The sequence below is a fragment of the Budorcas taxicolor genome, chromosome 21, assembly GCF_023091745.1.
Source record: "Budorcas taxicolor isolate Tak-1 chromosome 21, Takin1.1, whole genome shotgun sequence".
Lineage (NCBI taxonomy): Eukaryota > Metazoa > Chordata > Mammalia > Artiodactyla > Bovidae > Budorcas > Budorcas taxicolor.
In genome coordinates, this window is record NC_068930.1 from 62,657,792 (window position 1) to 62,779,668 (window position 121,877).

The window sequence follows — 121,877 nt, forward strand, 5'->3', positions numbered from 1 at the left end:
TGTCTGCATTGCAGGCAGATTCTTTACTGCTGAGCCACCGGTGAAGCCATGCTAAGTACTCAGATTTTTGGTTAATGAATGTACAAATGTTACTTCTTAAGCACAGGCTTCATTAACCAAAGCTCAATTGTTGGCATTATTGTACGATCCAATGACAATGTGTGTGGGGGAATTCTCTCACACACCCACCAAATGATTTTCCTCGACTCCAGCTGTGTGTCCTACAATTTAACTCAGTTCTGATGCAATCTACCTCAAGGTAGCATCAGATCCTACAGATTAAGGACTCAGCCCCAAAAGACTGCCCCCCATTACTTCAGATGCTAATCACAAGTTCAGGTTGTCATGAACTTCCCCAGTGTCTGGTCGTTAAGACTGTCTTCCAATGCAGGGGGCGTGGGTTCGATCCCTGGTCAGGGAACTAAGGTCTCATATGCTGCAGAGTGGGACCAGATCTTTTTTAAAAATATGGGGGAAAAAACAAGTCTAGGTTGTCACCAGTGCTTCTGACCCATCAGTTATAAATCAGAGGTTCTCATGACCCCCTTTTCAGACTTGATTAATTTGCTATAGTGGCTCACAGAACTCAGAACAGTTTACTTCATTTACTGGTTTATTATAAAAGGATATGATAAAGGATACAGATGAACTGCCAGATGGAAGAGATGAGGGCGAGGAGTTTCTATGCTCTCTCCGGGACCACTCTCCCATCACCTCCTCCTGATCACCCATCTGGAAGTTCTCCAAGCCTCCTAGCATTAGGACTTTAAGGAGGCTTCCTCATAGAGGCATGGTCAATGACTAGCTCACCTTCCTCCTGCTCTGGAGGACCAGGGGTGAGACTGAAAATTCCAAGCTTCTAACCAAGGCTTGCTCATGCTGGTGCCCAGCCTTCACCCAGCAGCCTATCCGCAGTGTCCTCAACAGAGCAAGAGATGCTCTTAGTGTTTTTATCACTTAGGAAATTAGCAAGGGTTTTAGGAGCTCTGTGCCAGGAACCAGGAGCAGAAACCAATGTATGTATTTTTTATTATCTCACAATTGTCTATTAATGGTGGACATAATAGAAAATTAATCTCTGTGATATTGAAAACACTTTCTGAGCCAAGAGTCTTAATCTCTTTTTCTTATGAAATTTGTTAATCAGCTGCAATACCGAGTGGATTTGAGTTTTACCAATTCCGTCTTTTGCTTGAGAGAGGCTGTCCTCAAGAGAGAGGAAGATGGGAATTGACTTTGTTTTGCTTTCAGTTAATTTTTGTTTTTAATTAATTTTTATTTATTTATTTTTTTAAGTTTTTTATTTTTTGATTTTAAAATCTTTAATTCTTACATGTGTTCCCATTAATTAATTTTTAAAAGAAAAGTAAGTGCACTATTCTATTTCTCCCTATGCACATGTGTCTTAAAAAAAGATTCAGATACACCTGGCACCACTGGGTCTAAAAGTCATAGACTCATTCACCTACGGGTCTGTCTCCAGACAGGAGGATATATTATCTGAAATGTACAGGCTGCTAGGATGAAAGTTGATGGACTGACAATATTAGATTTATTTTTAACTGGGCAAGGAGAGGGAAGAGGGGTATGAAAAATTCATGGTTGGGAGAAGCAAGTCCCTGCAAAGGAAAGATGAATGTTCTTGGTGTACAGATTTTGATATATTAATAACCACTGTGGTTCAAAAGCTTAGATGAACAATTTGTTGAGGCAACATTACTACAATACTTTGGGGGACCTGGAGGCCTCAGGGTTTCTTATATATTCATGTGTAGATGCAGCCAAGGTGAATAAACGCCATTCAAAGAGGTTGGAATGGATTTTTCCCAGTGGGTAGGTGGAGAGGAAATCAAATGACAGAGACCTGGACTCCTAACTTCAACTCTCCTAAATGAAGATCACTGTTGATGAAGAAACTCAAGAGAATCAGATTTACATGACATTTATGTATTCATTCAGCCAGCATTTCTTGAGCTCTATGCCGGAATGAGATGGTTGGATAGCGTCACTGACTTGATTGACATGAGTTTGAGCAAACTCTGGGAGACAGTGAAGGACAGGGAAACCTAGCGTGCTGCAGTCCATGGGGTTGCAAAAAGTTGGACACGACTTAGCAACTCAGTTCAGTGCAATCGCACAGTTGTGTCCAACTCTTTGTGGCCCCATGGAATGCAGCACACCAGGTTTCCCTGTCCTTCACTGTCTCCCGGAGCTTGCTCTAACTCATGTCCATGGAGTCAATGATGGCATCCAACCGTCTCATCTTCTGCTGTCACCTTCTCCTCCTGCCTCAATCTTTCCCAGCATCAGGGTCTTTTCCAAAGAGTCAGTTCTTTGCATCAAGTGACCAAAGCATTGGAGCTTCAGCTTCAGCATCTGTGCTTCCAATGAAGATTCAGGACTGATCTCCTTTAGGATTGACTGGTTTGATCTCCTTGCTGACTTAGCAACTGAATAAAAGCAAATGCTGGTAACTATGTTAGGTGCTGGAGCCTTGAAGCAAAATTCAGCTACGTCCTTGTCCTGGAGAGGCCCTCAGTTTATCCTGAAATGAAAATGTGGTGGATAGGATGGGGGTGGCCGTAGAGATCTCCCAGCTGCTGGTGCCTGGGGAAAATGACCATTCACATCCAGAGCGTCCGAGGAAGTTGTTCTACCCCACAGAGGCTGGTAAGCTGAGTTGTCATGGCAACAGATTAAACAGATGGAACAGGGTGTGAGGGCCCCAGCTGTGAGTATACTGTCTGCTCCTCCTCTAGCCTGACGCTTCCTCGCTTACTGCTGAGACCATTTTCCTGGATGTGGGATTTGGCTGGAGAAGAAGAGCAGATGGAAGGGGGCTGCTGGGAAGGGGAGAGGATAGTAGAGACACTACAGATTCACACCGAATAGCAAGTAAAATGTAGCGTAACACTTATGGGACCCTCATCACGTGCCAGGCACACCTGCAGCCTCATCTCAGCTGATTCTCATCACAACACTCTGGCAGTTCTCTTTCCCCCATTATAGAGGTGAGAAAACTGAGGCTCAGATGGGCTGTAGATAAACGGTAGGCAGCAGAGGTGAGATTCAAATCTGGGACTGTCTGATTCCCATGCCTGAGCTCTTAGCACCCAGCTTCAGTAGTTCTGAACTGAAGGTACAACAATGAACCTGGGGAAGTGGAAGAGGAAGGGCTAAAATGCAGAGTCCCGGGCCCAGTTCCAGACCTGCTGAGTCAGAATATCTGGGGGGTTGGGCCCAGGAATTAGAATATGAAGGGATCTTGGGGGTCTTGGAGATCTGAGTGGTACCTAGAGAGAGGAAGTGACTTTCCTCAGGTACCAGGGTGAGTTGAGACTAGGATCAAGATCTTCTATACTAGCTGACATGCTTGTTCTTAGTTGCTTCAGTCATGTCTGACTCTTTGTGACCCTATGGACAATAGCCGGCCAGACTCCTCTAACCATGGAATTCTCCAGGCAAGAATACTGGAGTGGATTGCTATGCCCTCCCCTCCAGGGGATCTTCTTGACCCAGGGATTGAACACACATCTCCTGTGCCTCCTGCATTGCAGGCCAGTTCTTTACTGCTGAGCCATCAGGACTTAAAGGTGTGAAGTGGGGTGTTCACAGGAAACAGTAGAGAATACGGTGGGCTGACCACTGAAAGTTGTCCTTCATTTAGGATAATAAGGCTCCATCTAACCAGTGCTCCAATCAAGAAAAAGAAGAGAGAAGCCCTAACCAGTGCTTACTATATTTTCTTTCCAGCATTACTGCCTGCAAGGCCAACCCACTTCCTAGCCCAGTCACCAGGGTAACCATCACCCCCACCTTGACAGTCAAGTGCGTCCGCAGGCTCTTGCACCCACATCCAGGGCCGAGAGACCCAGCCCTATAATCAGCCTCCCGCTGCCTCTCCAGACAGTCAGCAGCATCAGCTCCCTGCTCTCAGGGCCCATCACCCCATCCCAGGATCTGCAGACACCCCTCCCCACGCTCACATGCTGCGTTCTGCTTCCCTCGCCCACCGCCTCCCAGGAGACAAATGTGCGACTGCACTTCTGGCGGGGATGACCACCTCTGGAGGCAGGAGCCTGCCCTTGTGTTGGGGCACAGCCCAATACACCCGGCCCACACATGAGAAAAGAACACCCCCTCCCAGAGGAGGAGCGCTGTGGCAGTGAGCACCCTCTCACCCTCCAGAGACAGCTGAGGGGGCGGCTGGAGTTTGGAAGAGTTGGCAAAGTGACAATCAGGCCGGGCTAGGGGCGGAGGCAGTTAATAGTGAGGAGGACCAGGGTGGGGGGAAGTTAAGCTGAGCACCCAAATCCTGTTGCTAATGAAACAGTTCCCTGCCTGCCCCACCACAGGGCTCCCTGTTGAGGAAATGGGACACCCCCCACCCCACTTCCCCATCACAGTCACCTGGAGCCTGCCCCTGCGGGTGATGATGCTAACTGCCTGTTCAAGGACTGGCCAGAATACTTCCAGGAGGCTGGGCTGCTCATGGGGCCATGGAGTCCCCTTCAGGACTTCAAAAGGATCGATTCCATCTAGCCCACCCAGTGCCCTGCCTGCTAGGATGCACGTCTCTGTCTGACCTCCTTCCTCAATGGCTGCAGCCCATCAATGCTTCCTACCAGCTCTATCCTGACCTGGGTGGCAGACACCCCAGCTGTCACCCTCCTCACTGTTCCTTCCCTTATCTTCCTGCTTGGACACATCTTAGGCCATCTGAGATTCTCTGCATCTCAGCTGTCTCCTAGGCTCTGAGCCACTTTGACCCTAAGGACCAGAGATGGCTGTCCCGATTACCCTACTTTCTTGGTTCCCTGCAGCCTCAGAGGTTGAGGCCTTCATAGGATTGAGACCTTCCTCCAGAGGGCTTGGGGCCTGGTGCCCCCAGGAGCTGCTGAAGGAACCAGGTGAAACCGTTAGAGTGCCAGGGACTTGACTCCTCAGGGAGCCAACTGTGACCCATAGAAGGTAGACGGCAGGGGAAACTGATTCTCACAGTGGTTCCCAGGCCAGGTGTCTGCACAGCCTGTCTGGAGAAGGTCCTCTGTGACTAAACACCTACCTGGCTGTGTCTTTGTGAACTGGTGGCTGGCTGGGCAGCACAGTGCCTGTATCTGTTTCCATTTGTGCCCCATCTTGCTTCATTCCACTCACTTGGGTTGCCCTAGGGCTGCACCATCCAAGGAAGAGTGTGTGCTAAGATTCAAATAGGGCAGAATTCTCATTCTATGTTATCTAGCCTGACTCCCTCACTTGACAGAGGGAGCTGAGAGCTAGAGAAGTTCAGTCATTTCCCCAAGTTCATAACTAGTTAATGGAGAAGCTCTGCCTATTCATCACTTGAACAACTAATTAATAAGCAACTACCATGTTCCAGGGACAATTCTAGGCACTGAGGATGCAGTGGTGAACCACATGGACAAAGCCCCTCCTTTTATGGAAGACAGCGCTTGAGTGGAGGGTTAGAGGGGACAGGACTGTAAAAGAGATGAATAAGAAAAACACTCAGATGTTAGACAGATGAGTGCTGGTAGTGGTGATGGTTGGGTATTATGGGCTGGACTATGTCCTCCAAAATTCATGTGTTAAATCTTGACCCCTAGCACCTCAGAACGGGACTGTATTTGGAGACAGGGCTATTAAAGGGGTGGAGTTAAAATGAGGCCATTGGAGTGGGTTCCAGCCCAATATATGTGTTCAGTCACTCAGCTGTGTCCGACTCTTTGCAACCCTAGGGACTGTAGCCGGCCAGGCTCCTCTGTCCATGGGATTATTCCGGCAAGAATACTGGAGTGGGTGGCCATTTCCTACTCCAGACCCAACATGCATGGTGTCCTTATAAGAAGAGAAAATGTGGACACATAAAGAGACACCAGGGATGCCTACACACAGAAAAAAGACCCTGTGAAGACACAGCTGCCTGTAAGCCTCAGGAGAAACCAACCCTGCTGACACCTTGATCTTGGACTTCCAGCCTGTAGGTGGAGAGACAGTATACTTCTGTTGCTTAAGTCACTCAGTCTGTGGTATTTTGGCCCTAACAAACCAAAACATTTTCATAAAAGGTATTCTGAGCTGGCTTCCTTGAGAAAGGGACATTTGAGGAAAACCCTGAAGGATGCAATGGGGGTGGAAATCTTCTGAAACTCTGATGGAAGAGCATCCCAGGCTTCAGGGCTCTGACGCGCCTCACCCCGCGAGTGCCCACGGGACAGCATGGACACCAGTGCATGCAAACAAGCAGGGTGGGTGAGGGAGAAAACGGGAGGATGGGAGATCAGAGACGTCACGGGATGTGGGAGGATGTTCTCTGCAGGAGGTGGGGAGTTGCTGCAGAGTTTAGAGCGGTGGTTCTCAGTTGGGAAGAAGAGGGTTTTGTGTCCAAATCTGGCAAGTGTCTGAAGATATTTCCAGGGTCATAACTGAGAAGGTGTGAGGAGAGGGTTATGTCAGACACTGGCATCTAGTGGGTAGAGGCCAGGGAGGCTGCTAATGCACACGATAGCATTTTGCTCCAGCTCCCAAATAGAGGGCTTCCCTGTGGCTCAAATGGTAAAGAATTTGCTTGCAATGCAGGAGACCCAGGTTCGATCCCTGGGTCAGGAAGATCCCCTGGAGAAGGGAATGGCAATCCACTTCGGTATTCTTGCCTGGAGAATTCCATGGACAGAGAAGCCTGGTGGGTTACAGTCCGTGGGATCCTAAAGAGTTGGACACGACTGAGCAAACTGTCACTTCACTTTCCAAATAAAGAATTACCAAGAATCCCACAGTAACAAGGTTGAGAAGCCCTGGTTTAGAGCATAGTATCATTCTGACTGTGCTGGGAGTGACTTCAAAAGAAGAGCAGGGATTCTCTGGAGAGCCAGTGCTTAGGACTTGGAGGTTTCACTGCTGTGACCTGGGTTCAATCCCAGGTCGGGGAACTGTTAATAAACTCCTGCAAGCCGCACATCATGGCAGAAAAGAAAAAGAAGCAGCAAAGGCTCCATTAATCCAGGTGACTTGGCCCAGGGTGGCAGATCTTCTGCTAAGCCTGGAGTGCTACAGTTCATGGAGTGACAGAGAGTTGGATACAACTTAGTGACTAAACAACAATGTCAATTTAGTGTTCCCTGCCCTATTCTCCCTGCCTCTTCCATCTTTCTCTTACCACTTTCTCAACAGTAACAGAAGCCTTGCTATCTGTTAATTGTTGTGCCAGGTACTGGGCAGATTCTAACAGGTATAGCCTAGTAGGAACCTGAACTAGTTCACTCAGACCCAAGCTGGTGAGAAGGGAGCTGTTCCATGGGGCAGGTGCTAACTTGGGGAAAGTCCTCTTGGGGCTATAGGTGGACCTCCGCGACCGTTGTCAGCAGTTGCCACCTACTCACACATTGAAGAAATCACAGAATGAGCACAGGGTGGGTGATAGCTCCATGCAGCTAGCTGCACAAGCGCAGAACTTGGAAATATCCTTAATGCCTTTGTCTCCCTCACCCCCACCCCTCCACCTCTAATCCATCCCCAGCTACCTCCAAAACCTCTCTTGAATCTGTTCGGGTTCACATTGCTCCATCTCTATCATCATGACTCTAGTCCAAGCTCCTATCATCTCCTAGCTCGTCTCTCTATTGTCACTCTGGTGCCCCTAGAATCTTTTATTCATTAGGACAGATGGGCTATGCCGCAGTAACAGAAAACATGAATTCTCAGTGGCTTAACACAATAGAAGTTTATTTCTGACTTATGCAAAAATAGTTGAGGTGATCCTCCTCCATCAGTCTGCTCCCTGTATTTTTTCCATAGTAATTATTACAGTTTGTAGTTATCTATTTAATTATATCAACTATTAGATCAATTTCTATTGCTATCCCTAGGGTATGTACTCCTTAATGGTAGGACCTGTACCTAGCTTACTATGAATCCCTAGACCTAGAACAGTGCCTATAATATAGCTATGATTAATGTTTAATATAACATATAAAGTATAATCTTGAAATATTTTTTGAATGAATGGTTGGATGAATGCAGTGGCTATGCTATGACTGGAAACCACATCACCTCCCAGATCTAAAAAATTCTAAAATACTTCATGCATAAAACATGATACGGAATACATATGTATATTTCAAGCCTAACAATAAAACACTCACATATCACTACCCAGTTTAAAAAATAACACATCACTTGGGACTTCCCTGGGGGTTTCGTGGTTAAGACTGCACTTCCACTGCAGGGTGAGCTCCATCCCTGGTCTGGGAACTAAGATCCCACATGCTGATTTGGGCGTGGCTGAAAAACTGAAACAGAAAACAAACATGTCACTAACATCTATGTGCCCCTCCCTGATCACATCTCAGTCCCAGAGATTAACAAAAGGCTCCATTTTTTATCCATCATCTCCTTTTCCTTATCAACATTTTAACCACATGGGGCTTCCCATGGTGCTAATGGTAAAGAACCCACTTGCCAATGCAGGAGAAATGAGACGCGAGTTCGACCCCAGAGTCAGGAAGATCCCCTAGAGGAGGGCATGGCAACCAACTCCAGTATTCTTGCCTGGAGAATCCTGTTGATAGAAGAGCATGGATGGCTATAGTTCGTCAGATCACAAACAGTCAGACATGACTGAAGTGACTTGTCATGGATGCAGTTATTACATATAGTATTGCTTTTGAATGTTATATAAATAGTATAACACTGTATGTAGTCTTTGGCAATTTGCATTTGTTGTTCAACACCTTTGTGAGATTTATTTTTGTAGAATTACATAGTTGGGGTTAATTTTTATCATCACAGTTTTCCACTGATAGAGTTTAATATAATTAATTTATCCTCCTGTTAATGGGTATTTGAATTGTTACCAGCTTTTTGCAATTGCAATTTGTACTGCTGTGAACTTTCTTGTACATGTCTCTGTGCAAGTGTGCAAAGAATTCCTCTAGGGTACACAGTACATATCTTGAAGAGGTAAATTCCATTTTACAAGTCAATGCTGTGGCTTCCAAAGTGCTTACAACAATTTTCATTTCCACCAACAGTGTGCAAGAGTCCCCTCCGTTCTACATCCTTCAGACACCTGATGCCGTCAGACTTTTAAAATTTGTGCCTGTTCTGTAGGTGTCTACATTTACCTTCCCCTGATTATTAATGAGGCTGGGCTTTTTCCCATAGGTTTATTAGTGAGTTTTCTTTCGCAAAACAGTTGCTCATATATTTTGCCGGTGTTTCCACTTAGCTGTCTTCTTACTGAGTTTTTGGAATTCTTAATTCTAGACAGCATTTTTTCCATGGCTATTTTATTGTAAATATCCTTTCCTGATTTGCAGGTTTTCTTGTGCATTATGACGAATCGAGTTCTAAATTTCAAAGTAGTTACATTTATCAATCTTTTATATATTATATTTATAATCTTTTTTTTGTATAAGAAAACTCTCCATGATGTCATAAAACTATTCTTCTATATTTTCTTCCAAACGTTTGAAAGGTTTGTATTTGGTTTTTTACTCACCTGAAAATGATTTTGCCTATAGTCTCAATTAGAAATCTAATTTAAATAGTTTTCTCATTATCATATTATAATTATATTAGTTTCCTACTGCTGCTGTAACAAATTACCACCAATCTAGTAGCTTGAAAAACACAAATTTATTATCCACAGTTCCGGAGATTAGAACTGGGTTTCACTGGGTTAAATTCAAGGTGGCTGCAGGGGCTGCGTGGCATTTCCACCTGGAGAATCTAGAAGCTTGTTTTTGTTTTTTCCCAGCTATCCACGTGTGCTCTCTTCCACCTTCAAAGCAATGGCTAGTCAAGTTTCTCTTGCCTCCCATCACTCTGACACTGACCCTCCTGCCTCTCTCTTTCACTTGTAAGGACTCTTTATGATGACATTGGGCCTACCTGGATCATCCAAGAAAATCCTCCCACCTCAAAATCTTTAAACTAGTGACATCTTTTGGGTTTTCCAGGTGGCTTGGTGGTAAAAAAAAAAAAAAAAAGAATCTGCCTGCCAAGCAGGAGATATGGCTTTGATCCCTGGGTCCGGAAGATCCCCTGGAGAAGGAAATGGCAACCCACTCCAGTATTCTTGCCTGGGAAATCCCACGGAGGAGCCTGGCTGGCTACAGTCCATGGGGTCACGAAGAGTTGTGCATGATTTAGCAACTAAACAACAACAACGGTCACATATTTAAAGTCCCTTTTGTTGGGTCAGGTAACACAGTCACATATTAGAGGATTAGGATATGGACATCTTTGGGACAGCTTCATTCTGCCTCCCACAATAATTGATTCAGCACAATGTATTTAATCTTTCCTGAACCTGGGAACAGAGGAACACTGATCTGGTGGTAAAAACAATAATAACAGCAGACACTGAATGCTTGCTGTGTGCCAGGAATTTCTCTAAGGACTGTGCCCATATTACCTCATTTAATTCTCACATGACTTTGTGTTAAGGGCCAGTACTATTATTTCTGTCTTTGGCTTCCCTGGTGGCTCAGCTGGTAAAGAATCCACCTGCAATGTAGGAGACCTAGGTTCGATCCCTGGGTTGGGAAGATCCCCTGGAGAAGGGAAAGGCTACCCACTCCAGTATTCTGGCCTGGAGAATTCCATGGACTGTAGAGTCCATGGGGTCTCAAAGAGTCGGATACGACTGAGTGACTTTCAGTTTCATTATTTCTGTCTTATAGATGAGTGAAGCGAGGGACAAAGTGATTAAGTACCTTGCCCACAGCTGGAAGTGGCAGAGCGAGGACTCGAACTCAGGCAGCTGGGATCCAAAGTTCATGCACCCAACCACCATGGTGTTGTTCAAGGGACAGAACTAATAAGTAAACCTACCTCCCCTTAGCTGCTCAAGCCTAAGCCACAGAACTTCTCTGAACCTCAGTTCCTTTATAACATTGGAAAAGTAGTGCATCTCTTCTGTACCTCACATGGCTGCTCTGAGGAAACATTGAGACAAGCTGTAACAAAGCAGTTCAGATAAGGAAAAGAGGGCTCCAAGAGTCATTCCACTGCATGTCCCTGACAGATTCGGGACTGGGACTCAGGTTTCCTGGCAAGGTGGGCTATTTCTACCAGACGGTGGTAACTACAGCAGGTGCAACTCTTCAGCCTGAGTGTTTTCACTTCACCAACCTCCTGTCCATGAAAGCTGTGTCAGAGTTTTCAACTGTTCATTAAGAACAGCCTCAAGTCTCAGAGGAGAAGGCAATGGCAACCCGCTCCAGTACTCTGGCCTGGAAAATCCCATGGACGGAGGAGCCTGGTAGGCTGCAGTCCATGGAGTTGCTAAGAGTCAGACACAACTGAGCGACTTCACTTTCACTTTTCACTTTCATGCATTGGAGAAGGAAATGGCAACCCACTCCAGTGTTCTTGCCTGGAGAATCCCAGGGACGGGGGCTGCTGTCTATGGGGTCGCACAGAGTCGGACACGACTGAAGTGACTTAGCAGCAGCAGCAGCAAGTCCCAGAGGATGCTGTTACAAAATTCAAATAGGAGATAACATAACACTTCTTATCTGAAACAGGGTAAAGCTTACAAGTATTGTTTAGTAGCAGCTACAAATCAAGAGGAAAAGGAGAATTTCAGAAAATTCATAGAAGACGGAGGCTACAAGATATTAGCTAAGGAAAACCACCTTCATTGTGTCTTTGCTTTTTCTCCATCCTGATTCCATCAAGATCCACCCCTTTTCATTTTCCCTTGAATTCTCCCTAGTGGAGTAGGGACCAGGAAACCTGACTTGCAGCTTTGGGGTAACTCCTGACCATTTTTTGCTTTGATCTTCAAGGCAATATCTAAAAAAGAAAAAAAGAAAAAGAAAAGAGGCAAAGAGTGGGAGGATTCATTCTATTGGATATTAGGACATATATTAATAACAAAATCACAGCAATAAAATCAGTGCAGCACTGGTATAAGAGCTGAGCTACGTCAACAGAAGAGCAAAGAGAGCCTAGAGACAGAGACAGATGTCTAAGGGGACTTGGCTTACATCACAGATGCCATCACGTCTTGGTAGGGAAAAGATAGATTGTTTGGTGGGTACTGCTGGGAAAACTGGCTTAGCATGTGCAGAAAGTAATACTGAATTCCTATTTGCAGTACATAGGAGGTGAACTTTTGATGAATTAGGACATGTGTTATGTACAAATGTGAAGCAAAAGAGGGGAAAATGTAGGAGAATACTTTGCAACCATGAGTAGGAGAAGATCCTCAAACAAGATCCCAAAAAGGTTTTCACAAAGCGGAAATGGCATGCATCTGAGTACATCAAAATAGGGACTTCCCCTACACTGTAAGAGAGCAAATACCAGGCTAAAAGGATGCAAGAAAGACTGGGAGATACTAGTAATGTACAAGGCTGACAAGAGGTTAATATTCAGAATATATAAGAAATTTACCTGCCTCCTGAGAAATCTGTATGAAGGTCAGGAAGCAACAGTTAGAACCGGAGATGGAACAATGGACTGGTTCCAAATTGGGAAAGGAGTACGTCAAGGCTGTATATTGTCACCCTGCTTATTTAACTTATATGCACAGTACATCACACAAAATGCCCAGGTGGATGAAGCACAAGCTGGAATCAAGATACCTGGGAGAAGTATCAATAACCTCATAGGCAGATGACACCACCCTTATGGCAGAAAACAAAGAGGAAATGAAGAGCCTCTTGATGAAAGTGAAAGAAGAGAGTGAAAAAGCTGGCTTAAAACTCAACATTCAGAAAACTAAGATCATGGCATCTGGTCTCATCATTTCATGGCAGATAGATGGGGAAACAATGGAAGCAGTGACAGACTTTATTTTCTTGGGTTCCCAAATCACTGCAGATGGGGACTGCAGCCATGAAATTAAGACACTTGCTCCTTGGAAGAAAGGCTATGACCAACCTAGACAGCATATTAAAAGGCAGAGACATTACTTTGCCAACAAAGGTCTATCTAGTCAAAGCTATGGTTTTTCCAGTATTCATGTATGGATGTGAGAGTTGGACTATAAAGAAAGATGAGCACCAAAGAATTGATGCTTTTGAACTGTGGTGTTGGAGAAGACTCTTGTGAGTCCCTTGGACTTCAAGCAGATCAAATTTGTCAGTCCTAAAGGAAATCAGTCCTGAATATTCATTGGAAGGACTGATGCTAAAGCTGAAGCACAATACTTTGGCCACCTGAAGCGAAGAACTGACCCCTTGGAAAAGACCCTGATGTTGGGAAAGATTTAAGGCAGGAGGAGAAGGGGATGACAGCGGATGAGATGGTTGGATGGCATCACCAACTTGATGGACATGAGTTTCAGCAAGCTCCGGGAGTTGGTGATGGACAGGGAAGCCTGGTGTGCTGCCATGGGGTTGCAAAGAGCCGGATACGACTGAGCAACTGAACTGAAGAAACTTTAAAAATTCATTCAGAAAAATAATAGGAAATCTAGCAGAAAAATAGGCAAAAGATGTAAGCAGGTAGTTCACGGAAGGAAAAACATCTCTGTAACTCTTAAATATATGCAAAAATAGTTATCCCTAATCGTGAAAACTGGGCTTCCCTAGTGGCTCAGTGGTAAAGAATCCACCTGCCAAGTAGGAGATGTGGGTTTGATCCCCAGATCCTGAAGATCCCTTGGAGAAGGAAATGGCAACCCACTCCAGTATTCTTGCCTGGGAAATCCCATGGACAGAGGAGCTTGACAGGCTATAGTCCATGGTGTCTCAAGAATCCAATACCACTTGGCGACTAAACAACAAATCAAGAAAATTAAAATGTGGTACTACTCCTGTAGGACTCTTTGCAACCCTGTGGACTGTAGCCTCTGTCCAGAGAATTCTCCAGGCAGAAACACTGGAATGGGTTGCCATTTCCTTCTCCAGGGGATCTTTCCAACCCAAGGATGGAGCCTGGGTCTCCTGCATTGCAGGCAGATGCTTTACCATCTGAGCCACCAGGGAAACCCTTACCAATGCCAGATTAATATAAATTGGGACATAATACCAAAAGTTAATGTACAAAGTGGAGAGACAGGAACCTTCCTATCTTCATTGGTGGAGTGCAAAGCCATCCTAGAGAGTACCAGGGCAGACTGAAACCAAGCAGTGTAGGTTCTATGAGCAAGGAACTCCATTTCTTCCCTCAAGGTCCATGAGAGACACATGTAATACCCATTGCAGCATTTCTGTGATAACAAGGTACCCCTGGCAACCAGTTTATCATTTAAAGAACTTATAAGTAAAATGTGCTAGATCCCCAATTCAAATACTTTTAAAGGACAGTTAAGGAACTCCTGATATGATAAGCCCCACCAATAGCTCTCTTAGACATTATGTTGAGGGAAAAAAGTACAGAATGAGTTCTTATCACAACAGCATTCATGTATATTAGAAACAGATACTTAAACCAAAAGCACTGTCTTTCGAGGATACATACATGCACTGGGACACATCAGACGAGAGAGAATGCATACAGGAGGCAGGTAGAGAAACAGGACAGTGGAGAGGGAATGAGTGGAAAATAATAATAACAAAAAAAGAGGTCCTGCTGACTTTCGGGCGCTGAAGAGTATGATCAACAAAACTCTTGTCTCTGAGGTCCCCCCAAATTGCCCCAACTTTTTCCATTGCTTCCCACTCGTAACAGAATAAAAATTCAAGCAACTCAACGTCGCTGCCTGGGCTCTTCTCCATTAAGGACCTACCTCTCTACCTTGTCAAGCACCCGTTTGCCTGCACTCCAAGCTCTACTCCGCACTTTCTACAGCCATATAGACGCTCAGGCTTCAACCCAGAATCCGCTTACTCTTATTTCTCTTGGAAAAATCCTGTTTTAAAATTCAGTTTTAAGTGTCTTCAGGAGTCCTTTTTCTGACGGCTGCCCTCCCTACGTTAACCCCTACCGGACTGTATTCCCAGATCACCCGTCCCAACAACCTAGCACACCCCAAGTTCTATTTGCTTATTTTTCGTACACACCCCTCCCCCAAGGACAAAGCAGAGTTACCCAGCTCGTGCGCTGGGGTGGGCGGTCCCACGAATAACCGCACCACAATTCCGGCAAGTAAACCAAGATCCCAACCCACCTTCCCTTTGTTTCCCTCACTTATTGGTTCATCTCCGTCCGGGGTCTACCGACCCCACAGCACCTCCACCGGCTGCAGTAGGTAGGAGGCTCTGCGCATGCACTACCGCTGGGGCGCACTCTGACGGGGGCGGGGCGAAGGGGCGAGGAGGGCGGCGAGGGGACGCGGAGCGGCAGTTGCGTCCGGCCCGCCGGCAGCGGGTGCCCGGGAGGGGGTGGGGCCGAGGCGGGCACCTACCCCGGCACGGCCCCGCCCCCACAGCCCGCCCGCGCGCTTCGCCCCGCCCCCTCGCCTTGGCCGCCCCGCCCCCTCGGTGGCCGCGCTCCTTCTCCCGCCGCCAGCTAGCCGCCCGCTAGCCTCCCGCCCGGCTCCGGCGGCGGAGAGCGGGAGAAAGTGTTGCTGGTGGGCGGCCGCGGGGCTGTGAGCGTCCGGCATCCCGGGACCTCTCCGGCCCGGGCGGCGAGGGGGCCTGGCGGTCCATGCATCCGCCGTCGCCCGCCGCCACCGCGATGGATTTCAGTCAGAACAGCCTGTTCGGCTACATGGAGGACCTGCAGGAGCTCACCATCATCGAGAGGCCGGTCCGCCGGAGCCTCAAGGTGCGCCCCGGGGAGGAGGAACTGCCCGCAGGGCGCCCGGCGGCTGGCCCCTGCCCCGACCCCCGCCCGTTCGCTTCACGAGGCGGCCCGGGACCCTCTCAGAGTCCTGCTGCCCGCCCCCGCCCCCCTCAGTCCCCGAGGGCCGTGTTACCCTAACCCGACCCCACTCGGGCCCCCTTCTTCGACGCGGCTCGGCTTCTCCCAGCCTGGACCCCCAGCCCTGAGGTACGGGCGCCCGGGGCCAGCCCGCGACCCCTCAGACGCTCTGGCTTTTCCAGTTGCCCGTCCCGGCCCTGCCCGCCCCGGGCCCTTTCCCCAGCCCGGCCACCTCAGGAACGGCCCGCCGCGCCCCTTCGATTCGTGCCAGCTCGGCGTCCTCTCCCGCGCCGTCCCTCTCTCACGGCCCGGGGCCCCTCCGCCGCGGCCCCCTCCTGCTGGGCCCTGCGGGAGCTGCCCCTCACAGCCGCAGCCCGCTGCCTCCCGCGTCCTCTCCTTGGGGCTCCCCCTCCCCCCGCTTCGGCTCCCTGGTGCTGCTGCTGCCCGGGGTTGTGGACCTAGTCCCAGTCTTCAGTTAACACGGCCCCGACTCTCTTCGCTGCCTTTTCCAGAGATACCTCAGATCCCACTCCGCCCCCCCTCCAACCCCCGTCCTCATCCGAGCAAGCCCGAGGCCCCCACTTCACCTCCCAACCCACCAACACCCATCCTGGAGTCGTCCTGCACCTCTCCGTCTTCAAAGCCCTCTCGACCCTTTGTCCCGATCCTGAGTCACCACGTGTCCCTTCCTTCCAGCTCCTCCAAGACTCTTAGCAGAGACCCTGCTCCCCAATCCTCAGCCTTCACTAGGCACCCCCCCGCCGCCCCGACCTGCCACTAGCTCCCCCACCCCGCAAAGTCATCTTGCTTCCCGAGGCTCCAACCCTTACTGCTGCCAAACCTAGTTGACCGACCACCGACCCCCGCAATTGCTCCTTTAGCTCTTTTCACTCCCACCTGCCTCAATATCTTTGATTTCCTTCCAGCCCCAGAGTTTATTCCCTTCCCTCCCCCAATCCAGATTTCGTCTTTCTCATTCTCCCTCCGCTGGCTGCAGTCTTCATCGCCCCCCCCCCCAACCCCTTTTAAGCATTTCCTGGGATGGAAATGCTGGCAAAACACTCTTAGATATTAGAGATGAAATCTACGTACATATTTTACATATGCACATACAATTGATTTCAGCAAGGTTCTGAAGTCACATTGTGTTTCTCAGGCTTCAGCCTAGAAGCTAGAAGAGTAAACAAAAGGGAAAAAAAAGCCCCAGAGCCCCCCCAAACTCCACCACCTAAACCCGACCATTAGAGATATCTGTGATTTGAGGGTGGCAGACCCCTTAATTAGTTTTCAAGGATAATGCTTAATTGCGAAAGTTTTTCATTAGTCTGCACTCGTGTAGGGTCCCTGGAGGCAAGACTTGAGCTGATGCTTGTGTGCATAATTTGTGTTTTACACTTGACAGACACCAGAAGAAATAGAAAGATTGACAGTTGATGAAGACCTCAGTGATATTGAAAGGGCTGTTTATCTGCTCAGGTATTTCCTAAAGTCTTTTTGCGATAATTCCTTCTCTTTTCCTGTGGCAGCATCCACAAATGATTCCTGAAATGTCATGTTACGGTTATGTTACGATTTACTTAACCACTTGAACAGAGTACTTTGCATGCACAGCACTTAATTATGTCATAAATTAGACTTAGATGTGGGCTTGTGAATTTCAGAACTGAAATCAAGTAAGGTACCTAGCTTATAGAATATTGCTTGGAGGAGGAACAGAACAGCTCATGATTTGAGTTAAATCTCTTAAAAAAAAAATCTTGCAGCTTTGGTTGTGTTCACATAAGAGCCGGTAAATTTAGATGAATTTAAAGAATATCCAATGATTAATTTTAAGTTAATTTTAGAGTTTGAACTTTATATGGTATTTGCAGAAAAAAAATCCGCAAATATGGTAGTTCAATTTTTTTCCTCAGGGTAACCTGTTTATATTGCTTTTGCTATGTGTGCTTTATAATTTTGCCTAAGAGATTTTAAAATTTAATTGAGTCTACTCTCACTTAAGGGTCATCTCATAAGCTCTACAGAATTGCTTACGCCAAATGGTTATGACAGATATTTACAAGATTTCTTTCAGCTATTTTAAAAATTGTGCTGTGGATTTAAGTTTAAAAGCTAATGTGAGCATTTAATGAATATATAAAAATACTTCAGAAATAGGAATTTTCCTAAAGTATTTTGTGTACATTGTTTTAACATTTTTCTTGCACATTTCTTTTTACCCTGTTGGCAACTTAGTTTTCACTTTTGTTTTTTGGAATCAGATTTTGAAAACTGGTACTATTGACCTCCTTGGAATATTTGTTATCCTTGTTTCCTTAGCTCAGGTCTGCTTTGCCAGTTTCAGGTGCTGGCAAGTTTCTTGTTCTTTTCTTGTTTTATAGATCATGTTTCTAGTCCCATGACATTCTTTGAATGACTGTTTTTTTCTTTTTTTCCTCCATTTAAAAAAAAGCAACCCTCTCCTTGACTTCCATTTTCTTATTCTGACATCTTGGCTTCTGTTCTTATTTAAGTCAGAATTTTAGCATGCTTATAATTTAGACCATTCTCTTCAATAATTCTGTTACTTTAAAACGTTACTGGATCTTAGACTTTATGTCGATGTTGTTTCCTTTCCTCTTTTGGTGATTTATAGTAGCCTGCTCTCATCATTTCTATTTATTTTATTATTTAAAAACATTTTTGTATTGGAGTATGCTGCTGCTGCTATTTTGCTTCAGTTGTGTCCAACTCTTTGCGACCCTGTAGCCCGCCAGGCTCCTCTGTCTGATTCTCTGATTCTTCACCCCAGAATACTATGCCGTGCCCTCCTCCAGAGGATCTTCCTGACCCAGGGATCAAACCAACATCTCCTGCATTGGCAGGCAGGTTCTTTACCACTAGCGCCACCTGGGAAGCCACTTATTGGAGTATAGTTGATTTACAGTGTTGCATTAGTTTCTGGTGTTATCTACCTATTTATTTTAAAATAAAATGGTTTTATTTATGTATGAATTAGCAGTATGTGTTTTTGATGTTTCATAGAGAATGCTCCATTTAACCTGTTTTAATAATTGTGTAATATTTGAAGTACTTTATTCCTTAATGATGAACATATCCAATATGGTGAACAGAAGTTGTAAGCATCTGCCTTTTCCCACAATTCTCTTGTTTGGAGTAGGCAGACAATTGGTGAAAATTGGGTAAGCTTCTTTTAGCATACAGCAGTTGATGATGTGAAGTCACTGCCTACTTACTCCTACTGAATCCTCTCCAGATAAACGCTGGCTTACAATTAGGAAATAGAGAGTCTTGCTCTACTTACTTGCGACAACGGATACCTCATTCTAGGTATCTGTGACAAGGCTTCTTTTTGAGGATAGCTTATTTTCTGTTTTGCTTTTGTTGTTAGCGAATCAGGTCGTCTAAGTTGTCAGTGGTTCTTGGACACAGGACATGAGTTTCACCCAGTTCTAGAACTTACAAAGCCCTTACAGAGACAGATGGGGCCTCTCCTTCTTAGGCAAGAGAGTTTGGAAAGAAATCTGATACCTCCTTTAGTTTCTTGTGGCTCATCTACCTTGAAGGAGGTTTGCAAGGTGACTCCAAAGGCAAACACTAGTTTGGTTGTGCGTGGGTCCTCCAGACAAGTTCTGTTTTTGTATTCCTGCCATCTCACCCCCTCCTGGGGGAAAGTGGGGTTTCACCTTTAGGACAGCTTCTGAAGAGAGAACACGAGGCCTGCCTGAAAGGTTCTTTCTTCCCTGGGATTCAGGGGAAGGGTGTGGGATTGTCTTATGGACGTGTTCCAAACTTTGCCTCTGTTAAAGCTGTTAAAGCCTCTTGTCTCACGTATTGAGCCTTCTATTTTAAATGTAATGTATTCCTTTTTTTCCTATTTGTACTCCCCGATGCTGTAAAATCTAATACTGAGTTCTTTTTATTTCCTATGATTTTCAGGTTTATTTTTGAGTACATTACCTTTTCCTCTGTTTTAAATATTCTCTACCCAGAATTTTCCTCCTTGCTTTTGAATGTCAGATTTTTTTTTAAGCTGTCTTATTTTTGTATATTACATCTATTTTGGAGATTAAGCTACCTTAGAATTCAGAGTCAAATGTGTAAATATCAGTAGGAGATGCTTTATATTAGTGGGGGTTCTGATAGCATTTAAACTGAATGTAGTGTCTAAAAAGGCATTATATTGGACTGCTGTCCAATGAAAACCAAATTACACTGTTCATTATCTTACCCTAAAATATGACAGGTCAATTATTAATGCTGTTTTCATAATTAAGTTTAGAACATTACACTATTTGAAGATTTGACACAGATGATTTTGTGGTTTTGCATAAATGTACTGCTGCTGTACGCGTCTGTGGCGTTTAGCTGTGAAGCAAAACAGCTTTCCTAATAGTCACAGCTTGTGGCTTAGTCAAAATCATATTACAACATCTTCTAGTTCTCTCCCTTCTTTGTGAGTTTGGCATATATTTTAGAAGTGTACTTAAAGCAGGTGAATGGATTTTTTAGAGAAGGGTCCTAAGTTTGTATACTCTGTTTTCATTAGGTAAACCTTTACTCACATATCTAATTGCCTGCCAGATAGATATGGCAGGCAGATCCTTAATTTGGCATAAGTGACTCCATCTTAGCTGTGCAATGGGATGTCCCATTAGGCCTTCAGCTTTTCTTTTTAAAAGCTTGATTGAGATATAGTTCATATGCCATTTTTAGTTGAATGGTTTTGTGTTTTCACACAGTTGTGGGTTCGTTACCACAATTGTAGAACATTTTCATCATATCCAAGATAAACGCTTTACCTATTAACAGTCACTTTCCTGTTGTGTTGGTACTTTTGTCCAGTCTTCCCAGCCTTTGGGAACCAGAAGTCTACTTTCTCTATGGATTTGTCTTTTCTGGGCATTTTATGTAAATGAAATTATACAGTATGTGGCCTTTTCTGCCTTTTTCCCCAAGGTTTTTCCTTGTTGTAGCGTGTGTCAGTGCTTTTTTTCTTTTTATTGCTGGGCAGTATTCCACCATAGGGGTATATCACGTTTTGTTTGTTCATTCATCAGCTGATGGACACGTGAGTTGTTTCCACTCAGTCTTTCCTTCTTGAAGCAGTCCTCTTGCTCTGTTCACTGTTACTCAGATACATCACATCCATCCTTCAGTGTTCTTCCCCTTCCCTGTACTTCCCCTTCCCTGGAATACCTTTCATTATATTGACACCTCTCCAGCATCTTCCATTGCCAGGATCCAGCTGTAGTCTTGAATCTTCCATAAGACCTTTCCTGTCTGCTGAAACCACATGGATCTCAGGCTTCTCTGAGCTCCTGTATCAGTTAGTGGCTGCATACCTTGGTATTCCTTAACGTAAAAGTGTGCATACATATTCTTCAATAGACTAAGCTCTTGGAGAGCAAGCTGTGTTTTATTGTTGTTGCTGTTTTGGTTCTTTCTTATTCTTTGCTGTGATATAAATATATACCTCTTAATGGAATAAGGTGTATTTATTTACTTATTTTAAGATGACCAAAAAATGCCTGGTGAATTCAGCAACTTTTGATTTTTCTGTTTTGTGGGCCATAGAATCAGATTTAGGGTGTGTACTATTCTACCATTTACTGCCTGTGCGACCATGGGCAAATGATTTATGGTTGTTAAGTCCTAGTTTTTTTTCATCTGTTAAGTGGAAAATAGTAGTTCTTGTTTCACAGTGTTGTTGTATTCTGTGTAGAGCCCCAGACACCAAACGGGACCCCAATTAATATGAATTTCCTTCTGTTTCCTGTACCATGTCCCTAATTCCTTACTACTTACCTGCTCAAGGTACATTTCAGACTTTTAAAAGAGGGTAGCAGTATTAATTTTGCCTTCCAATAATCAGATAAAGTAACAGGCAAGTAAAGTCTATCAACAGGTTTGTGATAATCTATTAGCTTCCTTTGCTAATAGTATTTTTAGATTCATTGTATTTTTAGTAATTAATTAATTAATTTTTGGTTGCATTGGGTCTTTGTTGCTGCTCATGGGCTGTCAAATGGGACCCACTGCTTGTTGTGGTGCAGGCGCTTCTCATTGCAGTGGCCCCTTTTGTTGCAGAGCACGGGTTCTAGGCTCACAGGCTTCAGTAGTTACAGCATGCAGGCTCGGTAGCTCTGGCTTACAGGCTCTAGAGTGTGGGCTCAGTAGTGGCACACAGGCTTCGTTGCTCCACAGCACGCGGGATCTTCTTGGACCGGAGATCAAACCCATGTCCTCTGCATTGGCAGGTTTGCCTCTTTACCACTGAGCCACCAAGGAAGTCTCCTTTGCTAATGGTATTTACCAGAATCTTTACATATTATAATTGTTTTAAACTGATGATAAGATCAGCCTGTTTAAGCAATATTTGCTATTTGTATTATGCATTAAACGTGCTTTATTAATGTATCTAAACTAACTTTTATGTTGGTTTCTTTTACAGTCACTTTAAAACCATCTGTCACTTTGCACTGTGAATTTTAAAACATTTTGCACTTTGCCTTCTAGGTATAGTCAAATAAAGTACATCTTTAATTAGGAACTTTTTCCCTTCTGCGCTCCCCCCTTTTTCCCCCACTGCCCGCCTTTTAACTAAGAAAATAGTAAGTGCTCCCCTTAGTGAAAGCACAGACTGAGAATTCTGCCAAATCTGAAAATAAAAACCTGTAAACTGTGGCTGTTGCTAATCACATCCTGGGAACTCTTGCACTCAAGACTAGCACAAGGCAGCAATGAGGTCATGAGGAAGAAAGAACTCCAGTAATTAGCTTTGCTACTGGCTTCCTTTTCGTTGTTTTATCTTTAAAAAGTACTTATCCCATTTGCCTATGGGAAATGTGTGAAAACCTCCTCTGTATGCTCTTATTTCCAAGATCTTCTATACCTTCACACTTCTTTTGCCTTTACTATTGTCTTGATTTTTTTCATTTTTGATGACTTCTGCCATTTAGTACCGTTTTGGTGAGATGGGTGCTTATGGGGTGTGTGTAAGAGAGAGAGAGAGGAAGTGTGTGTGTGTGTGTGTGTGTGTGTGTTAGTACTGTTTTGGTGAGGTGGGGTGCTTATGGGATGTGTGAGAGAGAGAAAGTGTATGTGTGTGTGTGTGTGTGTGTGTGTGTGTGTGTGTGAGAGAGAGAGAGAGAGAGAGAGAGAGAGAGAGAGAGAGAGAGAGATGAGGGTGGAGGAGGCGGGTCTTGAATAGCCAGGATTGCTTACCCAGTTTCCTCCACTGTTGTACATAAGAGACACATCACAACTTTTAATACCTCACAATTGAGATGAATAGTTGGTAATTCCTGGAGTTGGTTAATGTGGGGAATCATAAAATTGATACATACTTTCAGTATTTCATACGTTTGTTTGCCAGAGTTTTGTTGTAGATCCATTGCCTTTTGAGTCAGGGTCTGCTTAACACAGTTCATAATCCTTTTTCTTGCATAAATACTTCCATAATACATTTAGAGTGTCAAGGTCAGGTCTCTTTAAAGTTGAGAATTTAAAGATGCTTTTGAAGCAGTCTGAAAGCCTGTTTTAGATTTTTATGATCTTTTTTGCTCATCTTTTGCAAGTTGTCTTGTTCTTCCTAATTCAATAACAGTTTTCTTTGGCAACTTATCTTTGAGTTTCTCTAAAACTTTCAATTTAGTTGTCATAGAAACGACTCTTCGCATTCATATGTTTATGTAATATTTAATTAAATTATGTAATTGTGGTATCAAGTAAATTGGGATAAACTGGTCTGAGAACAAACACAGCTGACTCTTGGTTACAGCTCACCTGGCTAGAACAGAAGCGTGTGGGTATTTCAGAGAGCAGTCTATTAGCTCTAAGCTCTCAGCTTGTCTTTGCCAGGGAAGTGGAGAGTGTTGCTTAGCTGAGAGTCTTCTAACACCTTGTTGAGAGATATACGATCCCTTTTCAGAGCATGCGCTGTGATGGCCTTGCTTTATCCTTGGATACTCATAATATTCCTCTCTTGTCTCTGTATTGAGTTTGGTCTCTGGTCTGGTCTATTCTCCTTTAACCGTTCTGTTCTAAAAAACAGAAAATAATGGATTAAGAATCTCAGTTAAAGAGGTACTGTCATAAACATATAGTTTGTTTTTTAAAACAAACTTTTGGAGCATATGCAGAAATGAGCTCACATCATGAAATACACAGCTTGTTTGCTTTCAGAAGTTCAAAAACACCCACATAGCCGGCATCCAGACTAAGAAACAGGATGTGACCGATTGTCTAGTTGTGTTAGCCTGTCTTGTACCCTTCCCAGTTTCCCCCATTCCCTGCAAAGGGTGTCGACTATACTAACGTCTAACAGCATAGATTAGTTTGCCTGAGTTTGGGCTCAATATAGTAAGAACCATGGAATATACAGTTTTTTGTTTAGCTACTTTTGCTCAACCTTTTAGAAAAGAGATTTGTTCATATTGTTGCATGGAGAAATAGATTGTCCATCCTCATGGCTGTGTGATATTCTGTTATATGAACATACCATATATACTCTTGGTGGACATTTGTTTTCAGATTTTGGCTGTTATGAATAATGCCGCTACAGACATTCTTGTACAAGTCTTTTGGTGAAGATACACATGCATTTCTTTTAGTTATGTTCATAGACGTAGAACTGGTCACAGCATATGCATATGTCCCACTTAGAAGATACTGCTAAACCGTCTTTCCAAGTGCTTGCACAGTTTATACTGCTCCCAGCAGTGCATGAGTGGTCTCACCCTATGTTTTTTAGGAAACAAAAGTGACAAACTTTCTAGTACAGCAATTTCTAGTATATCAATAATGAACTACCTATGTAATAGCCCATATTATTATCTGTTATTCTGTATCTGATTTACTTATGTCATACAAATTTTTCTTTCTGTGTAAGAGAGTTTCCATGAATTTTTACACTTAGTTTTTGATTGTGCTAGGTGGCTTGGCTAGGAGACTCTTGGTTATTAGAAGGTCTTCTTTCAAGGGTGCCATTTCTAGTCGCTGTGCTTTTTAATGATTCCAAGGGTCCTATTTTTAAAAAATCATCCAAGTTATCCAGTGTGAAAGTGATGCACAGATTTCTTGCCTTTGTGCATAGAAATTGGAGGCATCTTCATTTTCTCATCCTAGGATAAGCAGGATCACTGTTTCATATATTCAGAGGCGTACATAATGGATTCCAGCTGTATGTCTTGCATCATCGCTGAGGCCTCATTACTTAAGTCCTTGGCAAACCCTGAACTCCCTGTTTTGGAAAAGTACTAGATCTCTGAATCTAAGGGGTTTGAAGATTATTTTCCATCTCCTTTTGCTTATCTTTTGCTATGAGAACAATGATGGGGGGCATCTGTTTCTTTTTTTTTCCTATTTACTGAAGCTTCTGAAGGCTCTCTGTGACATCAGTGGAAAGCGGAATGCTCTCATGGGATCTGTAAGAAAAGCTTAAAAATAAAGAGTAAACTATTTTCATCAATGTAAAGGTGACCCATATAATGTCATTGGGAAGACCTAGAGCTTAATAACAGGATGCAATTGTGAGAGATTTGAGCAGTTTTCATCTTGTTGATATAGCTGTTTTTTGATACCCTATTTAAATACCTACATGGACTTCCCTGGTGGTCCAGTAGCTGAGCCTCTGTACTCCCAATGCAGGGGGCCTGGGTTCAATCCCTGGTCAGGGAGCTAAATCCCACATGCCTCGACTAAAGAGTTCAGATGCCACATGAAGACTGAAGATCCCACGTGCTGTAAGACCCAGCACAGCCAAATAAATAAATATAAATAAAAAAATACCTACAGGTTTCTATGAGAAAACATACTATAAAGTAATGCTAAAACAAATGCTTGTATGAAGATTCAAATAAAACGCAGGTTAAGGTCTGTAACTGCAGTGTACCTATATTATGGCATATATATGTGTGTATGCTATAAATGTGTATATATATGTGTGTATATATTTATTTTCATGAACAAGTAGTTCATGCTGACACTTGAGACGTAGCTAAGTGAGGCACAAGGAGACTGAATTTTGTCCCCAGAGTTATCTAGTTAGTTCCCAGTAAAAATTTGGGGTTTTATTGCTTTGCTCCCAATCTTGTTGCATGGTGTTTTCTTAGTAGTCACATTATCATTTAAAGTGTTGACTCAACTAATGGTAAAAATCATAACTCTTAGAATTAGGGTCACATGAAGGGGATTAAGGGCTTCCCCAGCGGCTCAATGGTGATGAGGAGTGCAATGCAGGAGGCCCAGGCTTGATCCCTGGGTCAGTAAGATCCCCTGGGGGAGGGCATGGCAACCCACTCCAGGATTCTTGCCTGGAAAATCCCTTGGATGGAGAAGCCTGGCGGGCTACAGTCTATAGGATCGCAAAGAGTTGGACATGGCTGAAGCAACTGAGCACGCTCGCGTGAGTGTTTCAGTGATCTTTAAATTTATACCTCTTTCAACATAGATATTTTGCTTTTTGCAGTATCTTTTGCTGGCCATTGTTGGCCACCAGGTGTGAGAGGCAGGGAGAAAGTGTTCATTCTTAGTTCTTCAGTCACCACCTTTTTGACTTTATAATATTGGTGTGTAGTAATGATGTCAGAAATAATAGCAAAATCTATTATTTCCTTGTATGCAGATGTCTTACAGTGTAATTCCCCCTCCAAATCAGAGATGCTAATAATGGAGATTTACAATGCAACTAGCAATTACTTTAGAATAAATTTTATGAATTTAGGTTGTTGTTGTTGTTCAGTTCTAAGTTGTGTCCAACTCTTTGCAGCCTCATGGACAACTGCAGCACGCCAAGCTCCCCTGTCCACCACTGTCTCCCTGAGTTTGCTCGAATTCATGTCCATTGAGTTGATGATGCTTCTAACCATCTCATCCTCTGCCTCTCCCTTTTCCTTTTGCCTTCAGTCTTTTTCAATATCAAGGTCTTTCTAATGAGTTGGCTTTTCGCATCAGTCAGCCAAATTATTGGAGTTTCAGCTTCAACATCAGTCCTTCCAATGATATTCAGGGTTGATTTCTTTTAGGACTGACTGGTTCGATCTCTTGGCTGTCCTAGGGACTCTCAAGAATCTTCTCTGGCACCGCAGTTTGACAGCATCAATTCTTCAACGCTCAGCCTTCTTTATGGTTCACCTCTCACATCTGTACATTACTTCTGTAAAAACCATAGCTTTGACCATATGGAACTTTGTCAGCAAAGTGATGTCTCTGCTTTTTAATATGCTGTTTAGGTTTGTCATAACTTTTCTTCCAGGGAACAAGCATTTTTTTTTTTTCCCATGGCACTCTCAAAAGATTTGTATTTCATTCAAAGAGATAGCACAACAGCAAACTGGGTATTCAAATTAAAATACAAGATATCTCATCAGAGTATGGATAGAATTTTTAATTTCATGGCTGCCCTCACTATCTGCAGTGATTTTGGAGCCTAAGAAAATAAAATCTCTCATTGCTTCCAGTTTTCCCCTACTTGCCGTGAAGTGATAGGACCAGATGCCCTAATCTTAGCTTTTTTTTAAAAAAATTTAATTTAGCTTACTGCTAAGTCACTTCAGTCGTGTCCGACTCTGTGCGACCCCATAGATGGCAGCCCATCAGGCTCCCCTGTCCCTGGGATTCTCCAGGCAAAAACACTGGAGTGGGTTGCCATTGCCTTCTCCAATGTATGAAAGTGAAAAGTGAAAATGAAGTCGCTCAGTCGTGTCCGACTCTTCGCGACCCCATGGACTGCAGCCTACCAGGCTCCTCCGCCCATGGGATTTCCCAGGCAAGAGAACTGGAGTGGGGTGCCATTGCCTTCTCTGATATAAGATACAAGAAGATATTAAATCCATACTTCTGCTTTCTAAGCCTTACTTTCAAGACAGACACTAACTTGAAAAAAGAAATCTCTCCCAATAATTAATTATTTTACAATCACTTCTCACTTAAATTATCATTTAATCATATACTGACATTTGAGGAGGTTTTGTTTTGTTTTTTTTAAAAAAACTAAGTTAAAAATCAATTTAGTAAAATATAAATTGTATTTAACCATTGTGCATAAGAGGAAAATTAATCACCATTTGAAAGTTACTTCAAAAAACATTACAATTTTCTAACTACATGAAGCGATAACTCTGCAAGTTGAATAAGGGAAAAAATGGAGAAGTGCATTTAAGCCAGTTATTTTCAGTTACCTTTAATTTCCAGGTACATTTTATTTTTTATAATAACTTTCTTAAATTTCCTCATTGAAAATTAGAATTCATAATGTTTTCATCTCGGTAATGATCTTAATTTATAGTTAGAAAGAAATGAAACATTTAATAAAATGAAAGTAAAAAAAATACAAAAGTACTTGCAGCAACTTTTCTCCAAAAATACAACTTTCTAGGGTTGAAAAGGGCTTCTCTGGTAGCTCAAGCACACAAAATACTTATTGAGTACTTACTTTGTATTAGGCATCTCCTGGGGAATGAGTGGCATTGTACCAGCAAATACTGTGTTTAAGGAAGTATTGATACTTGTTTAAGGAAGCAAACACACTTTTCTTAAATTTTAGTAGACTAGAAGTCATCTCTAGTTAATAAGAATGTTGGGCATTGAGAAGGCAGTATGTAGTGTCAGAAATACTTTATATTAAGACATACCAGATTTATTCTCCAAGGCCGAGACTTGTTCATTTAGCTATTGAGAAACCTAGGCTAAGTTTCTTATTTGGGCCCAAGCTTCCTAATCTAAACTGGGAATAATAAAACCTACATTGTAGGATTGTTAAGATTTGGGAATGTATGTGGAGGGCACAATGCTTAGTGTAGAGTCATGTTCAGTAAAGAATAACTGTTCTTGGTCTTTTAAATAAACTGCTGGCAATTCAGAACATCCTTTACTTTGGATGTATGGGAAAATTCCTATCCAGAGAATTCCTGTAGTTAGAAAATCATGTCTCCCACATGGTGCCCCTTTGCATTTAATCCTCTACCCTGAGCTTGGGCAACAGATGATCTGCTTTTTGTCAGTATACTTCAGTGGCAAATTCTCCTGTTCTAGAACATAGGCATATGTTTTCCTATCTCTTGGCTAGTGCCTGAGAATGGAATGCTGGTCATAGGATGAGTACATATTTTTTCATTCAGTTCTATTGAGGTATAATTGATGTCAAATAACTGGCACATACTTCAACCATACAGTTTGATGCATTTATATACACACACACACACGTATATCTATATATGGGCTTCCCTTGTGGCTCAGCTGATAAAGAATCTGTCTGTAATGCAGGAGACCTGGGTTCAGTCCCTGGGTTGGGAAGATCCCCTGGAGAAGGAAAGGCTACCCACTGCAGTATTCTGGCCTGGAGAATTCCATGGACTGTATAGTCCATGGAGTCGCAAAGAGTTGGACACGACTGAGCGACTTTCACTTCATATATATATATATATATATACACCCATAAAAGCATCATCACCATTAAGATAATGAACACAGCCGTCACTCCTCAGTGTAGTTTTGTGCTCCTTTGTAATGTTCTTTCCCTTCCTTCTGATTCCTTCTCCCACTCCAGGCAACCACTGATCTGCCTTCTGACACTATAACTATGTTTTCAATTTGTAGAATTTTATAGAAATGAATCATATAGTAGATACTTTTTCTTCTGGCTTCTTTTTACTCAACATAATTTTCAAGTTCATTCATGATGTTGCATGTATCAATGGTTCATTCCTTTTTATTATTGATAATTCCATTTTAAAGATACAGTCCATTTTGTTTATGCATTCATCAGTCGATGGACATTTGGATCATTTCTAGTTTGGGGATATTACAAACTAAGTGGCTGTAAACATTCATTTACGGATCTTTGGGTGGCCATGTGTTTTCTTTCCTCTGGGGAACAGCTGGAGAGTGGAATGGCTGGGTATACAGTAGGTATAATGTATGCTTCCATTTTTAAGAAACTGCTTAACTGTTTCCAAGTGATTGTACACTTTTACATTTCCACCAGCAGTGTATGAGAGTTTGGGCTGCTCAATATGTATCCTTACTGACACTTGGTATGAGCAGTTTCTTTTTGTTTTTAGGCATTCTGGTGGTATTACCAGTGGTCTAGAGTAGTGGTATTCATTGTATTTATAATTTGGATTTCCCAAATGATCAGTGGATGCTGAGCATCTTTACATGTATTTATGAGTCAGACACATATATTTTGGTAAAGGTATATTTAAATCTTTTGCCTATTTGTTGGATTTGAGTGCATGCCAGTTTGCTTCAGTCATGTCCAAATCTTTGTGACCCTATGGACCGTAGCCCACCAGGCTCCTCTGTCCATGAGAGTCTCCAGGCCAGAACACTGGGGTGGGTTGTCATGCCCTTCTCCAGGGGATCTTCCCGACCCAGGGATCAAACTTGTGTCTCTTAGTTTCCTGCATTGGTAGGTGGGTTCTTTACCACCAGTGCCACCTGGGAACTCCCTTTAGTTGGGTATGTGCTTTGCAAATATTTTCTGCCAGTCTGTGGCTTTTTAATTTTTCTAAGTGTACCTATTTTTTAGAGAGCAAAGTTTCTTTGCTTTGCTATGGTCTAATTTTGATGAGGTCTAATTTAGTGATTTTTTTTTCATTATAGTTAGTGCTTTTTGTGTTATATTTAGGAAATCTTTGCCAAATCTGGGTCATTAAATTTTTTCCTATGCTTGCTTTCAGAAATTTTGTGGTTTTAGCTCTTGATTTTAGGTCTATGATTCATTTCCACTTCAATTTTGTTTGTGGTATAAGGTAAGTGTTGAGGTTAATTCCTCCCCCCATCCCCCCCCCCCCCCCCCCCCCGCCCAGCCACGTAGCTATAGTATGTAGTAGAAAAAGGGCCAGGATCAGGGGACCTGGTGTCTCTGCAGTCACATTCAAGTCAGTTAAGTTCTTTAAACACTGTTTCCTCTTTACTCCAGGTGATATGATGAGTTGTTGTTGTTCAATCGCTAAGTTGTGTCCAGCTCTTTGCCACCCCATGAACTGCATCATGCTAGGCTTCCCTGTCCTTCACTGTCTCTCTGAGTTTCTTCAAAAGAGTCCATCTTGCTTCAGCAGGTGTCTTCAGTTCTAAGAAGACAAGGAAAAGATGTTGAACCTCGGTTATTTGCTCCACTAGGCGGTGCTAATGGACATCTATATAAGGGATCTTCACCTTGGATAGGTGAACAGTTTCAGAGCTCTTTTTAAAAGGTCATTTTTGAAGAAGATATTCATAATTCAGGAAAGTGCCTATGTTCTTTAAGGAGTAGATGTAGTAGTGTTAAAATGAATCTGAAAATGTCATTTTTTACTAAAAACTATCACAGTACAACAATATTTTCTTTAAAGAGTTCTGTAGATTTGGTTTGAGTATGTTTGGGGCAGAATGAGAGTTATATGGCTAACATAAAAATATTTACATATTCAGGTGAAAAATCAGGCTGAGGAGTCTGATGACTTTAGAATAGTCATGAAAATTCTCTTGGTGACAAGCTTCCAAGCTGCATTTGCTTGGAAATACTTTTCATAATAAACATATGAACTATATTTCCTTGCTTAATGGACATTATTGGAGGGGGAAAGGACTTACAAAAGTCCAGCCTGAGAATGTGGAGAAGACAGCTCCCCATGTAGCTCCATCCCCATGACAGTGGATATGGAGAGAGATGATTTACACCTGTGGTTGGTATGTATGCATATCTCGCATAATTTTCCAGTTGTTTGTGGGATTTTTCCAGATATCTTCCTGTTTCTAGTCTAATTCTGTAATGGTCACAGACAGCACTTTGCTTGATGTCATTTCTTTTAAATATACTGAGGTCTGTTTTTTGACCAGAGCATGGGTCAGTCTTGGTAATTATTCCATGTGTATGAATATGTATTCTCCTGTTGTTGGGTGTAATATTCTGTCAGTGTCAGTTGGTCAAGTTGGTTGATATTTTTCAGATCTTCTATATCTCTAAGAATATTTTCTATTTGTTCTACTAACTAAAATAGTAGAATATTGAAGTCTCTAACAGATCTGTCTACTCCTTCTTTCACATATATCATTTTTACCAGTAGTTCATGTATTTTGATTTTTGTAATTAGTGTATATACTGTTAAGGTTGTTATGTTTTTCACTGAAATAATCTCTCATAGCTATGTAATGTTTGTCTTTACCCCTAGAAATATTGCTTGTTTGAAGTCTACTTTATCTGATATTAATATACTCTTTCCAGCTTTCTTTTGGTTAGTGTTTACACAGTATATCTTTTTCTACCCTTTTACTTTTTCAAAAGAAGGTTTTTAAATTTTGGAATTATTTTAGATTTCCAGAGAAGTTACAAAAATAGTTACTGTATTCCTATTACTAGTTTTCCTTAAAACTAACATCTTTACATAGCTATGGTATATTTGTCAAAACTGAGAAATTAACGTTGGTACAACACTGTTTACCAAGTGCTAGAATTTGTTTGGATTTCACCAGTTTTTTCACTAATGTTCTTTTTTCCTGTTTCAGGATCCAGCCCAGGACATTGCATTTAGTTGTCATAGCTCCTTAGTCTTCTTTGGCTGTTACATGTTCTTAGTCTTTTCCTTGCTTTTCGTGATCTTGATAGTTTTAAAGAGTACTAGTCAGGTATGTTGTAGAATGCCCCTCAACTTGTGTTTGTCTGATGTTTTTCTCATTGTTAGATTGGAGGTATAGCCTTTAAGAAAGAGTATCATAGAGGCATAGACATGCCTCTCTCATCCTGTCATTTCAGGGGTACATGACATCAGTATGACTTATCACTGGTGATGTTAATCCTGATCACTTGGGTTAAAGTTGTATCTGCTAGATTCCTCCACTGTTTCAGTGGTGAGAGAGGATCTTTCAGCCTTGCTCCTGATCTTAGGGTGAAAACATTCAGTCTCTCATCGTTAGGTAAGATGTTGGCTGTAAGTCTCTAATACCTGTGTGCCCTGTTGTGTCTGACTCTTTGTGATACTGTAGACTGCAGCCTACCAGGCTCCTCTTTCCATGGGATTTTTCAGGCAGAAATGCTGGAGTGGGTTGCCATTTGCTCCTCCAAGGGATCTTCCTGATCCAGGGATTGAACCCATGTCTCCTGCATCTCCTGCTTGGCAGGTAGATTCTTTACCATTGAGCAACCTGGAAAGCCTCTAATAGATATCATTAAGTTAAGGAAGTTTTTTCTATTCCTTCCTAATTTGCTGAGAGTTTTTATCATGAATGGGTATTAAATCTCATTGAATTTTTTTTTTTCTGAATCTATTGATAATGTACATGACTTTTCTTATTGAGTCCTTTAATATGGTGAATTACACTGATCAGCTTTCAAATGATGAACCAGCCTTGCATTCTTGGGATGAAATCTACTTGGTGAATTTTTCATTTTATGTTTCTGGGCTCTATTTGCTACAATGTTTTTGAGGATTTTAACATCTATTTTAATGAGAGATAACTGGTTTGCACTTTTCTTATAATATCTTTGCCTAGTTTTTGGTTTTAGAAGAATGCTCATGAAATCACTTGGGAGGTGGTTTTCTATTTTTCTGGAAGAGATTATCTAGAATTGGTATTATTTCTTCCTTAAATATTAGGTAGAATTCACCCATTAAACCATCTGGGCCTGAAATTTTATTTTTGAAAGGTTTTAAACTGAAAATTCTATTTATTTAATAGATATAGGGCTATTGGGCTCATTTATTTCTTCTTGAGTGAGTTTTGATAGTTTTGGATACTTAACTCTGTTTCATCTGCATTATTGAATTTATGGGCATCAAATTATGCTATGCTAATATTCCCTTTTGAGCTTCCCTGGTGATTCAGAGGGTAAAGTGTCTGCCTGCAATGCAGGAGACCTGGGTTCGATCCCTGGGTCAGGAAGATCCCTGGAGAAGGAAATGGCAACCCACTCCAGTACTCTTGCTTGGAAAATCCCGTGGACAGAGAAGCCTGGTAGACTACAGTCCCTGGGATCTCACTTCACCAATGTTCCCTTTTAATGTTTGTGGGCCCAGTAGTGATGTCCTACCTATCTTTTATTCTTGATCTTGCTAATTTGTGTCTTCTTGCTTTTTTTCTTGTTTAACATAGCTAGAGGTTTACCAGGTTTTTTGTTTGTTTGCTTGTTTGTTTTTATGGATCTTTTCAAAGAACCAGCTTTTGGTTTCACCATCATTATTATTAATGTTTTCCTGTTTTCAGTTTCATTGATTTAATTCTAATGTTTATTATTTCCTTCACTCTTCTTGTTTTGCAGTTAATTTTCTCTTCTTTCTCTAGTTTCTTAAGGGGCAGCTCAGATTATTGATTTTTAGAATGTTCTTCTACTCTAATGTGTGCATTTTTAATGCTGTAAATTTCCCTTTAGCTGCATCCTACAAATTTTGATATGTTGTATCTTCATTATCATTTAGTTTAAAAAATTTTAATTTATCTCAAGATTTTCTTCTTTGACTCATGAAACTCATGAGTTATTTAGAAGTGCATTATTTCATTTCCAAATGTTTGGAGATTTTCTGCATACTTATTTTGTTAGTGATTTCTAATTTAGTTCCATTATGGTTTGAGCATGTACTTGGCCTGACTTCTGTGACCTCTGCTTTTTCCCCATTACAGCTCTGACTTCACTTCTTACTATTCTCTTCTTCACTTGCTGTGTACTGCAACCATCCTTGCTGTTCATTAAATATACCAAGTACACATTACCTCAGTGCTTTTGCACTTGCTGTTCCTTCTGCTTTAATGTTTTCTCAGATATCTGCATTGCTAGCTCTATCATTTCCGTCAGATCTTTCCTGATTTGAGTTGCCTACTTATCTCAGATAAGTGGCACCAGCATCAATACTTACTGTCGCAGGTTTAAAAACCCGGGAATATCCCTGTTCCTCATCTCTGCTATTTAAGCTGATTAAATCTTTCATTTACTAAATAGGAACATTCACATGGCTTATTGTAGTTTACTGATAGACACATTAGTGAGGAAACATTTGTTTAGTCAAAATGGTTTTCAAATATTGGATTAGCCGAAACTTGCTGGAGGGTCAAAAATCTCAGCATTTTACTTATTTCTTTTGGTATACAGGTGAGTAAGTAGACGTGGCTTCCTTTTTTTTTTTCCCTTCAAGAAAAATATTTCTTCATGTTCTAGAATGACATATGTTTTATTGGTTAGCTCTATATGTAAACATGGGCTTACCTGGTGGCTCAGATGGTCGAGATTCTGCCTGCAGTGTGGGAGACCTGGGTTTGATCCCTGGGTTGGGAAGATTCTCCTGGAGGAGGGCTTGGCAACCCACTCCAGTATTCTTGGCTGGAGAATCCCCATGGACAGAGGAACCTGGCAGGCTACAGTCCATAGGATCACAAAGAGTCTGACATGACTGAAGTGACTCAGCACAGCACATACATATATATAAAATCAGTCTTCCTAGGTGGCACCGTGATAAAGAACTTGCCTGCCAATGCAGGAGACATGGGTTCCATCTCTGGGCTGGGAACATCCCCTGGAGAAGGAAAGGGCAATCCATTCCAGTATTCTTGCCTGAAAATATCCTGCTATAGTTTGTGGGGTCACAAAAGAGTTGAACATGACTTAGCGACTCAACAGCAATGTATATTAGTCTCTAGACTAATTTTATGTTTCTTTTTATTTGGCAGTGAAAGCTATGTACAGCAACTTGAGTTTTTCTTTTAATCCCTGTTGCTAAGAAACAGAGCACAGCCACTAACCAGCTGTGTGACCTTAGGAGCATCATTTAACTCCTCTGAATTCTGTCAGTGAAGTGAGGCAGCTGAACTAGTCATGCTGCTGAGACTCTGTTTTGCTCCATGACTCTGTAAACTGAACTCTGTGCTCACCCTCGTTATCAGCTTTCCTCATGTGGTTAATTGGAGAAGGCAATGGCACCCCACTCCAGTACTCTTGCCTGGAAAATCCCATGGATGGAGGAGCCTGGTAGGCTGCAGAGGTGAAGAGTTGGACACGGCTGAGTGACTTCACTTTCACTTTTCACTTTCACGCACTGGAGAAGGAAATGGCAACCCACTCCATTGTTCTTGCCTGGAGAATCTCAGAGACGGCGAAGCCTGGTGGGCTACCATCTATGGGGTTGCACAGAGTTGGACACGACTGAAGTGGCAGCAGCAGCAGTAGCACATGGTTAGTACATCTATTTCTCTGCTCCTTCAAAAGAAGAAAATAAACGTGTGAAATTAAGTTGTTATTAAGGAATCCATGAGTGATCTTAGTTTCGTTGTTTTATTTAAATTAGATTCTTGTTTTGTAGAGGTAGTATCCTGACTGTGGCAATGACTAGCTGGTTAACCTTGAACACTATCTAGCTGGCTAACCTTGTGGTGCTGGTGAAGACTCTTGAGAGTCCCTTGGACAGCAAGATCAAACCAGTCAATCCTAAAGGAAATCAACCCGGAATATTCATTGGAAGAACTGATGCTGAAGCTGAAGCTCCAATACATTGGCTACCTGATGAGAAGAGACTATTCATTGGACAATATCCTGATGCTGGAAAAGATTGAGGGCAAGAGGAGAAGCAGGCAGCAGAGGATGAGATGGATAGATAGCATCACTGACTCAGTGGGCATGAATTTGAGCAAACTCTGGAAAGATAGCAAAGGACAGGGGAGCCTGGCATGTTGCCAGGCATGCTGCTGTGGGGTCGCAGCGTCAGACATGAGTTGGTGACCGAACAACAAACGTTGAACTACTTCCATAGTCTCTGTGGATGCTGGTTTATTCATTGTTGCAGTGTGAGGGATTGAATTAATATGTTTAGGCCTTCTTCAGCACCATTCTATTATATCCTATCGTTAACATCATGGAAAAGGATTAACTTTCACACAACTTTTACAGATTGATTTTGGGTTGACCAATGAGCTTTTACATTTTACAATGATTTGTTTGTATTTCTCCTGATGTGGTGCCTAATTTACAGTAGCATCAGTCAGAGGAGCAGACAGGGTCTATGTATATTGTGTTAGGGACTCTCCTTCTACTCAATCTAGAAGTGTCATATTCTCCACTTCCAGACTTAGTATCTCTCTGACAGAATTTCCAAACCGGTGGCTGTAGCTTGGGCTTTTCTCCCTGGCTTTGGGCCAGTATGTCTGCCAGGTGCCACCACCACCACCACGTCTCTACCAGAATGCCTTGCTGGCTTTTCAGACTCAATGTGCCCAAAACAGAATTCTTTACTTTTTATCTAAATATGCCTGTACTTGTTACTGGAGCCTGACCATCCTTTTCAATTGTGCTGGAGGGGGACCTGGGAATAATTTTATACTCTTCCTTTTTCTCTCAGTCATTAGTTTTGTATTAAGTCCTATTGATTTTATTTCTGCAAGAAGGCGTTCCTTCCTTGCCACTCTAATTCAGATACACAGAATCAGAGTGCTTTGTTTTTATTGTTTTCTATTTCCAGAACACAGTGACTGTCAAATACTGAGAGATCAGTAAGCCTTTATGAAATCATTGAATAAATCCCATCAGCCTGGGACCTTGGAACACACTGTTCCTTCCACTCTCTCACTTGTCGCTGATTCCTGCTCATCTTTCAGGGCTTGACTTTTCAGGGAAGGCCTCCTTGACCTCCATATCAAAAGTGTTCCTGATAGTACTGTAGACCGTTCCTTAACGGGTCTTTGCATACTTAGCATGATTTCATTGATTTTTTTTTTTTTTTTAACCTGTTCTTCTCTGACTATGAAGCTCTAACAGGGCAGGGTTTGTGTCTGTCTGTCTATCACCATGTTCCTGCCAGGGCTCACCTCGGAGTCCAATGTGTAATAAGCACTCAGTTCCATATTTGTTTGTCTGATACTTTCTCTGGCTAGATGTAAAGCATCATTAGATTGTGATCATTAGACTCCAGAACGAGTGCCTGGTCCCCAGCAGCTCTTGAATAAACACTTACTGAATTATTGAACATATCAGCCCACCCATCTTCTATAGGTTAAGTAATCGGGTCTCCTCCCCTCCCTACGATAGCTGTTTATCATCCTTTCTTTCTGCAGGTGCCAGAGATTTGGCCTTATTTTCTCCATCTATCTCTGTTTAAAAATAGCTGTCTGTTACTATTCTGTTTTTCTCCTGGGATCTTAGCTTCCTGGATTGGCTGATATGTAAACCCAGTTCTCTTAGCTAGTCCCTTTCCATTGCTATGTTTTATGTCTTTATATTTTTTAAAAGTATTTTAAAATGGATGTTTTACTACCATCTGTTAATGGAGACATTAAGAAGAATAAAAGGAGATATTACAATGTTTCCAGGAATCTTCCAAGTTTGTAATGTTATTCTTGAACTCATGTTTTACGTACCTTTCAATATTCCTGTTATAGCTCAATATTTAGGGCAGATATTGGTAATTTCCCTTTTACTCTTTGGAGAACACTATAGAACAGTGATTTTCAAAAAAATATTTTTTTACCATGATTCACAAGTAAGGAATACATTTAAAAATTGTGACCTAGTATATACATATATGTGTTTGTGTGTGGGAATTAGTATATATAATTGAAACTAAATTTTAACAAGTATTATCTTTCTATGTATATCAAATTAAAAACATATCAAAGTTAACATGCAATATTATCCTGTTAATACTGAAATATAATATGGAAAAAAACCCTGAATAAACAATACATAAACAACAATAGGAAAAATTAATTAATGCAGCAGGTATGTTTGCTCCTTGATAAGTTCATTCTACCCTAGAACAAGTGAGGAAAATGCTTATCTTGTATACTGTTGTGAGACTTGATGTGGGCTGTGAGGGAGAGAGGAAAGGTTAGAGTAATTCTAAGACATGTCCACGGAGAAGCAGAGGGAAGTTTATACCTCTGTGGTTAAAAGGAGGGAGGGGAGTCATGAGCTCAGGTTTACATATGTGAAATTGAAGAGCCATTCAAAATGAAATGTTCTCTTTATAAGTTGTGGTACTGCTGTAGTCAGAAGATTGTCTCCTTTTCACAATGCGTGATACTTTCTGCTTACTATGTTGACACGGCTTTGGGATAGTAAAAGATGGATAGTGGAAATTATCAGTAAAAGAATTTATTATAATGTGAATATTGCTAAATAATTTGTGTGCACATTTTTCTCTTGCCAAAAAAAAAAAAAACACCATGAGTTTGACCAAGTTCATGTTCATTGGACAGCAAGGAGATCAAACCAGTTCGTCCTAAAGGAAGTCAATCCTGAATATTCATTAGGACTGATGCTGAAGCTCCAATACTATGGCCACCTGATGAGAAAAGCCAACTCATTAGAAGAGATCCAGATGCTGAGAAAGGTTGAAGGCAGGAGGAGAAGGGGACTATAGAGGACGAGATGGTTGGATGGCGTCACTGACTCAATGGGCATGAGTTTGAGCAAGCTCTGGGAGATGGTGAAGGACAGGGAAGCCTGGCGTGCTGCAGTCCACAGAGTTGCAAAGAGTTGGACACAACTGAGAGACTGAACAACAGATGTTCATAGCATCAGTGATGCCATCCAGCCACCTCATCCTCTGATGCTGTCTTCTCCTGCCCTCAATCTTTCCCAGCATCTGGGACTTTCCCATTGAGTTGTCTGTTTGCATTGGATGACCAGAATACTGGAGCTTCAGCGTCAGTCCTTCCAGTGAATATTCGGGGCTTATCTTCCTTAAGATTGACTGGTTTGATTTCCTTGCTGTCCAAGGAACTTTCAGGAGGCTTCTCTAGCTCCACAGTTTTAAGGCATCAATTCTCTGGTGTTCTGCCTTATTTATGGTCCAACTCTTACAACAATACGTGACCACTGGGAAGACTATAGCCTTGACTATACCAGCCTTTGTCGGCAGAGTAATGACTGCTTTTCAGCACACTGTCTAGGTCTGTCATCACTTTCCTGCCAAGAAGCAACTGTCTTGATTTCATGGCTGCAGTCACCATCCGCAGTGATTTGGAGCCCAAGAAGAGGAAATCTGTCACTACTTCCACCTTTCCCCCTTCTGTTTGCCATGCAGTAACGGGGCCAGATTATGATCTTAGTTTTTTTAATATCTAGTCTTAAGCCGGCTCTTTTACTCTCCTCCTTCACCTTCATCAAGAGGCTCTTTAGTGATTATTTAGTGATTAATATCACTAAATAGTTTGTGTGCACATTTTTCTCTTGCAAGATTACCAATTTGAAGACATTTTTAGGCTGCCGGTCCACCACTTTTACTGGATGAAATGATGATTATAAGTGGTATAACAGCTCGAGAGTATGGTGGAAATCTTTCTCTAATCTTCAGTAAGATGACTTTGGGGAAGTCACATTTTTTTTCCCTTGGGACTCAGTTTCTTCAACTTTCAATTAAAAAGGGAACCTTCTTGCACTATTGGTGGGAATGTAAATTGTTATAAATACTATGGAAAACAGTATGCAGGTTCCTTAAAAAACTAACAATCTATTGTATGATCCAGAAATCCCACTGCTGGGCATATACCCCTGAGAAAATCCTAATTCAAAAAGACACCTGCACCCCTATAGTCATTGCAGCATTATTTACAATAGCCAGGAGATAAAAGCAACCTGGATGTCCATTGACAGGTGAAGGAGTATAGAAGATGTGGGACATATATTTAATATACAAAGGAATATTACTCAGTCGTGAAAAAGAATGACATTGGGTGATCCATAGTGATGTTTATGAACCTATAATCCGTCATACAGAGTAAAGTCAGTCAGAAAGAGGAAACAAATATTGTATATTAAGGCATATATATGGAAGCTAGAAAAAATGGTATGGATGAACCTGTTTGCAGGGAAAGAACAGAGATGCTGATGGAGAGAATGGACTTGTGGACACAGTGGGGAAAGGAGAGGGTGGGACAAGCCTTGACATATGTGTAAAATAGTGGGGAGCTGTGGTATAGCACTGGGAGCTCAGCTCAGTGCTCTGTGATGACCTCGAGGGTGGGATGGGAGGGTGGGAGGGAGGCTTGAGGGGGAGGGAATACATGTATACATATAGCTGATTCACAGGTTGCACAGCAGACAACTACAACATTGTAAAGCAGTTTTACTCCAATAAAAGAAGTAATAAATAAATATATTGCATAAATATTATCAAGAATAGCATGATAGTATATATAAAGCATCTTGCCTGACACATAGGCCTTCAAATGTCAGTTTTCTTTTGCCTTCCTCTGGTGCTATTAAAAATATAATTCGTTTCTCAGTGATTCTAAACATGATGACTGTAAACAGAGTTGAATGGTTCTCCAACTTTGCAAGCTTTCTAACCTGATGTTTTGAAGATGTAACATTATTAAGGATTCAGTTTTATAGTACAACATGAAAATACACCACATTTGAAAAATTCTTGATGTTGTGGATTGATACTTGGTATCTTCTGCTTTAGATTCTTGAGTCATCTTTGTCTTCAAAAGAAGTTTTGTCTTTCTTGGAAGTTTAATTCTCTAAGCTAATCGTGTTTAAAATTTTGTTCTTTTCATTGAGACAAGCTTTAATTATTTTGAATAAAGAAATGAATATCAACTATGTCCAGTTTAGTTTTCTTTGGGAACTCAAAGCATGGCCTGGGTGACATCTGTTTCACTGTTACAAATCCAAACACAGTAGTAGCTGCTTATATGTTGTATTTGTGGTTTTGAAATGAGAACTGCAGTGATCCTAGTCTAGATAGCAGGCTCTATACCTACAAATCATTTAGGATCCTACACATAGTCAAACAGCAGAGTTACAGTTCTTAGGTTAATTTCTCCAGGAGACTGTGTTATGTGCTCACCTTTGGATAGCATCTGCTCCCTCCCCCTCTGCGTTTTCCCATTGATTTAGGAAACCATTTCCATTTGGTAAACAGTGCAGGTTGTCTAGCTCATTCTTGCTGTATGATTAGAATTTTCAGCATGTGAGTCTGTCTTCTTCTTTAGATTTTGAGCTCTCACAAGGTTGAGACAAGGAATAAGAATAGAGAAAGACAGTATTGTCAGAATCTAGATCTGTTGCAACACGCAGCTTATTCTTTGTGGGCAAGGGCATGGGTTTCATGAACTAGCACAGACAAGCCTCAATTTTGGAAACTCAAGATAATGTTTCTGAAAGTGCTTTAGGCAAATATGATATACTAAGAATTTCTGGTCCTTTTCTTGATCTCCCACAAATTGGTTATCATTTTGTTTGCCTCTCACATCATTGAGGACTGGCTTTTTTTTTTTTTTTTTGAAATTGTACGTTTTTTAAAAGTACCATTATTATGCAGTTTTATCTTTTAGTGCTACATAGCTTGTGAGCAGGAGTGGAATAGAAAAAAACAGATGGATGAGTTTGGTATTAACTGAGTGCACAGATTGGAAGAGAGGCAGTGTGTGTGATGATCAGTGCATTGCTTTTGGAGTTGTACAGTCTGGGTAATGTTGGGCAAGTACTTTCATCATTCTAAGCCCTGATTTCCTCATCTCTGGAATGGAGCTAGTGAAAGGGAAAGTGAAAGTTGCTCAGTCATGTCTGACTCTTTGCGACCCCATGGACTATACAGTCCATGGAATTCTCCAGGCCAGAATACTAGAGTGGGTAGCCGTTCCTTTCTCCAGGCCATCTTCCCAACCCAGGGATCGAACCCAGATATCCCACATTGCAGGTGGATTCTTTACCAGCTGAGCCACCAGGGAAGCCCAAGAATACTGGAGTGGGTAGCCTATCTCTTCGCCAGTGGATCTTCCCAACCCAGGAATCGAACTGGAGTCTCCTGCATTGCAGGCGGATTCTTTACCAGCTGAGCTATGAGGGAAGCCCTCATACTTCTAATAATACGTCTCAAGGAAGGTGTTTATTAAATGCCTAGTATATAGTATATTAGATACTATTTTTATTGTTGTAATTAGGAGAAGAATTGAATAAGTAAGTTTATTGGTGAGAGTGTAATTGAAGTAATAGGGAGGATTAGGCTGCCAAGGAAGAAAGTGACACTAGGAGGAATATTAGAAACTGGAGAATAAGTAGGAAGTGAAGGGATTAGAAATGAGGGTAAAAGACGGATTTAGTAATAGAAAAATAGATAAGAGGTTATGGGCAGCAAAGGAGATCACAGAATTTGAGATTCTAGAGATGGAGCATTTCTGGGTAATGTGATCCAGCCTTTGACAATGGCTGCTGATGTGGAGACAAATTCACTTTAAATCAACAGGTATTTTTGGAGCCCTTACTGTGTGCTATACACTGTGCTAAGCATTGGGGAATGTAAAATTTGAGCCAGATCTCATTGTATTAGGGGGGCCAAAACTAGCTGTTCCTCATTCAGCTGAATGAAGTTGCCCATGACAGTGGCAGGACTGGGATGACAATGAAGACTGAGAAACCTTCTATTTTACCGAAAAGTGCTTGAGTGGATTGACTTATTTTTCATTGGTTTAACATATTACTATAAAAGGCTCTCTGAAATAGGTGCATTCCCTCAATGGGAATAAAATAATTAGTAGCATTAATTTAAAAGGCAGCTGTCCTAAATTTATTTATTTCACTAGGTCTTTTTTCCCCCTCCCTATCTTTTCTTTTTAGCCACTAGTGTACAGCTTAGATGATTGACCCAGTTCTTTTTAGTTTTAGAGGAGTGGTTTGCAGAGTGAGTGCGATTGTGTCCTCTTGTTTCTGAGTAGGTATCCTAGAAAAGGAACATGCCCCAAAGAATAACACAGTTAGGACAGAAAAGAGGAGCTCATGTTGTAGCCAGGAGGATTGTTCCCTGTGCCTTTCAGTTGGAAGTTGTAGGCTTTGAAGTATAGGAAGCTTATTTTGTAAAAAAAAAAAAAAAATCTAGTACTGATCAGCATTTATTTTAAAATTACATATCCCATACCACATAGCAATAAACTGAATTTTATATTGTTAACTTAAACTTACGCTGATTATTTCTGGGTTCCTTCCATCCGGTGATGGTAGCATGCATGCATACTTAGTCATGTCTGACTCCTTGCGACCCCATGGACTGTAGCTTGCCCGGCCCCTCTGTCCATGGAATTCCCAGCAAGAATACTGGAGTGCGTTGCCATTTTCTCCTCCAGGGGATCTTCCCCACCCAGGGGTCGAACCGGTATCTCCTACATTGGCAGGCAGATACTTTACCACCTATCTGTCTGGAAATCCTGATGGTAGCATAGATCTATATGTGTTTGATAGAGATTATAATTATAATTTAAGTGTACTTTTTATATTTTTTCATGTTCTGTTTATAGTAAGCAGTGTCACCTACAGGTTATTATGTGCTTTTCTGGTATAGCTGTCAAAGTTGAATGACAGTCTGTATGTTCCTTCTGTTACTAAGTAACATGCTCATTTTCTTGGAAGCCCAAAGGATTTTTTTTAAAGTCTGTAACACCTTTCAGTGTTGGTTATGCTGGTTTGATTTTCTCAGGTATACGGTGTGCTCTTTTGAATCTTTTTTTCAAATAATTTTTTTTTTTTTTTTATCTTTTGCTTGCTTTGCTTCTTTAGGGACTCCTATTAAAAGTATGTTGGATCTCTTATATGTTGAGTTGGCCAAAAAGTTCGTTTGGATATTCCATATGCTATTATGGAAAAACCAGACTGAACCCAATATATGACTTTCTCTCAAGTCTTTTAAATATTTTTTAATTAAAAAATTTTATTCTTTTTAAAAAAAGTAATTTATGTATTTCCAACAAATTTAGGAAACTCAGCAGTGGCCACAGGACTGGAAAAGGTCAGTTTTCATTCCAGTCCCAAAGAAAGGCAATGCCAAAGAATGTTCAAAGTACCGCACAATTACACTCAGCTCACATGCTAGTAAAGTAATGCTCAAAATTCTCCAAGCCAGGATTCAACAGTTTCTGAACCATGAACTTCCAGATGTTTGAGCTGGATTTAGAAAAGGCAGAGGAACCAGAGATCAAGTTGCCAGCATCTGTTGGATCACAGAAAAAGCAAGAGAATTCCAGAAAAACATCTACTTCTGCTTTATTGACTACACTAAAGCCTTTGACTGTGTGAATTACAATGATCTGTGGAAAATTCTTTAAGAGATGGGAATACCAGACCATCTTTCCTGCCTGCTGGGAAATCTGTATGCAGGTGAAGAAGCAACAGTTAGAACCAGACATGGAACTACAGACTGGTTCCAAATTGGCATAGGAGTACATCAAGGTTATATATTGTCATCCTGCTTATTTAACTTATATTAGAGTATATCATGTGAAATGCCGGGCTGGAATCAAGATTGCCGGGAGAAATATCAATAACCTCAGATATGCAGATGACACCACCCTTATGGCAGAAAATGAAGAACAACTGAAGAACCTTTTGAAGAAAGTGAAAGAGGAGAGTGAAAAAGCTGGCTTAAAACTCAGCATTCAAAAAATGAAGATCATAGCATCCTATCCCATCCCTTCATGGCAGATAGATGAGGAAGCAATGGAAACAGTGAAAGACTTTATTTTCTTGGTCTCCCAATCTTTGCAGATGGTGACTGCAGCCATGAAATTAAAAGATGCTTGCTCTTTGGAAGAAAAGCTATGACCAACCTAGACAGCACGTTAAAAAGCAGAGACGTTACTTTACTAACAAAGGTCCATCTAGTCAAAGCTATGGTTTTTCCTGTAGTCATGTATGGATGTGAGAGTGGACTATAAAGAAAGCTGAGCACCAAAGAATTGATGCTTTTGAACTCGGTGTTGGAGAATACTCTTGAGAGTCTCTTGGACAGCAAGGAGATTCAACCAGTCAATCCTAAAGGAAATCAGTCCTGAATATTCATTGGAAGGACTGATGCTGAAGCTGAAACTCCAATACTTTGGCCACCTGATGCGAAGAACTGATTCACTGGAAAAGACCCTGGTGCTGGGAAAGACTGAAGGCAAGAGGAGAAGGGGATGACAAAGGATGAGATGGTTGGATGGCATCACTGACTCGATGGACATGGTAAGCTCCGGGGGTTGGTGATGCACAGGGAAGCCTGGCGTGCTGCAGTCCATGGGGTTGAAAGAGTTGGACTGAGCCTCTGAACTGAACTGATCAGTAGTGTAGTGAGTCATCCCAATCTCCCAATTCCTCCTACTGTTTATGATTTTTCTTTTCTAGTATATGGAAATACAGTTGATTTGTATATTGACCTTGTATCCTGCCACACTTTTAGACTCATTATTAGTTCTACTAGCTATTTTGTACATTACAGTTTCACCTCTTCCTTTCCAATCTGTAAGCTGTTTCTTTTTATTGCCTATTGTGCTGACTCAAACCTTTAACACAATGTTGAATTTTAGAAGCAGTCAATTTGAACATTGTTACCTTGTTCATGATTAGTGAGAAAACATTCATTCTTACATGGTTAAGTATGATGTTAGCCATAAGTTTTTCACTGATGCCCTTAATTGGGTTAAAGAAGTTCCCTTCTATTTCTAATTTGTTGGTCATTTTTTTCTTAATTGTAGTATAGTTGCTTTACAATGTTGTGTTAATATCTGCTGTAAACAAAGTGAATCACTTATACACTCATATATATCCACTTTTTTTAGATTTCCTTCCTGTTTAGGTCACCACAGATCATTGAGTTCCCTGTGTTATACAGTAGGTTCTAATCAGATACCTGTTTTATACATGGTAGTATATATATGTCAATCCCAATCTCCCAATTCATCCCACCCATGATAGTTTTAAATCACGAATGAATGTTGGATTTGTCAGATTTCTACATCTGTTGAGGTGTTCATATGTGTTTTTAAAAAAACATTGTCACATTGATCTTTAAAAAATTTGCTTTTTATTTTGAGATAATTATAGATTCAGAGACAGTTGTAAGAAATAATAGGAGAGGGCGAGGGTGGGATGATTTGGGAGAATGACATTGAAACATGTATAATATCATATATGAAATGAATAGCCAGTCCAGGTTCGATGCATGATACTGGATGCTTGGGGCTGGTGCGCTGAGACGACCCAGAGTCATGGTATGGGGAGGGAAAAGGGAGGGGGGTTCAGGAAGGGGAACATGTGTATACTTGTGGCGGATTCATGTTGATGTATGGCAAAACCAATACAATACTGTAAAGTAACCTCCAATTAAAATAAATAAATTTATATTAAAAAATAAAAACAAACAAAAAAAAGAAATAATAGAGTTAGCCAGGTCTGCTTCATCCACATGGCTGTTCCCTTGTTCTTTGTGCATCCTCTGCCCGAGCAGTCCCTGCTTCACTTACACCCTGCCTCGTGACTGTGCTTCCGCCTGCTGCAGCCAGTGACTGTTCTAATCCTTAAGCCAAAATGGCTCCACGCCCTAGTTTTATTCAAGGGAGACATCTGCCCTTGTGATGGTGGTTAACTGAGGGGCTGTGAGGGAAGTGCCCCAGCTGCTGTTTTCCCTGGTAACTGAGGAGCCAGCCTGATGTCAGTTCCCCCTCTTACTGGTAGCCTCTTTCCGGGAAAAAGCAAAGATTGCTACCATGCCCTGCCTGCCATCTGCTGTAAATGGTGGACTATTGCTCCAGGACCCTTTGTTTCAGCTGTGAAAGATTCCCTATCCAGTAAATCGCTGATGTCTCCGTCCCTGTCTCTGGTCTCTTCTGTCTTGAGGCTGGGCAACTTCAAGGTTTGTTGGCCCGTGGGGTGCCACCCAACACTTCTGTGTTAATATTTGAGAAACTGTAGTATGGTACACAACCAGAATATTGACATCAATATAATCAAGACAGGTAGGCTTTCTACCACCCAGAATCCCACATGTTACTCTGTAGTAGCCACGTCTTTTTCCTCCTGCCCCCGCCCCAAACTCTGGGAATCACCTAAGCTTTTCTCCATTTGTATAATTTTGCTGTTTCAAGAATGTTATATAAATGGAATTATACAGTGTGTAACCTTCTGGGGTTGACTCGTGTTTCATTTGCACACTTCTCCCGAGATTCATCAGGTTGTTGCATCTGTCAGCACTTTTTGTTCCTTTTTATTTCTGGGTAGCATTGTGTAGGTATGGATGGACTACAGTGTGTCTAACCATTCACTCATTTAAGGATATATAGGTTGTTGACATTTTTTTGGTTCAAATGGAGCCACTCAAAACATTCATCCACAGGCTTTTGTGTGAACCTAAGTTTTCGTTTCTTTGGGATAAATGCTGAAGGGTACAGTTGCTGATTGCATGTTTTATCTTCTAAGAACCTGCCAATTTTTTTCTAGAGTGGCTGTATCAGTTTGTGTTTCTACCATCAATGAATGAGTGATTTAGTGTAGTGATACTTCATTGTGGGTTTACTTTACCTAATAGTTGACAATATTGAACTTTTTCATGTGCTTATTTACAGTCTGTATATCATCTTCATTAAAAAGTCTCATTCTTTTTGCCCGTTGTCTAACTGGATTGTGTGCTTTTTTTTTTTTTTTAATGTTGAGTTTGAGAGTTCTTTTTATATTCTAGATATTATTCTTTTGTCAGGCATGTAGTTTACAAATATTTCTCCTCCTCTATGGCATGTCTTTTAACTCTTAACAAAGTCTTTCACAGCGCAAAAGTTTTTAATTGCAATGAAGTCCAATTTGTCAATTTTTCCTTTTATAGATCCTGCTTTCGATGTCAAATTTAAGAGCTCTTTGCCTAATCCTAGATTTAGAGGATTTTCTCGTGGGTTTTTAAAAAGTGCTTATAGTCTTACATTTTATAGATTCATTTTACTGTGAGACTTAGGTCAAGGCATTTTGGTTTTATTTTTATTGGGTGTTTGGGCTTTTTGTTTTGTTTTGTTTTCTGGCTTATGGGTGTCTTCTTGCCGCTCTAGCATGATTAGTTGAAAAGGCTGTCTTTCTTTCCTTCACTGAATTACCTTTGCACCTTTGTCAAAAATCAGCTGTGCATGTTTGTGGAGTGTGTATATATGTGGAGGTTGTTTTCTGGGTTTTCTCTTCTATTTCATTGATTTATGTGTCTATTCCCCTGCCAATACCGTGCTGTCTTGGTTACTGTAGCAATATAACAAGTCTTAAAATTGAATAGACAGACTCTTCCCACATTATTCTTTTTCAAAATTGTTTTAGCTATTCTAGTTTTGTTGCCTTTCCATATACATTTTAGAAAAATATTGTGTACCTCCCAAAAATCTTGTTGAGATTTTGATGGTAACTGTATTAACCCTATACACCAATTTGGGAGAACTGACATCTTTATTATGCTGAATTTCTCAATCTATGAACATAGATTGTTTTTCTAATTACTTAGGTCTGCTTTGATTTTTTTAACATTGTGTTTTCAGCATACGAGTCCTGTAATTTTGTTAGTGTTTCATTTTTGAGGGATTGCAAATGGTATTTTGTTTGTAATTTCAGTGTTCATGTGTTGAATTTTGTCAAATATTCCTTCTGCATTGATACTTTTGATATTTTTCTCCTTTAACCTGTTAATATGATGGATTACACTGATTTTGAATATTGAACTAGCCTTGCATTCTTGCAGTAAATCCCATTTGATCATGGTGTATTATTCTTCTTTTAGTGTATTACTATGTTTTATTTTTTAATATTCTGTTAAGGATTTTTGCATCTATATTCATGAGGGATATTGTTCTCTCTGTGCGGGTATTTTAATTTTTCTAGGTTTTGTTATCAGTATAGTAAGAGCTTCTTAAAGTGCTTTCAGAAGGTGTTCTTTCCCCTTCTGTTTTCTGGAAGAGAATGTGTAGAATGGTATTAACTCTTTGTTAACTGTTTGGTAGAATTCTCTAGTGAAACAATCTGAACCTTGAGATTTTTTCCAGGAGTTTTAAAATATGAATTCAGTTTCCTTAATAGTTGTAGAACTATTCAAATAATGTTTTTTGTATAGGATAAGTTGTGGCAGTTTGAGTTTTTTGAGGAATTGGTCTATTTTGTCTAAGTTTTCAGTTTTATGTGTGTAGAATCACTTATCGCATTCTCATATTATCCTTTTTGATATGTATGGGGACTATGGCAGTATCTTCTGTTTTAATTGTGACATTGGTAATTTGTGTCTTCTCTCGTTTTTACTTTGTCAGTCTTGCTAAAAGTTAATCAGTGTTATTGATCCTTTAAAAGAACCAAGTCTTTGTTTCATTTATTTTTTCTATTGTTTTCTGTTTTTATTCCTTTGCTTGCATTGTGACTGTTTTGTTCTCAAGATGAAACATTAGATTACTAATTTGAGATTTTTGCCTTTTTTCCTCTTTCCTTTCATAAATGTATAAATTTATTATTGTAAATATAATAATTTTATATTTTGTATTTCATTTTCACTCAATTCAGTGTATTTTTAAAAATTGTCCTCTTTGACACAATTATGTAGAAGTGTGTTGTTTCATTTCCAAAAATTCGGAGAGCTTTCTGTTATCTTTTTATTATTGATTTCTAGTTTGATTCTGTGTGGTCAGAGAGAACTCTTTGTATGAGTTCAGTTTTTAAAAGGACTGTTTTATGGCCCAGGATGTGGTTTTCCATGGTGTATGTTCTTTGAGCACTTGAAAAGAATGTGTATCTACTGTTGTTGGATAGAGAGTGTTCTATAAAAGTTAATTAGATCTTGTTGGTTGTTGTTGAGTTCTATGTCCTTGGTGATTTTCTGTTTAGTTCCATCAGTTGTTGGGAGAGGAATATGAAAGTCTCCATCTAGCTGTGTATTTGTCTAGACAACTCTCTTTTCAGTACTGTACCTTTTGTTTCAAATTACTTTGCAATTATATTTGATGTATGCACATTTAGAATTGCTATGTCTTCTTGGTAGATTTCCTCTTTTATCATTTTATCTTCAATGTCCCTGTCTGTCTCTGGTAATTTTCTTTACAAGGGTGTTGACTTTATTTGACCTTAATTTGGCCACCACTGCTTTACTTTGGTTTATATTTCTGTGTTATATCATTTTCTGTCCTTTACTTTCAACTTGCTGATATTGTTATATTTGAAATTAGTTTCTTATGGCTGCATTTAGTCGAGTCAGTTCCTTTAATCCACTCTGCCAGTCCCTGTCTTTTAATTGGTATAGTTAGATCATTTACCTTTAATGTAACTATTTATTTAGGGTCTTAAATCTACCATTAATTTTTTTCCTGCTTTAATTTCCATGAAATATTTTGCCTTCCTATCTGTGAGGTATTAGTGATCATATATTTTCCTAACTGCAAAGTAAGTAAGTAAATAAAATTTACTGAATGTTCATATTAAATATTCATGACATCAGTTCATGCAATGAGTTATCCATTCATCCATCCTTTTAAGAGACTTTCACCAAACCTCTACTTTGGCCCAGGCATTGTCAGATGAAACATTCCTTTTTCAGGTATTTCTCTCCTCTTTTAGTTCTTTAGTGGTCTATTTGTTTCTTGTGGTGTTGTAGTAAATCATCACAAACTGGATGGCTTAAAACAACAAAAAGGTATTGTCTCACAGTTCTGGAGGCTAAAGGTAGCAAGTACTTTTTTAGCAGTTGCTGCTGCTGCTGCTGCTAAGTCGCTTCATTAGCAACTAGTAGTTGCTAAAAAAGCAACTGAGTCTGAAATCAGTAGCCACTGAGTCAAAATCAAGGTGTCAGCGGGGCCCTGGGGAAGAATCTGTTACTTATCTATTCCAGCTTCTGGTGGTTGTCAGCACTCTCTGGCTTGTGGCAATATCACTCCAGTCTCTGCTTTCTGGTCAGATTGCCTCCTATTCTGTCTTCTCTGAATGTCTCTTTTAAGGACACTTGTTATTTGGTTTATAGTCTACTGGATAATCCATGACCAGCTCTTTATCTCAAGATCCCTTTTCAAATTAAGATAACATTCACAGTTTCCAGGATTATGGTGTAGATATATTTTATGGGGGGGGCGGGCCACTATTCAACCTGGGCTTCCCAGGTGGCTCAGTGGTAAATAAAGCCTACCAGTTCAAGGCTGTACATTGTCACCCTGCTTATTTAACTTCTATGCAGAGTACATCATGAGAAAAGCTGGGCTAGAAGAAGCACAAGCTGGAATCAAGATTGCCAGGAGAAATATCAATAACCTCAGATATGCAGATGACACCACCCTTATAGCAGAAAGTGAAGAGAAACTAAAAAGCCTCTTGATGAAAGTAAAAGTGGAGAGTGAAAAAGTTGGCTGAAAGCTCAACATTCAGAAAACGAAGATCATAGCATCTGGTCCCATTACTTCATGGCAAATAGATGGGGAAACAGTGGCTGACTTTTCTTTTCTGGGCTCCAAAATCACTGCACATGCTGATTGCAGCCATGAAATTAAAGATGCTTACTCATTGGACTCCAGGAGTTGGTGATTGACAGGGAGGCCTGGCATGCTGTGGTTCATGGGGTCGCAAAGAGTTGGACACGACTGAACGACTGAATTGAACTGAACTGAACTACTCATTGGAAGGAAAGTTATGACCAACCTAGATAGCATATTAAAAAGCAGAGACATTACTTTGTCAACAAAGGTCCATATAGTCAAGGCTATGGTTTTTCTAGTAGTCATGTATGGATGTGAGAGTTGGACTGTAAAGAAAGCTGAATGATGCTTTTGAACTGTGGTGTTGGAGAAGACTCGAGAGTCCCTTGGCCTGCAAGGAGATCCAACCAGTCCGTTGTAAAGGAGATCAGTCCTGGGTGTTCATTGGAAGGACTGATGTTGAAGCTGAACTCTAATACTCTAATACTTTGGCCACCTGATGCGAAGAACGGACTCATTTGAAAAGACCCTGATGCTGGGCAAGATTGAGGGCAGGAAGAGAAGGGGACAACAGAAGATGAGATGGTTGGTTAGCATCACTGATTCAATGGACATGAGTTTGGGTAAACTCCAGGAGCTGAAGATGGACAGGGAAGCCGGGTGTGCTGCGGTTCATGGAGTCGCAAAGAGTCGGACACGACTGAGCAACTGGACTGAACTCAATCAGTTCAGGATACACAGGAGACAAGATTTTGATCCCTGGGTTGGGAATATCTCCTGGAGTAGGAAATGGCAACCCATCCCAGTATTCTTGGCTGGGAAATCCCATGGACTGAAGAGCCTGACAGGCTACAGTCCACGGGGTTGCAAAGAGTCAGACATGACTGAGTGACTGGGCACACACACATATGCACCATTCAGCCAGCTGCAAGTAGTGCTTTTATATGCAGTTTTATTTTCCCTTTTTTGATCTTCTCCTCACCTTGGCATGGCTCTCCTTTTTCCCTCCCTTCTCTTTCCTTCTTGAATTTTGTCTCTTAAAGTATTCACTTAGAGAGTGATGAGAATAGTGGAAAGATTGTACTGACCTATATTTTGCAGCCTATATACTGCAGCAGTGGCTCAGTGGAAAAGCATATGCCTGCAATGCATGAGACGTCGGAGACGTGTGTTCGATCCCTAGATTGGGAAGATCCCCTGGAGGAGGAAATAGCAACCCACTCCAGTATTCTTGCCTGAAAAATCCTATGGACAGAGGAGCCTGGCAGGCTACAGTCTCTGGAGTCGCTAAGAGTCAGACACGACTGAGCGAGTGAACAGAGATATTGCAGCAGGGAAAAGACTTTTTCTTCACAGCAGTGCAGCTTCATTTAGTCAGAATATGCTGCTTATTAGTAGAATTTACAAAGCACTGAAGCAAATAAAATAATACTTGAAAACACTCTTTAAAAAAGCCATATTAAGGTCTTTTTTTCAGCTGTGCCACGGGATATATGAGATCTTAGTTCCCCAACCAGGGACTGAGCTCATGACCTCTGCAGTTGAAGCATGGAGTCTTAACCTTTGGACCACCAGGGAAGTTCCCTTGTTAAGGCCTTATATACGTGTACTAACAAATAATTCCATTTGGAGAGTTAACTGAAATCATTTTTACTTAAATAAATATTATGGCATCAATAATTAATATTCAAATTAGTATCAGTTAAGGATAGGTGGAATTTCTTTCTGAGGTGACACCACATTTAATGACATTTGTTATAGCTATGTTTCAAGTTACTTGCACAACTTATGTTGCTTAGCTTGTGTTTTAAAAACAAGTAAGTTTTTGCATGAAAATGGTTCTTGAGAAGAATTTGAAGTATTTAGGCCACTAGAGTATTACAGATTGTTTTGGTAACACCTCAGTGACCTAATGAATGCTGTATCAAAAAGGTACCATATAACTATACCCTACTGACTTTTAAGAATATAGAGTATATATATTATTAAGTTTCTGGCAACTCGGAGTCAGTGGAATACAACAGATAGTTTCATTGTACTAAACAACAGATAGTTTCATTGTACTAGAAGAAAGTTGTATGATTCTGCTATAGCTAATTTTGTTGCTGTCCCTGCTGTTGTTATGATTATTAGTATTTTACCATAATGAAATTTATCAAATCTATTTTTATAAAGTATAGCAAACTGGCAGGTCATAGGAGAAAATGAGGTTGAATTTTAAAGTAAGTATTTAATAATGGTCTCAGTATTTTTTCAGTAAGACGTGTATAGATAATCATGTTTTAGCATAAACATAATTAATATCTCCATGTATTTGTTGAAAGATTTACCTAATGAAATTTCAGCTCTGGCTTAATTTTTATATCTAATTGATGCATTTAAAGTTTAAAATTGTCAGAAGTTTGGTGTTCATTATTAAAAGCAGTTGTTTTCAAGTTAATCCCTGCTTTTTACAATGTAAATTATAATCACAAATTAATAGTTACAAATCTTAAATTTGTGTTTTCTTTGTAAGTGCTGGTCAGGATATCCAGGGAACAAGCGTGATTGCGAATCTTCCATTTCTGATGCGACAGAACCCTGCTGAGACACTTCGGAGAGTCTTACCAAAAGTTAGAGTAAGTTGCTGTGAAATAAGATTTGAATTCATCATGTCTTCCCAGTAGTACGTTGTCATTGCCAGGAGAAAAGTTCAGAGCTTTGGATGGCTGATCTTTTGTACCTAACCATTGAGTGGAGGAAGTATTATAAATACTTTGAATTATTTTGAAAATATTTAGAGAACTTAGCTGATGGAAATGGAGAAATCTAGATCTTAAAACTACAAAGTTTTCTCTAATCATTTTCCCAGTAGAAACATTATGTTTTCAGTAGCTCAAAAAAAAAAATCTTAGTCTTATAAAATCATAGCAATTTTTTTGGTATTCTGTTGACATAAACATATTATTAATAATATTTCTAGAACATTGATAATACAGTTTAACTGATAGTCTTAATAGTCACCTTTTGGTGACTGCTCAAAAATCATCAAATAAAGATTGGATTATGGCCACTGTATTTTTAGTTTTATGTTTAATTGCTTTTTAAATTCCTTCAGGTTAGTTTTCCTGCTACTAATAAAATGTTTGATCTACTAGAACTTTCTTTTCTTTAATATTAATTATTAATATAGAATACTAAATATCTGATACATGCAATATTATTTATTTGTACCATATGCAAAGTGTTCTGTAATAGAACTTGAATGAACACAACAGATAATGCCTTTTGGGTCCTCAGGGAGCTTACCTACTAATGAGGTCAAGGAGGTTACATAGTACAGGGGATTCTGTTTGCAAATAGTGAGTTTTATAGACTTTGCTTTAGCTTTCTGTTCGGATTAACTTAAAAAAATTTTTTTTTAAATTAATTTATATGTGTTTAAAATATTATTATTATGTGCCCTTGGGTTTTATTTTTAGGCATATACAGCATGCTTCCAGTGATGAAGATCAGGGATATAACATGTTATTTTTACAAGATGCCCAGATTTCTATGCAGGCAGTATGGATGTATTTTGTGTATATATATATATATATTAACTTATTATAAAGGTGAATGGAGAAATTGCTTTTTTAGTAGTACACGTGATTCAAAAGCAAAGGAAGCTGTTTCATGTCTGTTTTTCTCAGCTCATTCTATAATTTCAGTGGAATGAAGTCTACACAGTCTAGGTTTAATTTCTCATTCAACTGAAGTGATATTAACTGACCTAAGCTTGTTGGTATGTCACCTAGGAGTACCAGTTAAACACTTGTAGAAGGGAACAGGTGTAGATCCTCTTGACTAAAGAGTTATTATGCATAAGCAAATTAGATTTATAGCTCAAAATATTGAGCACACTGTACACTCTGCGTTGAGCAGGCGGCATCTGGGCCAAGAGAGCATGCTGCAAGTTATAAGTTTCATAAAGCAAGAATGAAAGGTGAAGGATAGACAGTGGTGAGCTTTAGAGGTCTCTGAATTATTTTGAAAAAAAGTGTTTGCCAAAGAGTTCACACTGAAGTTAATTAAATGCTAATGTCTAAAAAAAAATTTAATTTCATGGAAATGTATACAGAATATTATATAAAGTGTATTTATACAAAGAGTCAAATGTTTCTGCTGAAACTATATAACTGAGTTATAGAGGATAATATTTTAGTAACCTTTTAAAGATATTAAGTTTAATTCATAATATAGAAGATTAACTGAATAAATGCATATAAGGAAAATATAAACTAATGACTATATTATACTGAGAAAATCTTTATTGCTGAATGATTTCATTCATTTCTTTAATCAACAAGCAGCCATTTATTTAGGATGCTCATCTATCTTACCCTTTACTATAAAATGTAGAAAATAGTCCCTCATTAGATTCTGTATCAGGAAGACATAGAAACTATGGAAAACAATGAAAGAACAAGCATAGGGGATTATTTAATGTGTGGTTCTGACTTTATGTAAAAATGCTGATGAATTAAGCAAATGGGAAAGACTTTTTAATGGGGGCAATAATACTGACTTTAATAGAGGGTTTAATGTAAAATGTAGGCAGCTGAACATTTAAGCAACTGCACCTCAAATAATAAAACCTATGTTTATGAGCAAATCATTTAAAATCATAATGTTCAGATATTAAGATTTATTGGTACTCATAACACCTTCTTTAATTCTGCCTTGCTTCTGTGAGTGGTGACTTCCAGGTGATACAAGTATGACAAAAGTCACACAGAGCTGCTTTATTCACTTTTGCATGGCCATACTCCCTTAGCTAATTTTATAAAAAAGCAATCTTGTGTCTCAAAGTGAGCATTTAGTAATAATGGCTTTGCAAATATTTACTGAGTACCTCCCACTGTTCTAAGCTCTGAGAAGACAGAGGTGAACAAAACAAGAACTTACCCTCAAGGAAGTGTTTTAGGGGCCGGGAAACAGACATTAAACAAGTGGGTGAGTGTGAAAAACAGAGTAAAGTCCAGGGCGGGGGGCGTGGGGGAGGTGGGGGAGTTGGGGGGGGGGGGTAGGAAGCAGGGGAGGAGAAGTGGTGGGGGGGAAGCGGGGGAGTCGGGAGTGAGAGGGCACCAACTGAGCATTGGGAGGCCAAACAAGCATCTCTGAGGAACTGAAAGCTGAAGGGATGGGATAGGAGGAACAGCCATTTGAGGAGATGAGAGCAAGCGGTCCAGGCAGAGAGAGCAGGAGTTGGGGGAATTCAAAGAGGTCGTAAGTGTGGTGGAGTCCAGTGGGTAAGGGTAGGTCATGACTTGAAGAGGTTAGAGAGATCGTCAGTGACAGAGAGTGCAAGAGTCATTCTTTCTTCGAACAGTGGAAGGCCTTGAAGACTTGAAGCTGGGCAGGACTTTGAGAAGGATTTATCCCGTTGATATTTTGCAGTGATCATTTTGCTAATTGTGTGGAGAGTAGATTGGAGTGGGAGGAAGTTGCAGCTCTAGTCCTTGTAATATGTGAAGCTGGCTTGGAGCAGGAGAGCGAATTAGGATGACAGAGAATGGTGGATATGTCTGAGATGTACTTATTGAGATAGAATGAACTTAATGACAGACCCGATGTGGGAAATGGAGGAGTGACTTCCAGATTTCTAGATTGTTTCTGCTGGTTTTGAGTATCTTGGTTGATAGTTTATTACATCAACAGGGAAAAATAATTTGAGTACTTACTAATGATAATCTTCTATGATTGATTTACTTTTCGAGAATTTAAAGACATGAATAATAAATATTTTGTGTAAGAAGTTAATCGTTCTCCAGATTCTTTTCACATTTATACAAATAGTATAAGCAGCTTTTTAGAATTCACACTGTGCCTTATCTTTACCTTGAAGAACATCAGATAAAGCGTTGCAGATTTTTCTGGCCTTATGTATTATAAAATTTCACCAAACAAAATATTTTTAATTCTGTTTCTGTTTTGTTGTATAGCATTTGCATTTCATCTTTATAATAATGTATTAACTTAAAAATGGCTTTTAAAACAGGTTGCTCTTTTCACTGTTTAGAGACGAAGGAATTTGAGGTTAAAAATGAAATGGCAGAAAGAGAGGCAGAATTAGAACTGAACTAATTGTAGTATTCTACAGTTTGCTTTCTAAATTCTATCCGAAGTGGATGATGAATGATAGTGCAATTCGATCACTCATTTCAAGGTTAATTTAAATAAGAATCCAGAAAGGAAACATTTTGACCTCCAATTCAAATTCTCTAATTCTAGATATGAGACACTTCTGAATGTACAGTTGACCTTTCAACAGCATGGGTTTGAACTGCTTGGGCCCATCTTTACTTGAACTTTTCCAGTAAACATGTACCAAAGTCCTTCACGATCAGGTTTTGGTTGAATATGTGGTTACCGAATCTGGCAGACAGGGAGGGTCCACTGTAAAGTTTTATTTGGATTTCCCACCAAGTGGAAGGTTGGCACCCCTAAACCATGTTGTTCAAGGGTCTACTGTAATTACTGTATCTATTTTTAATCCTAGGATATCTTTTGAAAAAGAAAACAGGTTTTTTCTGTGGTCTTTGTTGATTAAGTTTGAATTCTTCCTGTGACATATTAAGTTGAGTTAATATTGGATGTTAAGATTTGACTTGAATTTCTGGTTGTCTGAAAATGAAAGAATTTGTTTCACCAGCATACATTTCTAAAACATTGTGGTCCTTTATAAAATTTAAAATAGTGATATCATTAACCATGTGATATCAGTGCCTTCTTTATAAATCAAGTGCAAAAAAAAGTTTCTGCTTGTTGAGTTATTGGATCCTGTTATTGTTTTTTCACTTATTTTGGGAACCAAAAGATATGTTGTAAAACCATCTATTAGAAGATGTGCAATGTCAGGAACAGATAAAAATTAAAATGGCTAGCATTTGTTGAGGTCTCAAGATGGGTGAAGCACTCTGTCAAACATTTTACAACTCTTTGTTGATTCTTTATCTCTTTGAATGCCCATGGCAGTTCTATATGGGTCACAACTTAGGTCAGTTAACTTTCCCAAAGTCACAAAACTAGCAAATGGTGTGATGAGGTTTGAATAAGGAGTCTGACACCCAGGTCCTTCCTCTTAACTGCTCTACCACAGTTAACTGCCTCATTAGCCGATCATGATGTCAATAAATATGTAATAGGTCATTTTAGTTCCTAAGCCTTAGTCATCTCTCCTCTGATTACTATAGTAGCCTCTTCACTGGACCTGTTGCTCCCTTTGCTCTCCGGAGCCCATTTGGCCAGAGGCATCTTTCATTTATTTATTCATTTAGGAACAAATAAATACATTTATTTATTTAGGAACAAATAAATAAACTTTGACAAAGAAAACTGTGTATATTCCAAGTATACAATGTGATGACTTAATATATATTATACATTGTGAAATACTCACCCCTATCAAATAATTAAAACATCCATCATCTCACATAGTTCATTTTTTTTTCTTCAGAGAGATCTTTTAAAGATCTTTCAGAGAGATCAATCATATCTTTCATTCTTGAATGAAAACTACTGAAGTGGTGTGGTAGGCAGAACAGTTCCTACCACATCCCGGAACTATACATGTCACTTTCTTTAGAAAAAGAGCTTTTATAGATGTGGGTAAGGTTCTTGACTGAGGGAGATTATCCTGGATTATTGGGGTGGGCCCTAAATGCCAGCACATGCAGAGGGAGGTTTGACCCAGACCTGGAGGAGGAAGCAGCGTGAAGACAGAGGCAGGGGCTGCAGTGATGTGGCCACCAGCCAAAGAAAGCCAACAACTGCTAGAAGCTGGAAGAGGCAAGTGCCTGATCCTGCCTAGCGGGGAGTGTGGCCTTGCCAACAATTTGATTTTGACTGAGTGATACTCATTAGGACTAATGGCCTCCAGAACGGTGAGGGAATACATTTCTAGGCCTTTCAGTTTGTGCTAATTTATCATACCAACCATAGGAAAGTGGCTCAGTGGTAAAGAATCCACCTGCCAGTTGTAGGAGATGCAGAAGACTTGGATTCGATCCCTGGGTTGGGACAATTCCTTGGAGTAAGAAACGGCAGCCCAGTATTCTTGCCTGGACAATCCCATGGACAGAGGAGCCTGGCAGCCTATAGTCCATGGGGCTGCAAGGAGCTGGACACAACTGAGCAATTGAGCATGCACATAGAGGAAAGTAATACAAGTAACTTCTCATTTCAGATAGAACAAAACTCCTCACCATTCTCTAAAATGACCCTGACTAACTTTCTACCTCACCTACCATTCTTTTCTGTTTCTTCCATCAGGACAGAAGTCTTGTCAGTCTGATTTATCACTCTCTCCCCAGAATGTAGAACAGTACTTGGCAAAAATAGGCACTCAAAAATAATTTTAAAATGAGCATTGATTGAGCTTAATATTCTGAGACAGGAAGTGTCTACCTGAAAGATCAATGACACATTGGCCTGAACCACTAATGGTATTCTTGGATGAGAAGTATAAATAGTCTATCAGTGAAGTGATACAGTGCTGACTGACATTTCTAGGGAGACCTTTTTTGCGGGGAGGAGTGGGAGAAAGATACATATTAAGGAAGAGATAAAGTAGACTTAATCATATGAAACGACTATTTAAGATCAGTATATGTGGTACCCCCATCTTTTGATTCTGAAAAGACTTATCACTTCTACTTTTCTCATAAGTTTCTCCCAATGTGATTATTTGAGTATTTTATATCTACTGAATAAAAGTAGATTTAAAAGATTTTATTAAAATTTTTTTTATAGACAACCTTTGCTATGTAAATAAATATGTTTGTTACTGAAAGCTTTACCTACTCTTTAAGTTCTGTTTCAAGTGGTACAAAAATGTGGATAACCAAGATAATAAAGTGAAGAACCCTCCCTGTGGGCCAGGCCTTGTTCTCAGCAGTTTAGATACATCCTCTTAAACTTCTTAACAATTCCATGCCATATATTTATTCTTGTTTGACAGTTGAGAAAACCTAGGCTGAAAAAATTCTGTTCAACTATAATATTTTGCTTAAGCATGCAATTATATAATTTATTCTTACCATACACCAAGAAAAAAAGAAATAGTCTTAACTAAAGGAGTTAAAGAGCACAGAGATGATACAAGTTGCCTTTTCCTTTGGTTTGTACTTCAAAAATAAAAGTACTTGTCTTCCTCACTGCCAGTGATGTTTTCTGAGAAAAGTTAAAAGTTAAGTTCTTGAAAAACGAAGGGTTTTGTAAAGGCAACACAGTTCTACATAATAAGCAGAACATGATGTTCCAGACTCCCTGCAGGTCATAAAAAGCCCACAATAGAGTAGGTCTCTACTGACAGGCTAAGCATTTAAGGACACTCTGATGTGAAGTAAGGTGAAGTTATTCCTGTAATGTCAGATTGATGGAGAAAATTTATCAGGGTCAGAATTGATCTTATGAGGAGTTTTTACAGGAAAGGAAGCATAAAATTGTGTAACTTATTCTTCCAGTTCACTAAGAAAAAAAAAAGAAGTAGGATTAACCAGAGGATTTAGAGAGCATAGACAGATGGTATAAAATGACTCTTCTCTGGTTTATAGCTCAAAAATAAAAGTACACTGACCACAATGCATTCTGAAAATAATATCTGTGTTATATCTTTTTATGTATATCCATAAAGACAAAATAGAGTAACATCATTAATTCTTTGACGATAGTAGTAAATTCAGTGAAAACATTGACTGTAAATATAGTTGTTTTCTGGGCATATATAAAAATCACACAAGCTAGTATTCTTAATAGATCTAAAAATACTGCCTTTCAGTATGATAAATTCTAGTGGAGACCAGTGTTCTCACTTGAATTTCTTAGTCATTCAATCATTTGTTATTTTTATCCTGCCTACAGTAAAAATGAGCTGGAACTTCTGAATCTCTTAATTAGAAAATCTTTTATTTCTGTGATAATGGGACCACCATTACTACTTGAATATGGTTTCTGACTTTAGGCATTTGGATGATAGAAAGGATAGTTTATGGAGATGTTTATCTACAATCCTCGCAAAATTATAAAACTAAGAAGATATTCACATATTGCACCATAATAAAGGTCTTTGTTTGATTTAAAACTGTATGGATATACTAGCCTTTTGGTAGTTTGTTGAGGTAGATAGCCTAGAAAATGTTCCCATATCAGAACATCTTGACACTCTCGATGAGGTCTCACAAGCATTCTTTTAAATGTATGGTTTATTTTATTTTATTTTATTTTTTTTAATTTTTATTTTTACTTTATTTTGCTTTACAATACTGTATTGGTTTTGCCATACATTGCCATGAATCAGCCACGGGTGTACATGCTTAAAAAATAAAATAAAATAAATATATTGTTAAGCTTGTAAGAGAGTAAGGAATATTCAGGGCTCAGAAACAAAACAGTCTCATCCACTTCTACTTAGGTACGTGCAGGAAAGCATCATTCCCGTTCTAACAATAATGGCTTGTGTTCACAAAACTCACATGATCGTAACTTTTCTCAAGCCCATCGGAAGTGGTCACAAAGAAACAAGTGAACTCTATTCAGAAGAGCTCTCTGAAGAGCAATGGGACACAAGGATGCTGACTTTTGACAAGAGTTTCAGAGAAAGAAGTGGCCACCAGATAAAATCGTTAGGAAAAATCAGCTAAACTGTTAAAAAGTTTTTAAAGATTGCTATCTGTTTGGAATAGCTCAGAGCTCCAGACACAAGGGAACTTGGCACTCACTTGTGGGCTCTTTGCCACTCGCCCCCTTGGGCAGGGTAGGAGGCTGGAGAGAACCTGGTGATGCGGGTGTGACTGTTTGTTGATTCTTACTGGGGAACAGGGAACTACCCACTTCCTCACAGTGATGTGCATGGACATATAGGGAATTTCAGCAGAAAGAGTCGAATGAGAGTGCGTACTTACAGGATGACCAGATACATTGCTAGCCCTGCTCTGCGCTATGTCTTCAGCCCCTTGGCTGTAACTAAATGGATATGTTTCAATATTGGCATGTATATCATCAATAGCAGCCCCTCCAAGGTAGGAAAACATGTCTTTGACTTTTCTCCAGTTTCTCAGAATATTTAGTGTGATATTGGCACTTAATAAATAGGAGTTTCTTGGTGGCTCAGTGGTAAAGAATCCTCCTGCTTAGTGGGAAATGCAGGTTCGATCCCTGGGTTGGGAAGATCCCCTGGAAAAGGAAATGGCAACCCGCTCCAGTATTCTTGCCTGGGAAATCCCATGGACAGAGGAGCCTGGTGGGCTGCCATCCACGGGGTCGCAAAGAGTCAAACACCACTGAGCAACTAAATAGCAACAGCAACTTAATAAATAGCTGTGACTGAAATTAAAATTATATTATCAAAATTAGACTTTCATTGGCTTAGCGATTAGGATAGAAGGGGAAAGTGACTGACTAGAGAGAAAAGAAGGCATTACTTGCTTATAGAAATGTGTCACACTTTCCAGTGCCATCTCCCCCTGTAAACCATTTATAATTTCTTTTTTCAAAAAAATGTTTAATAAAGTGGAACATTTGAAATGGTTATTTATAGCTCTTGTATCCATTAGTTATTTCTTTGAAATGGGCACATCCTTTTTTTGCAGTGTTTTAAATTTTTATTTACAGTTTGAGTGTAAATCATGAAATTTCTGACGAGTCTGATTTATTATGTGTGAAAAATGACAGAGTTGTTCCAGCTCCAAGTTCAGTTTCAGAACCATGGTCTTGAAGTGCACTAATCTTTTTGGGTGTTCTGGTGATTATGCATGGCTGAATACTCCATTGCATACTTGCAGTCATCAAGTGATAGTTTCTGTTGGTACAGGTGTTTCCTTTTCTGGAAAGATACCTTCTGATATTTTTATGTGTACCTCCTCATGAACCTTGCTGATCACTGAAACAGATTAAAAGAAGGGTAAAACACACCCTTTTTATTCCTGTCTGCCACCTCTTCTTTATTTTCCCCTCTCAGAATTTGATTTTTGATACTCTCAACTAGTTCTCCCCATCCTTCATGTAAGTGTGGAACATGGCAGTGAGTGATCAGGGAATGAATGAGATACTGTAGTTAAATTGTTAAAGATATTTCAGGGTTGGCGTTCCAATTATTCATATTTAAATCAGTTGTAAAGTCTTTTATAAAAAGTATAATTATATAGTAAAAAGTTGTTCACTATTACTGTTAAGTACTAAAAATTCCCATACTGTGACTCTCAGAACCCCAGATATTTTATGTCATAGGTTTATATTTTAATATAAAATATAAATACTAGGTTAGTATTTTAATATCTGTCCCAGGTTAGTATTTTCATGTTTAACTCCCTATTATTTAATTTCAAAATAATCAGTGATGTTATCTCTAAAAATATACAAAGATACTTTGTAATTTTAGGATTCCTTTACCTTTAATAGCAGTCTTTACAGTAGATATGTTTATCAGTTTTATTTTAAAAGTTTAGTTTCCAAATACATGGACCCAAAATATTTGCTCTTTTGGAATAAGCCAATGATTTATTTATGCTTCTCTGTGTTGTGTATTGTAAAGAGAAAGGCCTTCTGGATGCATATGATGTGGGTTTATTGGAGGCAGCAGTTTCCTTCTCTGCAAGGACTGTATTACGTTGTCTACAAAATACTTTCTTGCAGCATTCATGCTAACTAAAGACTGAATTGAAACACAGAAGTGTCTAGTACATTTTCGTTCCTTGAGTGGGACTTTTTTTTTTAAATTTGAAAGTGTACCATTCACTCATTTATAAAATGTCTTATTTCATTTTTGAGGAATTTGAGTTGGAATGCCAGCCACATGATAGTATGTAAGAGGAACAGTAACTGGCATTAAGGCATGCACTTAAGCAATAGAGGAATTTACTTTTCAGTGTCTTCCAAGGTCCATGAGGATGCACACTTATTTACCCAGAGAGTATGGATCTCACTATGTTTGTCCAGAGGGTGTGACTCTGTGGAGGAGAAACAGGAACTGGTAAGTATCACATTCTTATTGTATTATGTTTCAGAAAAATATGTTTAGAAATCAATTGAATTTTAGCATTGATGAAGTCTCTTAGTCTGTGCTGGTTTCTTAACAGTGGACAGTCCCAGATGTTGAAGTCAGCACAACAAGAGAAAAACCCAAATCCTGATAAGACTTGAGGATTTTTCGAAAATTAAATGCAAAATAGTTGGGGCATATGTTGCTGCGGGAGTCAAGACTAAGTAATACAGTAAGAAGATGTGAAGTTGGAGAACTCCTCCTGTTCCTCCTTTGCATAAAGTTCGCACACGTCCAAAACCCAGGACTTTAATGACTTTAAGAGGGGCAGAATCACATCTCTTGGAACTTAAAACAGCAGACTCATGTGAACTGGAACGCACACTGTGGCCTTCACAATTTATTTAAATATTACTTTGCAAAGTACTTTCTGTTTCTAAATAAAAGCTGTGCCTTCTGAAACCTGTAAGTGATGTATCCTGGCCACATCAAATCTTCTAGAAGTGTTTTCCAAATCCAGAATTCTTAGTTTGGAGCAAATGTTCTTTTTGGGAAACAGTATGAGAAGGGGATGTGGGAGGGTTATTTCAGAGACCAGTTGCTACTCTGCTTTATACCTTATCATTGCGTCTCTTTTTCTTTTCAGCCTGGAACTCTTAAGATATATAATTGAAAAAAACTTGTGAAATGACATGTGTGTGTGTGTGGTACAAAAGTTTAAAACAAAATGCAACAGAAATCAGCCACTCAAATATGTGATTAGTTTTCTGGGAATGAACCCCACCATGTAGGCATCTGCCAAGTCTCTGACACTACCACCTACAGACTCAGGGTTGAAGTAAGCCATGCCTTAGTAAATGGTGACGAGGAGTGCAGAGTCTGCGAGGAAGAATTCAATCCTTGGCTTTGGCAATAGGCCAACAAAGCTTAGGTCTTAGAGTTGCCGATGACAAGCGTGCTGGCCTTGAGCAAGATACTTGACAGCTCTGCGTCTTTCCCTGCTGCTGTAGAATGACAATGTTATCTCCTAGTCTGATGCCTGGCAGTGGCCCCACCATGCTGAATTAAGGACTCTGGGTACATGGTCTAAATCACAGTTACAGAGACACTGGGGTAGGAAAAATGGCAGGAACATCTCCATACTGACATGATAGAGAATTGAGAATGCATTTCTATATGATCCATTTTTACTTTGCCTTATATCTAATTCTCCCAATCCCTAATCTTTAGGACTCACTTCAAAATCTCTTGAAGCCACCTTTTAGGAGATGTGGACAAAGTGTGTGAAGGGAGAGAGCCACAAGAGCAGGAAGTTTAGGTGAAAGGGTAAGAGATATTCAGTCATCCAGCAATTACTCACTGAATGCCTGCTATATGCCGTAGGAGTTGGGGATACGGTAGTGAATCAGACAAAAAAAAATCTGCAGTCATGATGCTTGTGTTCTAGATGTGGGAGATGGACTGTAAACAAATGACTGTTGTATGTTGGATAATGGTGATGATCAACCCAGTTGGGTCATGGTGAGGGCTGGGGCGGAGGGGTGGCTTTCAGTTTAAAATAGGATCATCAGGGAATGGGTCGCTGAAAAGGTGATGAGAGTAGAGGCCTGAGGGAGTTCAGAGAGCCAACTGCGTGAAAATCTGGGAAAAGAGGAAATTGGGAGCAGATCTTTGTAAGTCATTGAAAAGGTTTTGACTTTTCCTCTGAGTGGGTTGGAAAACCACTGGAGAGTTTTGAGTGGAAAAGTGACATGATCTGACTTTAGAAGAATCTCTCTGGCTGCTGTAAAGAATGGATAATAGAGAGACAGTGACAGAATCAGACACTGATTAGCAGGTTATTGGAGTAATTCAGGCTGGAGATGATGGTGGCTTGGACCAGCATGGTAGTGATAAAGGTGATTGATGGTCAGATTTGGGGCAGGATTGACTGCTCATTTGATTATGGGAAGTAAGCAACTGAGAGGCGTTAAGGGTGACTCCAGAGTTTTGGGGTTGAAAGTTGGAAGAACAGAGTCATCCTGTATTGTTTACTGAGTTGGAGAAGATAGGAGGAGGAACAGGTTTTGGGGAGAGATGGGTTCAGGTGATGAGACTCTTACCAGATATCCAAGGGTGCTGTAGAGGAGACAGTTGGATATACAGTGGTCATTATGTAAATGCTCAGTTTGCACAAGTTGGTAAGTCATAAAACTTCTGTGTAAATGATTTAAATCAAATCTTTAAGAAGATGAAGCCATATCTATGTTTTATATATTAGGAAATAATGCAGAAAGACTAATTTTCCTAACATCACAGATATGAAACTTTGTTTTATGGATGCGAGTTCCACATTGTTCTACCAAGTTTATTAGTTATAAAAATAGGCATACAGGGGAAATTTCAGTAGTTATCGTAATTGATTAAACAGAGTAATGCTTTTGGCTATATTTATGTTATGCACACCTACATAGTATTCTAGAGGAATACAGATGAGACCTTGGTGAGGTTTATATGAAAGATAGGTTTTCTTTTGTTTTACTCTTTGATGTGTTAAACTATTCTAATGTAGACTTTGACTTTAAATGGTGAGTGGAGATGGTTATGAATATAACTAATTTTTAAAAACATTCTTATGTTAAGCAATATTCCTTTTTTAAAACAGTTTGCTTCATAGTAATTTGTGTTCTTGTCACTTGTTTAAAGGGGAAAATACATTTTCACAATCATAAGTGTATTCCTTTTTTATAGTAAAATGCATAATATTTATTTTTTGAAGCAGAAATACAAGTAATAAAAACACACAATTGTCTAAGTTTTGGCATTATTGTTTTTGGGGGGTGGCAAACTGTACAATACAAATAGAAAAACAGAAACTGAGATCTGTTAAAAATGCCAATCCTATTATCTAAAGGTGTATGTACTTTTTATGATTTTTATGCAGTAAAACAATGGAGTGTTATAAATTATCTAAGACATTTAAAACTTTATGTTGTCTAATGAGTTAAACAATCAGGAGCAGATTAATGTAGTTTTCTTAAATAAAGTATTAAGAAGAAGTACCTATCCTTAAAGGTCATATATAGTTATTCTGTAGAATATGACTGTTTGTTTTCTATGACCTTGGATTTTAAAAAAATTATAACTTCTGATCTCTCATCTATGTAATAGCAAACTCTTTCTGATTATACAGGAAGCCCTGCATGTTGCAGGGGTGGAAATGCAGTTAACGGCCGCAGTGTCGTTTTTGACCATCCTACAGGACGAATCGGTGTCAGTTCATACATATGCCCACTCCTTCCTCCAAGTCATCCTGCTGCACCTGGAGCACAGGGACGCAGGTCAGGGGCCTGGCATGCTTCATCCTACATGTGCTTATTGTTGCTCATATGTGGGTGGGATCTTTGAGTCATGGTAGTCTGATGACCAAAATTGACTGAGGCCGTTCTCCCTAAGAGTTAGTTGGTCAGTGGTGTGACTAAACTTCATGATGGCTCATTTTGAACCAATCCACAAAATTCAGTGCTGTTTGAAGCCTGAAGACCCATAGTTTATGCTTTCTTCTTAGATTTGCTTCTTATACAACACTTACATTTATAGTATTATAGTATAAGAAAAAAGTACACTTTGGGTTAAAGATAACACCTTGATATTATTTTTAAAAATATCAATGTTTTCCAGATATTGGCTAAGACAGAAAAGCAGAGAAACTTCTTACAGTAGCAATAAAGATAATTATTGCTATTTTATAATTAAAGTTTGTTGAAAATATTAATGGCTAAGTTGAAACTGAATTTGTGAGAGAGTTAACTTATGTTTTGTCTTTGTCATTCAGGTGTCAGCAATGCATGGCTGGAAACTCTTCTGTCTGTGATAGAAGTATTGCCCAAAGATACCCTAAGGCATGAGGTAAAACTTTTATATATAAATTTTAATATTGAAGTTACTCTAAAGGTTTTTGTTTTTTGATAAAAATGGTATTTCAAAAAGAATAGAGTTATTTCCTACTCTGAAAGCCGCACATATTCATTATAGAAAATTTGAGTAGTAGAGAATATAGAAGGAAGAAAAATCATGATTCTGTACTTTGCTACTTTTAGCATTCTGATGTATTTTCATTTCAGAATTTTTTTCCCTGTATATGGTGCTGTTTGACATGTTAGTGATCATAATAAATTTATACATGTTTTTCATTTAGCATTATTTTCTTCATTGTTTCCTCGTATCACTCATTTGGTAGTAGCTATAAATATTTGACTTACTTATGAAATACTTAAGCCTGTTTTCAGTGTTTTATTATCAAAGTAAGGCAATAATGAACATTTCTGTAGAGCTTTTCCTGTTTTTTGGACAATTTCCTTAACTGTAACTTCCCCCAAAATGGAATTATTGGGTTAGAAGGCATTAATATTCTTAAAACTTCAGACTAATAATATGAGAAAATTCATGTTAGCATTTCAGTTAAGTTTATATATTTATTTGGCTGTGCTGGGTTTTGGTTGTGGCAGGTGGGATCTAATTCCCTGACTCTGGCCCCCTGCATTAGGAGCACAGAGTCTTGACCACTGGGCCACCAGGGGAGTCCCTGAAGTTACAATGTTTTGTTTCAGTTCAGTTCAGTCTCTCAGTTGTGTCCAACTCTTTGTGACCCCATGAATTGCAGCACACCAGGCCTCCCTGTCCATCACCATCTCTCGGAGTTTACTCAGACTCACGTCCATCGAGTCGGTGATGCCATCCAGCCATCTCATCCTCTGTCGTCCCCTTCTCCTCCTGCCCCCAATCCCTCCCAGCCTCAGAGTCTTTTCCAATGAGTCAGCTCTTCACATGAGGTGGCCAAAGTACTGGAGTTTCAGCTTTAGCATCAGTCCTTCCAAAGAACACCCGGGACTCATCTCCTTTAGGATGGACTGGTTGGATCTCCTTGCAGTCCAAGGGACTCTCAAGAGTCTTCTCTAACACCACAGTTCGAAAGCATCAATTCTTCGGCACTCCGCTTTCTTTATAGTCCACCTCTCACATCCATACATGACCACTGGAAAAACCATAGCCTTGACTAGACGGACCTTAGTCGGCAAAGTAATGTCTCTGCTTTTCAATATGCTATCTAGGTTAGTTATAACTTTCCTTCCAAGGAGTAAGCGTCTTTTAATTTCATGGCTGCAGTCACCATCTGCAGCGATTTTGGAGCCCAAAAAAATAAAGTCTGACACTATTTCCCCATCTGTTTCCCATGAGGACAAATATAAAAATTACTCTATATGGAACAAAAACAAATTTCACAGTATCTAACAATTAACTGCTTTTTTCTTTTGAAAAAGTGAATGTTTCACCCCTATATGTACATACAAATCATTAAAGAATTCACCATAAGCCTTAATTGAATTTTTTGTGTGCCTGATTATTTTTGATTGCTTGATTTATCATCATTCTTAATAATCCAGAAAGTGTAGTGATCCAGGTGATGAACAACCATGGACCTCAAAATGTAACTGAGGTTCTGTAAAAAATATTTTAGGATATTAAAGTGTTCTTTGAACAAAATAGCTAACATTAATATCAGGAATATATAAAGTTTTGTTAATTTGTTCTCTAAATCTTTTCTCTTTAGATTTTGAATCCACTCGTTTCCAAGGCACAGCTTTCCCAAACAGTCCAGTCTCGTTTAGTTAGTTGTAAAATTTTAGGAAAATTGACCAACAAATTTGATGCCCTTGCGTGAGTATTTGTACATAATTTTTTGTTTACTTTATTAAATTGATTTAAAATGTTTAATGACTATATGTTTAATAATTATATTTGTACTACTCCATACTGTATACAGTTTAACTGAGTCAAATTTATAAATATAGAAATCTCTGAAATCTACTGTTCAGATGCATTTCTTCTTGATTTGGCTTTTCAAAATCAGTAAGGGTAACTCTTTTTTCATATTTCCTGTATTAGTCATTTCCATCATGTACCTAGTGTAGTTTTGAGGATGGCATGATATTATCTTATAGTCTTTAAAAATTGATAAATATGACGTAAAGATAGATTTCTGCTCTTTTCCATTATTGCTATGAATTCATTGTGTTGAATAATTTATCTTACTTTGAGGTTTTATGGAGATTGTTTATAATTTATTCGCTACTCTCTGCATAGATGACCAATACCAAGTGGAAAGAATGGAATGTTATGTAATTATGATGCAAAAGTGAGATATTAAATTGAAGAATATTTTGGTTGATGGCTGCTAGAATCAGATAGTCCATTTGGCCATAGGCTTTTATCTAGCTAAGATGTTTTAGCTGCCAATTCCAAATTAACCCTTATTTTTAAAAGATTCTGCCGTTGTTAAAGTAGCTGATAACATGCAAATGTAATCACATATATAAATATACATTGTAAACTGTTGTTGTTCAGTCGCTCAGTCATGTCTGACTCTGCCAGCCCAGGCACTGTAGCATGCCAGGCTTCCCTGTCCTTCAGTTTCTCCTGAGTTTGCTCAAACTCATATCCACTGAGTCAATGATGCCATCCAACCGTCTCATCCTCTGTTGCCCTCTTTTCCTCTTGTTCTCAGGCTTTCCTAGCATCAGGGTCTTTTGCTCTTTACATCAGGTGGCCAAAGTACTGAAGCTTCAGCTTTAATATCAGTCCTTCCAGTGAATATTCAGAATTGATTTCCTTTAGGATTGACTGGTTTGGAAACTATAAAGCTTTATATTAAAGTATGTTGTTATTAAGCTAAGATTTTAAGGATAATTTCTTGAAAATATTAATTACTCTATAATACTTATTTGTGTGTTTCTTTCTTCTCTCTCTTAGCATTAAAAGAGAAATACTTCCCTTGGTAAAATCACTCTGTCAAGATGTAGAATATGAAGTTCGATCTTGCATGTGTCGGCAATTAGAAAATATAGCTCAGGGCATTGGGTAAGTATACTTTCAATTTCTTGTCACATTTTTGTTTCTGGATTGTCAGACGTGTATCCTGTTCTGTATTCCATGAAAACAGGCGTTTATTTGAAGAACTAAACTTTTTATGATCTTTAAAAGTGATCATGGTAAGTACCTTCTGATGTGTTTGTATTAAGAGAGATAAAAGTGAAGCTTGCTTATTTCATTCACCTTTTTGTTCGTATATTTTACCCCCTTTTGACATCATGACAGGGTTAGATTGTAATTACCAGCATCTAAACTGGTAAATATGGACTCCTACAAAGGTAATAGGATCGGGCTGTCCTTCAACTTCTATCCCGTATACCTCTGGCTGTGAGACAAGAGAATGATAGTCTCATAAATCGACTAGTTTGGGCAGTATACACCTTGTATCTACTTCCTGAAAGAATTCCTCGCCTATAATCCAGTATGCTGAGAGGAACTAATGAAGAGGGAAAATGTTTGCATCATACATGTAGGTCCACAGTGATGCCTTATTTCCACTGAACTTTTATGAAACTGCAAATGAGCAAAGAAAATGAATATTATGCTTCATAAAGAAGAAATACAAGTGAATACAAGTGAAATAAAAGAAATACACATATATTCAGCCTCATTGTTCAACCATGTTAGTTGTCACAGAAATACATTCACTTAGTGAGTATATCTTGAGCAGCTACTGTTAGCTATAAAAGTAATGATGCAATTACCATGGATATTTCTCATATTTAAACTGTCATTCTTTTCTAGCCAGACTGCAAGCTTCCAGAAAGCAGGAGCCATATCCTCATGATTTTTCCTGTTTTATGCAGCATGCAGCTCAGCAACTGATCCTTAATCACATTCTTACCAAAAATTTATTGATTTGATTTGTTTTCTTCTGTTGCTTATTGTGCAGGACAGAACTTACCAAAAGCGTGGTGCTCCCTGAATTAATAGAACTTTCTAGGGATGAAGGCAGCAGTGTGCGGCTGGCAGCCTTTGAAACTTTGGTTAATCTGCTTGACATATTTGATACAGGTGAGTCTCCTTAGCTTTGCTTCCAAAAGCATTTTGTTTTCTTGTTCCGTGTCACTAGTAGAGGAGGAAGCTTGCTGCAGTATTGTCAGTCTTCCTGATGAGAGTGAGGCGTCCCTTCCCCTCTCTCTTGCTGTGGTCCTTCCTCTTTGAGTACTTTCTCTGCTGCCACTTTTCCCCTCCTTGCACCTGGTGGTGTTGTATATTCCCTACCTCTCTCTCTCCTCTCATCAGCATGTAACTGACTAGTATGGAGAGCTAATAAGAATTTGGGTTGGTGGGTTAGCTTTTAACTTGCTCAACTAACTGACCCTAAGACAGATCTTGACTGAAGCAATATCAATATTAGTTTCCTCTATTTTATATTTTAATGCTAGAAATCTCCTGGTCGCAATAAGAGAAGTCTGGGCGGGGTATTTGGGTGGGAATTGGTAAGGAGGTGTTTCTTTGTGTTACGCAGATCAAATCAGCGATATGATTAGTTGCTCTTGTGAGTGTGTGACTAGATTCTTAACGAATGTTGGGCATTAGTTTTATCCATGCAAATTGACTATTTTGGTAGGGTGTAATTTGAAAGGACAGATGTCAAGTACTCAGGTGCAAAACACTATTGTGTAATTGTAGGATTAACAATGTTTTAACTGAGATAGGAGAATCTCTTAACAATTATTGCAATGTGGAAAACTGTGTTGTGTGGATATTACAGAATAATAATTTAAGCCATGTGGTGCACCAGAGGACTAAAAACAGCAGTACCTGAGAAGCGAATGAATGACTGTCTGTTTCTTAATAATGGGGTACCCCTAGGCCTCCAAGCTAAAGCCAGAGATCATCTCTGATCTGGGACCTTTCCTGCCACACACTCGGCTGTCACAGATCCGTCTTAACATGTATTCCTGGCTATATTTCCTGCCGTTCTTTCCTGCTTCTCTTGGCTCTGGTGTTCTAACCCCACTCGCCATTTTCTTGGCATACCAAATTCTTTCCACCTCTAGGCTTTCCATGTTCTCTTTTTTCACTCTTCCCTCTATTTTCCTCCTAGCCAGTTGCTTCTCCTTCAATGCCTAGTTCAGATCCAGTGTCCTTGCTGACAACTTCTAAATCCCTTTATACCAGGGCTTGGCAAACTATGGCCCATGGGTCAAATCCCACTGCCACCCATTGTATAAACAGAGCTTATTGGAATGCAGCCACGCTCATCTGTTTCTGTATTGTCTGTAGCTATTTTGTGCCAAAGTGACAGAGTTGAGTACTTGTGACAGATAAACTACAAAGCATTTGCAAAAACAGTTGCAGACTTCTGCCTTATACTAACTATTTAAATAATGATCACATTGTCTTATGATATTTTGGGGGCTTGATTTCTTTGCTGGTCTGAATTTCATAAGTTCAGAAACCACTTATCATTCACTTTTCTATTTCTGTTAATGTTTGTTCTCTAAGAAATTCAGTAAATGTTGGATGAATGTTATTTAGTAAAAACAATAGATGTGGTGCTGAAATGTGATGATAATAATAGCAGTAATAATAATACCAATAATCCTGTTACAAAATTTTACTTAGTGTTGTCACACCCTTAATTTTGTTGTTGTTCAGTTGCTAAGTCATGTTTGACTCTGCGATGCCATGGACGGCAACATACCAGTATCCTCTGTCCTTCACTATCTCCTGAAGTTTGTTCAAATTCATGTTCTTTGAGTCGGTGATGCTATCTAACCATCTCATCTTCTGCTGCCACCTTCTTCTCTTGCCTTTGATCTTTCCCAGCATCAGGGTCTTTTCCACTGAGTCAGCTGTTCGCATAAGGTGGCCAAAATATTGGAGCTTCAGCATCAGTCCTTCCAATGAATATTCAGGGTTGATTTCCTTTAGGATTGACTGATTTGACCCTAATAGAGTAGTGATTCTGTCCTGAAAGTTTAAGAGAACTGTGGGAAATTCAGGGAGTATTTGAAATCAAAACTGAAATATTGTTAATATCAGAAACTTATGAGTAAGCAAACACTCAAAGAAGCAAAAACTCAAAAGAAGTTTTTTAAAAAGAGTCACATAAGAAGTAAAAGTGAAGACATTCATTATACAGAATGTAATATGAACTAACTTTTAAAATATATCAAAAATAAAATGATAAAATGCAGCATGGTATGAGTCTACATGACTATAAGAATGCTAACAGTAAGCAAGAATACTGGAGTGGGTTGCCATTGCCTTCTCCAGGGGATCTTTTGGACCCAGGGATCAAACCCGCAACTCCTGCATTGGCAGGAGGGTTCTTTACCACTGAACCACAAGGGGAGCCCGCAGACTCTTTAGCATGACTAAAGTTCTTGATGGTTTCCACTCACTTCTCACTTCCTCTTTGTATCATATGTCCATCATCATTGCTGTCAGATAGTTTCTGTTACTCTGAGGCTAACATAGTAATTTTTCTTTCTGAAATTTGTGTGTACACAGTAATTTGCACATTTGCAGTGTGGGCAACTGGATCTAAACTGTGTTTTATTCTTGTTTTTCAGATGACAGAAGTCAAACTATACTTCCTGTAGTGAAATCATTTTGTGAAAAATCTTTCAAAGCAGATGAATCAATTCTTATTTCTTTATCTTTCCATTTAGGAAAACTATGCCATGGATTATATGGTATGATATGTGCTAAAAATGTCAAGATTGCAGAGAATTTTTCCTTTTTCTTTTACCTTAGCCCCTAAACTGCAGCTCTTCAGTAGGTTGTAAAGCCTACCCTATAAGTGTGTAACATCTTAATGACTTTTTCACTGATAGAACCTATGTAAAAGAACAATGGAGGAGTGAAGTAGGCATAGGCCTTTAAATTTCTGAATATCTTATCTTTTATATTAGTTGACATTTGATCATAGAAGTTTAGGTATATTAACTATTGGTACATAGTAAGTATACCCTTATTAATTTTTTTGATTAATATATCACATAAGCAGTTCAAATTAGAATGTAGAATAATACCTGTAACTCTTGGCATTTTAAATGTATTACTCAGTTCTCTCTTATTAAAATAATGTAAGCATTAATTATAACAATCTAGCATAGCAAAAAATATTTTTATGTAGATTGTAGGCTTTCAATAGACTATTGAAAAAGTATTGCAATATTTGTCGAGTTACTAGCTCTCTAAGATAGTATATGAATATGGAGCCAGTCATTGATCAAAAGTATTTTGGGTTTATTTTGCTGTCTTTCATATTTGGGGCTTTTTTTTTTTGCTATGCCACACAGCTCCTGGGATCTTAGTTCCTCAACCAAGGATCAAACTCAGGTCCCTGGCAGTGGAAGTGCCAAGTCATAACCACTTGACCACCAGAGAATTCCCTCAGATCCCATTTTTAAGCTCCTTCTCTGCAGACATATGTGCAAGTCTTTTCTGTAGGCAACTTTAAAAATATTTACCAGAAATAAATAGTAATAATGGCTGCTATATTATTATTGTAATTATTCATTAGTGGTATATACTGTGGTACATGCTGCAGAAATTAATGCAGGTAATTCCTGCATCACAGTTTATACTGTAAAAATTAAAATGAAAATATTATTAAAATTAACATAAGGAGTTCTTCACAGTAGTTACTTTTTCCTCATTATTACTTTTACTTATGATTTCCAACCATTTGTTTAAATATCTGATTCTAATTATATTTTTACTGCACTTTGCTTTTCTCTCTTTAATTTTTGTTTTCAAATAAAATGTTGATCAAAGGTTTTACATGTGTTTTAGGAATTTTTACTCCAGATCAACACTTGAGATTTTTGGAGTTTTATAAGAAACTTTGTACATTGGGTTTGCAACAAGAAAATGGACACAATGAAAACCAGATACCACCCCAAATCTTAGAGCAGGAGAAGAAATATATTTCAGTACGGAAGAACTGTGCTTATAACTTTCCGGTAATACATTATACATTTGTAGTGGCTGCACATTTTAATTATAAAATATATGAATAGATGACATTGAAAACTGTTGCCATATTTGACACTTATTAGTTAGCATTATGTCTGGTATATATTGGTGTAATTTATATTTGTCTCTATGTATATATGTCACTCTGCATTTTGGACCATAAAGCTGGCAGTGAAAGTATTTCTCTGAACCGGTTGGCTGGTTTCTTCCACAAACCTGCATGCCTCCTCATTTTTTCATAGCTTTCCTCCAGACTTTTTTAGGAATCTGACACCTGCATTTGGGGTAGGGGTCAGGTTGCTTAGGAGGAAGAGTGAGATAAGGAGAGGGTAATGTAGACTTTACTTAGGAATAGTATACAAATCAGGTTATTTTACACAATTATGGTTTATTGTGGGAGAAGGCAATGGCAACCCACTCCAGTACTCTTGCCTGGAAAATCCCACGGACGGAGGAGCCTGGTGGGCTGCAGTCCATGAGGTCACTAGGAGTCGGACACGACTGAGCGACTTCACTTTAACTTACATGCATTGGAGAAGGCAATGGCAACCCAATCCAGTATTCTTGCCGGAGAATCCCAGGGATGGGGGAGCCTGGTGGGCTGCCGTCTGTGAGGTCGCACAGAGTTGGACACGACTGAAGCAACTTGGCAGCAGCAGTAGCAGCATATATGTTAGAATTATGTGCATGTATTTGGATCTTCCAAATATGATTTCTAACTAAATTATGATTCAGAACATGATTTCAATTTAAGTGAAATGACTGTGATATTGTTATTGACGCATGTTTTTCTCTTCGAAACTCATCTTCTTCCACCTCCACCAGGCCATGATTGTTTTTGTTGATCCCAAAAACTTCCACATGGAACTCTATTCTACATTCTTCTGCCTTTGTCATGACCCCGAAGTACCAGTCAGATACACTATTGCTATTTGCTTTTATGAAGTAAGTCTGAAAAAGTGATAACCACTTTACATTTGTTGTTTTTTGCTTATGTGTACCAGATGAGTTTCTGATACATTGTACACTTTTGTTTTCAGATTTATTAAAATATATTGGCTCCATATCTCTTTCATATTCTAATCCTAAATTTGGAAAAATTCTCGTAGTTCTGTTTAGAGTGTTTACAGAATTCATTTACATACAGATGTTACATTCATTTATCATGTATTAATCCATTCATTCAGTATATCTTGTCTTAAATTATACTCTCTCTTACTTTAAGCCAGACATTGTGGTATGAATATGGCTGTTGTAGATCTGGAAGTAAAATCAGTTTTATAATGCTTTATAATGTTTATATTTAGCATTGCACCTAAACTCAAGAACTTGAGAACAAATGGAAAATTGAGAGAGTATTTATTTAAATTTGTGGCTTTTACCATACATGGTTCATATTTTGTGAGCACAGCTTATATATTTAGGTGTTATGACAACTCTTCATAGTGTCAGAGCCAAAGTGGATATTTTTTTTTACCTTGCTGAGGGACATGTGGGAAACTTAGTTCACCAACCAGGAAATGAACTCATGCCCCTTGAAGTGGAAGTACAGAGTCTTAACCCCTGGATCACCAGGGAAGTCCCACAAAAGTGAATTTAAATTTTATGATAAATGTAATTAACTTCTTAAACCTTGAGGCTGAAATTTAGGGCATGTTTCTTGAGTGATTGTAGGAAGTAGATGCGTGCCATCATTGCCGTAAACATGGATAAGCTATAATTTGTCGACATCAGGACTGTCACATAAAAATATCTGAGGGGCTTGGGACTTCCTTCATGATCCAGTGGTTAAGACTCCATGCTGCCGATGCAGGGGGCATGGGTTTGTTTCCCAGTGGGGGAACTAAGATCTCACATGCCTTGGGGTGCAGCCAAAAGATAAAATTTTAAAAAAGAAATTTAAAAAATCTTAGTGGCTGAATAAAATATTTATTTCCTTTATAGTAATATTCTTATTCTCACTGAGAATATTGTATCTCCTTCCTTGAACTGTGTTCAAAGCATTGTTAGATTAGCTAAAACTATGTAGGATATCCATAGCAGCATTAGAAATGTTGCTTTAGACTCTTGCCTATTGAATGATAGTCATTGCTTGTTTTTTTCTGGTGTGAATTAAATGAATGTTCTGTGTGCAAAGTCCAAGAAAGATTCCCTTTAAATGGTATAATTAATTAAAATAATTCATTGTTGAACAATTAAGTCATCTTTGTAAATACACATATAGGAATATGGTTTTGGAGGAGGAGAAATGGCAGAGGGCACTAGCTGGCTGAGTGAGCTACTTATCTATTATGTGTATTAAGGCATTTATGCTTGGTTGCTGCCCTGCATACTTGTATTTGTCTAGATTGGTTCATGAGATGGTTGCATGAGATTAGAGGCTGAGAAAGCAGTATTTATGCAATATGAGAGTTTCTACTTAAGTTTATTTTATCTCATGCCTTTACCATTTTATTTTTATTTATGTTTTATAGTGGACATAATGTGTTAGCACCATAGAAATAGGCGTGTTGAAATATATATACAAGAATATTTCACTGATAGAAGTGAGTTTGGAAATCATTGGTTTAGCTATTTGCTGGGGGGCTAGTTTCTGTATTCACCCAATCATACCATGGTGGTGGGTTAAGATGATATTTGACTCCATAAATGGATGCTTAATGTAGGTTTGTCCTTTTAAATAATGAAAATACACTGGCGGATTTAAATTTTCCTGACAATGTTATTATTGGATTCTGATAATTACTCTAGTATGGTCCAAGTTTATTCTTGTTTTTGAGAAAGATAGTATTTTCAAAATACTTTCAAATCAAAAACAACCTTGTAGAGCAAAGATTTTTGAAATACCTTCTTTATCAGGAGCTCCCTTTTCAATTAAAGCTTACTCAAACCTAGTATGTTAAAAAAAAAATACTTAAAGGTAAAGTGGAACCTGGTGAATATACCATTGTAGATTTTCACCATTGCTTGTCTGGAGGGGGAAAAAGTGGTTCTTTAAGGAGCTGGATTAGTCTAGACTTAAGATTATCCTTTCCCAGCATCAAGGAAAGATTGAGGGCAGAAGAAGTGGGCGACAAAGGATGAGATGGTTGGATGACATCACCGACTCAGTAGACATGAGTTTGAGTAAACTCCGGGAGACTGTGAAGGACAGGGGAACCTGGCCTGTTGCAGAGTTGGACACAATTTAGCGACTGAACAACAACTCTGAACTCCTCTCTTGCTGATTGAAGTCTTTGATTAGAGAAGTCTTTGAAGTTTTGCTGGCTTAGGAGTTTGCTCTGTCCCTGTGTGACTGCTGGCCTTCAGCAGAACTTGTGCCCTCAGGGAGCTCTAAACCAGGACGAGTGCTCCCCTGGCTTCGCTCTCTTGAAAGACACTGTTGGCTGCTCTAAGACTAAAATAGGAACTATAGGCACCCATGGGCTCATTACTGCTTGTGATAGGAAACTTACGATTGATAAATCCATTCTTCTACACCTCCCACCCCCACCTGTGCACTTTCCTACCCTCATGTGTTCATACACTCTAGCATGTTAAGATGCAGATGGAAAAGCTTATTAGGTATGCAAGTAATTTTTTCTAGAAATCTAATTTTATATTTATGTTGTAACCAAGTCTCATTTTGAAAGTAAATCTGACAGGGATTTTTTTTTCTTAATTGTTGTTATAACCTTTATATGTCTAGTAATCTCAAATCTGAGAGACTTTATTGCTATATTTTAGGTATCTAAACTTCTGAATTCTGGAGTATATTTAATACATAAAGAACTAATAACATTGTTGCAAGATGAATCATTGGAGGTAATATCTTCTTACTGTTTGTTTTTTACTTCTTTTATATCAGGTTTGAGTATATCAATGCCTTTTTTATTTTCCTGCTTCTTGGGAATTCATGAATTCTAATAGCTGACTAGTCCCGGAAGCTTGTAACTGATGAACGACTGTGTCATAGACTAGAGATTGGGAAGGTCTATTATAAAAAAAAATTAAGTTTTTAAAAATATATATGTATTTGTTATGTTATGGAAAACTTTGGAAATGCCAAAAAGTAGACAGACAAAAGAGTACTTTTAGTTCTAATCACTGTTTCTATTTAATGTTGTCTTGTATGTTTTCATTTTCTGTTTTTTCTATATAAAGGTTTTTTAAGTTTTACACAATTGTGGTCATATATCAATCACATTTTATATCTTTTTATTTCCCTTAGCATTGTGGAGCCTCTGGAACACTTAATTTTGATGCTTTATCTAGTGTATCCTAATCACTCAAACAACTGCTGGCTTGCCAAAGCTCAGCTCCTCAACGTGAGACATCTCTGAGGGTGTTGTCCGACTTAAACTGTTTTTCATAAGTTGGGAGGCAGTTTTAAGGATGTTGTTAGGCTGTCTCACATCGAAACTATTTGAATACTATCAAGAGGCAGACATACTAAACTCCTTTCAAAGGTAGTTGGACCAAGGTAGTTGATTGTGTTTCTAAGACTTTGCAGCAGAAAGATGATAGAGCAGGAGATTAGAAACCCCCAAAATGCTCTTTGGTAACTACCCACTGTTTCTGTGTAGCAATTGGCATGTTAATTGATCTAAGATTAGAAAAAAACAGCCATCACTAGAAGGGTAATCAATATCTCTGTTAACAGGTACTAGATGCTCTCATAGATCATCTTCCAGAGATTCTGGAACTGATGTCTACTGGTGGGGAGAGCAGTGTTCAAGAAAATAAGGTGAATCCCATGGATCAAAAGAGCTTCTGGATCTTGTATGGGTGACCTTACTCTGCAGAGGTGTTGAGAGGAATCAATGAAAGAATGTATGAAAAACACTTAACGCAGTGCTGGCCACCTGGAAGGGCTCAGTAAAAGTCTTTTGGAGTTATGACAGCTTGAATTTCCTCTACCTTTCTTACGACAATCTTTATTTACTGTCCTTGGGGTTTACTTTCATATTTTCAGTTTTTATTAGCATTAATTGTCATTGCAAGAATAGCAACTAGTGAGGACAAAGGGTAGGAATTTAGAATATCAAAGTTTGTTGATGGTGAAATAGAATACGGAAGAGCTATGAATTTGTCTCTTTCAAAATTTTGTTGTCAGGAATCATAAATTTTACTTATAGATTTAAAAATAAATTTGACTTTACTGAATAATTACCTCCCTGTGACAACTGCAATGCCTCCTAAGTTCGGAAATGATTAAGAGTTTTCCCTTCCCCAGTGTATTGTAAGTCTGAATAATTTGGCTGAGTGCTGCAGCTGATGTATTTAATTATCTTTGATTCTCTTGATGTGTTTTCTTCTTCAGTTATCATCTCTGCCTGACTTGGTTCCAGCTCTCACAGCTGCTGAGCAGCGAGCTGCAGCCTCCTTAAAGTGGAGAACTCATGAGAAGCTGCTCCAGAAATACGCCTGTCTGCCACAAGTCATATCAAGTGATCAGATCTATTATCGTTTCTTACAAAGAATGTTCACAATCATGATGACAAATGTGAGCCCAATGCCTCTTATCTGATTTTTTCTTGAACTGGAGCACATTTTGGAATTAACCAAATTCTCCACATTCTTGAAATAGAATAGCAAGCTCCATTCACGCCCTTCTGCCTAGAGGGTGTTGTTACCTTTGCTTCCTCACTGGGTTCTCCTTTTGATCAGCTACCCAGCTGAAGAGAGGGATGCACAGGGGAGAGTGTCAACACACTCGCTTCACGCTTGATACAGTGCTCGGGGGAGATGGGCAGGAGTCTCCACTGCACAGCGACTTCTGCTCTCATGTGCACCTTCCGTGTGTCATGGCCTTAGCTGTGCTCTCTCACCTTACCTAAGAGTATTCCTTAAACCCCTTAATACTAGTTTGCTTTCTTTCTCTTTTTTTGGCTTCTTTTTCTTTTACCTTGTAACAGATAACATTTATAGAAAAAACATGGGTGCCCTGCTGTGAATAACCTTAAAATTAGAGTCAAAAGCAGGGGGAAAGAAAGGCTTGTACTCAAATTTCCCCATAGAGTAAATTGTCTGCCTTTTTTCCTTAAAATTCCCAGAGGATCATTTAACCTGCAGTTTGATTATATGTTCACTATAACATCCTACTACCGTTTTTTCAAGTTTACAAAAGTTCCACATAATGTGTATGTGTTAGAAACTATTTTTTAAAGAGTACTTTGAATTCTCATTGTTCTCAAAAAAAGGGGGGGAAATAATGAAATCTAGTAGCCATCTCGAAAACCCCAAATCAGTTTTAGCTTCAAAGATTAAAAAGAGGGAAAAAATGACATTACTGGTGTCATTTTATAACTTAACTTAAAAACGATAGGCATATATCATATGCTAACACCTCTGCTTGAAGTTTGTTTCATGTATCAAAGCAAAGCCTAGGGGTTGAAAGTTGTTTTATAGGTGTAGTCATCTTAAAAAGTGATACTGGCAAAAATAACTTCTTATCAGAGGATAATGCATGAATGCAACACATAGAAAATTTCCCATAAAGTCAAGCAGAATTTATTGATGACTTTATTCGACAATTAGCTTCTGTTTGCTGTGTTTCGCGCACTGTTCTGAGAGCTGGGGATCTGGGTGTGAACAAGACAGATTCTTGCTCTAATGGACCTTGAGTTCTAAAGAGGTGATGGTATGGGAAGTGATAAATAATAAAATAAAATGTATTAACAGGAGGTGATAAGTCCTGTGAAGCTTGATCTTAATTGTTTGTCTCAACCTAATTACTAAGAAGTCATCTTTGTGTTTATAAAGCTAATTAAGTATACAAAATTATTCCATAGTTTTAGCCTCTCGTATCAGGAAAGAGAAATAATTTACACCATAGTGTGAACAACATATTTTCAAGTCTGAGGGGTTTGCTTTGTTTTCTTTTGCAAGGAGGTAATTCTACACTTAAAAGAGATATATGATTTACTATAGCACATTTTCCATGATCAAATAAAGACATATTTCATTTCAGTGTCTTCTGGAAAAAAAGGTTTATATTTTTAGTTCCATATTTCATGGTCATAATATTCATTCATTCATTCACTTAATAAAATTTATTGAGCACTTACAATGTGCCATGTACTGTTAGTGACTGAAAAGATAAAGGATCTGTTCTCACAGAACTTTAAGTTCTGTTGGAGACAGACAACACACACATATTGGGTTGGCAAAAATTTCATTCAGGTTTCTGTTTAAGATGTTACAAAAAAAAACCCGAATGAAATTTTGGCCAACCCAGTGCACTGAACACCAGGGATGAAAAGTACAAGGAAGAACTAAAACACAGGGTAGAGGCGAAGAAAGTGATGGAGGGTACTGTGGATGTTGTGGTCAGGAAAAAGCCCTCTCTGATCAAGAGGCTTGGACCAAGTAAGGGAGAGGCCGTGTGGAGGTCTGAAGCACAGGTGATCCCGACAAAGGGAAGAGGAAATGCAAAGATGTGATTCAGGGTGTGCTTGGTTTTATGAAGGTCAGCAAGGAAGCCACTGTGGCGGTTGTTAGAGATGAGCTTGGAGAGGTCTTTGGGCCCACAGCACACAGGTGCTCAAAAGCCATGATGTAGAACGGAGATTATATTCTGTTATGCAGGGGAAGGCTTTGGAAGGTTTTGGAGTAGAGGAATGACATCAACTAACTTTTTTTCCTACTTCTGTAATGAAAAAAATTTAAAGATGCATGAAGGCAGAGAAAACACTACAATGAACTCTCACGAACCCATCACCCTGATTTAACAGTTATTAACATTTTGCCATATTTGCCTTTTCCATTTCATTGTGCTAAAAAGTTTAAGTTATAGATGTCATATTTTATCTCTAAGCATTTCAGTGTTCATCTCTAGAAAAGGACATTGTCCTATATAATCATGTTACAAATATTACATTAGACAAAATGAACAATTATCTTTAATATCATTTAAAATTCATATCAAAGCTTACCAATTATCCCCCAAATGGGTGTGATAGTTGTTTTATTCCATATAGGATCCAAGTAAGATCTACACATAGCCTCAGTTCAGTTCAGTTCAGTCGCTCAGTCGTGTCCGACTCTTTGCGACCCCATGAATCGCAGCACACCGGGCTTCCCTGTCCATCACCAACTGCCGGAGTTCACTCAGACTCATGTCCATCGAGTCAGTGATGCCATCCAGCCATCTCATCCTCTGTTGTCCCCTTCTCCTCCTGCCCCCAATCCCTCCCAGCATCAGAGTCTTTTCCAATGAGTCAACTCTTCGCATGAGGTGGCCAAAGTACTGGAGTTTCAGCTTTAGCATCATTCCCTCCAAAGAAATCCCAGGGCTGATCTCCTTCAAAATGGACTGGTTGGATCTTGCAGTCCAAGGGACTCTCAAGAGTTTCTTCCAAAACCACAGTTCAAAAGCATCAATTCTTTGGCACTCAGCTTTCTTCACAGTCCAACTCTCACATCCATACATGACCACAGGAAAAACCATAGCCTTGACTAGACAGACCTTTGTTTACAAAGTAATGTCTCTGCTTTTGAATATGCTGTCTAGGTTGGTCATAATTTTTCTTCCAAGGAGTAAGCGTCTTTTAATTTCATGGCTGCAGTCACCTGCAGTGATTTTGGAGCCCCCAAAAATAAAGTCTGACACTTTCCACTGTTTCCCCATCTATTTCCCATGAAGTGTTGGGACCAGATGCCATCATCTTCATTTTCTGAATGTTGAGCTTTAAGCCAACTTTTTCACTTTCCACTTTCACTTTCATCAAGAGGCTTTTTAGTTCCTCTTCACTTTCTGCCATAAGGGTAGTGTCATCTGCATATCTGAGGTTATTGATATTTCTCCTGGCAATCTTGATTCCAGTTTGTGCTTCTTCCAGCCCAGCGTTTCTCATGATGTCCTCTGCATAGAAGTTAAATAAGCAGGGTGACAATAGACAGCCTTGACATACTCCTTTTCCTATTTGGAACCAGTCTGTTGTTCCATGTCCAGTTCTAACTGTTGCTTCCTGACCTGCATACAGGTTTCTCAAGAGGCAGGTCAGGTGGTCTGCTATTCCCATCTCTTTCAGAATTTTCCACAGTTTATTATGATCCACACAGTCAAAGGCTTTGGCATAGTCAATAAAGCAGAAGTAGATATTTTTCTGGAATTCTCTTGCTTTTTCCATGATACAGCAGATGTTGGCCATTTGATCTCTGGTTCCTCTGCCTTTTCTAAAACCAGCTTGAACATCAGGGAGTTCACAGTTCACGTATTGCTGAAGCCTGGCTTTGAGAATTTTGCGCATTACTTTACTAGCATGTGAGATGAGTGCAATTGTGCAGTAGTTTGAGCATTCTTTGGCATTGCCTTTCTTTGGGATTGGAATGAAAACTGACCTTTTCCAGTCCTGTGGCCACTGCTGAGTTTTCCAAATTTGCTGGCATATTGAGTGCAGCACTTTCACAGCATCATCTTTCAGGATTTGAAATAGCTCAACTGGAATTCCATCACCTCCACTAGCTTTGTTCATAGTGATGCTTCCTAAGGCCCACTTGACTTCACATTCCAAGATGTCTGGCTCTAGGTGAGTGATCACACGATCGTGATTATCTGGGTCATGAAGATCTTTTTTGTATAGTTCTTCTGTGTATTCTTGCCACCTCTTCTTAATATCTTCTGCTTCTGTTAGGTCCATACCATTTCTGTCCTTTATTGAGCCCATCTTTGCATGAAATGTTCCCTTGGTGTCTCTAATTTTCTTGAAGAGATCTCTAGTCTTTCCCATTCTGTTGTTTTCCTCTATTTCTTTGCATTGATCACTGAGGAAGGCTTTCTTATCTTTTCTTGCTATTCTTTGGAACTCTGCATTCAGATGCTTCTGTCTTTTCCATTTCTCCTTTGCTTTTTGCTTCTCTTCTTTTCACAGCTATTTGTAAGGGCTCCTCAGACAGCCATTTGGCTCTTGCATTTCTTTTCCATGGTGATGGTCTTGATCCCTGTCTCCTGTACAATGTCATGAACCTCTGTCCATAGTTCATCAAGCACTCTATCTATCAGATCTAGTCCCTTAAATCTATTTCTCACTTCCACTGTATATCATAAGGGATTTGATTTAGGTTATACCTGAGTGGTCTAGCGGTTTTCCCTACTGTCTTCAATTTGAGTCTGAATTTGGCAATAAGGAGTTCATGATCTGAGCCACAGTCAGCTCCTGGTCTTGTTTTTGTTGACTGAATAGAGCTTCATCTTTGGCTGCAAAGAATGTAATCAGTTTGATATCAGTGTTGATCATCTGGTGATGTCCATGTATAGAGCCTTCTCTTGTGTTGTTGGAAGAGGGTGTTTGCTATGACCAGTGCATTTTCTTGGCAAAACTCTATTAGTCTTTGCCCTGCTTCATTCCGTATTCCAAGGCCAAATTTGCCTGTTACTCCAGGTGTTTCTTGACTTCCTACTTTTGCATTCCAGTCCCTTATAATGAAAAGGGCATCTTTTTTGGATGTTAGTTCTAAAAGGTCTTGTAGGTCTTCATAGAACCGTTCAAGTTCAGCTTCTTCAGCATTACTGGTTGGGGCATAGACTTGGATTACCGTGATATTGAATGGTTTGCCTTGGAGACGAACAGAGATCATTCTGTCATTTTTGAGATTGCATCCAAGTACTGCATTTTGGACTCTTTTATTTACCATGATGGCTACTCCATTTCTTCTGAGGGATTCCTGCCCGCAGTAGTAGATATAATGGTCATCTGAGTTAAATTCACCCATTCCAGTCCATCGTAGTTCGCTGATTCCTAGAATGTCATCGTTCACTCTTGCCATCTCTTGTTGACCACTTCCAATTTGCCTTGATTCATGGACCTGACATTCCAGGTTCCTATGCAATATTGCTCTTTACAGCATCGGATCTTGCTCCTATCACCAGTCACATCCACAGCTGGGTATTGCTTTTGCTTTGGTTTCATCCCTTCATTCTTTCTGGAGTTATTTCTCCACTGATCTCCAGTAGCATATTGGGCACCTACTGACCTGGGGAGTTCCTCTTTCAGTATCCTATCATTTTGCCTTTTCATACTGTTCATGGGGTTCTCAAGGTAAGAATACTGAAGTGATTTGCCATTCCCTTCTCCAGCGGACCACACTGTGTCAGGCCTCTCCACCATGCCTGCCCTTCTTGGGTGGCCCCACAGGGCATGGCTTAGTTTCACTGAGTTAGACAAGGCTGTGGTCCTAGTGTGATTAGATTGACTAGTTTTCTGTGATTATGGTTTCAGTGTGTCTGCCCTCTTGCAACACCTACCATCTTACTTGGGTTTCTCTTACCTTGGGCGTGGGGTATCTCTTCACTGCTGCTCCAGCAAAGCACAGCTGCTGCTCCTTACCTTGGACGAGGGGTATCTCCTCACCGCCACCCCTCCCAACCTTGAACATGGAATAGCTCCTCTAGGCCCTCCGGCACCCGCGCCGCCACCGCTCCTTGGACATGGGGTCTCTCCTCCTGGCCGCCGCCGCTGGCCTCAGGCATGCAGCAGCTCCTCTCGGCCGCAGCCCCTGACCTTGATGCATAGCCTCAGGTAGTTACATTTCTTAGTTCCCTTTTAATCCAGAACAGATTCCCTCTTTGCCCTTCCCCCAATTTTTAATGACATTGAATTGTGGAAGAGACTTAGTTGTCCTGTAGAATGTCTCTATGGATTTACTTGTTTGTCTCTTCTCCATATTTGTTTTAAGCTGGAGGTTTGATAAGGGCTTGCTCAGTCTTCAGTTCAGTCTCTCAGTCGTGTGCAACTAACTCTTCTCGACCCCATGAATCGCAGCACACCAGGCCTCCCTGTCCATCACCAGACATCCTGGAGTTTACTCAGACTCATGTCCATTGAGTCAGTGATGCTATCCAGCCATCTCATCCCTGTCGTCCCCTTCTCCTCCTTCCTGCCCCCAATCCCTCCCAGCATCAGAGTCTTTCCCAATGAGTCAACTCTTCACATGAGGTGGCCAAAGTACTGGAGTTTCAGCTTTAGCATCATTCCCTCCAAAGAAATCCCAGGGCTGATCTCCTTCAGAATGGACTGGTTGGATCTCCTTGAAGTCCAAAGGACTCTCAAGAGTCTTCTCCAACACCACAGTTCAAAAGCATCAATTCTTCGGCACCCAGCTTTCTTCACAGTCCAACTCTCACATCCATACATGACCACAGGAAAAACCATAGCCTTGACTAGATGGACGTTAGTCAGCGAAGTAATGTCTCTGCTTTTGAATAGACTATCTAGGTTGGTCATAACTTTCCTTCCAAGGAGTAAGCGTCTTTTAATTTCATGGCTGCAGTCACCATCTGCAGTGATTTTGGAGCCCCAAAAAATAAAGTCTGACACTGTTTCCACTGTTTCCCCATCTATTTCCCATGAAGTGATGGGACCAGATGCTGTGGTCTTCGTTTTCTGAATGTTGAGCTTTAAACCAACTTTTTCACTCTCCACTTTCACTTTCATCAAAAGACTTTTCAGTTCCTTTTCACTTTCTGCCATAAGGGTGGTGTCATCTGCATATCTGAGGTTATTGAGATTTCTCCCGGCAATCTTGATTCCAGCTTGTGTTTCTTCCAGACCAGCGTTTCTTATGATGTACTCTGCATATAAGTTAAATAAGCAGGGTGACAATAGACAGCCTTGACGTACTTTTCCTATTTGAAACCAGTCTGTTGTTCCATGTCCAGTTCTAACTGTTGCTTCCTGACCTGCATACAGGTTTCTCAAGAGGCAGGTTAGGTGGTCGGGTATTCCCATCTCTTTCAGAATTTTCCACAGTTGATTGTGATCCACACAGTCAAAGGCTCTGGCATAGTCAATAAAGCAGAAGTAGATATTTTTCTGGAACTCTCTTGCTTTTTCCATGATGCGGCGGATGTTGGCCATTTGATCTCTGGTTCCTCTGCCTTTTCTAAAACCAATTTGAACATTTGGAAGTTCACAGTTCAGTATTGCTGAAGCCTGGCTTCGAAAATTTTGCGCATTACTTTACTAGCGTGTGAGATGAGTGCAATTGTGCAGTAGTTTGAGCATTCTTTGGCATTGCCTTTCTTTGGAATTGGAATGAAAACTGACATTTTCCAGTCCTGTGGCCACTGCTGAGTTTTCCAAATTTGCTGGCATATTGAGTGCAGCAATTTCACAGCATCATCTTTCAGGATTTGAAATAGCTCCACTGGAATTCCATCACCTCCACTAGCTTTGTTCATAGTGATGCTTTGTAAGGCCCACTTGACTTCACATTCCAGGATGTCTGGCTCTAGGTGAGTGATCACACCATCATGATTATCTGGGTTGTGAAGATCTTTTTTTTTTTTTAATTTATACTAAAATGTATATTGCCGAGTCTTAGGTCAAATGTTTTTGGCAAGAATTCTTTATCAGCGCTGCTGTGTTTTGTGTTGTGTTGCATGTGGACGCCCATACCTTTGTAAATGAGCTCAGAGTGCTTGTGCAGGCAGGGACATCTCTGTTAATTCACTGCAAAATTGTGTTTTCTCCCTTGTGATCTGTCATAATCTGAAGCTGACACTTCAACACTGAATACCCAGTTTCCCAGTCACCTTTTACCTTTCAGTTTTAGCATCCATTGATGATCCTTGCCTGAATCAGTTATTTCATTAGAACTTACAAAAGAGTGGCTTTTAAAATTCTATTTTCTTCTACATTGTTGATGACGTTCTTCTCAGGATAAATGCTTTTTTAAATTTATACTAAAATATATTTCCTAATGTAAAGAGAGAATTAATTCTTATTCTTTCCCTCTATCAATTTTCAGAGTTAACCCAGGGATGATGAATGAATTTTGTTTTTGTTTTTATCCTTTCATTTAGACTCATCTTTTATATGAACAATATTTTAATCAATTTCAGTCATTATTCACATGCTCAAGTGGTTGCAGTTTCTTTAAACTGACTTTTGTTTGTTTTGATATAATTACCTTTGTCTTTGATTTCTGGCCCCCAAAATATTACCTTATACTGTGAGGTATAAAATATACATATTTTATATTATTTCTGTTTCAAATAATTAGTGTTTATTGCATTTGGATTTATATTAGTATATACAAAATAAAAGAAAAGAGTAACATCGTTTTATTTAAGTTCATTTATCTAACATTCATTTTCCTTAATTTGACTGATATTTCTGTTTATGTACATTTTTTAAATTTTCTGTTCTAATTTATAGTGAATATTCTTTTTTACCTTCAACAGATTAAAAACAGTGCACAAAATGGTACTTGATAGAATGAAAATAGCTTGTATAAAATAGGAGGTAATAGGCAATACTTTCTAAGCAATGTCTATTTTTTCTATTTGAATTTCAAGCATCCCTATCATGATAGTCTGAATCTTCAAGAACTGAATGTTATATATATGTATGTCAAGATAGTGAATGTGAATTTATACTGGATACAGTATACCTGGTTGAGAGATTTTTCTCTGATGCATAGTTTGAAGCCATAGTAAAGATGGATGGTTGAATTTACTTAGAATTAAGGTTCTGCCCAGTTGGTGTGACACAAATCCAAAGGATCAAAGAGTTTAAAACACTAGTAAGAATAACTGGCATGGTGTCCCTTGGATTCTAAACTTTATCTGTGTCATGGACCAGGGATCTTAAAGAATAGTATTGAGATGGAGGAGGCAGAACTAAGTGAGAGGAATCTGACGTATACCTGGTCATAGGATCTCTGAATTTGAGAAGTGGCACGTTTCTAGCGAGGTACCTGACACGGGGTGTGTACTAGCAAATGTTTGTTGAATAAATGAGTAACATGGTCTAGAAGTGGCTGAGATGTATTTGGGGAGAATATCACTTAAGATGAGGTGCCAAGGAGATGTGAGTCAAATATAAATTAAATCTGGATGATTTGGAAGTGACTCTGCCAAATTACTTGAACTTTGCAGTATGATAGATGAGTTGATTTGCCTGACTGATAACATTAAATTATGAAGACACGTCCACACTGATTTCAGAGCCAGACAGCACTGCTTTCAGTCGATAACTTAAAATTGATGTGTGGGGTCAAATTATTTAGAGCATATACCGTTAGACTTGTTTAATTGTTTTTCTTATTTCTCTAAGAATGTCTTACCTGTCCAAAAGGCGGCTTCACGAACTCTATGCATTTTTCTACGTTATAATCGTAAACAGGAACAGAGACATGAGGTGATTCAAAAATTAATCGAACGTAAGTAATCACTCTCTCTCATTTGGAGAACAGAAAGTAAATAAACTGGTTGGCCTTAGTTAGATTTGGCTTATGTTATCATATTGCTATGAATAATTAGGCCAGTATTGCTAAATATTTGTATTTGAGCTTTATAGGCTAATTTCTTGTTTGTTTTAGAAATTTTTTTACAGGATCAGATCTTTGATGAATGAAAAATTCATCTACTCTAGGCTACCTTTCATGAATTTCTACACTTGAGATGTTAAAATACATACACGTCGTTGAAAACTCAGTTTCTATTCTGATGAATACAATTTGAAAATAAGATACAAGCAGGCTATCCATGAATCCAATAATTTGTTTTGTGTTCCTATATTAAATATTACAGAATGTGGGTTTTGTTCTCTTGAATAGACTTGATAGTACACTCAAATGTGAATCTAGTGAGCCGAACTGGTTTATAATGTCTTAAAAAATTGTCAGTTAACAAATGCAAATATATTTTAATTTGCTATGGGCTAAAATCAAAACAAAACTTTGGTTAAAGAATTAATTCTTGAAGTAGTGATAGACACCTATATATACTTAGTGAATTTGTTAATTATTGTGTACTTGCTTTGACCATAGTGCCTTAATGCTTTTATTAAACTATTATCCAGCATAGACAGGTAATGAGATTTTCTGGTTATTATAGTTTACCATTTTAAGTATGGATCACCACTTAAAAAAAAAATTAGAACACATAAAATTCTGTTTAAAGAAAAATTTTGCTCAATATACTTTAATCTTCCTTTTTTTTTTAAACTGTATTTTAATTCAATTTTCAGTTTTTAGTGGTAGGGCCTGCCCTTTAGAATGTTTTATTTTGAATGGAGATTATATTTGGTTTCAAACATTAAGAATTTTGCTTTTGAACATGTGTGTAATAAGGGAGAAAAAATTATCCTTTAAATATTGACCTGAATTATTTTCAGTGATAATTTTGTTTATATATGATTTTATTTCAAAGCATTTTAAGAAAACAAGAGGAAGAAAACAGTTAACTTCATTGGTCAAAAGATTTTGAAGTTATACAGACCTGCATTTGAATTCTAGCTCTGTTCCTTTAACCTCTATGAATCTCGGTACCTTATCTTTTAGGAGGAATAAATATATGCCCTTCCCGTTGGGCTTTCAGGATTTAATGAGATAATATGTATCAGTACTTAGCACATAGCGGGTAATAAAAAAAATAGTAGATATGTTCCTTCAATATTTAATAAATGCTTGAAGAATTGAATGTAATATTTAATAAATTTGTTTCTGTTTTTTATGCTTTCATTAATTCAGGGGTATATAATATGATTTTTTCCCCTTATCTCTTGTTTTTGCTAAGCAAATTGTGGGTATAAAAAAAATGTCATGGACTTAGTGATTTTTGTCACAGGAAATTTTATGTAGGAAAAATTAAAACTCAAAACTTTTTTGTTGTTGTTTCTAGAACTGGGCCAAGGAAAAAGTTATTGGAACAGACTCCGATTTTTGGATACCTGTGAATTTATTATAGAGATATTTTCCAAATCATTTTTCTGTAAATATTTCTTTCTACCTGCTATTGAACTGACACATGATCCAGTAGCAAATGTAAGGTATGATACTAATCCAAGAATATATTTGAAAAAATTGTATTTTTTAATGTATCTTATTCATGAATAAGAAACTGAGCTATTCAAAAGTGTTTTCTTAGTCTTGAAAATAATCAAGAACTTGTACTCGTTTTGAAATTCTTGGTAGTCTTAATTGAGCCTCAGTAGGACTTGAAAGTGTGATCTTCTAACACTCTCTGAGGCCTTTAGTTTACTGGGTTGACAGCTGTAGTCACAGCCAGACTGACAGGCTTCTCCAGCCACAGGGATACACACACTGACACCAGGAGAAGATTGAGTAGATATGATTAACTTATCTATCTTTTAAGCCTAGAGAAAAAAATAGTTCAAAGTTGGCTTGGAGAAGATCTGTCCATTTTTATAAGCCCCTTTATTCAGTGAAGCAGGGCTGTTTCCAAGTCTTTTTCTTTTCTTTTTCCTTTGTTCAGCTCTCTCACAGTTTTGAAATCCAGTAAATGGTAATTGGATTTGATTAATTAACTGTGAAGTTAAATGAAACAGGCCTGAAAATGGCTTGCTTGGAAATTGAAAAAAATGAATAAATTGTATTTTGCTTTCTTTTTCCTTCCTAAATAAGCATATTATTTTTTTAAAAAAAAGTAGTGGTAAAATATACATAGCATAATACCATTTTAACCATTTTGTACAATTCAGTGGCATTAAGTAGACACACACGTACACACACAGTGTTTGAGTTATTTGTACATTGCATACTGATTTAAAGAGCATTTTTAACTGTCAGCCGTGAGGTTTGTGTTTATGCTCTATGTCGGTGTTCCATGTGTGAGGAACTCACATCCGTAGGAGACACAGTCAGAGTCAAGACTTCCTGAACAGGACTACAGAGCTCCCTGCTGAGTATTCACACGCCAGCCACGCCTCATGCTCGTTTCATGCTGTGTGACATATGTGCATCTTTTATAAACAACTGATGTGCATTGTAGGCAACGTACAATCATTTAACACTTTTTAACAGGAAGAACTGGCCAGGTAATAAGCATAGACTAATAGCATAGTTGTTGAGAAAGAAATATACCAAGAAGATTTGTCAAAAGATGTTGAAGAGTTCAGCCTGAGAATGTTATGAGCATTATTTAGGAGGAGCAAATCTAGATATTGGTTTTATTTTGTAGAGAAAATACAGAAAACATAACAGCATTGGCTTTAGTATTTTGTGCATCTTCCCTGTGCTCTGTAAATGAGAGCTAAGGTTTCCTTGACTTGAGATTTAAATTAAAGTGGTTTTAAGTAGATTGAAAGACCCTAATGGCAGTTCTTTAGAATTTATCTCTTGGTAAATAGATAATGGATCCAACCACATTGTAAACCTTTTGCAAATTGAAGTTGTGATTCTAGAAAAGCAGATTCCAAGAAAAGATTCTAGAAAAGCAGATTGCATTATCCCTTATCTGACAGTTCCCAAAAATTGTTGGAAAGGGAATGAAATCATCTCTACTCAAGTCAGTGTGACTAGCAGCATAGCATTGACTCTAAGAGAAAGCAACCTGTCAATTCAAAAACCAAATGAAGATGAATATTGCTCTGTGAGTCTTGGTGGTTTTGTTGAGTAAGAGATCATCGTATAGCCATGTATCTTGGTTCTGACTCTCCTGCCTGTGCAGCTGCCAGCCAAAAAAAATGGATCCAGCAACACCATGTACTCTTGGATGCCAAAGCCTTCGCCCAGCTCTGTAGAGATGGGCGGATAAAATGGAAGCCGCCACAGGCGAGAGTGGCAGGATCGTGCAGGTTAGAAGGAGAGTGCCTGTAGCCACACTCTGTGACCTCTACACCAGCTGTGTGTCCCGGCAACTTACAGAACCTCTCTGTGCATCAGTTTCCTTGGTACTTAATTCATGGGGGTGTTCTGAGGAATAAATACCTGAGATAGTGTACATGCAAAATTTAGCTTACCTGAAAAGTGTGGTCCTTAATTTTGAAATCTTCATAATCTCCTGGGCCCAGGATTCTCATCGAGATAAATAATTGCTAAGGCTTAGGTAGCTTCCGTTGCATGTAGGTTTTCTAGATGTGCCTTGGGTTATAAAGAATGAAGTGTGCATGGACTGCTAATTGTTTCTGTTTTTCCTTAAGTCAATGTTTAAAATTAAAATCACCGAGTCTGGACAATATCAAGGCTAGAAAAAAGACTATTGGTATTCAGAGGAGCCTTCTCTTCAGCTGCCAGAAATGAAAACAATTCTCTTTGGGGGTGATTGGGACCTCTTAACTAAAGAAAGCATCACCACTATGCTTAGCAGTATCCGTGGCGAGTCCTGAATAAGTTTGAGACTATTATTGCTATGTACAGAGATGAAAATTCTGGGGAAGAAACGTCTTTTGCCTTTTTGGTTAAATAAAAAGCAAATTTTCTTGTATATGAGGAATCCTCGACTGAAGCTCAGCTGAGAAAGCATCCTGAGAACTCTAGGAGTGGGACTTAGTTGTCTCAAGCTTTGGCATAGAAATAAAAATATAGTATCTGGAGAGTGCTGAGACAAATGAATGAATGAATACAGCAGCCACAAATTAAGACAACAGCCCTGGCAAAGCAATAGAATTTTAGCTTAGTAAATAGAACATTTCCTGCACCACCTTTTCCTAGGAAGTTTTTTGTTTGGTTGGTAGGTTGTTTTTTTTTTTTTTTTTTTTTAACTCTCCTGGAATTCTTCAGTTTGTTTGTTGCTTCCTTATCAGCCCATTTGGACCATGGTGGTGACATAGAAACTCTCCTTTTATCTCTCCTTCTCAAACTGCACTTGCTGCCTGGGTAATTCTCTGGGCTCCTGGTTCACATAGCATCTATGTTCTGAAGATTCCTGACAGCACATCTCCAGCATGGGCATCCACCCTGGACAGAAGACTCATCGAGCCAACTGCCCACTGCATTTCCATCAACTACCTAACAGGCTCCTCAGAGTTAATCTGTCCAGTTAAGCCACACCTTCCTCATCCACACTTGCTCTTTCTGCCATCTTCTCCATCTCAGTAAATAACCATTTTGTCTTGCCACTTGCTCGGGTCAGAGCCTTGACCTCCTCTCTGTCATTCTACCTCCAGGCCCTCAGCACAACCTGCTGCTTGTATAAAATATTCAGATACAAGCCACTTCCCACCGCCTCACTGCTGCTTCTCTGGTTCAAGAACCAGAGTGATGGTGGTGCCACCATCATCATACTGGGTTACTGAATTACTGGATTCTGGCCTGGATTACTGAAAGAGCCTCCTCTATCCTATCCCTTCTGTCCTTGTCCACCTACAGTCTAATCTCAACACAGTAACCAGATGATACTTCCCAAATGTTAAGTTGAATCTTTTTACCCCACTGTGCAGAACCCTTCATGGCTTCTCATTGCTCTCAAAATAAAACCAGTTTCCAATCTGTAGTCGCAAGGCCCTGGATGATCTGACCTCCTATTTCCACACTCAGGCTTCTAGCTAAATTTGTTTTTGCTCTCTTCTCACCACTCTAGCCAGTTTGGGCCAATTTGTTAATTTGGGGCAACTCCTAAGGCAGGCTCCCCTCAGGGCATTTGCTCTTACGATAACAGTCTTCTCTAGGTATTCGCATGGATTAGTCCCCAGTTTACTATAAGTCTTTGCTTAAATGTCATTTTTTTTCAGTGAAAGCTTCACAGAAACCCTCTCTGACTACCTGTTTGAAACTTGTAACCCGCCTCCTTTGGTACTCCTTCACCTTCCCTTGCTTTATCTTTTTCTGCAGCACTTACCACTGTTTGATGGACATATTACTCATTCGTCGGAGAAGGAAATGACAACCCACTCCAGTATTCTTGCCTGGAGAATCCCATGGGCAGAGGAGCCTGACGGGCTACAGTCCATGGGTCACAGAGAGTCAGCCACGACTGAGCGACTAACAATTATTCATTTGTTTATCCTCTCTCCCTACCTGTGGACTAGAATGAAAGCTCTGTGAGAGAGCAGAGAATTGTGTTGATTTTATTCACTGCAATGTTTCAGCACCCAGAGTAATGAATGCTTGACTCATCATGGGCCCTCCATAGATATTTATTGCATAATAAACTCTCAAGCTAGCTAAAGCTTGAATTTTCTTTCAAATTCATGTGACTATTATTCCAGGTTATTAAATTTACTCACAGGTTAATGCTTTTTAATTTATTATAGAATGAAACTTTGCTACTTGTTGCCCAAAGTGAAATCTACTCTGAAGATTCCTGCAGATAAGCATCTACTTCAGCAGTTGGAAATGTGTGTGAGAAAACTCCTCTGTCAAGAAAAAGATAAAGATGTTCTGGCTATTGTCAAAAGAGTAAGTATCCCTCTTGCAATGGCATTTGTCTTTCTTGGGTTAAGATGATCTTAATCATAGCTTCACTATTTTTAACTTGATGGGCTAACAGTAGTATGTTAAAATATTTTAATCATTGCTAGAGTAGTAAGGATTTGGTGGATGTGTGCTCTAACTGGAGAGGGAAGTTCTTTAAGAAAGCACCCACCTGGTGGCTCAGCTGGTAAAGAATCCACCTGCAATGTGGGAGACCTGGGTTCGATCCCCAGCTTGGGAAGATCCCCTGGAGAAGGGCATGTCAACCCATTCCAGTATTCTTGCCTGAAGAATCCCCATGGACAGAGGAGCCTGGTGGGCTGTAGTCCATGGGGTCAGAAAGAGTCGGACGTCACGACTGAGTAACTAAGCACAGAGGGCGCTGAAACATTAAGCTTTTATTACTGGTAATATAAGCTCTATGAGAGAGAGCTTGCATTTTAGGTACTCTGTAAATACTTTTCAGCTAATAATGACTGTTTCACTCACCAGACTGTTTATAAGTGATTATAATTGGTAAGACTTTGTTGGTAAAGTCACATTTGATAGAAACTTAGCCCTGGGACTTCCCTGGTGGTCCAGTGGCCAAGAATCCACGCTCCCAATGCAGGGGGCCCAGGTTCATTCCCTGTCAGGGAACTACCTATATCCCACAACTGAGTCCCTAGCTAGGAACTTAGGCATGAAAGGGTTAGAAGGGCCTTCAGTGATCTGTTTGACTTTGCAGAAGCTCTGGACCTAGAAATGTTAGTTATCAGCTTAAGATCTTATTAGTAAGTAAGTGGTAGCTCCAGGGCTGGAATGGAGACCTCTTAACCCTTTTCAACTATGTAACATTGTGTTTTATGGCTTTTTTGTTAGTTTTTTTTAAGCCTGTGATCTTATATGGATTGTTTGGCAGTGTTTAACACTGAAACACGAAACATTTGGGTTAGTGAAGTCAAACTTGAAAATACTTGACAGTCTTTAAAATCTTTTTCACCAAACATTTACCTGATGTTTTTATGAAATTAAGTCAAGTCGTTATTTCTATGAATCTGAATGTGGAATTCAGGATACATAGTTTTTGAGCCTTGATTTGCAGTGAGAGAAATGAATTTATGTCATCAACAACTTGGTGTCAGTGATAAGGGGGCAAAAAAGAGAACCCTTTGATTTTATTTTCTTTTTTCTAGGGACCCTTGTGATGTTGCATAAGAAGCTTTTTTAAAAAGTGATTTGATAACTTAGTATTAATTAGTATAATTTTCTTTTACTGAAATGTAAATTCTCCTTTCATTAATTGAAATAATCAGAAATACTCAGAATCTGGACATACATCTAAATCTTAAAACATAGATATACATACATTTGTTTTTACCAGATATGTCTGTCTTTACCATTTAATTACAGTAACTTTCAAAATAGTAAATATGAGACAATTACTTTTTAAAATAATTAGTTAATTTGGCTGCATGTTGCCACATGTAAGATCTCCCTTGTGGTGTGTGGGCTTAGTTGCCTGGCAGCATGTGGGATCTTAGTTTCCTGACCAGAGATTGAACTTGTGTCCCCTGCATCCAAAGGTGGATTCTTAACCCCTCCCCCACCAGGGAAGTTCTAGTTAGTATTTATATATAAACTGAAGAGATAACTCAAGCTGACCCCATAAAATAGGGGCAAAATGCTATAATTAAATAGATAGATTATTGAATGGATTATTCAGGAGTACAGTGCTTATTTTAAGAACATTGCAGATGAGGAAGTCATTCTGTCTCCTAAAAATTCTGTACTATAATGTTTATCAAACTGATGTATTGGTGTGGGGACCCCTCAGGAAGCTATTCAAAGCTTTGTGATAAAAATGAAATAGCTTAGTCTAGTCAGTTTTTTTAAGATGAGAAGTAATTTCATTTAAAAGGAATATTTCATGATGTGAATTACAACATTTTCATAAATTTCACCATAAAAATAAAACCAAATAAATACTATGTTTGCAGTCAATAGCTTTGGACATATGAATAAACGTACTTTTATCTTGACCATCAGAGTTATTCCTGTAAAGAAGTACTGTCGTCTGTCAGAGATAGAACCCTGGATTAGATGGGCCAGTGTTTGATTGAAATAATTTATTTCAGACAGTGTATTCTGAAAGACATAAATTAAGAGAATGCTTTCAGAGCAAAATATTTTTTATTCATTAGAATGTCATAAGGATCAAAAGTTTCTGTGGAAAGGAACCAAGAATATTAAACCAAATGATAGCCTTTCACATAATGGAGAAATCTCTTCTTTGGACCTCTCCTAGAAAAAGAGTCTTTTTGAGAAATGAGTAGTTGATTTAATTGCTGTTGAATTATTTTAAAACATTTTCTTTACAGACCGTGTTAGAGTTGGACAGAATGGAAATGTCCATGGATGCTGTAAGTATACTCCCTTTACCTTGTGTGGAAAGGAATCTTTAAAAATTGGCAGAGACTCATCATTACTGTTTCACAATTTCATTTTAAACTTTAAACTTAGTTTCAGAAAAAGTTTTATGAGAAAGATTTGTTGGATCAAGAGAAAGAAAGAGAAGAACTACTTCTTTTGGAAATGGTATGTTTTCACATGCATATACACCTAACTCCTTTCTGACCGGTATTAACTGTGCTATGTTATTAAAGTTAATAAATTATTTCAGTATCACACTACTTTTACTTTCTCTATAAATGACTAAAGAAGAGTCCTAATCTTTTGAAATATGTTCTTTTATGAACTGGAAGGAAAACTACATTTGAAAGCCTTTAAAAAAATACCTTCTTGAAGTATATTGACTTATGATTAACTGCAAATGCTTAATGTGTACAATTTGGTGAATTTTGACATATGGACATATCTATGAAACCAGCATATAAAATACCAAACATTGCTGTTCCCTCAAAAATTTTGTTGTGCCCCTTTGTGATCTACAACTAATGAATTGAATCATTTATTAGTACTTTTTGGGTCATGCTTCTCTCCATCAGCATAATTATTTTGAGATTCTTCTACATTGTTGTGTATATCAAGAGGTCACTCCTTTTTATTTCTAAATAGTAGCCCAAACTATGGATATACCACCGTGTTTTTGCATGCATGCTAAGTCGCTTCAGTCATGTCTGACTCTTGGTGACACCATCTATAGCCCACCAGGCTCCTCTGTCCATGAGATTCTCCAGGCAAGAGTACTGAAGTGGATTGCCTTTCCCTTCTCCAGGTGATCTTCCTACCCAGGGATCAAACCTGCATCTCTTACATCTCCTGCATTGGCAGGCGGGTTCTATACCATTAGTGCCACCTGGAAAGTCACTTACCATGTGTATACCCCTTCCTTAATGGACATTTGGGTTACTTCTAGCTTGAGAATATTAGTGAAGAAGTCTTTGAGTTGATGTATACTTGGATTTCTTTGGGAAAATAACCTAGGAGTGGAATGGATGGATCATATGTTAAAGTATGCTTAACTTAAAAACAGAGACTGTTTTGCAAAGTAACTGCACCATTTTGTGGTGGAGAACTTCAGTTACCTCATATCCTCTGTAATGCTTGTTAGAGTGAGGGTGTAATGGTATCTCATTGCAATTTCAGATTGCATATCCCTGATGCCTAATGAGGGTGAGCATCTTTGCCTTTGTGTATTGGCCATCCTTATATCTTAGTTGATGAAGTCTATTTTCAGATTTTAAAGTGGGTTGTTTCTCTTCTTATTATCAAGTTGTAAGAGTTCTTCATAAACTCTGAATACAATTCCTTTGTCAGATACACATTTTATGAATATTTTCTTGGAGTCTGTGCTGCTTTTTTCATTTACTTAATGGTGTCTTTTGAAGAGCAGAAATTTGATATTGATCAAGTGCAACTTATATCCATGTTTTCTCTTAGCATAGTTCATGCTTTTTTTGTACCCAAGAATCCTTTGAAAGTGAAAGTGAAGTCATTCAGTCATGTCCAACTCTTTGCGATCTCATGGACTGTAGCCTACCAGGCTCCTCCATCCATTGAGTTTTCCAGGCAAGAATACTGGAGTGGGTTGCCATCTCCTTCTCCAGGGGGTCTTCCCAACCCAGGGACTGCATCCAGGTCTTCTGCATTGCATGCAGACGCTTTTACCTTTTGAGCCGCCAGAGGAAGCCCTTAGTCTATCCCCAAATTATAAAGACCTTTTCCTGTTTTCTTCTAGGAATTTTAGTTTTAGGTTTTACATTTAGGTCTATGAATCATTTCAAGTTAATTTTTATTTGTTTATTTTTTTTCTATCTGACTAAGCAATTATTCTAGCACCATTTGTGGAAAACTTTCTTTTCCCCATTGAATTGCTTTAACACCTTTTTTTTTGTTTGTTTTAATCAGTTGTTCATATGTATATATGTGTGTGTATGTGTGTGTGTGTCTCTGCTTCAGGACTCACTATTTCATTCCACTGATTTATATGTTTGTCTTTCTGGCCATTCTAAACTGCCTTGAACACTGTGTAGTAATTATCAAAGTCAGATAGGATCAGTTCTCAAACTTATTATTTTAAGTTGCTTTGGCCAGTTGAGGCCCTCTGCATTTTGATATAAAGTTTAGAATCAGTTTGTCAATTTCTAAAAAGCCTGAAATTTTAGTTAGGATTGTGTTAATTATCATTGATCTGTAGATCAATTTGGAAAATTGCCATCTAAACATTATGAGTCTTCTCATGATTGGTTTATTTAGTCTTTACTTTGCTTCTCAGTAGTTTTGGTAGTCTCAACTATAGCGTTCAAGGAAGTCTTTTGTTAGATTTATTTCTAGTATATTATGTTTCTTGACACTGAGGATGGAATTGTAAGTTTAAATTTTGCTTTCTAGTTTTTTGTTGCTGGAGCTTAAGAATACTGTTGATATTTGTATATTAGCCTTGTGTTTTGCAAACATGCTGTTTTCTTATTTGTTCTAGAAGTTGGTTTTTAGATTCAATCAGACATTCTACCTGAGCCATTATGTCATCTTGAGGAAAGCTTTCTTATCTCTCCTTGCTGTTCTTTGGAACTCTACATTCGAATGAGTATATCTTTCCTTTTCTCCTTTGCCTTTCACTTCTCTTCTTTTCTCAGCTATTTGTAATGTCTCCTCAGACAACCATTTTGCCTTTTTGCTTTTGTTTTTCTTGATGATCTTGATCACTGCCTCCTGTACAATGTTACAAACCTCCGTCCATAGTTCTTCAGGCACTCTGCCTGTCAGATCTAATCCCTTGAATTTATTTGTTGCTTCCACTGTATAATTGTAAGGGATTTGGTTTGATTTGGGTCATACCTGAATGGGCTAGTGGTTTTCCCTGCTTCCTTTAAGTCTGGATTTTGCAATGAGTTCATAATCTGAGCCACAGTCATCTCCTGGTCTTATTTTTGCTGACTGTATAGAACTTCTCTATCTTCAGCTGCAATGAGTATAATCAAGCTGATTTCATTATTGACCATCTGGGGATGTCCATGTGTAGAGTCTTTTCTTGTGTTGTTGGAAGAGGGTGTTTGCTATGACCAGTGCGTTCTCTTGGCAAAGCTCTGTTAGCCTTTGCCCTGTTTCATTTTGTACTCCAAGGCCAAACTTGCTTGTTACTCCAGGTATCTCTTGACTTCCTACTTTTGCATTCCAGTCCCCTATGATGAAAAGAACATCTTTTTTTGGTGTTAGTTCTATAAGGTCTTGTAGGTCATTATAGAACCATCATTGATTGCTTAGGACCCAAGTTTCCCTCTCGTTTTTTTTCCCCTTTAGCCTGAAGAATGGAGTGCAAGTATTTTTAGACAGATTATCTTAGTTTTCCTTTATCTAAAATGTCTTATTTTTGCCTTCCTCTTTAAGGGATATTTTTATTGAATACTGAGTTTTCAAGCCTTTTTTCATACTGTACTTAAAAGAATTATTTCTATCTATGTTCTGGTCTCAGTTCAGTTCAGTTGCTCAGTCGTGTCCGACTCTTTGCGACCCCTTAAATTGCAGCATGCCAGGCCTCCCTGTCCATCACCAGCTCCCAGAGTTCACTCAGACTCATGTCCATCGAGTCAGTGATGCCATCCAGCCATCTCATCCTCTGTCGTTCCCTTCTCCTGCCCCCAATCCCTCCCAGCATCAGAGTCTTTCCCAATGAGTCAACTCTTCACATGAGGTGGCCAAAGTACTGGAGTTTCAGCTTTAGGATCATTCCTTCCAAACAAATCTCAGGGCTGATCTCCTTCAGAATGGATTGGTTGGATCTCCTTGCAGTCCAAGGGACTCTTAAGAGTCTTCTCCAGCACCACAGTTCAAAAGCATCCATTCTTCGGCGCTCAGCTTTCTTCACAGTCCAACTCTCACATCCATACATGACCACTGGAAAAACCATAGCCTTGACTAGATGGACCTTTGTTGGCAAAGTAATGTCTCTGCTTTTGAATATGCTATCTAGGTTGGTCATGACTTTTCTTCCAAGGAGTAAGCGTCTTTTAATTTCATGACTGCGGTCACCATCTGCAGTGATTTTAGAGCCCAGAAGATAAAGTCTGACACTGTTTCCATTGTTTCCCCATCTATTTCCCATGAAGTGATGGGACCAGATGCCATGATCTTCGTTTTCTGAATGTTGAGCTTTAAGCCAACCTTTTCACTCTCCTCTTTCACTTTCCTCAAGAGGCTTTTTAGTTCCTCTTCACTTTCTGCCATAAGGGTGGTGTCATCTGCATATCTGAGGTTATTGATATTTCTCCTGGCAATCTTGATTCCAGCGTGTGCTTCCTTCAGCCCAGCATTTCTCATGATGTACTCTGCGTATAAGTTAAATAAGCAGGGCGAGAAATCTGATAAAATATCCACTCTCATTTGAATTATTGTTCTTCTGTGTATAATGTTGTTTGTCTCTGACTACTTCCAAGATAGTTTTTTGTTTTTAGCAGTTTGATTTTGGTATTTTTAGGCATGATTTGCTTCATATTTATCCTGTTTTGGATTTGTTGAGCTTCCTGAATCTATAAACACGTATTATTTCCCAAATTTGGGAAGGTTTGACCTGTTGTTTGTTTAAATATATCTTCTGTCCCCTGTTGCTCACTCTTATACTCCTGGGTCAATAATTATACACGTGTTAGATCTTTTGATATCATCCCACAGGTCCATGAGGCTTTGTTCTTTCTCTTTTCTCCCCTTAAACTCTGCTTCTCAGAGTGAATACTCTCTTTTGATCCATCTTCAGTGTCACCAATTCTTTTCCTGCCTTCTCCTTTTGGCTATTGAGCCCATCCAGTCGTTTTAAAATTTCCAGTACGTGTTTTTCAATTATAGTATTCCCATTTATTTTATTATATTGTCTATTTCTCTACAAAAAAATTGTGCTGTGAGATTAAAAACTTACGTAGAAATCCTCTGAAAAGCAAATTGTGTTATTCAGCAGTCTAAAACAAAGGTTAGAGCTCAGGATTGCCAGTGGTAGACGTTCTAAAGAATAAACAGGCTCTAGAAATTTTAAGACTTAATAACCTAAACCCAAGACAAAAATCAGAAAATAGAAAAAGATTCACAGATGATCCTACTATTAGAGTTACCCAACAAGGACTTCAAGATAATTGTGATTAATATGATCAAATAGTAGAGGAAAAGATAAAACAAATGACACTACTTCTTAAGCTCACTTAGCAATATTTTTCAGCTTTGCATGTTTTATTTTCAGTCTTAGAATTTTTATTTAATGGTTTTTTATGCAGTCCAAGTCTGTGTGGAATTTTTTGTCTTGTCTGTTTTCTCTTTTTCTTCATTTTACACTTTTTCTTGAAAAGAATGTGTATTCTCCATTGTTGATTGTAGTGTTCTGTACATGCCTGTTATGTCATGTTTGTTCAGAACTTGATAGGAGTTATCTTGGTTATTCTGTTTGGATAAAAAAGACTTTGAGCTTGGTAACATTTTGTTTCTTGGTCTGGGAGCTGATTATATGGGTTTGTTCATTTTGGGAAAATTTACTGAGCTGTATACTTACAGTTTGTTTACTTTCTCTATGTGTATTATACTTCAATCAAAATTTAAATAATATCTGCAATTTTTTTTTCTCTCAGGCTTTTAAAAGAAGGATGTTATTTTTTCACTCATCAGTTAGAAATGGAAAGGGCCAATAGTGCCAATATTTTGCTGATGAGAATTAGTAAATGAAAGTGAAGTGAAAGTGTTAGTCACTCAGTCGTGTCCAACTGTTTATGACCCCATGGACTATAAACCCCAGGCTCCTCTGTCCATGGAATTCTCTAGGCAAGAGTACTGGAGTAGTTTCCAGTATTCTGGTTTCGAGTACTGCTGTTCCCTTCTCCAGGGGGTCTTCCCGACCCAGGGGTGAAACCTGGGTCTCCTGCATTGCAGGCAGATTCTTTACCATCTGAAAGGCTCATTGCAACAGTGATACCAAATTCATTGTTTTATCTTGACAACCCTCCAAGGGCACAATTCTGTAGATGTTAAAAAAAAAAATCTGAAAGAACTGTGAGTTCTTTAGATACCAATTTTGAAAAAAAATTACTTCTGTTAGGTATTTTTGTGAACTGTATTTTTATATCTCTAAAGCTTAGAGTAATTTCTGATTAGAATAGTTTTCTAAATCTACTTATGCTTGTTAAATAATTCAACGGAAGCATACCTCCTTGCTATACTTTAATAGTTTAGATCAGGTAATGAATCCTCCTAGAAGCATTATACTTCGCATACTCTGTTGCTTTATGTTTCACTTTTAATTGGACATTAAGGGAATGTGGTATTTTAATCATAGCTCTGCCAGTATCGTTATCTAGAGTTCTGTTGCCATTTTTGTCTTCTCTGAAATTTTTGTCATCAAGAAAGGCAAGATTACATTTTTTCCCTCCAGATTGAGTTGGTGTAGTGTATTCTTGGTTATTAAAATATTCATAGCTTTGGGACTTTGAAATGGTAAATAATCATAATGTGTGAAACAACATGATACATAACTGTATGATCTTAATTACATAAAAATGGATGCTTAGTTATGAAAATACACAAATGAGACCTGGGAGGACATGTCAGATGGTAAATTGCTTGTGATTGTGAATGACTGCTTTTTGCTTCTTGCGTTTTTTTGGTTGCCTATTATGTTAACTTTTAATAAATGTTATTTTAGAAACCTTAAAAAAGTAAACCTACTTATGCTTACCTTTAATGCTAAGGTACTGTTTTATTAATAGGAGCAATTAGAAAAAGAAAAGCAACAAAATGATGGAAGGCCCATGAGTGAGAAAACCTTTGAAAAGAAACGTGAGTAGTTTTCCCACATCCTCACCACCAAGGTACACAATTGATGTTATATCCCAGCATTCTGAAAGGCCATGCTGAGTTTTTGTTTTTGTTTTTTAATATGTACTTGTTTATTTATTTTTTAATTGAAGGATAATGGCTTTACAGAATTTTGTTGGTTTCTGCCAAAATATCAACATGAATCAGCCATAGGTATACATATATCCCCTCCCTCTTGAACCTCCCTACGCTGTTTTTAATTTTATATGGAAAATCACTTTCTTTGGTTTATCAAAGTTGTTCTCATGAATGGATGCTAACTCGTACAGATCCTCACAAATAAATAAATGGTGAGGATCAGTGCAGAGGTCCAGATCTTTCAAAGGAAAGTTTGAAGTTTGATAACAGCAATAAGATTGTGAACTTGATCACTGAGTAACTAAGAATGAAATATTTAAATATATAAAGAATAAGATTTGGAAAAAAGTGCTGCTTAGTGAGAGAAAGTGGTTCATAGTCTCTGTGTTGTCTTGTGTATATGGAGATTAATTAGAGGAAATTATAACACTTAAAACAGAGTTTGTTTTAGGTAGAGACTCCAAGACACCAACAAGTCTGCCCAAGAGCATCCCCATTTCTGTTCCTGGATCCTCTTCTGCCACCTCATCCACAAGTAAGAAACTGGGTTTTGTGTCTGCTTTTTTCCTTTTATAAATGATAGTTACAAGGAAGTCACTCTATGAGATATGAGATATTGTTTGAAAAGCTCTTTTTTTCTTTTACTTCATTTGGTGCTTCTTAATGGGCAATGAAGTAAGAAGTACTCCAGTCAGGTCAAACCAAGGCAGGGAAGCCACCCGCTCAGTATGTTACTCACAGTGGTGGGAGCTGGAGAGGCAGTGGGGTTGGGGCAGCTGAGGATGAACTGATGAACTAAACAATTGCATTTGCCTTCTGCTTGTTACTCTAGGTAAAGAAATCAAGAAATCTAAATTGATTCGAAGCCAGTCTTTTAATAATCAAGCTTTTCATGCAAAATATGGCAACTTAGACAAATGTACTACTAGGTATGATCTGTCAGCTCTTCACATTCTGACTTAATTTTTATTTTAACACATCTTTATGTGAGATGTTTACATTATTATATAAAATAGGAATTAATTTTGAGGTTTTTCATAGGTGAACAATAAATTACCATCTATAAAGATTTCATATTAAGAAAAATAGTAGTTTTACCAATTTGCATGAGAACAGTTATCCTGGAATTCTAGGAAGACTCCTTCTCCGATCCTGTGTAACGACATCATGGAATCTGTAGTGGTGCTCTATCGCATGTGCCACACAACTTCTAAATAGGTGTGGGCATGCCCCATTCACTGAATAGATGTGATATCCATTTGCTGTTTGTGTTGTTTCTGTCCATGAAGAAACCACTGGCCTCTTTCTGTGGTAAAATGGTCACAACAGAGTTCTCCTGACTGTGATTGTACGTCTAATCTCCCTTTTGGCCCAGCAGACAAAATTATAAACAGTTAAGATTAGGGGAGAATCAGTATAAATTAAATGACCATGACTCTTATATATATTGTATGCATATAGTAAATATGTAACGGCTGCAAATCAGTCAGCAAGCAAAGTAATTTTAAGGAACCGTAAATGTCTTTAAAACTATCAAGAAAAAGACTATGTTATGGGAAAATGTTTTTATTTTATTTTTTTAAAACTTTTTATAAAAAATTGAAAAAAGCTTACTCTGGATGTGTTTCGGCTATGCTTTTGGACATTATTTGTAGAATTATTTACAGCTCCTAGCCAATAGGGTGATCTCAAGATGGGCAAAAGAGAATAGAACTAAAGATGTATTATTCCTAGGAAAATTTTATTTCTATTACCTGTTTTGGCTGCGTATCAAAAGAAAAACTGTTATTCTGATGTAGCAGAAGTTTAAGGAAATGCTTTTCACTTAAAGTAATTGTGAGGTGTGGAATGTAAAAAATAAATGAGAAATAAAAGTAGTAAGCATGTTTCATAACAAGTAGAGGAAAGCATTAAGGAAAAGTTAGGAAAGACCAAGTGGTATTTTCTAATCAGAAGCTGAGACTGAAAGATACATTTTCTTGTATTTTAACTAAATCATGTTCTTTTCTAGTAAAAGTTCTACAGCAGCATATACACCTTCTGTCTCAGGTTTATCAAAGACTTCTATGATTTCACTAACTGGTAAGTAGAAATCTGAGCTCTTCAAATAATTATTAAATTTAATAAAATACAGTTTTCTTTAAATGACTCATTTCTTTATTTCTAGGTACAGTGTCCCCAAATTTATGTCTTTATCAAATAGCAAAGAAACTTTCCCCTAGCAGTTAAAATACTTGACAATACTATTCTGTTTTCACTGTGTCAAGAGTCAGAGTTCAATACTTTTAAAAAAGGAGAAGTACAAAATGATAGGATACTGCAGCCAATAGGGTGATCTAGCAGTGACCTCTAGCCAATAGGGTGATCTCAAGATGGGCAAAAGAGAATAGAACTAAAGATGTATTATTCCTAGGAAAATTTTATCTCTATTACCTGTTTTGGCTACATATCAAAAGAAAAACTGTTAAGTAGAAGTTTAAGGAAATCCTTTTACTGCAGTCTGAAGACCTGCTCAGGCATAGACTAAAAGTTTTAATTTTTAAGGAAGTTAAAACACTAAGGCTTCACTGTGGATCGTATGCAGCTAAACAATTATAGTATTACATACTTGAAAGTTTATACCAGGGATAAGCAGACTTCTCTGTAAAGGACCACATGGTAAATATTTTGGATTCTCTTGGCCAAACTGGTTTCTGTCACAATTACTCAACTGTAGTATAGCAGAGTAAAAGCAGCCACAGACAGTATGTAAGAAGTAGGTGTAGCTTTTATTCAACACAATATTGTTGTATCTCGGAACAAGGAGGCCTGTAGAGGGATAGCGATCAGGGAATGGCCAGAAAGTAAAGCAATCAGAACATGTACAACGTTCATCAATTAGGTATGCCATCTTATATGGATGTGGTTCATGGTGCCCTAAGACAATTTCAATAGTAACATCAAACATTACTGATCACAGACACCACTGTAAATATAATAACAAGGAAACAGTTGGAAATATTGCAAGAATTATCAAAATATGACACAAAGACAAGAAGTGAGCAAATACTATTGGAAAAATGGTTCTGGTAGACTTTCTGGATGCAGTGTTGTTACAAACCTTTCAATTTGTAAAAAAAAAAAAAAAAAAAAAAAACCCAAAAAACAAAAACAAAAAAACACAAAAAATGCATTATCTGTTTTATCTGCAATAAAGTGAAGAGCAATAAATTGAGGTAGGCCTGTGTATGATCTGCAGATTCTAAAGTTTAACATCCATGGCCTAAAAAGCATATCTCTCGTAAGGGTAAGTCATTTATTAAAATATTCGAAAAATATTGTCCTAAAGTTTCAGTATTATTTTGGGGAGAGGAAATAAATTGAATGAAGTATTTCCTAGGTTTCTTGGTTAGAAAAGTGTGCTTATTATTTATTACTTAATGAATTTCAGACTGAGGAAAACATCAATACAATTACATATCTGCTCTATAATGAGAAAATGGGAGCAAAATAACTCTAAACAAATATATTAGGTGTTCACATAGAGGTTGTATTTACTTTGGGAATGAAGATGGGCTTCAGGATGATTGTCATTTGAGATGAACCTTAAGGTGCTGTAATATTTTGACTGGCAGAGATGGGTATGGAATACCATCCCATTCAGAGAACCTGTTGGAAGTAAAAGCTGACTATTGTGTCTTTAGAGAACAACAGCAGCCTGTCAGGCTGGAGTGTGGAGAAGGGGTGTGTGTATTGCGGGGGAATAGTGTTAAATAAAAAATGGAAAGGTCAAAGACACAGTATGGAAACTCAAATTGATACTTTTTACTTAACATGTACCTATCAGTCATCAAGTATAGCATTGCAAAGCTCTGTAGGCACCACAGTTTGGATGAAATGTAAAGGGAATTCTAGTAAGGATTCATGGAAACAAATTGCAATGTATCCTCCATTGCAGGTGGGTATGAAAATCGGTGGACGTTTTTGGGAGCAATTTGGTCAAGTTTATCAAGAATCCTAGTTTTTAAAAATATTTCCTCAAAAAATCCCATATCTAGTGATCTGTCATGAAGTATAAAATAAAAAAACAGAAAACAGAAAAAACGATTTGTCAGTGTGCACCCTTGATATGATGTGATGAAAATACTACTTTAACTCTGTCATCCTACCTCAACCCTATAACCTTAGTCTAATTGTGAGAAAAGCATCACACAGATTGCAGCAGAGGCGCATCCTACAAAACATTTGAGCAGAACCCCTCACAGCTGTTAAGGTCACCAAAAGAAAGGGAAGGCTAAAAAGCTGTCCCAGCAAAGGAGGCCTGACAAGTAAGTGTATTGTGGTGTCCTGAATGGTATCCTTAGATAGAAACAGACATTGGGTGATACTGAGGAAATCTGAACACACTGTGGATTTTTGTTAATACCATGTTACCATTGGCTCATTGATTGTACCAAGTATAGTATATAAATGTAAGGTATTAATAAAAAGGACCCTGATTTTGGGAAAGATTTGAAGGCGAGAGAAGGGGACAACAGAGGACGAGATGGTTGGATGACATTGCTGACTCAATGGACATGAGTCTGAGTAAGCTTCAGGAGTTGGTGATGGACAGGGAAGCCTGGCATGCTGCAGTCCATGGGGGTGCAAAGAGTTGGACACGACTGAGTGACTGAACTGAACTGACTGAACTGTGGGGGTAGGTGGGAATTCTTCATGCTCGTCTCAATTTTTCTATAAACCTAATTCTTTAAAAAATTATGTCTGTTTGAAGATAACATTTTAAATAACCTTAAAAATATTAAATGCTCAGGGATCAAATTTAGCAAAATGTTTGCTAGATACTAACACTGCTGGAAGAAATTAGACATAAGTAAATGGAAGTCATACCTTGTTCATGGATTGGAAAACTTAATATTGTGATGTCAATTGTTTTTAAAGTGAGCCAGAGATTCAATGCAATCCTGATAAAAATATTTTTGAAAGTTACTGTGTATTTAAATACACAGAACTGAGTATTTTGAAAAAAAAAAATTACCTGATATCATTTACTCCTAAAGCTTCAGTACTCAAGACTGTGTGACCTACACTGACAAACATAGTTAGCTGAGTTTTAAGATTTTTTTTACTAAAATTTTTTGATGCTAAAACAATTGAATATCCATAATAAACCCCAAAAACTGAACCTCAATTCTTATCTCACACTATACACAAAATAAACTCAGAATGTATTGTAAACCTAAACATAAAAGTTAAAAATGTGACATTTCTGAAGAAAATATAGGAGTAAGTCTTTGTGATTTTAGAATTGACAAAAATTTCTCCAAACCACAAAAAATTAACTTACTGTACTTCATTAAAATTTAAAACTTTGACACTTTGAAATAGAGTGTTAAAAAAATAAAAGGCAGGACACAGATTGGGAGAAAATATTCATGTTACATATACCCGACAAAGGACTTGTATCTAGAATATGAAAGTTGTTTTTTTTTTTCAAGTTGAAGTATAGTTGATTTACAATATTGTTAGTTTTAGGTGTATAAGCACAGTGATTCAGTTATATATATATTCTTCAGATTCTCTTCCCTTATAGATTATTACAAAATATTGAGTATAGTTCCTTGTGCTGGCTTCTCCGGTGGCTCAGCTGGTAAAGAATCTGCCTGCCAATGCAGGAGGCTCAAGAGACGGAGGTTCAATCCCTGGGTCAATCCCTGGAGAAGGAAATGGCAACCCACTCCAGTATTCTTGCCTGGAAAATTCCATGGACAGAGGAGCCCGGCTGGCTACAGTCCATGGGGTCACAGAGAGTCAGACACGACTGAGTATACATGCCTTGTGCCATTCAATAGATCCTTGTTGGCTATCTGTTTTATATATAGCAGTGTGTGTATGCTATTCCCAACCTCCTAATTTATCCCTCCTGCCACCCTCTTTATGTTTTCTATGTCTGTGAGTCTCTTTCTGTTTTGGAAATAAGTTCATTTACATCTTTTTTCTTTTTTTAGATTCCACATATAAGTGATATATGATATTGTTCCCTGGCTTTTCATAGTATGACAATCTACTATCATAGGTCCATTCAAATGCTGCTAATGGCATTACTTTATTTTCATGGTTGAGTAATATTCCATATTCCACCAAATCATCTTAATCCATTTGTTTGTTGAAGGACAGTTAGTTTGCTTCTAATGCCTTGGCTATTACAAATAGTGTTGCAATGAATGCTGGGGTGCATTTATCTTTTCATATTATGGTTTTCTCCAGGTATATGCCCAGGAGTGGATTGCAGGATCATATGGTGGCTCTATTTTTAGTTTTTAGAATATATAACAATCTTTAAAACAAATCAGGCAACTGATTTTAAAATGGGAAAAAGATTTGAATGGGCATTTCATAAGAGAAGATATACAAGTAAGTAAATAAAAAGATGCTTAAGATCAAATGGCAACCCACTCCAGTACTCTTGCCTGGAATATCCCATGGACGGAGGAGCCTGGAAGGCTGCAGTCCATGGGGTCGCTGAGGGTCGGACACGACTGAGCGACTTCACTTTCACTTTTCACTTTCATGCATTGGAGAAGGAAATGGCAACTCACTCCAGCGTTCTTGCCTGGAGAATCCCAGGGACGGGGGAGCCTGGTGGGCTGCCGTCTCTGGGGTCGCACAGAGTCGGACACGACTGAAGTGACTTAGCAGTAGCAGTAAGATCAGTAACAGTAGAGAAATGAAAGTTGATGCAATGAGAAAAAAATCACACACAAGGAGATACCACATCACATCCACTAGTGTTTAAAAACGCTCACAATATCAAGTGTGTGAGAATATGGAGTAACCCTCCAGGATTCTCATTTTGGTGCTGGAAATGCAAAGTGGTATAACCACTTCAGAAGCAATTTGGCCGTTTCTTAAACATAAATATACACTGACTACATGATTCAGCAGTTCCATTCAAGACTTAATGAAAGAGAAAGCATATTTCCACACACAAACTTGCACACTATCATTCACAGCAGCTTTATTTGTAATAGATTATAATGGAATGGGGGCAGAAATCATGATGTCTATCAATAGAATGGATAGACAAATTTCAGCATATCCGTGCAATGGGAATGTTCTCAGTCGCTTAGTCACGTCCTACTCTGCAACCCAACGACTAAACCACCAGGCTCCTCTGTCCATGGGATTCTCCAGGCAAAAATACTGAAGTGTAATGCCATTTTCCAATAGGAATACTAGTCAGCAATGAAAAGGATAAAGTATTGACATATAAAATGAGGACGAATTGCAGCATCATTATGCTGAGTGAAAGAAGTCAGACAAAACAAGAGTGTATACTGAGTCCATTTATATGAAATATCATGAAATGCAGACTAATCTGTAGTGAGCAGCAGCAGGCAGGTTCGTGGTTGCCTGGCATCGGAGAGGGAGCAGAGGTGTGATGAGGCAGGAGCAAATGTGATGGGTGTGTTCACTCTTGATTGTGGTGATGGCTTCATAGTATATACAAATTTCAGGACCTTAAATTTGTGCAGTCTAGTGTATATAATTTATACCTTAGTAAAGTTGGCTTTAAACGAAGGGGAAAAGTCAGCTCTCATGAACCTTCTCGAAGGTTCACATCTCTCTAGTGGACTCCATCTGGCTGACTGTACATGTGTTCCTTTCAGATGACTCATTCCGGACGCGTAACACCAATAGTGCTCCCAGTTCCTTTTCGTCTAATACCTCCCTGCCCAGCACCTCCCGAGGGACAGGTAACTCAGTTGATCCCAAGAGCAGCGGAAGTAAAGATACACAGCCACGGAAGGCTACCTTGTAAGTAATCCAGCAGTGGACTGCCAAGTGCTTTATTCTGTTCTTAGTGTACTTTCCTTCCCCCTTAAATAGTCCCCAAAGAATAGGAAGTGTCTGTAATGGAGAAATGCTGTCAGTTAAAACGGTTGTTATCACATGCCTCTGGTTATGTTCCATATTTTGTATAAGATAATTTATATATGGCGAAGATGTTGTAACCTTAGGAAACTGACAAGAAACTTTAAATGGCTCCCATTAATAGCTGAGATCTATGTATTTTTCTGCAAAATATTTGCATTTCTTTAAACAACTAGCTTGGGCTTCCCTGGTGGCTCAGCAGTAAAGATCTGCCTGCAGTGCAGGAGATGTGGGTTCGATTCCTGTGTCAGGAAGATCCCCTGGAGAAGGAAATGGCAACCCACTCCAGTATTCTTGCCTGGAAAATCCGATGGACAGAGGAGTCGGGCTGGCTACAGTCTATGGGGTTACAAAGTGTCAGATATGACTTAAGAGACTAAAACAACAGCAAAAACAAGCAACTAGCTTAAGGTTGTGGTATTTAATCAGCCAGTGCTCAGAAGGATGGGTGTAATGATGCCAGTTAAGAAATACTACTGCCGCACATAATCTAGAGTTGTGGGTCCAATAAGATAGAGATTTCTACTGACATTTGTTCCTTAAAGTTATAAGGAACCCCTTCGTGGTTCCTTTTTATGCACCAGTTGTATCTTATTTGAATTGATGAAACGTTTGTTTCTCTTAGGTTAGACATGTAAGAGGGTAGTGGGGAAAAAAAATCAACATAAGTAGAGGTCATATCCATGAGAAGCAATTCATCCAAGATGCCCAAATTATAGTTACAGGTTTCCTCTTCCATATGGGACACCTGACTCTTCTGATTAGAAGAGAATTTAAACAGGATTCAGATTTTCTTTTAAACATAGTTCACTTAATTCATGAATGAAGTGAAAATGAAAGTTGCTCAGTCATGTCCAACTCTTTGCAACCCTATGGACTATACAGTTCACGGAATTCTCCAGGCCAGAATACTGGAGTGGGTAGCCTTTCCCTTCTCCAGGGGATATTCCCAACCCAGGAATCGAACTGGGGTCTCCTGCCTGCATTGCAGGCGGATTCTTTACCAACTGAGCTATCAGGGTAATTCATGAATATTTTGATGAATATTTTCTAATAAAGTTTCCATCGTGCATCTTTTTGCACATCAGAAGCTCCATACTGGAGTCCCATTTAGGAACTGAACTGTATTATAATTTGTTCTAAATTTCTAATTGGCCATTGGTATATACAAATATAGATGTATTCCAAATTCATTTAAAACTTAGAAGTATATTTATTGACTAGAGCTCAAAAGAAGACTACATAATAGAAAAAAATTGATAGTAAATAGTAATATTGATGGTGCAGGTTAGTAGTGTTACTACAGAGAATCTCTTAGCCCTACAATTATTGTTTTAACGACTGTGCTGTGGAAGCTCCATTTAAAGTCTTGAGATAGAGGTAGAACAGGGTAATGATCAATGGAGACCACAGAGCTGGGCCTCGTGCTCTGGTTCCCATGTGCAGTTCATGTCAGCACTCTGGTCCTCACTGTGCACTCTGTGAAACAATGGGACAGACTCAGTTCATCCTCTGAGGCACCTAACCTTTTGACATCCTGAAATCCTTCCTCTTGATCACTCTTGACCCTCTTCCTCTCAAAAGACTGGTCTGGAATTCTTCTACTGAAAAACACACTTAATAATATCAGAATGCAATTCATTCTCTCCTCATCTTTCTAAATGCGATAGTCATTTATTGTTAACAGTAAAGACCATTGCAGTCTAATCTACTTCTACCAGCTCTCCAGTATTGGCACCAGTGGTCAAGGATCCACCTACCAATGCAGAAGACACAAGCGATGGGTAAACTCGATCCCTGGGTCGGGAAGTTCCCCTGGAGGAGGAAATGGCAACCCACTCCAGTATTCCTGCCTCAGAATTCCCATTGACAGAGGCATCTGGCAGACTACAGTCCATGCGGCCGCAAAGAGTCGGACACAGCTGAGCGACTGATCATTATTTCAGATTACTTCTCTATGTGTTCTTTCATTGTTGAGCATGCTTTTCCTTTTTATGGACTAAATTTTATTTTGCTCAGTATTTATAATATATAATTATATAATCAGTTGCATATATAATTGTTTAAAAAATGAATCTAGAAACAAACACTGCTAAACAGTCACATGAAGTTTGTTTTTTTTTCTGAATAATCGGAAGTAGGAGGTGTATTGGTATCACAGCTGCTTGGTTAATGTGTAACTGAATCTCCAAGTCCACGCTCTCTCCATGTTATGTGGTTCTAATTTAGACTTTCTCATGAATGCACACTGCCACATAACTGCAATAGGTGATCAGTATCTGTAGATATTAGTCATGTTTCTGTGGACCCTTATCCACCATTCAGCACTATGGCATATCCAAATGAAAATCTATCCTTTTTGCTTAAAATAAGCCTGTGAAGTGATTTCAGAAAGTATTAATTATCTCAGTTTTGCTGCTTAAAAAAATTCTATGCAGTACATTTTCCAACTTTCCATTGCCATAAAGATGATACATCTGGCATTTAAAAATATCAGTCTTAAAGGAAGTTTAGGAATGCATTGTATGTTACGTTTTACAAGGCCAGATGATTGATAATTTTAGGTTGTGTTAATTTCCACTGTGGTTATAGAAATGAAAAACAGGAGAAGTATGAGTTGAATTGAATGCTATGTTAGATGCACATAAGATTGAGTAATTAAAGGTTATTCCAAGTAAACTTTAACATGTCATTCACTTATCCACTTAATCACAGTTCTCATATATTAGGTTTTTTCATAGTAGAGTATATCTGTTTCTTTACTTTGTAAGTATCATATGGATAAACTTTTTCATGTTTTGTTTTCTTTTTTCTTCTTTTCTTCTCCTCTCCCCCCACCTTCTTCCTTCTCTTCTTTCTTTCTTCCTTTCTGACTAAGAAAATCCAGAAAATCCAATCCTTAGGCCATCTCCTTGAAGAAGGAGGCAAAACAAAGACAACTGGAGATAATGTGATTGATGAACAAAAGCTAAAGCAATGGCTGATGACTGGAAAAGAGAGAGATACATAATGGCAGCTGATGTTGTTAAACGTTCCATATTTGAAATTATATTCCCTAGCAGGTATAATATATATTTCTTGAACAATAATGTGGTTACAGAATTCCAATGTTATAGTGAAGTGTAATGAAAAAAAAACATTAGGTATGTGCTTTAACTACTGCTACAAAAGAGATAAGTCTGCACTTATTTGTGCAGGAAACCATCTATTTAACTGTGCTAGAGTTTAGCATTTAAAAATTGTATGAAAGGCCCAAATCAACTGAAATCACCCTACCTAGATAATCACTTGGAGGGGGACTTGGGAGTAAAAAAGGCACTGCATTTTCTCACGAATCTCTAAGCCCAATAGAAAAGTCACACTGAAACAGGGTACAAACAGCTGTCTGAAATTATATCAGTCCTGCGATTGTGGTGACAAGATGTTGTACCTGGACATTCTGAAATTAAAATTTGGCAATGAAAATTCTACAAAGATTTCTGATAACTTTTAGCTACAACTAACTTAAAAATAATAGATTGATGATTTCCTTTGTTACCTAGAAGAATTTATTTTATAAATACTTTGTTTACATTTTAGATTGTATTTGTCCTTACTGAATTAGAAATGATGAATCTAGTTTGAATCAGCTGTTATTCCAAGCTATCATGCTTAAGCTATGTCAACAGCATTTATTTGTACTAATGCTATTATTTCCATCAAAATTTGCCTGTGGAACCTATACAGTTCTTAATTTTAAAAATGTCAGTTCTTGAGATATACTGTATGAAGCTATTGTCAGCTTCTCTATTTCAAAATGCAATCAGCATATAATTATATTGATATTAAAAATATTTGTTTTTTTTAAAAAATATATTGATGTATGATAAAGATGATCTAATTTGTGAATGCATATGCGTGTGTGGTTACTTTTTATAATGTGAAATCATGAATAATGAATTTACCCAAAATAAAACATAGGTTAATGAGATACCTGTGTTTGTGAAAACAGTTTTAAGTATTTTCTGCAGTTTTTATTCTGTAATTAAAGACAGTTTATTTTTAAGTAATGAACAAGAAAAGGGCACAGACATCAACTAAAATCACCCAGGGGGCAGCTACTCAGTATGAGGCTTTCATGGTGTTTGCTTTCCTCCTTTTCTTACCTCTGGCCTCTTTTTTTGGCTAGTTTTAGTGATGCTTAATATCTTTCATTGAAGGACCATCAGGTAAATGGAATTGTTCAACCATTCATTTGGTCAGTAGTTAAAAATTGATTAGGTATGAGAAGCTTGACAATACTGGTTAGTTCATACATCTTTGTGGATTTCACTTAACCATGTTAGTGATGTTTCCTACTAACATCGCTAACGTGGAACCAAGTACATTATGATCTAGGAGAGAGCATCAGGGGTACGTAATGGATGTCAAAGCAGCATCAGTTTTTCTAGCACTTTGGTTCATAGTCAGCATTGACTCTGTTACTTTGAGTAAAATGCAGAATTTTAGTTTATTTGTTCAATAATAAGTTTAGCAGAGTTAGGACCTTTTCTTCAGCATGCATGCAGGAGAAGAAGAAAGTGATTTGACAGAAAAGTCACTAATGTTTATAAAGCTCAGAAATCTACAGAAGTCAGCTGCAGTCTTATCTTAGGCACTAAATTATCAATTAAGACAGTCAATCAAAATTATGTTTAGAGGTTTTCTTTTTTTCCAAGAGAACATGATAGTTTCTAAAATTGTTGAAATATTTGTTAAAATTATACTTCCAAGGACAGATACATAGAGCAAAAAACCAATTGGTGACATTTATGAATATCCATATGTACCTCAGTTTCCACTGGAAAAAATGATTGATACTTTTGTAGAAGTTCTCAGTCTAACAGCTTATCAAATAGTTCCTTTAAACCAGTTGTATGACAAAGATACATCTCTAACTGTAGCTGCAGAGAAATAGACACATCTCTGTTAAGTATGGAAACTTGCAGTTTTAAGGATAGGTTCTAGAACGTCACTAATCAGCATTATAAGCAAAAAAACAGACCTATAGAATCAATCTTACTGGCAGAAATAGAGATAAAAAGATTTTACTTAATAGAGAAGAGCATATAGAGCTTTGCTCCCATAACCATCACATTTAAAAATCATTTCTGTTACTTGACTTCCTGGGCTTTATAAAGATGCCTTATTCTGGAAGAGTGAGTCCATTTTACCTACAGTCAGTGGCATATGTGAAATAATTTGAATTGAAATAGAACAATCTCTTCAGCTTGACTAGGTTTATACCATGAAGATAAAATGAATTCAATTAATTCAATAATCTGATCTCAGTTGTGGCATGTGTGTTAGGAAATGAGTATGGGTGTGTATGTGTCTGTGTAGGAACAGTTTTTAAAATCCGACCCTTAAATACAGTGAAGTGTTGTTAGAATATTCAGCATTTTCCCCTTTGGTTGAAACAGATTTTTTTGCAAGATCAGTTACATTTTTCCTTGATCTTCATTTTTTCACCATGCATACATATTTAGAAAATCTAGTATCCTTGGAGCTTCTTAAGCATATGTGGGGAAATACTAATTTTTTTATAGAGAATAGGGCCATTTTCTGCCTTAAAGAGTAACGCGTTAGATATCGTTGTCCCGTGTCATCATCATTTTGTGCAAATATATGCAGAGAAGGCAAGAGTGTGAGTATATGTTCTATGAATCCCTTGATAATAATGAATCTTTTTATCACTGGGTTTGGCCGTATTTATTTCAGAGGGTATTGTGTTCTCTAAACACAGTTTATTTCAGAGGGTATTGTGGCTTTCTTCTCTAGATTTCATTTCTAAAAACATGAATAATTTGACTGAGCCCTCTTTTATTTCTCTTTCTGCTATTTTTCTACAAATGAACCTCATTAACTGAATAGTAACAAGTCACTTAAGGATGTCAACTGAAGTTAGTCCTCTATTTTTGTTTCTTTCTAGGCTCTAGAGTTGCCTGGCTTACCGGTATCAATTAGTGCATGTGAAGGGCATACAGGAATGAACTAATATCCAGGTTTTAGAATGATGAAGAGTCAGTCTCTAGACTGTGGCTTATTATTATTATCTATTCACATTAGGTACTGTTCACATAAATCTGTCAGTTGTAATAAGAGGAATAACTAATACAGTAAATTTAAGTATATTTAAATTGGCTAGCAAACAGATAAAAATCCAATTAGGTTGTTAGTCAACCTAGTTGACATTCCAAAAATAGTTAACTCTACTCCTGAGTCTCTGAAATTACTCCTAAAATGTTTTCTTATCTCTATAACAGAAGACGACGGGCTCAGAAGCTGTTTTGTTATCTTTCTTTGACCCTTGGGACAAAGTCCATGCTTACATTCTATTTAATCACAATGGGTAACAGACATGAACACACGCCGCCTGTTGAACTGCACCCCATGAGATGCTTTAGACAGAAAGAAGAAAGAGTGGAATGGGCTTGGGGCCTGGAGTCAGTGGCAGGGCCCTGACTCTGCCATTAATGCACTGGTTTTTCTTCCTCTGAGATGCCCTGTATGATTTCTCCATTAGATGCTGTAGGCATAGGACGTCAGGCCCACAGTACTTTCAGGGACCCGTGAAGATGTCTTATTTCTTGCTCTATAAGTGAGTTCCATGCTTTGCAATTAGTATAAAGACAGATATAACCCAGAATATATTCACCTTTATACAAATACAGTCATAAAATTTTTATTATACACACATATATGTGTGTGTGTATATATATGTATATACACATATATGTATATATGTGTGTGTATAAAATGGAAGAAGGAATCC

The 121,877-nt window shown here is 38.8% G+C and overlaps 1 protein-coding gene across 1 annotated transcript; it reads left to right on the top strand.

Annotated features, from left to right (window-relative positions):
- The first annotated feature begins 15,546 nt into the window (after nucleotides 1-15,546).
- PPP4R4 (protein phosphatase 4 regulatory subunit 4) lies at nucleotides 15,547-118,082 on the top strand. The gene is made up of 26 exons (XM_052659856.1): nucleotides 15,547-15,666; nucleotides 17,165-17,238; nucleotides 54,395-54,497; nucleotides 64,775-64,867; nucleotides 68,049-68,196; nucleotides 68,691-68,764; nucleotides 70,467-70,573; nucleotides 71,666-71,773; nucleotides 72,678-72,799; nucleotides 75,313-75,435; nucleotides 76,541-76,710; nucleotides 77,549-77,668; nucleotides 80,450-80,527; nucleotides 81,366-81,449; nucleotides 82,026-82,208; nucleotides 91,765-91,870; nucleotides 93,333-93,480; nucleotides 97,645-97,789; nucleotides 100,165-100,206; nucleotides 100,307-100,381; nucleotides 106,984-107,053; nucleotides 107,622-107,705; nucleotides 108,003-108,099; nucleotides 109,182-109,252; nucleotides 114,820-114,967; nucleotides 117,963-118,082. The coding sequence occupies exons 1-26, from the start codon at nucleotides 15,547-15,549 to the stop codon at nucleotides 117,985-117,987; spliced, it is 2,718 nt and encodes a 905-aa protein (XP_052515816.1). The 3' UTR covers nucleotides 117,988-118,082.
- The last annotated feature ends 3,795 nt before the right edge of the window (nucleotides 118,083-121,877 follow it).

Bases quoted from the DNA above. Each gene is read 5' to 3' on its own strand.
- PPP4R4 (XM_052659856.1), top strand. From the start codon at position 15,547: ATGCATCCGCCGTCGCCCGCCGCCACCGCGATGGATTTCAGTCAGAAC. The intron at 15,667-17,164 runs GTGCGCCCCGGG...TACACTTGACAG, and splicing joins CGGTCCGCCGGAGCCTCAAG to ACACCAGAAGAAATAGAAAG. The intron at 68,197-68,690 runs GTCAGGGGCCTG...TTTGTCATTCAG, and splicing joins CCTGGAGCACAGGGACGCAG to GTGTCAGCAATGCATGGCTG.